This window comes from Hydra vulgaris, chromosome 10 (assembly GCF_038396675.1).
Source record: "Hydra vulgaris chromosome 10, alternate assembly HydraT2T_AEP".
Taxonomy (NCBI): Eukaryota; Metazoa; Cnidaria; class Hydrozoa; order Anthoathecata; family Hydridae; genus Hydra; species Hydra vulgaris.
Genome location: NC_088929.1, coordinates 25103792 through 25212624, shown reverse-complemented (window position 1 = coordinate 25212624; position 108833 = coordinate 25103792). Strand labels below are relative to the sequence as shown.

The 108833-nt window shown below is 28.3% G+C and overlaps 2 protein-coding genes across 3 annotated transcripts; both read left to right on the top strand.

Moving 5' to 3' along the window:
* The first annotated feature begins 25643 nt into the window (after window positions 1–25643).
* LOC100201109 (actin-related protein 2/3 complex subunit 3) lies at window positions 25644–50536 on the top strand. Of its 2 annotated transcripts, none has more exons than XM_065807594.1 (7): window positions 25644–25803; window positions 26304–26394; window positions 32277–32359; window positions 42271–42339; window positions 49209–49335; window positions 49965–50059; window positions 50179–50536. In XM_065807594.1, exons 1-7 carry the CDS (start codon window positions 25798–25800, stop codon window positions 50239–50241), a joined length of 534 nt encoding a protein of 177 aa, XP_065663666.1. In that variant the 5' UTR covers window positions 25644–25797; the 3' UTR covers window positions 50242–50536. The 2 variants fall into 2 exon arrangements, with proteins under 2 accessions (XP_065663666.1, XP_065663667.1); XM_065807595.1 differs by having other exon boundaries at window positions 25651–25803; window positions 32280–32359.
* A 3732-nt stretch (window positions 50537–54268) lies between these two features.
* Window positions 54269–107521, top strand: LOC101239216 (acyl-CoA dehydrogenase family member 11). Its single transcript, XM_065807593.1, has 15 exons — window positions 54269–54585; window positions 67326–67558; window positions 82002–82101; window positions 82176–82290; window positions 88212–88348; window positions 94807–94875; window positions 94941–95015; window positions 95096–95187; window positions 97171–97270; window positions 97745–97885; window positions 98080–98172; window positions 98290–98367; window positions 100022–100226; window positions 103109–103187; window positions 107210–107521. The coding sequence occupies exons 1-15, from the start codon at window positions 54397–54399 to the stop codon at window positions 107265–107267; spliced, it is 1764 nt and encodes a 587-aa protein (XP_065663665.1). The 5' UTR covers window positions 54269–54396; the 3' UTR covers window positions 107268–107521.
* The last annotated feature ends 1312 nt before the right edge of the window (window positions 107522–108833 follow it).

The window sequence follows — 108833 nt, the reverse complement described above, 5'->3', positions numbered from 1 at the left end:
TATACCTCGTCTCTTCTTCAAATTAAAACATCGATTTTATCTATGATGACATAAATGTTAACATTCTAAGTTTGTCTCGCGAGGACATATCAACTTGCTGCGCATCTCTATCGTTTGGTTTTTCTTCCTGATGCGCTTTCTTTTTTGGCTTTTCTTATTGTCAACCTCGGGTAGGATGTCCTTTAAATGTTTCTCAAACCTGTCAAATTTGAGTCTAAAGGTATATAGAGGTCTGCAGATGTTGAAAGATTGACATCCTCTTTTTAAAGGTCCTAGCTTGTTCAATAAAAATCCTATTAGATTTCATCTCATATAATGATTATGAACACAAATTCCAACCCTCGCATTTTGTTAATAGTGTTTTCCGCTTCGTGTCTTGTGTCATCTTTTTGATTTTTGTCATTAGAACAATACTCCTAAGCAGTAGAAATTTAATGAAAAGATATTAAAAACAGTATTAGTTGCGACACCATGTGCTTCCCATCTAGTATCTGAATAGTGGTTTCAGACCTTTTCACTACCAAGATAAAGTTTAAGAATTTTCCATCGGCCTGTTGATGAAGTTGATGCAGAGAAAAATTTTTAGAGCTACTGCATTATGTAGAAAAAGTTAATTGCCACATCACAACAGTTAATTGCCACATTACAACAGTTAATTGCCACACCACAACAGTCAACTGCACTACGAACAACCAAATTCGAAGAGTAAGCTGCTCAAGGGACATAGAATAAGGTTTGTCATTTCCCGTAAAAATTCAATTCCCGGGATTCCGGGACAAAAATGTTTCATTTCCCGGGATAAAAGGAAATCCAGGGATTAGGTAACAAGCAAGAGTTTATCCAATTAGATGGGAATTAAAATGTGTAAATTCAAATAAATACACAAAAAATGCGTTTTTAATACTATTATTTTTAATAAGAAAAAGATAATGAAATTAAACACAAATTAGTTCATAGAAACTAAGACTCTCAAAATAAATATAAACTTCATTAACATTAAATTTTATAAATATTAATTTTTAAAATAATTTTTAAAAAACACCGAGCTTTTGTAATAAAAAGACCTGCACAGAAAAGCTTTTTCCGACTCGATTGCTGTGGGTGGGATAGTTATTATAGCATTATATGATTTGTCTTAATTATTTGAACGCTTTTTTGTAGCATCAAAAATATCCATTTCTTTTGTAAAATTGTTAACGTCACGTAATACATCTTCTGTATTCTCAATTCGAGTAACATTCGTATAAAATATAAAATTTAATTTTTATATGTTGTAAGTTGCAACATATAAAATTTAATTAAATAAATCAAATCAATAAATCTGTATGGGACACAAACCAAAACTGCAAATTATTGGTGATTTGAATGCAATCTATACTCTATTTTTCTTATTTTTACGGAAATTCGCTATAAGAGGAAAAAGGACGGAAATATTACTCAAATTTCAAGTGATAATATTTTTAATATCTTTAAAAATTATAAACAATTTTTCAACGTAAAAATAAAGTATTTCAGTAAGTGAAGTAAAAATTAGGTATTTTTCTTATCAGCTTAATAAACGTAAATTCTATATAAAGCGGACTTGGGCTGTTGTAAACAAATTAACAGGAAGAGAAAAAAAGGCGCACTTGCATAAATCGTCCATAAATTACGCAACGCAAAATATTTTTAAAAAATAGAAGATAATAATAATAAAAATAATAAAATAAATAATAATAAGCTTTTTTACGCAGCGATTTTTTTAAAACTTATTTCATTTATTTTAATTTTTTTTTTAAATTAAGACTCTGCGAGGGAAAACTTTTGATCTGTTTTGTTTTGTTTATTGCGAAAGTTTACCTTACGTAATTTATGGACGAACCTTTACCAAAAAAACTAATATTCGATAAAAAAAAAAAATATATAACAAGTGAAACAAATATATGCAAGGCCGAATCTTAATTCGGCCTTGTATGTATTCGGTCTTGAGGGCCAGGTGAAAAAATTATTTGGGGCCCCGTTCCTCAAAAAAGATAAAACTACTTTTCTATTCACAGAGAAAATTTTCTTGCTTTTACATTGGTAATATCAATTACGAAGTTTTCAAAATTTTTATTTAGCAATGGAGTTATTTGAACTGTCTTTGAAAAAACAGCATTTAAACGTCCTTTTAACATTGAGGAACGGAGATCATTCTTAACTTGTCATTTTTAAAAATGCTCTCTTTGCAATACTAACGGTAATAGAAAGGGTTAGAAAAATCCGATACGCAAAGTCAAAATTCTTTGGAAAAACTGATTCTAACTTATTCCTACGAATTCCTTGCAAACATTGCAAACATTGATATATTTCATTTATTTACCACGAACTTGTAAAACTGGAAAATTTTATCGTGAAATTACGTATCTAAGTCTAAAAGATAAATACTACACAAAGATTTGGGAACAACAACAATGACATGGACTTCATGGTTGGAAAACTAGTTTAAAAACCAAACTTTTTCTATCATCATGAAAAAGTGTTTAAAAAATTATGCATCTAACTTCTTGTATTTTAATACTTGTACTGCTTTGGAATAATATTAAGAATAGCTTAATAATGCTTCAGTTATGCTCTATACTTATTAAATTTAAGTTATGCTCATAACATAAATTAAACTTTCAAGTAAAAATATACGTATGACAAAAAAAAAGAACTGAAAATTGTAAAGCCAACCATAAAACCACCAAAATCAGTTTTGTATTTTTTAGTTGTTTTGATTTACATGCTTGTAATTCCGCTCAACCATCTTATTTTATATATTGAAAAGCAAGACATTATATAAACTAATATGACCTTGTAGTAGTGGTACTGAGGTTCCAACAAACCCACAACTGCAGTGACATATATGTTTAAAAAATCGGGGCCTCTTCTAGGACCCATTTTTTGGGAGCTAGGCGCAGCTGCACTTATGCACCTGGGTTAATTTGGCATCTAATATATGTCAAGAATTTAACAAATTTATTGTCAATGTAGGCCCCTCTCTTGCTTCTACCATTATGCAACCAAATAAAACATTTGATAGTTTTTTGGAAGAAAAACACACCACCACACTATGCATCGCTCTGATGCAAAATAAGGAAGTAGGCTTATAAGTAAGGAGACATTCAACACATTGAACTAATTTTTTCACAAGGCATCGAATTTTTGTTTATATTTCCATATTTAAAAGAAAAATATCCGGTTTTTATAAAAAAATAGTTTACTGTACTTTTTTTGGTTTATCCGGACTAATTTCTGACTTATCCGGAAAATTATAAACAAATCTGCAATCTGATTGTTTGTTCTTTAGTTTCTTACAAAGTTGCTCAACGTTCTAATAGATGTTTATAATAACTTGTGACTATGAAAATAGCCGTTTTTAAAAAAATTCAATGCAGAACAGCTTATCAGCATAACATTTTAGTTCATGATAAAGATCTTTCTAGATGAGTTTATTACTAGTTAAAATTATTTCTCAAATATTTTATTAAAACAAAAAACAACAAAACATTGAATTTTTATAATAAACTATATTGAGATTTTTTTACTAAATAAAAAAAAAAAGTTGACAAAAATAGTCTAAACTATTAACAAAAGCATAATATTCAAAAAAAAATACTCAAAGAGGTACATATACATTGTGCGGCCGTGGAGCAGTGGTTTGAGCGCTTACTTAACAAGCAGGAGATCCAGATTTGAAACGAGCTCTGGACATATTTTCGCATCACGGTAAGGATGGAGGCGTGAACCTCCTGGTTAAATGCACTTCCACGGTGCTCTGTGACAAGACCGTTAGGACTTCTTGGGGCACCTAAAACAAACAAAAAAAAACGTATCAAATATCACATACAAATAATTAACTGTATCCCTTTGTTTTGTGCCAAGACTCTTAGACGTGCATGACTAACTTGTGCAGTTTTGCTTTCTTTGTTTCTGGCTTCAATAGTACTCTCAGACAAAGAACCTATTGGAGGATACTTAAATTACCTAATAGAAGAAGCACCATGAATTATATGTACAGACTGTGACATGCCAGCGGGCATTTGTTTTTAAAAGTTACGTTCTAAATGTGTTTTAAATGTCTTTTAAACGTCTTCTAAACATCCTCACGTAAAGAACGTTTGAAAGACGTTTAAAAAACGTTTAGAAGATATTTAGAACGTAACTTTTAAGAACAAATGCCCGTAGGGATAGGTATGGTTTTTTTAAATGTTATTAGTAATGATTGTAAATAGATATTCAGATTTCTGATTGAAAAGCTATATCCAGTCTTGTAGTCGTGCTGTTTATATCAATAAGTAAGTCTCGAAACAACTTATTTATTCTGATTTAGGTGCTCGTAGTGGTACACTATAAACAATAAAAAAATAAATTAAAGCATATACAACACCAAAAAAATCCCAATGTTAGAAGTGTTTTTGTGAAACATAGTAAAAACAATTTGTGTGTGTTTGTGTGTATCATCAGTATACAAAAATTATTTTTGGCAGTATGGGGTTATTTATACTACTATTTAGTATTTTAAATTATCTATCATATATATATATATATACATATATATATATATATATATATATATATATATATATATATATATATATATATATATATATATATATATATATATATATATATATATATATATATATATATATATATATATACATATATATATATATATATATATATATATATATATATATACATATATATATATATATATATATATATATATATATATACTATATATATATACATATACATATATATATACATATATATATATATATATATATATATATATATATATATATATACATATACATATATATATATATATGTATATATTATATATATATATATATATATATATATATATATATATATATATATATATATATATATATATATATATATATATATTACAGTGATGGGCACAAACTTTTTTATTATAGTTTAACTAAACTACTAACTAAAACTAAAAAAAAGTAGTTAAACTTTTAGTTACAAACTTTTTATAAAAAGTAGTTAACTTAAACTAATTAGAAATAGTTAACTAAAATTCAACTTTTTAACTTTTTTTTTTTCAACTCAAGAAAATTTGTTGATGAATTTATGTTTCCGCTAACCGTTTTATTGATACAGACCAAGCGGAAATGATGTTGAAAAGTCCAGTTCATGCACTAAATAAATAAATACATAAAAATAGTAATAACAGAGTCCTTGGAGTCCTTGGTCAGGTGAGTGGTGCATAGAAATAGAACGATTTATTTGGCGATATATAAAAAATTTAGTTAATAAAAATTTAGTTAAACTTTTTCAACTAAACTAGGAAAAAAGTTAGTTAAACTAAAAGTTTAACTTAAATAAAAAAATTTAGTTTAACTATTGCATTTAACTAAAAAAAAGTAGTTTAACTAAAAGTTAACTAAAAAATTAGTTAACTATGCCCATCACTGTACATATATATATATATATATATATATATATATATATATATATATATATATATATATATATATATATATATATATATATATATATATATATATATATATATATATATATATATATATATATATATATATATATATATATATATATATATATATATATATATATATGTACAGTGATGGGCATAGTTAACTAATTTTTTAGTTAACTTTTAGTTATTTAAAAGTGTTTTTTCGCTAAATACAGTGAAAATTCACCTCGAAAAAAATATCGATTAATTACTAAATGCAGTTAAAATTCACTGTACCTAAGATAAGCGTTTTTGGTAAATACCGTAAATTTTCACGGTATTAACAAAAATTGTTGTAAAGTATAGTGAAAATTTTACGGTATTTTAAGTGTATTTTTGCTAAATACAGTGAAAATTCACGGTACGCAATGAAACAGTTTCGCAAAACGACATCAACATTCACTATATTGCCCTGAAAGCCAAAACACAGTGAATTAGAAAATCTTTCTTTTAAACTTAATTAAAAAAGATATTGAGTATTATTTGTGTTTGAAATCGAAATATCTCAAAAAATAATACACATTTAAATCCCAGATTAAATAATTTTAAAAAAGACTAACAAAAATAACTTCAAAAATTAAAATAAATCTAAACTTATTATTCTCTACTTGTTATACTTGTTACATTCTCTTAATTAGATACTGGCAGTGCTTTAGCACTGGGGCACGGATATTAAAAAAAACCAAGAAGTTTTCTTTTTATGATATACTTTAATCAGTTTAGTTCTGCTTTAATGGTGTAACATTAAAGTGGACTTGTACAAACCAAAAGGCTCAGGAAAAGAAAAAAGACAATGAGTAAAAAAAAAATCTTCCTGCTGGAGATGGTAGTGACAGTGGTGAGGATAATTACACTGTCATAAAGTGTCATTTTCCTCATCACTGTGTCTAAAGTGTGGTATTTATGGAGGTCAAGGAGAAGAATGGGTGTGCTGTGAATTTCGAGATGTTTGGTACCATATTAAATGTACAGAAATTCCAGGTGGAGCTGATGTTAAAGCCATGGACTGGATCAGTGAGAATTGCCTACAAGTAATGTAAAAACATATGTTTTACATACTGACTTGATGCCCCCATTTTTTCAAATTTGAGTCAACGTAAGTTGTAACTTTTTAGCTTTTTTTTTCACTGACAAATTCTTTCTGAATAAAGTTTTTGTACATAAAGAAATGCTTTGTCTATCACTTAAAATATTTCTAGTTTGAATTTAACATTTATTTACTTATTTCAAAAAGAGAAAAAAAAATTCTTTAAAATATGGGGCTTAATGCCTTCTGTTACCCTAATAGTAATAAAGTAAACAAGGAGATCTAGGAAAAATTTATACAAACCATAACTGGGTAACAAGAAAATAAACAAACTGGTTTTCACTTATGATATTAAACATGAAGGATATATTTGATTACTATATTTAAAGAGCGTTATTGTAATAACAAATAAAAATAAAAATAAAAGTTTGAGTGTTTCAATGCCATTCGAAAGCAAAAGATAAAGATATTAATAAATATAGTTGACTAAAGTATATACACCGGAGCTTCAAAGTGTATATTAGAATAGGTGGAACCTTAAAGACCAAAGATGATGGAAGCTAAAAGGACCAGTTACGCCACTTCTTAGCACCTACACCCATTTTATGTATCGTTGTGGGTGAATTGATGTGTTCCCTTCTCAATAACCGTAAAAATGAAAATGTGAATAAGCGTTACTTAAAACCTTTACTTGCGTAAAAAAGTGGAAACTTGTATTTTTGCGACATGACACCTTTATCTAATGTCTTTAATTATTTGTTTGATAGCAACCCGTATTTACTGTTCAGACACCAGGTCGAGTTCACATTCATGAGGCTATTTTAATTATTAAATTGAAAAAGTGCAGAAAAAAACAAAACTACATTAACATAATAATTAATGATAAATTTTATTTCAACCTATTATTCTTACCTTATTTGAGTTGAATAAAATTCCATTCATGAAAATTTACTAAATTAAAATCATATTTCAACAGTACGCACACTAAAATGTTGAGATATTAAGTTAGTAAATTGTTTAACAGAGAATATTACAAAACTTACAAAATTAGAGAAAAGTGGCTTTCTTTTTATTGTTCGTTTCCAAAATTTATTTACTACTCATAACCGGTAAATATCTTTTAAACCTTTTTATGTTTAATTAGGTATACTAAATTTAAATTTTTTTTATGTAATTTTACTAAATTTAAAATTTAAAATTAAATTTTCTATTAAAATCAAAATTTAGGATTTAAACCTTAGCTTATCAAAATATATAACAATTTAAATTCTCATTATTTTTTCAAAATTCAACAAACAATTTTTTTAGTCTAAAAAAAATTTTCATTACTGAACACCCCCTGAAGCTTTAAACATCTCTGCCAATATACCAGAAGGACCAGCAGTCTTGTCTACTTAAGCATTCTGAATAGCTGATTTCACTTCACTACATTTTCACTATATTCCATCTGAACTCTTCATTTAGCAATTTTTCATAATGAACCATCCACCTTGTTTTTACCTCAACTTTATTTGTAAGTGTTTTTCCATTAGCCCTTTAATACAGCTTTCTCCAAAAACATCTTTATTTTTCTTAACCACTTGCTTTACAACTCTATGCCCTCTTTTATCCTCTCCATCTAGCATCTCACCCAATAACTTCTGCTCATCTGATTGAGCTTTGTATACACCTTGTTTGGCTTAGTACTTAGCCACACATACAATACTGTCTTCAACATTCCCAGAATTTTTCCACATGTTATAAAGTTTTCTCTTTTCTTCTACAAATTTAGCCAATTCTTTCTTTCACCACCATGATTCTTTGTGTTGCTGAGGACCATTTGTTCTTCCACATACTTCATAAGATACTTCAAGAAAGCATTTCTTTGTATTTTTCCGCATACTTTCTGATCTGATTTTCTTATTTCAAGTTTCCTTTCAAAATATTTAAACACTTCAACTTTTTTAAATTTACAAATTCTGGACATACTCACAAAGATCTTTTTTCTTTCAGATTTTCCTTTATGACACTGTCAGGTCAAATTATCCTGCTACTGGTAACATGTAACCAAGTACAATCTGCTTCATGTCCAGCTGCCTTGAAGGATACGCCTTATTAGGCAAAGGAGATGCCAAAGGAGATGTCAACTCCAACTTAGAACACCCCCTGCCTTGGGGCTCTTGGTTGAGTAAAGGCTAGAGATGGTGTCTTGATAAAAATACTCATCTTGGGCAGACGTTAAATGCATCCAGCTACTGTCTTGTAGACGTTAAATGCATCCGGCTACTGTCTTAAGAGGTAAACAGATAGAATCTGTTTACCCCTTAAGTCTTGGCCTTCTAGGCAAAGACTTAAGGGGTAAACAGATTCTATCTGTTGACCAGCCCCTTCTTCATCTATTAGGCTGACGCAGATGTATTTTTAAAACATTGTTTCCAATTTAGGATGCTGAATGCTGCATCTACTTGACTCAATGCATGGGCTTTGCATATGTCTCTGTTTTTATGACTAGGCAACCCATTCTATTATCTCCTAATGAGTACAGATCAAAAACTCAGTTTTATGGTTCTGAGGCCGGCTGGTAGTCAGGTTTCCCAAATTCTGTGATAACTCTCAGGAGGCTGATTCTAGCTCTGAGGAGGCTGATTCCATCAATAGCTAAAAAATATCAAAATATTAACATTACCATGTTGCACATGGATGGTGTCCCTGTTTAAACTTTTGGTGCATTGCCGAGGCCACATTTGAAGCCCTTTGTTACAACTTAGGGTTTATTAACAGTAATGAGACAATTGCTTGGGCTATTAAACAGTGTTCTGAGTACTATCTATGCTTTGAGTCAAGTTCTTCAACAAATTTAAAAATGAATAAAATACCAAAAACTATAAAACACAAAAAATCAGCATCATCACCAAGTTCTCTAACTTATCTTTCACTAATATTCGTGGTCTTCTAAGTAACTTTTCTTCTGTTGAGTCTTATCTCTTAAAAAGTTTACTAGACCTATTTGCTCTTTGTGAGACTAATTTAAGTTCAGCTGTCTCATCTTGCGATCTTAGTGTTGATGGTTAACTTCTTTTAATTCGTAAAGACTCCAATAGCCACATACTATTGGAGTCTTTACGAATTAAAAGAAGTTAATCATCAAACTAATCAACTAATATTGTTGTTGTTGGTGACTTTAATGCTCACCACTCTGAATAGCTTGGCTCTAGTTTCAGTGATTCTGCGAGCATTAAAACCCACAACTTTTGCCTTTCTGAATCCCTAACTCAAATAGTCAACTTTCCAACTCGTTTTCCAGACAACCTGAATCATTTATCTTCTCTACTCGACTTATGCCTTGTTTCTGATCATAGTCAATGCTCAGTTTCTCCTCATTCACCCTTAGGTGCTTCTGATCACAGTTTGATCTCTCTAAAACTAATATCTCATTTTTCTTCATCCCCTGAATCCCCCTATTATTGTACCTCTAACAACTACCTTAAAGCTGACTGGGGCTCTTTCTGTGATTTTCTTCGTGATGGCTCTTGGGTAAAAATCTTTCGTATTCCTGTTGAAAAATATGCTTCTTACATAACTTCGTGGATTCAGGCTGGCATGGAATCTTTTGTTCCCTCTCAACAATTCCAGGTCATGCGTCACTCTTCTCGATGGTTTTCCGCACATTGTGCTGTTGCAATTGCTAATCGAAACCGTTACTTCCATGTCAATCAGCAAAACAACTATCCAGTAAACAGACGTCTGTTTATTACTGCTAGAAACCATTGTAAAAAGATTTTGTCTAATGCCAAAGCCCGCTATTCTCAGGTCATGAAATCTCGTATTTAATCACAAAAGTCAGGCTCTCGTGATTTCTGAAGAATCTTTAATAGTATTAATAGTAAGGGCAAACCTATAATTCCACCTCTCTTGTATGGTTCAGACTTTGTCACCTAACCTAAAGACAAAGCTGAATTGTTTGCTAAAAACTTTTCATCAATATCATCTCTTGATTCCACTAGTTGCGTTCTACCTGATTTAGTTGTCATACAAGTTGAACCATTGCTTGACATTCGTATCACTCCAGCTTCTGTATCTAAAGTGATTTCCTGCTTAGACTCTTCTACAGCTTGTGGTCCGTACAACATACCTGTTATAGACTTGCAGAAGTAATCTCCGGAGCTGCCGCCTATACTTTCAAAACTGTTCAACAAATGTTTATCAGAGTCTTGCTTTCCAGTCCGCTGGAAAACGGAATCTGTTATCCCTATTTTCAAAAATTCTGAAGAGCGATCTGATTCGTCTAACTACCGCCCCATAAGTGTTCTTCCTATCATAAGCAAAGTTTTTGAATCTTTAATTAACAAACACTTAATCTCTCATTTTGAATCTAATAACTTACTTTTTGATAATTTGTTAACAGTAATAATCGATAGGTTTTATCATGCATTAGATGAAAGTGGAGAGATTAAGGTCATTGCTCGTGACATTTCTAAAGCTTTTGATGAAGTTTGGCATGGTGGTCTTCTCCATAAGCTTTCTTCTTATAGTGTATCTGATAACATCTTTAAGATTATTGAGTCCTTCCTTTCCAATCGTAATATAAAAGTTGTCCTCGATAGACAGCACTCTTCTTCTTATTCTGTAACTTTAGGGGTTCCTCAAGCTTTTATCCTTCGCCTTATACTCTTTTTAATTTACATTAACGATCTTCCAGATATTCTCACATCTAAGGTTGCATTGTTCGCTGACGATACTACTATTTATTTTTGTCATTATAAGAAGCCAACACTGTCTGATTGTTTGGAGGGGGCATTTGAGCTTGAAAAGGATCTCACTTCTGCTACAGCACGGTGCTCACAGTGGCTGTTGAACTTTAATTCAGATAAAACTCAATTTTTTTCAGCCAATCGTTATCGCAATAATTTAGATCTTCCTATATTTATTAACGGTGATGTACTCGATTAGTCATCCGCTCTTCATCTTCTAAGATTAACTCTTACTTCCAATCTTTCTTGGAAACTATATATCAAATCTGTTGCAAAGTTAGCATCTGCTAAGGTTGCATCTCTTTATCGAGCTCGACACTTTCTTTTTTAGAATTCTATTCTCTTTCTCTATAAATCTCAAATCCAGCCTTATATAGAATACTGTTGCCATATCTGGGACGAATCTTCTAATAATGCCCTTTCTCTTTTAGACAAAGTTCAAAAACACATTGTAAACATAGTTGGACCTGCTTTTGCAGCCAACCTCCAACCATTATCACATCGTCGTAATGTTGCTTCTCTTTCTCTTTTTTACAAATACTATAATGGGCACTGCTCTAAAGAGTTAGCGTCTTTTGTGCCATCTACTAAAATTCATTCTCGTGTGACCCGTCATTCAATTTAGTCTCATCCTTTTTCTATGACTGTTCCTTAGTGCTCCAAAAACTCTCATTCTTCAAGTTTTTTTCCTCGAACATCAGTTTTTTTGAACTCGCTTCCTTTATCTTGCTTTCCTGATTCATATAATTTGTAATCCTTTAAGCCGTCTGTCAATCGTTATCTTGCTCTACAATCTTCATCTTTCTCTTCCAGTAACTTCCAACTCTAATTTGCGGTTGCTTGCAGCCTAGTTGGAAGCCAAAATGTTTTAAAAAAAAATAATTCTGCTTTGCGACGCATAGTGCACCAGTATAAATAATGAAAAGGTAACTTAACTTGAATTTAATAAACGAATTACTGAACTTAAACGTACTTAAACGTGAAAACTATATAGAATTTTAGGGAGTACTGTTTGATGAAAACACATCCTGGAGAAACCATATTTGCTTACTCGAAACAAAAATATCCCTGATATAGGCATTTTCTATAAATCGAGACCTTTTCTCGATAATAACTTACGTAGTATGTTATACTTTAGTCTTGTACATAATTAGCTTTTGTACGTAATAATTGTATGGACCACCACCAGTAAAACGAAATTGCTAAAATTGCAAAGCCTGCGAAACTACGCACGCAAAACAATTAATTATTTAAATAGGTTAGTAAACTCGGCCCGAGTTTACTAACCTATTTAAATGCTTATCAGTGATGATAAGCATGATGGTTCTAGATATTGAGAAGCTTAACACATTATAGATATTAATATTTATGTGTTAGTATAAGAACAATTTACTACCATGTCTTTTTTGAGATATTTTCTTTATATCATTTTCGAAAAATATAATCTGTATTCAAGCGCCAGGTACAACTTCCACTTAGGGAAAATTAAATCTCAGCAGTGAAATTTTCTATTTACAAACCGTGGTCCACCAATATAGAATCATTTCCGAAATAAAAGTATTAAAGAACTAAAAAGCATTTCATCATTAAAAACTAAAAACTAAATTGCATTACCTTAATTCCTGAAATACAATTTATAGTTTACAGTATTTTACAAATGATGCATAATAGTTGTTTTCAATTTTTTCTAATTGTTATTTGTTTTTTTCTTTATAAGCGGCATTTAGTAAATTTTTTTGTTTGTTTGTTTGCTTTTGATTATAGAAAAAATTAAATTGTTTTTTAATGGGTGGCTACAGGGGCTCTATCAAAAGGTTGTGACAATATACACATCGTCCTTACCTTTTTGAGTCCTTGACGATTATAACAGTATTAATTGTTAATGTTAAGGTGTTTATAAAATTATTTACTTTTAACATGTCCATTGATTACGTCAACAAAATAGGGAAGGGGGTCTGATTTTGACAACTGCTGACGAGGGGGAGAAATACTTTGAAAACCTTCTATGCTCGCTTAAGACTAAAATTCGCTACGCTATTGATCATGGGACACTTTCAGTTATAAGATGATCTATTATTGCTATCCTTACTTATTTTATCAGTTGTAAAACAATAATATAGTTTGAATGACAATTATAAGCAATTCTTTTTTGTGCAACTTTTTAGTAACCTCGTGTTATGTTCATAATTTTTTTTTAAACATTTTTGTTTTATTGGTTATATTGAATGGTTATATTGAAATATGCTCATTAGTTAAAGTTTGACTAAAATTATTTGTTTCTAAATATTTTACTTTAAATCATTTTTTGTTTTAGCTGTAAACTAGTCTAATTAAAATATTGTATTGTTTTTTTTTCCATTTAAGTTTGATTTTTAGGAGGGAGGGGGAAGAGTTGCCTTATGTTGACGGAATTTGATAGGAGGATCTTTGAAAGTTTGAGAAGTTGTTAACAAGGGGGAGGGGTAAGTAAAGATGGACAGTCTCTTATTGTATAAAATTTTTTATTTGTTAGCAAAATAAAAAGTCATATAAAAAATTGTCTTTTCAGTTCTAAGAATGCTAGAAACCGTTCTATTGATTAACTATCTTTAATCAGGAGCGGATCCAGGCTGTAGCAAGTGTAGCAATTGCTGCAGTTAGCTCAGTTTTTTTCTTTTTGTATTGACAGTCTCTTATTGTATAAAATTTTTTATTTGTTAGCAAAATAAAAAGTCATATAAAAAATTGTCTTTTCAGTTCTAAGAATGCTAGAAACCGTTCTATTGGTTAACTATCTTTAATCAGGAGCGGATCCAGGCTGTAGCAAGTGTAGCAATTGCTGCAGTTAGCTCAGTTTTTTTCTTTTTTTGTTTTTTACATACATTTTTTTAAAATTTTTTTCATGCAAAAGAGAAAAATAATTTAAATAAGATCTGGAGGTTACAAGTAATCAAAATACGGCGCTTCAAAGGTTCATTCAAAATCTTATCTGAGCCAAGTTGACTATATTACGGAAATATTTTATTCGGAAAAATGAAATGTTTTACTGAAAAACCCATGTTTTTAACGGGTTCTGTCTCACATGCCTTAAATTTTTGAAAGAATGTTAATCATTTCGCAGCGTATTAACTTAAATTGATCTGGGAGTTAAATATAATGGCAAATCGACTGTAGCAACTGCAATGATTTGTTATAGATATAATGTATCGTTGATGTATATAATATATAATATATCATTGAGCAACTTTAGCTAAAGTCAGTTTGTCATACTTTAAAACAACTCTATACTTACCCTCGATAGTTTATTAAATATTGACCCTATTTAGGTGCAATTTTTTTATTAATAAGGAGGTCTTACGTCTTGACTAAAAGTCATCAAGCGAGAACCTGTAGCAAAAAAAAAAAGTAGCTAAGACAGAAACTTTCTTAAAAACCACTCTCCGTTTAGAAAACTTTTTTTAATTAAGTGGGTTGCAAACATTAAATGAAAAGGTTTTATAATTATAAAAACAATTAAATAGCACTGTCTGTTGGTTTCTTTATTTAGTCTATTATGAAAATGGTTAAATTTGTTTATGTTTATGAAAAATGGTGAAATGTGTTTATTGCTGTTCTACGAATTATTATATTAAAAAAATTATAGATTTTCCTGAGACAAAAAGAAGAAAACACGTTAGATAAAATGTTTATCTATTGCGAGTTTTAAAACGTCTAACAACACTTTATTATATGATCTGATTGACACCAAAAACTTCAAACAGGTTAAACTAAAATAACATTTTGCACAATTTTCCTCTCAGATAGATTTTTAGTTTATTCTAAAATTGCAAGGAACTTTCTACTACTTTTTTTTAATTTTAAAATTTCTACTAGGAACTATTATTCTCTGTGACAAGGTGTATGTTATAAAAATGTTATTGTATCAGGAAGTTGCTGTTGTTGGAAAACCAGTGATATAAATTCTTTTTCGAAAATGATTATAACATAGATATAAATCAACGTAATAAACATCTTTCCATGTTATTTACCCATTTTGGATCAAGATGGAAAGACAAGTATTTAAAAAATCTGCGGGAATATCATAAATCTTCCGAGGTTAAAGGCTCAGCTCTAATTAAAAATGGTTATATAGTTTTATTAGATGATTCCCCTAGGAATTGTCTAGTCAATCTATATCAAAGGAACTTTCTGCTACTTTTTTTATTAACTTCTACTAGGAACTATTGTTCTCTGTGACAAGGTGTATGTTACAAAAATGTTATTGTATCAGGAGGTTGCTGTTTTGGGAAAACCATTGATATAAATTCTCTTTCAAAAAGTGTTATGGATGCTATGATAACTTGTAATACAAGTTATATGTTTGATGGTCCTAAATTTCCTTTAAAAATCTTATGAAAACCTGTTAACAAATAAATTCCTAATTTTTATGTGATCAAATTCATTTAACTTTAGAATCAGTAAGAAAGTCAAATAGCAAAGGCAATTATATGTGATAAAAATCTAACTCTGATATTTAATGAAAAACCTTAGTTGATTACATATGGAACTCGGTTGTTGTTTGACTTTTGTCCACGTTATCAAAAACATACAAAATAATGGACTCAAAAAGCGAAACTTTTTTTTAATGATAATACTTACAATTTTCTTCTTAATCACCCTGAAACTTCTACTTTCTCAAGCATTAACAAGACTGGTGATTTTATTAAACTTGCTGTCACATAATGGAAAACTTGTGTCTAAAAAGTGTGGGCATATATTTTAGGTTCAATAATGATCAAAAAGCTTCCTCAGAGATCTAAATGATAAACAAAAGTTTGTTTTGGATTTTTGTGATACAGCATTATGCATGAAAAAAATCAGAAAATAGGCATATAATATCAACACATGTCACAAGGCATTTCACAAATTGTTCACATGAAGATATAATCTAGCTGATTAAAACACTATCATAAGAAACACTTTTGTTACAAATATGTTATGTTAGGCAAATTTGTTACAGAATTACTTTAAACAATTTAGAAATTTAAGAAAAGTATCTTTAGACATATTTAAGTGCTCTTCGAAACCAAAGAAGTCTCTTGTTTACATTAACATATTTTAAAATTAAGATTTGCTTAACGAATATGAAATTTTGACAGTATATTTTAATTTTTTAAACTTTGGTCAATATCCAAAATCATTTGAAATTAAAAAAATTTTAAACGTGGATTAAAAAGTTCTTTTGACAATACTGTTCAATGGCTTTGCTTCAATTTGAATAAAGATAAAGTTTAACTTCCATATTTAATACTTTTATGCTTTAATGCATTATTTAATTGAAATTGAGTGCTATCATCACAATATACTTTCCTATATTATTTTATAGCCACTGAAAACTTTCTACACCAAAATCAAACAAAGAACTATGTTGTTTTAAACAATGATTAACCATATTCAGTTTATCTTGTTAGGCTGTGATTTATTTATTGACACTTTTGTTTTTATTATTTGCTGATATTTGTTGATTGTATTGTTGTTAATTGTAATATGCCTGAATTTTGCTGTTTTGGGATTTTAAAATCATTCCTTATTTATTTAAAGCAATATATTTTTGTTGAAAAGTTTAGTTACTTTAGTTTTATTTTTTAAACAAAAAGTTTATTGTAATAAAGTAATGAAGTTTATTAATAAAAATATGAAAATATTTATTAATTGTTTTTATAAATTTATATAAATTGTTATAGTGTCTATTTTAATTTTCAGGTATTTTATAAAGTAAGCCATTAAATAAAGCATAATGTGTTTTAAAACGAATTTTAATTAATTAAAAAAATTTAACTTTAAACAAATTTAGATTAAATTCGTCGTTTTCATTTTCAAATATCAACCTCCAATTATTTTGCAGACCAAAACATTTTAACTACCACAAATATTTTCTTGACTTAAATATTTAGATAAATTTATATGAGAATGTTTTGTGTATTATTTAATATAAATACATTGACTGGCAATAGGAATACCAAGAACTAAATGTAAATACATCGACTGAAGATAAGGGTTCGGTCAGGGTTTTAGTCATGATTAAAAGTCATAAAAGACAAGTAAAATATCATTTTGTTAAAAAGTATTCAGTTTAACAAGATGGTTTTAACGTCGCGTAAATCAAGTGACGTTCTTCCGCTCTAAATGGACGAAAGAAGAAAGCAGTGGTAAGGGACCTCATGTATCACTATAAGCAACTGCACACCAAAGGCTAACGCGAATGGTGTATGATACCCACCCCCTATCAATGAATTTTATAATTTTTATACAGCTAGAACAAAAAGTTAAATAGAAAATCAGAAAAGTGAAAACTCTCTTTTCTGATAAAACCACTTTCTGATAAAGCTCGATAAGTTCCTTGCAAATTGCCTTTGAAATTTAATTTCCATTTTTATAGTACAATTTTTATACAGCTAGAACAAAAAGTTAAATAGAAAATCAGAAAAGTAAAAACTCTCTTTTCTGATAAAACCGCACACTCGATTACTTAATTTAACCGCACACTCGATTACTTAATTTAACCGCACACTCGATTACTTAATTTAACCGCACACTCGATTACTTTATTTAACCGCACACTCAATTACTTAATTTAACCGCACACTCGATTACTTAATTTAACCGCCCATTCGATTACTTAATTTAGCTTTTTGCAAGTGACTCTCTTTATCTAATTAACATAGTACTAATTGCGGTTCTATTAAAAATGAATTATAATGTTATTTATCAATACAATCATCACTTACTCATTGTTAAAAATTAATTATTATGTTATTTCTCAACGTATTTATTACTTACTAAATTCTACTCAACTCACTCACTTAAAAAAGTCAACTAAAAGGCAAAAACGTACAAGGAAGATGATATACTAGCCACATTAACCGATATGAAAGAAAACGATACTTCACTGAGAAAATCTGAATTCAAATATGACGTTCCAGTCCCAAGACTCAATGATCGTAAATGACAACAACTTAGGTTTCCATGGCTCAGGTACAATAACATTCCAAAATTTGTTGACTGGTTTAACCTGAAATGAACTCCTCGAATATGTAACTGGCTACTTTAAATGCACAGATCAATCGCACTTACTCAAAAATTGCAAGCCAGGCAAAGAATGTTTTTATGGCTTTGTGAAAAAATGGTCTGAAGAAATTTCAACAAGAAAAGCGAACAATTCAACATCTAACAGAGCCGCTTCTTGTAAGCCAGAAATAACTGATGGTTATTTTGAATACGTCACCACCCTGTGAGCGCCGCACAGTGGGCCGGATATTAGACATATGGTGAACAAAATTATTTTGATCTTTTTTTTTTTTACTAAAACCCTTTATATGTCCAAAGATTCACTTTTTATTAAGATATACTTACTTTTATTATAAATTTTAGTTAAATTGTTGCCAATACTAAAAATTATTTAACAAACTATATAACTCTTCTGGTGGAACCAGGGCCGTATCAAGCCAATTTTGCGCTTCGGGCAAGAAAAGAAAATTGCGCCCCCCCCCCCCTTAAAAAAAAAAAGAAGAAAATTAAATAAAAAAAATGATTTATTGATCACCAAACTTATCACATCAACTTATAAGTAAATATTGTCATTAAGGTTGCACAAACTTGGTTCAATGTCACTTTTCTGGCTTTTCTTGAAAAAAATCAATGTTGTTTGCCACTTAATTTTCAATTGAAATTATAGCCAAATTAGACAAACGTTCTTGGGCCATTGATGACCTCATATAGTTTTTTATGAGCTTAAGTTTACTGAAACTTCTCTCACACGTAGCAACTGTGACTGGTATGGTGAGGAAGTTGCGAATAGCAATTGCCGTGTTGGGATAAGCATCGGTCAAAGAATATTTATGAATGAGCTGCATAATGTCGATCGGGCTAGATTTTTCAAAGTTATCCATGATTGCGGCAGCTTGATATTTAAAGCTTGCCATTTCTGACTGGAAATCGGAAGAATCTAAATCTGCCTTGTAAATTTGAGATAAGTTTGCAAATTTATCTCAAATTTACAAAACAAAGCCTCAAACCGCCACTCAATTTCTGTAATAATGCTTTCAAACACAAAGTTGCACTGAGATCCGAATTCTGTTTCTGCTGTAAGAAGGTTAGAGTCATCTTCAGCTTCATAAAGTGCCAACCGCTTCAATTTGCGCTTCCTCTTGATTGGAAAGCCACCATCAATTCCGCTCTGGTTAGCTTTTTATGTGGCATCTTTGATAATGTTGTCCACCCCAACATCTCAAAGATTCTGAATGGAAGCCTTTAATTCTTTCATTTTTTTTGCGGCAATGTCAATTGAAATGTTTTTGACTGAAGCAGTTTGTTTTCCCGGTCAATTAGAGAAAGAATTTGACACCAGAAATCCAACAAACAAAAAAAACTGAAATCAATTTGAAGGAGAATTTCTTTTACACTGCTAACTGTGACAGCATTTGTCATGGGATTGTGGATAATTGATTCCAAAACTTGAAGAACGTCTTTGATTTGTCTGTGCAATGGTGTGATTGCTTCTTTTTTGGCAGACCATCTTATGTCACTGTTTCCCTTTAATGAGGTGGTCAACGTTTAAACAAGATTTAAAGTGTGAGCTGCGCATGGAACAAATCTTGCTGACTCATTAGGAGAATGGATGTGAGCTTTGACACCATTGTATTTTCCAGACATTTTGGCTCCATTGTCATAGCCTTGGCCCCGGCAATTGGAAATGTTTTGACCATCCTACTCCAATTCTTCAGTTATCTCTGTTGCAAGACCTTTTCCAGTTTTTTTGTAAAATTCAATGAAATCCACAAAGCTTTTCCTTATTGTGCTGGTTTCATCACTGATGTGGACATGTCTGATGATCTGAGTCATCTGCTCTTTGTGGGAGGTATCTGGAGTCCAGTCAAACAGAACAGAGTAGTATTTAGCTTTTTTGATGTTTGACAAAATTTCGTTCCTGACTTTCTGCCCAAGTAACTCAATCAGCTCATTTTGAATTTGAGGAGAAAGGTAGGATGTTGTGGTTAACGTACGCAATGTGTTCAGCCACTAAAGGATAATAATGGCTGATCAACTCAATTTAGCTCAGAAAAATACCACTGTTTTGTTGACCGATGTCTTCCATTGTTACCTGAAGAGCGAGATTCTTGGCACAGAACAAAATTGCATCAACAACCACTTTTTCATCTCTCCACTGATAACTATCTGCAGATCAGAATCCAGGGTCTTTCCTTCCTTGAGGTTTTTTTCAAGAGTTTTCCAATCAGAATAGCTTCTTTGGTGTTCATTGCTGTTTTCATGCTCAGGAATTCTTGGGTTTAGTTTTTTCCAGTCACAAAACCCTTTGGAAATTTCTGAGAAATTGTTGGTTTTTGTTGTTTAAAATAACAAACAGCAAAAACAAAATAAAGAATCTTTTTTGTTGCCGTGCTGCAGCCAAGTGCGAACAAATTTTTCACTATTGGGATGAATTTTTTTATACCATTTTGAGCTAAAGTGTCGCATTCTGTTGTCAAAATTACAAAGCGTGTTTGGGAAAAATTCTCTTCTGTCTTGCTCTGGCCCGTGCTCAATCAAAAAGCATCTTGTTTTGCCCGTTATTATAGGCCGTGTCGCTGGATCCCTGTGTTGAAAATTTTCTTCCGAGGCCAATGGAATTTCTGAGATTGATGAATGAAGTTCATCCTCCTCCATTTCAGCTGATAGTGTTAGAAAAACTCCTATATGTTAATGAGCTTTAAAATATAGGAGTTTGTGTCAAGAGGGGGAATTTTACCTAATTTTCTTATCAACAGCAGCCATGCCGTAAAAATTTGTTTCATAAACTGATTATTGTTTTTAATTTATTAAAATTTGCGCCCTCCCAATTTTGGCGCCTCAGGCCGCGGCCCGGCCGGCCCCGCCCTTGGTACGGCTCTGGGTGGAACAAACTTAAAATAAAAATTGATGCAACAAACTTTAAAAATAAAAATGCGCGCTTACTTCGGAAAAAATGAAAATTTATCACTATATTTGAAACTCTATTATCGATACTATTATATAATCGATTTGAAATATATAAATAAATATACAGGAATAATTAAAAAATATAAATAAGTGAATAGATTTCAAACTCTATTATTGATATTACTACATGTTCACGACGTTTTGAATAAGTCTGTAGATTACTTATCATCTCTATATGTAATAATGTATTACTTTTATTTTTAATATATTGGCCGCAGATTCTGGGTGGATGATATTACAACGTTTTTATTATTATAAAGTCTACTTAGTTCTAAAGGTACTATACAAATAATCAACAGGCACTCTTCATACGTCACTATTTTCATTTTAACTTACCAGTTAGTAAACGCTATATCCTGTAGCACCATCAAAACCAGCCTTGCATCTAAACGTCAATTTAGTTAATTCTTTAGCACTGTGATTAGCACAGGAGTTTGTATATCACATAGTTTTTTAAGAGTGTGTTTAAGATGATCTTTTAGCGATATCTGTATTGACTAGCCATCTATTTGAATGTTCTTGGGATAGCATTTAGCTTTTGAAGATCTTATACCATTATATAAAGGATACATGGCAGCCTTTTTTTTCAACACCGTTTCTTAGAAGCTGGTGTGTTGATTTTGATATATCACCATTAATAGTTAATGGTAAAGTTTCATCAGGTGAATATATTTAAGCAGGTTTAATGGGGTTTTTATTTCAAATTTCAGAAATTTTTGTGCCAGTTTTGTACTTAAACTCACTTCTTGGTTTTAATTTTATTGCATGAAGTAATTTATGGCTAAATAAAATACTACTAACATTCTTAGGTTTATTCTTTTTGTTCTGTTACAAGCTTTTCAAAAGCCACATGGTTTCCCAACTTCATTAGCTGATGATGTGGCATTTAATGTACCGTAGGTGCATTGAAAATCTTGAGCTAGCTAATTTTCATTACTTCTCTCAAAATGTTCTTTTCATTGTTTGCAGCTATTAACTTTTTGCAATATAATTTTATAAAGTTTTTCACTCAGAATCCTCTAGTTTAATATCTGCAGAAACTAGAAACTAGTTAATTTCATTGAAAAGAATGGTATATCATTAGGAACTAGTTTATTTTGTTGTAAAAGTCCGTAAATGTCACCAATTTTTATTTTATTACTAAACAAAAAAGCAAAAATATTGTTAAGTAAACAGTGCAATTTGTATTTAATTAAATAACAAACAAAATAACATGTATTTTTGTTTACAAGAAATAAAAGTTGACTTCAAGCAAATGATATAAGTTACAAGTCATTGTTTTAAAATGTTTAAGAAACCCAAAATGGGAAGTTAGGGGCAATGTATTTAGTTTTAATTGGTTGTATACATATTACATTTACTAGTTCAAGTATCTAATATGGATTCTCGTAGATTCCCTAAATTATATGACACTTTTTGTACAAAATAAAAGTAATAAATGGTAAAAATTCACCTCGTTATTTTAAAGCCAGATTATAAGTGTATTATAAAGACTGATCTTTACTTAAGATTTTTTTTCGAAAAGCTTTACTGTTAAATATTTTAAATATATAAACTAATTCCGTAAGCTTAAAAAATTTTAAAAGTTACTGTTTATTATAGCTGTTATTATACTGTTTATCATAAATTTTTTTTCCTTCATATGTATAAAGAAAAAAAAATTTCACGCTTTTTAAAAAAAAGTTTTTCATTATACATGAAACCGCAACTAATTTTTGTGGCTTTAAAAGATACTATTATGCTCAAAACAATTTTCAAAACTTAAAATTACAGTATTACAAATATGTTTTAATATATGGTTTTGAATATAATAAATATTTATTTTTTAGGTTTTGTCCACCACTGTGCGCCGGGCGTAAAAAAGACGTCTTTTGAACGTTCTTAAGGAGCCGTTTATAAGGTCTTGTGCCCACTTGGCAAGCAATATGAAAAACAGTTTTTTCGGGTGATGAAGGTAAAACAATCGCAGTGTGTCGAAAAGGGACAAGAGGTGTGTTTAAACGTACTGGGTAACAATAAAAAAATTCGTTATAGTGTGAACAATTGCTCCAACGCTAATAGGCATTTTGCACTACTATTAGTGATATACAAAGCTTAAAGAAACTTTGGCCCTGCAAGAGGTGGTCCAGTTAGCACCAAATATAATCATGATTTGTCATAAGAGCATTCTTCATATATTGTATAACAATTGGAGAGAGGCGTCTATTGCCATTTCAAACAAGTGTGGAAAGAAAGTCTTATTAAGTATTATAAAGACTCAAAATGTAAAAATTTAGATAAACAAAACTTCCACCGTAGTACCTAAACCATCTTGCTCAGTCACAGCGTCGTCATTTTCAACAGCCGCCGCAGCTCCTAATCCAACTACATATTGATTACCATCTTTATAAACTACGCCAGCTTTGAGTTTTGATAGGTATCAAACATGTTTTGAGCGTTGCAAGAACAGCATCGAGGTGGAGTTGACGCAATTTATTCAAGCCAGAAATTAATTGCATGTTAACAAATCGAAGGAATGCATTTAGTTGGTACTAAATTCTTTTGTTGCAAAAAATGTAAAAATCTAATATCGTTTCTTAAATATAAGTTGTGTTGAAAATAATAATAATAAAAGTTAAGTTTAAAAAAATTCGCTCACTGGAGAAAAATATTTTCTCAAGTGTGCGGTTTCAACAGAATGTCCCCTAAAACCGCACAAAAATTTTTCTTTACACCTGATATTTTCGATAATTTGATTATTTAAAAAAATATATATATTTATATAATCTTATGTAGTTTTTTATTAACTATCTGATAAAAAATAAGTTAACTTTTATTAATTAGTGTGCGCTTCAACCCGGTTTTATTCAAGGGATTTTAAGTTTATTACTTGACAAAATCGACTTTTAGTCGATTAGTAGGAAATCCATAGTCGATTAAATCGGTTGTTCGATTTTTCAAAGTCGACTAATTTCGACTTTCGACTAGTCGACTTTGATAACAGTACTAAATTATTGGTTTATTGCCAATAATTATTATAGGCGGTCGCATTGGTACAAATTATTATTTGTACCAATGTGGCCAATTTGTACTAATGGGGTACAAATTATTATTTGTACCAATGTGATCGCCTATTTGTGTGTTATAATTCCCCAAAAAGTTTCTCTTGGGACAGAAAGTTCAAAACAATTTTTGTTTTGCGACACTGTGAGCTTATGAGAGAGATAGCAGTATGGTAGCAGTCCAATTTAACATTTAGTACCCAGGTATAGCTACATAGATAAACTTTATTATTTGGTATATTCTGAATTATTGCTTTTACATAATGACTGTGAAATTCATATAGTTATAAACAGTTTTCTTAAAATATAGTTTAGCAGTTTAACAACTTGCTTGATGAGAATAGCGTCAACATTTGGTGTATAAAATATTTAATGAAAAAAAAACTGTTTCAAATAGGCAGCTGCAGAGAAAATTCTGAATAATGAGGAAGATGAATTTAATGGTATGATCCATGATCAATATAATGTAATTGATCCATGGGGTATTTCATATTACCCCTAAGTTAACGTTATCTTGAATGAAAAAAAAAAAGAGTTACAGAAAATATGTAAATAGAGTTGTTAAACTAAATTTAATTTAACATGTATAAATGATTTTATAGTGTAAAAATATGAAATGTATGAAAAAAGTTAAGACGTTTTTTTTTTAATGAATTTGCCAGTTTTCAAACTTTTTGACTACGTTATTTATTGCAGTTAAAAATTAGAACAATTTTTTCAAAAACGAATTTTACACCGCAGACTTCTTAAGATGTAACCTCGTGAAATTTTATTCTTCTCATAGGAAAATTAAACATACAGACTGTGATCATCTCGTATAAAAATCCATGCGTTGATTTCTATGGCTACGGTCACTCAAAATTCGTTCCTTTTTTTTATTTTTTTTACAATTTTCGTACTTTTAGACTACTATTTTCCAACAAGGGACGATTTCAACAATGGTCAGTCTCAACAACAGAAAAAAAAAATGAAAATTGATTTATCAATTTTCATTTTTCTGGTAAGACCTAGCTATCATAAACAAGATTGCAAAACATATTGAAGTTAATAATTATGTAGTTATTGCTTCTGATAGTATGACCAAAAGCAAAATAAGGAAAATTGACCAATTTTATTCCGATTTTTGATAAACTACCATGTCCAAACGACACAATTGTAAGAGAAAATAAATTGACTTTGTTATTGTTTCTATTATACAAATAAATATGAAAAAACGAGTAAGAAGTTCATCAAGTATTTTTTCCTCGTTTTTTTACTGACAGCGGCTGTTGAGGAATGAAGTTCATAAAAATTATAAATAATTTGAAACTCGAAGCCAACTTGGTTTCACGAACATTTGTAAACAGTGTACTGAACGGGACTTCACCAAGTTGGAAGGGCGATATACTTAAATTGTCCTAAAGTTACCAATTTAGATAAAACAAGTACTGTTGCCAGTATTTGGACTAATAATTTAATTGTTTAATAAAAGCTATATAAAAAATGCCGGTAAGTTTTGACAGGCTTCTATTATTACTTTGATGATGAATTTTAATCTGGTAAAAGTATGATAAAAAATGTAAATTCATAACAAAACATAATTTTAATTTATAAAAGTCGTATTAATAAGGTTTTATTGTTATGATAAGTAATAAAAATAATATTCATATTTAATGAAATATATAATAATTCAATTTTGTAATGCCAGAATTGTTATAAGTTTGTTTTTTTATATAACTTTACAGACTTTACTTCTAAACTTCAAAACTAGCTATAGCCTCAAAATTTTATTATAGCTTAAAATTTAGCTTAAATAAAATTATGTGCATATACATGTATATACACATGCACACACATACACACACACATACATACTCGCGCGCGCGCGTTTATATATTTTAACATAAGAACTTCATTTTTAATATTTAATAAAATTATGGCAATAATTTTTTATAATAATTTTATTAAGTACAAATTTGTAGTTTAATTATTCTGAATTTTTATTTTAGGCTTATCATTCAAGTTTGGAATCTTCTGTAACACTATGCAAGATGGCAATTCTACCTTTAAATACAAAATTTAAAGGCCCTGCTCCTCCTGGTAAGGTTAAATCAATTTGGTTTAAATTTTAGTTTTCAAAACAAAAATATTAAAAAAAAAACCCAGGCAAAATATCAAAGAGTTATTGTGTTTGGTGCAGGGATTTTTTTTTTTTTGTTGAGTTTTAGCTTAAGTTAATTTTTTATTTATTTTCTCTTTCATTAAAATTTCTTCTTTTTAAAATAAAGTTTTTTTTTTTAGATAAGTCTAGGTAAGATTTTTTAGCGCATTTTCAAATTTTGAAAACATCTTAAAAGCTGTGGTCAAATAGTCAAAACAAAATATTATTTGCATAGTCATATAATGGTGTGCGATCACATGCCTTTCTGTGAAACACTGATATTCTATATTTTTTGCAGTTTGTATATATATATATATATATATATATATATATATATATATATATATATATATATATATATATATATATATTAATAATGAAAAAACAGCTTTTTCTATGGTACTTTAAGTTCCATGCCTATATATCAATCATCAGCCATTAAATACAAAATCAAAAACAAAATCAAAAACTGCTAAAAATTACAAAATACTGTGTAGTGGGATCTTTATGTTGCTAAGACATACTTAATGGCAACCTAAGAAGAAAAAAAAAATAGCTTATCATCGGTGTCAAAAAAGATACGAGAAATTTATTCTTGTGCCTGCATTTTGAAATCTACTCATTTCGTTTATTTAACAAGTTATCACCTTTATATGTTAAAATAAGGATTTTTTCATATAAGCAAAGATTGCAACTTTTTTGACAAATTGAATTTTTGATGAAGCGTTATAAGTATTGCAACGTTTTACAATTTTCCACTCAATTAACGGTGTAAACATTTTGTCTTTTATGTCCCAAATTTCTTTAGACAACTTGATATTATTTTTATATTTATTAATGTTAAAAGATTTTAGGTGATTAGCATACCAAAATTTGAATGGAGTTTCATATAAGCCAAAATATACTTTTTCTTTGTAGTCAGGTTTATTTGACAACACAGTGGCTTGATAAACAATGTTCTTTGACAAGCACTGATTGTTCATGGGACAGATGGATTTGTTGACACAGTTGCATGCTTTTCCCTCATCTATACCTTGGCTATATAATATCCTGTGATTGTCCAATTTAATGATGGACTTGATGTTTGCCATACATGAGTAGCTTATTTTAATGGTATTTTGATTAAATATCTTATGAAATCTGTGACCAAACGGGAAGTGTAGGTCTACCATGTTCAAAAAACAACTGCCTGATTTTGTTGCAACATTGGTACTGAAAGGTGGGTTGTACCATATTATGTTTCGCTTGTGGTTTTTGAATGGGATTGGTTTTTTATTTGAATGGTAAGCGAATTTACAGATAAAACCTGATTTAAATAATATATCTTGATAAGGAGGAATGGATTGTTTAAAAATATTTGTGTTTGTGAAAAATTGGTTGAAAATCTTAGTTCGATAGTTTGAGGAAGGCTTTTAAGTAAACTAGGAGGGTGATTAGAGTTAGCATTTATATAGCTGATGGAATAACCAGGCTTGCAGTAAGGTTGGAAAGAATTGTAATTAAGATTTAACGTCAAGTCCAGATAATTAACAATTTTAAAATTAGTCTTAAATGTCAATATATATATATATATATATATATATATATATATATATATATATATATATGTATATGTATGTATGTATATATATATATATATATATATATATATATATATATATATATATCAGGCCTTGTTAAGAAGCGTTACGCAGCTCGCATTTTGCTTGCGAAAAGGCGATTTGCCTACGCGTTCAGCAGTTTTGCGCTACGCAAAAACTTATATCTTTTAGAATATTTAAATTATCTTTTGATTATCGTTAACGTGACGTTTATTCAGAAGAAATAAAGTCGTAAGTAAAAGCATTTAACCGCAATTGTAAACTAATAGATTTTTTTGTTAAAGAAACAGTTTGTTTCATTTTTTTTTTTAATTATTAAAAATTAGTTAAAAAAAATAAAGTGTTTAAGTTTTATCTTAAGGAATTAAATATATAAATTCCTTTTAAATATAAAAATTATTTTTAGTCATAATAGTTTAAAAAATACACGATTTATTTTGATGTAAAAATTTTATTAATAACATATTTTGTTTATTGTTAATTCAATAACGTAAAGTTTTAATGATGTTCATTTAATTTATGAAAATAAATTATGATCACGAATATGTTATCAGTAACTGATAAATAACAAAAAAAAAACTCTATTGTTTAAAAACATTATTAAAAAGAGTTCACAAATTAAATTAGAAAAAATTTATTAACAATTGATAAAATAACCAAAAACCAAATGTAAAATCATAAGAAAATAAACAAATATTTTTCGTTTCATGAAAGAAATATTTTTTTCAAAATAAAATTTAGTTTATATTAGAAAAAAATAATAAAAATGATTTTTTTAACAAGAACTTTGATTTTATTTGTAACTTTTGTTATAGTGAGAAAAAAAAAAACTTTTTGTATGATTTTTAACGCGTTAATAAAATAACTTTAATTACAATGCCGTACTTGTAAAGACGCTAGTGACGCAATATAACTTCTAACGATGCAAAATATATTTGCTGAGTTGAGTTACTTAAAAATGCGTTACGCGTTTTCGCTACGCAGCGAAATCTCGTAACAAGGCCTGATATATATATATATATATATATATATATATATATATATATATATATATATATATATATATATATAGATATATATATATATATATATATATATATATATAGATATATATATATATATATATATATATATATATATATATCTATATATATATATATATATATATATATATATATATATATATATATATATATATATATATATATATATATATATATATATATATATATATATATATATATATATATACATAGTACATATTCACAATATGTTTTAGACCATTTACATTTTTTCAAAAAATCCCGGAGAATTCTTCTCTAATATTTAAGTTTGTAGTTCTATATTATAAAATTATTAAAACACATGTATTTGACACAAAATATGGAACAATTACAAACTTTTTAATGTCAAACTTCATAAAAAACACTTATTGTCTACTATGTCCTCCTTTTGCTTTAATCACAGCCAATATTTACCGAGGAATAGATTCATTCAAATTAGTTATAAAATCCTGGGGTATGTTGTACCATTCTCTTTTAAGTACTTCAAAACATTCTTCAGCATTTCCGGGAGCTCAATTATATTTAAATCTGGACTCTAGGGAGGCCTGGTCATCAATTCCAGTACTCCTTCCTCTGCCATTTCATTTAAATAATTTTTTGACACTCAGTAACAATGTTTTGGGTCATTGTCCTGCTGCAGAATAAAATTATGATCTATTAGTCTCATTCCGGATGATACAGCATGGTGCCCAATCTTTGTGTTGTTTCGCATTTGTTTTTCTTTATTGCCACACCGTAATAATGGTTTTCGAATTGCAACACACCCTCTTAATCCTGATTTGAGTAGGTGTCATCAAATGCAAGAAGAGCTGACAATTTTCCCAGTTGCTGTGTTAATGTCCTTTGCCAACTTGGTTGATGCTTTTTTCTATTTCTTAAAGAAATGGTTTTTAAGTATTTATTGTCATCTTTTGTTAGCTTAGGAGGTCTACCACTTTTCTTTCTATCTTCAATGGAGCCAGTTTCTCTAAACTTTTTAATGATTTCTGTAATAGCAGCCTTTGAATATCCTGTTTTGGGTGTAGTTATTATGACACATCATTTTTATAAATAAACAAACAAATCCCTCATGTTCCCTCATCAATTTTGCTTATTTATTTAAAATAAAATCTTTTAACTTTTCTTATATATTATTAAACTTAAGTACGCTTTAAAAAAATTACATAGAAAAAAAACTGTAAATACATCTAATTATACAAGTGGTCTAAAACACATTTATACAACTGTATATGTATATATACTGATTTGTAATTATGGCATTATTTGGTCTATTGTTCATAAAAATTTAGTTTTTGTAGATGTTAATTTGTCACGCTTGTTAAAAAAAAAAAATTATTAACAAAAAATTTTTTTTTGTAATGGACATAATTTGTATTTGATGTGATTATTGTAAGTTAACATTAAGTAACATTGTTATTATATATTATTACTTAAACTTGTAGTTACATTTTCTTTTATTGGGTTTATTACAATTTATATTATTATAAATTTATATCGTTTATTGTATTATTATCTATAATTGTATTATAAAAATTATAATGAGTGTATTGTGCAACCCCCGTTCCACAGCTACACAACCTGCAATAAAATGCAATACAGCAAATCTAGACATCTGGCTGAACAGTTTAATGAAAAAATTCAACTTTATTCAAATTTGTAATAAATGTGTCTACGCTAGAGACAGAGCTAACCACCGCAAAAAATGAAGTTGTCTAACTAAAAAATGTCCCTAACCAATGATTGGTTTTTGATAATCAAAACACAGTTAACAAAGCATTTTTACTTTTAAAAATAGCAAAAGCAAGAAAAAAAAAAAAAATTGTGTGTTGAAATGTAATAATAAACGGTATTCCAGAAAATGATCAAGGTAGTGATACACATGATGCAGCTGAAGTGAATAAATTTCTCAAGAGAATTCTTGTTGACAACTGCGAACTGAAAGGAATCTGCGCAACCTCCAAATGTCATACCTGGCATAGACCGGAAGCCAACTAACAAGAAATTCAGTGTTAACAATGGGAAGAAATTCTATTGAGGTATATGTTGGAATGAACTTAAGAAAATTAAAATTATATAATCTCAGACCTTTACCTTCTTACCAATATAATTTAAACAAAATAACATGTTATTACTGCAATCCCACTTCTTCAAACAATAAAATGAATGAACAAAAGATACTTATTGCAACATTTAATTATCAATTACTAAGTCATGGTTTAACATCAGATCAGTCAACTCTATTGAGAATTTCTTTTTGTACAACAAAAACAGAGATAAAGTTTGTGGTGTATACATTAAAAATGGCTTAAATTCATTAGAAATTATTGGCGATGAGTTATCTGAAAAAAAAAATGAACAAATCTGGGCTCAAATTATAATAAGCAATCATGAAACACTAATTGTAAGATGTATCTACAGATACATCTTATACCTAACTCAACAAATGACGTTTCAATTGAAATAAATAAATCAATACAAAGAGCTTGTAATGTAGTCAACAAAAATAAGAAAATGTGAGTTGGTAATTATGAGCGATTTTAACTATCCTGACATTTCTTGGGATTATAAAGGCAGCAGACTTCAAGGGGTGGAAAGAACCCTGCATTATTACGTTCAAATATCTAATTGACTCTAACTATTTAACACAAAACATAATTGAACCAACGTTTTCAAAACATTTCTTAGATCTTGTTTTTACAAGTTGTCCTGAATCTAACTACAATGCAATAATTGGACTAACACTTGACTCTACAAGTTGTAATCATTTACATTCTTCAGTAAGTTTTGGCTTAATAACTGAAACAAAATCTGATATTACAGTATGTCGAAATGAATTAAAACTTATGAAAAAAGGTGGTTTTACAAGTATCTCTAAATATTTAGAAAGCCTAAAATTTGAAATAAAAAGCATCTATGGTTTTAGAGAAATCTCAATTTAAAGCTGACCAAATTTATCTGTATCCCTCCGATAGCTATTACTAATGCTATTTTAATTGTATCTTATATTTTAGAGGGTCAATTCTGTATTTTAGGTGTGTTTATTTTATACTTTAGAAAATTAGTTCTGTATTTTAAGGTTGTTTAGTTTATATTTTATAGATGTTTGTTTTATATAAAAATTAATTTATATTAATTACTTTATTTGTTTTAAATTAGCAGCCAATGGGAGTGCTGATATTATTGAAGAAACTCTTCAATTTTTCAAAGCAAATGTTTTCTTCAAAAATTATGAAATTAAGGTATGAATTAGATTTCATTATTTAATAAGTTCAAATATTTAATATACTATATTTATACTATATATTCAAATCTTTATTATGCTCTATTTATAATACAAATATTTATATTATATATAGTTATAACTTTTATGTTATTATTTTTGTATCATTATTAAATTTAACAATACACAGTAAATAAGAGCTTTAATCATTCATTAAAATTCAAAAGAACAAATTAATTAAAGTTTTGTGCGCATGCGTTTTAGCGCTTTTTTTTTTCACAAACAAGTTTTAATTAGAGATTTAAAAAATACTAAATTCTAATATTTAATTTACATATAGTGTATACTATATACTATATAGTATTTAATAAAACAAGTAGATGTTGGAAATATCCTATTGGAGTGGATATCTTGAAAGAAAATAAATTCACTGATTGACTTTTTATTGTACCATAGTTTAAGTTTGGCTGATGCGAAAAGAGACTCTGTGCAATGTAAAACATTAAGACAAAACAAGGAATACATGTTGGTAATAAGTTAGTAACAATACAAATGTGTATGTATATTGATGGTAAAGAAATGGAATCATATGATCCAACAAAAGCCATTGAAAACTGGCTATTAAAAACGTTGTGGCATCTTCTAACTTTAGGAATGCCAAATAAATTAAGCATTCTTAAAGTTAGAAGATGCCGTTTCAGTTATAAAGCCAAAATAAATCAAAATTTTTTTGAAAAGCGATGATAGGGTAGATAATAGTATTAGAACTATAATGGTAATGATAATAACCATTTTTGAATTTCGTTTTTTGTTTTATTGCCCTAATATTATAAGTATTCCCGTAAACTTCTCTTTCATTTTTATAAAGAAAAAAAAATGTGTTAAAAATAATTATTTGTAATAAAAGTGCTTACAGCAAGTGAGAAAACTAAAGTCATTCATGCTGACGTGTTCTTTTTCTAAACTTAAAAGAGTGAATTTTATCAATAGTTTTCAATAATTATTTTGGTTAGAGAAAAAAAATTTCTAGTTAACCCATAGCACTTAACGCAAAATAAATTTGACACATAGGGGTTACCATAAAACATAGAAATGAGGTCAGCAATTTTTTCCTGACCTCAAACATTTTTAGGTTGGCCTGTAAGAAGCTTAATTTATTTCCAATAAAATAAGCTTCTTACAGGTGGTGTTTACCACTTTTAACCATTTTTTAACCAATAATTTATCTAATATTTCTTGTTAAATTAATTATCTTTGATAGCAGCAGTAGTTTAAGTGCAACTACTGCCTACTTACTACTACTAATAAAGTTTAATATTACCTTAATTTAATTATACAGTTAAGGTGTTTATAGCATTTAGTTTTATTAAATGTGATGGGTCTAATAAATTACATGCAGTGGTCTGATTATAGAAAAGTTGCTTTTTAATTTTCGAAGACCTGAGTGATAAGATAACATCTGGCCACTTCAATCAATGAAAGCATTATCTCAGTTTATTTTGTCTCAGATTTGTCTCAATTTTTCATTGTCTCAATTTATTTTTTATTGTATACTTAAATAAACTTAAATATACTTGTAGGTTGTTTATTAGTTCTATATTAATGTATAGTATTTATTTATTTTTATAGCAAGTATTTACTATAAAATGTTTCTGAGCACAAACTCTAGGCCTTATTTTTTGCTAAATTTTACTTTATAATATCTGTTGAGCATTATAATCACATTTTGAAAAAATCTTTACAGAGGACATACAAATCACAAATTAAAAAAAAAACTTTTTTCCACAAGAAATTTTTTTTAATACAAAAACATGTTGAATATGCAAAATAACATTCTTGGCTATATTTATAACTGGCCTTGCAATTGTCCAATTAAACTGAATGACTGGAGGTGAACTAAAAACATTATTTCACCAAAAACATTAAATATTTCATATCATTTACTGTTCATTTACTAAAAACAAAGTTATTCATTCAAATTGCAACTTCATTACTTTTTGTGCAGGTTCTTTCTTAAAACCTCCCAAATTTAGTTCTTTTAAGTATTCATTTATTGTTCATTAAATGAATATTTCACCATGATATAATTTAGACTTCAATTTAAGATAAAATTGCTATCAAGATGATGCAATCAAAATGATGCAATTGTTTTGATTGCATCATTTTGATTGTTACTAATTAACATTAAAATTGTTTTCGAAAAAACTAAAATTAAATAGCAAAACTAATGTGAAATGAACTAAATATGAGATAGTAAAACCAATTTTTAAAAAGAATATCAATAAGGATTTTGGTGTTAATAAATTTTTGACAGTTCTAATTTTATAGAGCAGATCATTATAATATAACATTTTCTTTGCAAGTTGTAATGTCACATAAGGTAACTTAAGCAAACAAATTTGATTTCTAGTTCTAACTGAATGTTGGTAAAGCAATTAATAAAATTTAAAAACATTTTTTATCTATTCTATACTGCTAAGCATTCTTTATTATAAGTTTATCAATTGATGGTAAAATATGTATACAATGCACATATCCTTGGGAGTATGTGACAATATTGGCTTTTAGCAATATTTGGCAATAAGGGGCTTTTTGGAAAAAAAATTTGTTTACTATATTCATTAAATGATCAACAAATAATTTTTTATTCACTTTATTTTTGTTCTCACAAATTGAATTATTTAATTATTTGATTTAAAGTGCACTCAAACATCAGCCTCTAAAATAATCAAACATTGGCCTCCAAAATAATCAAACATCGGCCTCCAAAATAATTGAAAAAATTTTCATTTTTATGTCACATAAATTGCTTTCAACGATTTTAATAAATTAAAGAAACTGCGTCAATGGTTGAATTAAGCAGTTATCCGATTTTTTTTTATCTAGACAGATGAAAAAAAAATCGGATAACTGATTTTTTTATTGAAAAACTTTAATTTTTTGATTGAAAATATTTTAATTTAATTTAAAATGATTTTTAAATATTAAAAAAAAAACTGCTAATAAAATTAAATAATTTTTTTAAATTAAAACATTTTATCATTAATCTATTTAGTTTTAAATTTAATTATTGTTTGTTTCGCCGACCACCAGATTATTTAACTGTTATATAACCACAGAATTGAAACGACACCTTAAGTTTAAATCTCAAGTTTGTTATCTGACTTTTTTATGCAATCAAAATATTTTCAAATGATAAAAAAGGATTAAAAAATCTACTTGAAAATTAAATCTTTGAAAAAAGAAAAAAATTTTAACCTTCAATTATTAAAAAGAAGTTATGCTATTTGAATAAATAAAGATATATAGTTCCCCTAATAAAAGAAATTTCCATTAGACTAATTTAAGTTTTTTTTTTTTTTTTTTCATTGAAATTCCAAGTTATCTTGTAAAAAGTTATTTAAAAAGATAATTTCAAAGCATGAAAATTATTTTAAACAGAGTTCTTTTAACTCTTGTATGAACGCAAATACCGTTTAAATTTTCTATTATAACCTTTCTTGTTTTATTTAAAATAGTTTTATAATTAAAATTTTTTAGATGAAACATTAAAAAAAAAATTTTTTTGTAAATAATTAAAAAATTATTTACAAAAAAATTACAAGTTGTTAGGCAAATTTTTATTTCATGTAAAACTTGGCATAAATTAATTTTCATACAATAAAGTCTTTATAATACCTGGATTGTTTATTGTTCAGTTAAAGTTTTAGATAAAAATTATCCATTGATTTTTCTATATTCTTTTAAACATTTGACCTTTATTTTAAATCTATCATTGCATTTTAAGCAATAGTGTCAATGCTGTCAAAAACTCCTTCTATAACGCAATGAAACTCTAATTAGATTACTCTAAGTTACATGCCATTATAATATTAATTTAGTGTTTATATATTTATGAACCTGAAAATCAAGCATATATGGTAAAATCTTGCAATAAATAGGCTTATTTTGAAAAATCCAGCGTCAGCACGCGACTGTATAAATGCTATGTTTCTGTAAAAGTAAGACAAGGCCATTACATGTTACCAGTGGCAATATAATCAAATTATTGACATTTGCACTTTCTTCGTGTGTCAAGTCTCATATTTGAAAGTATTCTTTATGTGGTAGTGGTGTAGTGGTAGAGCGCTTGCCTCATAAGTGAGAAGTTCCAAGTTCAATTCCACCATGTCCCTGGTAGTACCGTGCTCATTCTGTTTTTCCTTTATTGAGGTTTATTTTAAGTTTATGGTATTCAAAGTTCTGAATAATAATAATACTTGAAACTTTCAAAGGCACTCTGCAAAGTCATTGAAAAATATAACAAAAAGTAAGGGATCATTAATCGAACTTTAAGATACACCTGATTTTCATTTAAAACATTTGGTTTTTTGATTATTCACAGCTCTTTTTTGATTTGGTTTTTTAATCATTCACAGCTCTACTCACAGGTCTCTTTTGCAAAACTAGTCTTTGAACCAGTCTTGTTGAAACCAGTTTTGTGTTGTGTAACCCATTAAACAATAGTTGAGGTAATGATTAAGAAGCGCTGAGATTGGTTGGAAGTTTTCCAGTGTGCGTGTTAAGCTAGATTTGTAAACAGGTATGTTTTTTGCTTTCTTCTACTGCATTGGTACTTGAGTTGATTCAAAGGAAAAGTTGATAAGATGAGTAACTTGTATTCTGCACAAAATTTAAATTTAATATACAATACATTTCAAAATAAGTTATTATGGTTATTACATGTATGTGTGTATATATATATATATATATATATATATATATATATATATATATATATATATATATATATATATATATCAGAATGTTTTTAAAACGTTCTGAATGTTGTTAACAATATAAACAATGTTTTTATTTTTATTTTTTTTAATAAAATGATTTTATTATTTATTTTTTTTTACTGTAAATCATGCACGGAGTGTTGCTACATCGACTATCTTATAGCCTGACTCGCAACAAACTGCTGCTACATCGACTGACAAATAGCCTGACTTGCAACGGAGTGCTGCTATATCGACTGACAAATAGCCTGACTCGCAACGGAGTGCTGCTACATCTACTATCTTTTATCCTGACTCGCAAGGGAGTGCTGCTACATCGACTGAGGGTTTGGTTTGGGCAGGCAGGATATCAATTAATAAAAAAAAAATTCCGGTCTTGCATTTTAATTTTTACTTTTTGTCAACAAAATACGGAAATATATATATATATATATATATATATATATATATATATATATATATATATATATATATATATATATATATATATATATATATATATATATATATATATATATATATATATATATATATAGAACTCTTATATGTTGTCAGAAAGTTATATATATATATATATATATATATATATATATATATATATATATATATATAATAATGTATATATATATATATATATATTTATATTTATATATAAATATATATATATATATATATATATATATATATATATATATATATATATAAATATATATAAAAAACAAATACGCAAATTTAATTTACCAGAATGTTTTTAACAATATAAACAATGTTTTTATTTTTGTTTTTTTTAATAAAATGTTTTTATTTTTATTTTTTTTACTGTAAATCATGCGTGGAGTGTTGCTACATCGACTATTTTATAGCCTGACTCGCAACGGAATGCTGCTACATCGACTGACAAATAGCCTGACTCGCAAGGGAGTGCTGCTATATCGACTGACAAATAGCCTGACTCGCAACGGAGTGCTGCTACATCTACAATCTTTTAGCCTGACCCGGAAGGGAGTGCTGCTACATCGACTGAGGGTTTGGTTTGGGCAGGCAGGATATCAATTAATAAAAAAAAAATTCCGGTCTTGCATTTTAATTTTTACTTTTTGTCAACAAAATACGGAAATATATATATATATATATATATATATATATATATATATATATATATATATATATATATATATATATATATATATATATATATATATATATATATATATATATATATATATATATATATATATATATATATATATATATATATATATATATATATATATAGAACTCTTATATGTTGTCAGAAAGTTATATATATATATATATATATATATATATATATATATATATATATATATATATATATAATAATGTATATATATATATATATATATTTATATTTATATATAAATATATATATATATATATATATATATATATATATATATATATATATATATATATATATATATAAACCACAAATACGCAAATTTAATTTACCAGAATGTTTTTAACAATATAAACAATGTTTTTATTTTTGTTTTTTTTAATAAAATGTTTTTATTTTTATTTTTTTTACTGTAAATCATGCGTGGAGTGTTGCTACATCGACTATTTTATAGCCTGACTCGCAACGGAATGCTGCTACATCGACTGACAAATAGCCTGACTCGCAAGGGAGTGCTGCTATATCGACTGACAAATAGCCTGACTCGCAACGGAGTGCTGCTACATCTACAATCTTTTAGCCTGACCCGGAAGGGAGTGCTGCTACATCGACTGAGGGTTTGGTTGGGGCAGGCAGTCTATCAGTTAATAAAAAAAATTCTGATCTTGCATTTTAGTTTTTACTTTTTGTCAACAAAATATGGAAAAAACTTTTGGACAACATATGTCACTCTCTTCTTCAGCTAGTTGTTAAGTATATCCATCACAAGAAGGATGTTCTGAGCAGTCATAAAAGTCTGCATCAAATCTTAGTAGTAATAAAGTATGATGAATATGAATTTTCTTAACAGCTTGTTGAGCAGAAATAAAGTATGCACCACCAGCACCTTGCCTTAATTTACCATAGACTTACTCTAAAGGATCAGTTGAAAAATCACCAAGCATAATAAATTGATGATCTCTACTAGTTTTAAGTAAAAAGCTAAATAAGTCTAATTAATCTAATAATGTGTCAGATATTGCATCTGCTTTTGTCAAAGTTTTTATTCTATTTTTACCATTTTTTGCAACAATATTTTTGCACATTTCATTTTGATGTTGTAAACAATTATAATCTTACATCATCAGACATTTATAATCTTAAATGCATCAATAAACATTTGCCAAAAAACAACAGTACCTTTAATTTGCTTCTGATTTGTAACTGAGTTTGTTTTCAAAGCTGTCTTCTTTCTTTACAAAAATAATGCTTTACAAGTTAAATTTTACCTTTCTACAGGCTTTGGAGATATGGCTAACTCGTTTAGGCAAGATAATGTAATAAGTGAGTTTAATTTTAACAATCTTTGTTTCTCAAGAGCTTTCTAATCAGCAACTAACTCCATAGCTGCACCAAAATGACATTTAATCTCTTACGTTTTTTCTTCTATAAGTGGACATAATCGTATAACAAAAATATATTTGTTTAAGTTCTCTAAGGTTTATTAGGAAATTAAAAAGAGTAAAAAAATGTCTATTTATTTGATTGTTATCACAAATTACAAAAATAACTTTTCCACCAGATTGTTCAATAGATTCAATTACACTAGTAACAACACTGTACTGAAAATGAAAATCCAAACTAGACACCAGTACCATACTGACAATAAATGTAGGTCCTGCAAATAAGCATTTAACCATTACATAAAGTAGTATTCTGGCAAGCTCTGGGTTATCCTGAGCATACCCATAGATTTTTCCACCATGAAATGTGACAGTTGCTTTAATGTATACTTCATCAACCATTAGCAGGTGGTTACTAAATATCCGGACTAACTTTAACTGACTTTTAAATGCCATAAGCTAAACTTTTTTTTTTCATTCTTATATCCATTTTAAAGCTTATTTAATTTTCTGTGAGTTAATTTACTTGTTTTTAGATAATTAATAAAAACTAAGATAATAATGATGTCCAAGCAAGAAGAGATAGGATAACCGATTAAGAACTTCACTTTGAATAATAAATTGCAAGGTAAAAAGTTCACAGTAGATCACTTCAATGCTGAAGAAATTCCAAGAAGCAGTATCTACAAATAATCAAACGTGCTGAGAATAATTTTGGACACAAAAGAATGCAAGTACAAGTACAAAACAGGGTATATGTGGTCGACAAGAGAGCCAGATTGAGCGAATCAAGGTTGGCGTTATTTGTCTTTATCGCGATTTTCACGGAAAATTAGGCATCCTTGACGATGAGTCTTACTTTACGCTGTTGCACTCAACAATAAACGGAAACAACACCTACTACTACTCTAGCGACAGAGACAAGACTCCACTGAGCGTTAAGTTTTGCAAAAAACGCAAGTTTGAACCAAGCTGCTTGGCTGGCTGGCCGAGCAGCTTTGGTTCTGACATGGCTATTTTCAAGCCATTTTTCATCCCCAGCAGTAATGCAGTCAATAAAGCCATCTACGAAATGGATTGTATTAAGAGAAGATTAGTGCCGTTTATCAATGCTCATCATGCTGATGGTAATTATGTATTACCATTGGCATGATGAGCATTGATACCAGACCTGGTCTCATAGCATTATGTCAGAACTGTGACCAACTGCTATGAGGCTCATAACATCAATTTTGTCAAAAAAGTTGATAATCCCCGAGCTGCACCGTAGTGTCGCCCAATCGAAGACTTTTAGACTATTTTGAAAGGGAAAGTGTATGAGTATAACTGGCAAGCAAAAAACGTGAAGCAAAAAATACCTTAAAAACTATGGGAGTAAGAACCCTTGAAAGTATGTCCGGATTTTTAGTAACCGCCCGTCATAGTGCATGAGTGCTGTCTGCCTTCCAAACTATCAAATATTTTGGAAATTAAGGATTTTGTATCAAGTTTATTTGTTCTTGAGGTTGATTTTGTTAAAGATCGTACACTAGGTAGCTGAAAATCATTTCTTAAATGCTTGTATGATCTCAAAATACAGCCATATACTCAAAGGCTCAAATAATAATATCTGGTGAGTTTTTCATCCTCTTAAAAATTTCTTGCTGATAGACAATTTGTTTTCAAATTTCACGCTAGAAAATTAGCCTTCACTCTTTTTGTTAGATTGTGAGATTGCAAGGCCTGTTGTAAAGATAGACTTGCTATATTGGAGACAGGCAATGTGCTTTTTGTAAATACAAATGTAATTAAGCATTTTAACGTCCCTGAACTGAGTAGTTAGTTTCTTAAAGAAACTAAAAAGACTTTAGTGTGTTATAAACTACAAATAGAAAGATGTCCAGAAATAAATCAAAAATTAGTTAAGAGTGAAATAATGAAACATTTGTTACTTCACTCCTTCATCATCATTTGTTACTTCATTCCTTCATCATTTGATACTTACTCCATCATCGTTTGTTACTTCACTCCTTCATCATCATTTGTTACTTCACTCCTTCATCATCATTTGTTACTTCATTCCTTCATCATCATTTGATACTCACTCCATCATCGTTTGTTACTTCACTCCTTCATCATCATTTGTTACTTCATTCCTTCATCATCATTTGATACTCACTCCATCGTTTGTTACTTCACTCCTTCATCATCATTTGTTACTTCATTCCTTCATCATCATTTGATACTCACTCCATCATCGTTTGTTACTTCACTCCTTTTTACCTGTTAGTAAAGTGATTTACAACTGGTAAAAAAAATTTACTAAAGTAAAGTGTAATAGATAGTCAAAATGTAGCAATACAAAATAGAAGTCATCACTAATTAGGAATACACTGAGAATAAAGTATCTCTTTGTGTTATTTTTAGTTGACACTTTCCATGGTATCCCGTCGGTTTTATTTATAAAAAGTTTTGATATTCTTTGTCTATGTACCATTGAGTACATCTATATAATACCCAAAATAAATAGCAAAAGGACTGGTACTAGTGACTCCAACTTAATATTAAGTAGTAACTCTTAGCTAATTTTTGTAATTATAATTTTATTATGAAAAAATATTTTTTTTAGACTCCAGCTGATCGTGTATTAATTTATCTTACATTGTATGTTACAGAATGTCTCAAGAAGTTACAAAAGGTATTTGTGTTACAAATAAAAAAACAGTTAACAATTTATATTTATACTAGAGATGAGGACCTGTAAACTAATTCTACTTTTGTAGAACAAAAATTATGATTGCAAACTATGTTTATTCCACCAATTAAAAATATTCTGTATTTTTTATCATTCTGTATTTTTTCTTATTCAATGATAATTTCATGCTTTTCAGTATTTGCTTTTTTTATACTGAAAACTAAAGATTGTTATGGTCTATTTTTATTCCAATTCCTCCCGCAGCTGCGGTCCATCGCTGTGCTGTGCAGGAGAGTATAAAATATGTAAACTTTGTTAAAACTCATGTTGACTGAAAAATAACTCTATGCTGGAGATTTTTCAGCTCTATGCATATGGGGTTTCTTACATACTTCATTATAGTAATAATCTAAATATAAAAAAAACACACAAAACAAATTTTTTGTTTTTTTTGTTTTTTTGTTATTCACCTCCTTAAGGCCGATAAAGCCACTACAGATGAGGAGGCTACTTAATAATGGTTATAACCCTCTCTCAACTCTATAACTCCGAAACACGAACCTTGACGAACAAGGCCGCTGCGCGGAGAAACAAGTTGAGCGCGGTACTACCAGGAACGTGGTGGGGATCGAACTCGGAACCTCTCACTTATGAAGCGAGCGCTTTACCACTACACCACTACCGCATAATTGTAATAGTAATTACAATTAAAATAAAATAGTAAAAAATAATTGTAATAGTAAAAAATTAATAAAGAAAAGTTAAGTTTTTATGATTAACCTATCCAAAAAAAAATTTTTCTTAAGAAATCTTTTATACTGGCTTTTGTACATTTAAAAAAACATTTTGAAATGTTGAAGAAAGGTATTTTATCATTTTTAATAAAATTCATTCTCAAATAAATATTCTAAATTTTAAAATTTGTTCTACTTTCGGTTTGTTTTGACTTTGCTTTTAGTTAATAATCTAAATAGTAGTCTTGCATAACCTCAGCTATGAAGGGTCCCTATAAAATCAGTTATAACAGCTGGCATCATGAGAAGGTAAGCCAAGTACAGGTTGCCAATACCGAAATAATAATAGGACAGTTTAACTAAATCATGTATATGCTACCATGTGTGTTCTATACAATAGTACTGTTGTCAAAAATTAATAGAAATTTATTTTAGATAATGAATAGAAAGAATGATGAAAGATTTTTACTTTTTAATAACAACTTAATAAGTAAACTAATTAGGTATAACTTTTTATCGTGCATTAGATAAAGCAGAGGGGTTCTTATACCTGACATATGAAAGGCTTTTGATAAGGTCTGACAAACTGATCTTTTCCATAATTTTCCCTTTACAATCTGGATAGTTTTTAAAATTTTTTGAATCATTTCTTTCTAACTGCAGTATTAAAGTCATTTTTGATAAACAACACTACTTCATTTTCAGTAACTTCTAGGGTATCACAATGTAAGCTTAATCGATTCACACCACAGATTGGTAGGGTGCATCAAATGCCCCGTACTTTCAAAAATCGATCTGTCCCTATTCTTAAAACTTTCGATTGGTTCTCACAAAACACTCTGTTAAATTTTTTCAAAATTGAATGAGATTTAGAGAGGCCACCTCAAGTATGAAACTTGCAATGAGACCCTAAACAGAAGAAAAAAAAGTTTTTCAAATGTATGTCATGTTGGATCTCAAAAGAAGCGAAATTTTATATAAATTTCAAAAATAATAAAAATTTTTACAAGAATTATTATTTTAAATTTTATTACATAAAAATTATTATTTTTTAACAAAAAATTATAAAATAAAATTTTTTTGTCAAAAAATTTTTATAAGTCATTTTTAACAAAAAATGATATATATATTTTTGTAATTTTTATAAAATTTTGCTTCTTTTGAGACCCAACATGACATACATTTGAAAAACTTTTTTTTCTTCTGTTTAGGGTCTCATTGCAAGTTTCAGACTTGAGGTGGCCCCTCTAAATCTCATTCAATTTTAAAAAAATTTAACAGAGTGTTTTGTGAGAACCAATTGAAAGTTTTAAGAATAGGGACAGATCAATTTTTGAAAGTACGGGGCATTTGGTGCACCCTACTGATTGGTTATCAAAAGTTATGTTATATAGTTTCAAAAAGTTAGTTTTTTGATATAAAATTAATAAAAGCATTAAAAATGTAATAAATATGTCTATACATGTGATGAATATCATGTGTGGACATGTCATCAAAAACTTGACAAGTTTTCAGTTTTTTTTTATTTTTATCATTAAACAAAAGTTAATTGTAAATATTGTTACTTAAAGTTAAAAATATTGATGTATTTTAAAATGATAGGAATCATATTTGAAAATAATCATTTAACTATCATGTAATTGATGCACATCAAAATTAACAAACATAACAAAGTTCACAAGTTTTAGTGGCAAAAGTTTATTATTTGAGTTCAAAAATTTAAATTGTTAAAAAAAAAAAGCTATTTGGTTACTTTTAAACAAGTAAATAAATTAAATAACAGAAAATATGAAAAATGACTATTGTCTATAAACTATATGTATTTTATCTATACACATATTGAGTTGGTAAGCAATCAATTGAACTTTGATATGAACATTTTTTGGTATGTTTGGGTGAAAATAAAAAAAATCAAACAGAACCATTGAAGACAATCTAAAAGGCAGGAAAAAAAGTCACTCATTATTGCTTATTGAAGGTAATTTATGCATCACTTACAGATTTTATTTGGCATATTTATGTGCGAAAACATCAATATGAGTGATACAAAAATGACATTGAAAGCGCTTCTAAAAATTATTCATTTAATGCTCTTTGCCAGGTTGACTTTGTTGAGAATTACACTGTTTTGAACAGGATCAACTGCAGGCATCTCATTTCAGCCAATCTTAAGTCACAATTATGTTACATTACGACTTTGTTGATAATGCAGGCAAATTGGAAATAAAGTAATTTTAAAACATAAGTTAGTTTTTTAATGTAACTATTTATGTAATTTGAACTAATAAAATTTACTTGAACTTTTTTTTCAGGTAAAAACTCATCAAATACATGACATCAAATATATTACACAACTATATTTTAATACTTTTAAAAAACTGTATTAAATACATGCCGCAACTATATTTAAGTTCATTTTTTGCGATTTGAGTTACAGACACAGTTTAAAAGCCTAAAATACTTAAATTTATTTATTACTTAAATTTATAAAAATTTGATTTTGATTAGTTTTAATAAAAAATTGTGAATTAATGAATGAATTTAGATCTTAAATATGTAACATAAAAAGCAGCGTATTTTCAACGCCAAACACATGACACAAAAGATAATCTGATTATGGTAGGTTTATGCTTGCACACATATGAGTTTTTAATTTAATAATTTGTTAGTACATGTGCAAGCCTTCTCAGGAAAGGGGTGCGGTAGCATACCTTATATGACCTCGCATATAATATTTAATAGTAGCAAAATCTAATAGTAGCTTTTAAACCTTCATCCAATGCCGATATAACAGTTGCGCCTCATAAATGACACAGTTAATCAACTGAATTGCTTAATCAATGTAGCAATATAAGATATATTAGTAGGTTTAACCCCCTACTATGTCGTCACTAATTGACTTAGACTTATTACGTTGGGATACCAACTTAAAAGTGTAAGTTTTAAATAAATTGTTCTTTAAAAAGATAAACCAACAAAATTTTATTTTGTTTTACAAAAAGTAATACATTTCTTTGTTATTTACAGAAAAAATATATAAACAAATATTATGTATGTGTACATATGGTCAGGTTATCCTGCTACTGGTAACATGTAACCCAGTACAATCTGCTTCATGTCCTGCTGCCTTGTAGGATACGCCTTTTTAGGCAAAGGCTAGTAGATGCCAACTCTGATTTAAAACTCCCCCTATCTTGGGGCTCTTGGTTGAGTAAAGACTAGAGATGGTGTCTCGATAAAAATACTCATCTTGGGCAGATTTTAATTGCATCCGGCTACTGTGTTGCAGGCCTTGTTACGAGATTTTGCTGTGTAACAAAAACACACGACGCATTTCAAGTAACTCAACTCAGTAAATATATTTTGTATTGTTAGAAGTTATATTCCGTCACTAGTGCATTTTCAAGTACCGCATTGTAATTAAAGTTATTTTATTAACGTGTTAAAAATCATAATTTTTTTTTCTCACTATAACAAAAGTTACAAAATAAAATCTAAGTTCTTATTTAAAAAATCATTTTTATCATTGTTTCCAAATATGAACTAAATTTTATTTTGAAAAAAATATTTTTTAATAAAACATAACAAACATTTGTTTATTTTCTTATAATTTTACAGTTGGTTTTTGGTTATTTTATTAACTGGTAATAAATTTTTTCTTATTTATTTTGTGAACTCTTTTTAATAATATTTTTAAACAATAAAGAGTTTTTTTTATTATTTATCAGTTACCAATAACATATTCGTGATCATAATTTATTTTCATAAATTAAATGGATGTCATTAAAACTTTACGTGATTAAATTGACAATAAACAATATATCTTATTAATAAAATATTTACATCAAAATAAATCGTGCATTTTTTAAACTATTGTGACAAAAAATAGTCTATATATTTAAAAGGAATTTATATATTTAATTCCTTAAGATAAAACTTAAAACACTTTATTTTCTTTAACTAATTTTTAACAACAACAAAAAAATTATTAAACAAACTGTTTCTTTAACAAAAAATCTATTAGTTTACAATTGCGGTTAAATGCTTTTACTTACGACTTTATTTCTTCTGAATAAACGTCACATAAACGATATCAAAGGATGATTTAATAATTCTAAAAGATAAAAGTTTTTGTGTAACGCAAAACTGCTGAATGCGTAGGCAAATCGTCTTTTTGTAGGCAAAATGCAAGCTGCATTTTGCCTACAAAAAGGCGGTTTGCCTACTATTTGGCTGGCGCAGATGTATTTTCAATACATTGTTTCCAGTTTAGGATGTTGAATGCTGGATCTTCTTGACTCAATACATGGGTTTTGCTTGTGTATCTGTATTTATGACTAGGCAACTCATTCTATTATCTCCTAATGAGGGTACAGCTCTAAAACTCAGTTTTATGGTTCTGAGGCCGGCAGTCAGGTTTCCCAAACTTTGTGGTAGCTCTCAGAGAGGCTGATTCCATCAACAGCTAAAAAATATCAAAATATTAACATTGCCATGTTGCACATGAATGGTGTCCCTGTTTGTACTTTTGGTGTGCATTGCCAAGGCCACATTTGGAGCCCTTTGTTATGGCTTAGGGTTTATTAATAGTAATGAGGCAATTGCTTGGGCTATTAAACAGTGTACTGAGTACTATCTATGCTTTGAGTCAAGTTCTTTAACAAGTTTAAAAGGAATAAAGTACCAAAAATTATAAAACACAAAAAAACATCATCATCACCAAGTTCTCTAAACCTATCATTCACTAAAATTCGTGGTCTTCTAAGTAACTTTTCTACTGTTGAATCTTATCTCTTGCAAAGTTCACTAGACCTACTTGCTCTTTGTGAGACTAATTTGAGTTCAGCTGTCTCATCTTGTGATCTAAGTGTTGATGGTTATCTTCCCTTAATTCGTAAAGACTCCAATAGTCACATGCTTCGCCTGAGAGTTTACATTTGTAAGAATTCACCCATTTGTCGTGAAACTAGGTTTGAATCCACAGAATATGCTTTTATGTGCTTTCATTTAGCACCACTTCACTCTATCGCCTTTCTCTTTGTTCTTTATTGCTCTCCTTCATCTCAAGACTGCACTCTTTTTGATGTTATTTCTGATCATATTGACCGAGCCCTCTCTCTTTATCCATCAGCCATCCATCAATATTGTTGTTGTTGGTGACTTTAATGCTCATCACACTGAATTGCTTGGCTCCGAATCATTTACCTTCTCTACTTGACTTATGCTTTGTTTCTGATCCTAGTCAATGCTCAGTTTCTCCACATTCACCCTTAGGTGCTTCTGATCACAGTTTGATCTCTCTAAAACTAATATCTCATTTTCCTTCATCACCTGAATCCCCCTATTATTGTACCTCTTACAACTACCTTAAAGCTGACTGGCATTCTTTCCGTGATTTTCTTCGTGATGGCTCTTGGGTTAAAATCTTTTGTATTCCTGTTGAAAAATATGCTTCTTACATAACTTCGTGGATTCAGGCTGGCATGGAATCTTTTGTTCCCTCTCAACAATTCCAGGTCAAGCGTCACTCCTCTCGATGGTTTTCCGCACATTGTGCTGTTGCAATTGCTAATGGAAACCGTTACTTCCATGTCAATCAGCAAAACAACTCTCCAGAAAACAGACGTCTGTTTATTACTGCTAGAAACCATTGTAAAGAGGTTTTGTCTAATGCCAAAGCCCGCTATTCTCAGGTCATGAAATCTTGTATTTCATCACAAAAGTGAAATGAGTCACCTACCCTTCATCTTCTAGGATTAACTCTTAATTTCAATCTCTCTTGGAAACAATATATGAAATCATTTGCAAAGTTAGCATCTGCTAAGGTTCTTTATCTCTTTATCGAGCTCGACACTTTCTTACATTGGATTCTATTCTCTATCTCTATAAATTTCAAATTCGGCCTTGTATGGAATACTGTTAAAGTATTTCTTGTTGTTGAATTTTCTACAGAAAATAATCCTAAAAAGTTCTGGAATTATAATTTTGATTTTCTGTGCCAACACTTTTCTTGGTCTTACATTATTTTTGACATAAAATACCATAAATAAAATTCCTTTATTTTTTTTTCTTTATTTATTTCCTATGATGCAAAAAATTTTTTTTTTACAGTTATAAAAAGTTTAAAATTTTTTTTAGATTGCAACTAAAGAAGAAGCCAAAAAAGAAATGGCAACATTAGCAATTTTGAACTTTGATATTCCTGGTGATGCAAAGTTTCCATTAAATGCACTATATGGCAAGCCTCAAGATAAAAATGAAGCTGGTATTTTTCACTAAATATAAAAAATCTTTTGAATTTTGTTGACTTTTTCAATTTATAAAAAATGAAATTTATTAAGTAGTTTTACTTGTAAAGCTTGGTTCAGTTTTTTTTTTTTTTTTTTTTTAAACTCTCTTTTAGTGTTTATGACTTTGATAAAATGTTATCTTATCATAAATCTTTACGTTTTGTTTTATGATTAAATAGTTTTAACTTATTTGATTGTTTCGTGTTATGTTATATGCAACAAGCATTAATAACTAAAACGCAAATATTATTCCACTAGACGTTGTATTTTAAATAAGAAACACTTTTTGGCCTGAAGATTTTGAAGTTTAGGACATTTTGAATCTTTAATATTTATTAAGATTTTCTTATAAAAACACTTTTAAAAACCAATCAGAGAAGTGTTTTAAGCTTCATAATTTTTTTAATGTATTCTGTGTTCTTTGAGAGTACGTTAAATCTTTTTTAGCCGGGCCATGTCTCTTGTTAGTTTTTTTATTGATTTATATTTCCTCGTGTTTATTTTTAAAAAAAAGTTTCATGCAGTAATACATAAATTTAACAAGTAGAAAAAATCGGATTTTAGCTTTAAAACTTCTAAAACTAAAACTATAATTTATTTGTAGATCAAGTTCGTGCCTACTTTACACAACTGCGACAAGAACTTGGTCAAAGACTTATTGAGAAAGTTTATGATCCAGCAACAAATCGTCCTTCAAAGGTTTTTTTAAGTATTTTCTAAAAATAATTGTTTTTTGAATTTTATACAGAAAATATTATAATTTTAGATTACAAATTTATGTTAAGCTCTTATAATTTTTTAATTTTTTTTCATTTAAGTGGTGGATGTGTTTTGTTAAGCGAAGGTTCATGGATAAATCATTGTCAGGACCAGGAATGTAGTGAAACAAAAGCGTAAGAAACAATGAAATTGTTACTATAGGATGATGAAACACTGAAGGACTTCTTTTGTTTTAATTTCGTTTTATGCAGATGGCTCTAATTCCAGTTTGCTCTCGTGTTTTTACTTATATTTTTTTTCTGTTAATAGTATTTGTTTTATATAATAATTTTTTAGGGAGTCCGTAATTTTCGATATGCGAGATTAGTTTTCTCTCTTTTTTTATTTGATATATATTGAATATAAAAGTTTTTAAAATTTAAACTCTTACAAATATATTGTAAAACACTTCGTCAACTTTTATATTTTTTTCTAATAAACCAGTTATCGACTTATTTGAATGGTTCTCACAATATTTTTTAAATAAAGAGCAGAAGGTCTGCCTGAGACTCTTTTTTTAAAATAGCGAGCTTTAAATTTGTAATTTTTTTATTTCCTAGTCAAAAAGTTCTATATTATTTCGAAAAAAGATTCAGGTTTGACAACCGTTAAATTAAAAAAAATCTTGTATAATTGCTAACTCAGAATTTCCTAAAGTTCTGGAAAGTCCCTTAATGCTCAAGGGTTCTAGAAAGATTTTGGAATTTTAAAATGTGTTCTTAAATGATTAAAAAATTTTAAATATTTCAAAGTATATAAAATATGGTACCCACTTCGGAGTCTCGTATTTCTGATTTAAGGAGCATAAGTTCTCGTGAGGTCCATATATAATAAAAAAAAAATAGGTGCTAAATTTTCGATTGTTTGTAACTTACTTATATAGTTGTTGACATCCGTGAAAGTTAAATTTTATTTTGAATATTGTTTTGAGTATTTATCATTTAAAACCAGTGGACAGGCCAAGCCAGGTACTAAAATTATACAGATATAGTAAAGTATGAATGGTAGTGTGAACTCTCAGTTTTTAAACTTATCAGCAAAAACATTTTGACAAAATAAAAAGAATAATAACGATATACTAATCAATAAGTTAAGGGTTCTTTATTAATTATTGCCAATGCTGTATATTATAGTATTATTTTATCTATTAAATTGAATATTTTTACACCTAAAAAAGCTGTTTAAGAGCAATTTCAGTTTTTAAATTTGTTTAAGGCAGTGTAATTTTGCGAAATTCTTGGGATTAACGCACCACTTTATTATTATATGAGAAATTCTGTCCCGCTTTACCGAGACGAGATAATTTGGCGAGATCTCGGTATAATGGCAAATCGCGCAGAAACATTTTACAGCAATTACATGCGATATTTATTGCGTACGTATATTATCGCTTTACCAAGATAAATTTCTCAGCCGAGAGTCGTTTAACCAGGACATTATTATTACTTGTATGTACAATACTTTTCTTTTAGTAAATCAGAACTCCTCAAACTTGCTTATTAATTTGTCTCTTGGACAAAAATTTTTTAAAGCCTGGAAAATAAAATTATGCTATTTTAGCGTGCAAATACGTGCGAATTCAATGCCACAGAATTCGTTTTCTCGACTGTTGGTCGATCAACAACGTGCATCTTTGGGACCTAAAATATTAGTTGGGTAATCTTTCTGAATCATAATTGGAACATATGTAACCTAGACACTCAAAGTAAAATAAAGTTTTATCATAAATTAAAAAAACAAAAAAAACCCTCTAATTTAATGACATCACTATATGAAAAGATTTTATTGACTGTTTATGAAAGGGTTTCCTAATGTGTGGTCCGTGGATCCTTGAGGGGTTCACAGCATGCGTTCTAAGGGTTCATGTAGCAGGCATGGGCTTATTACAGAAAAAATTAAGAGGTTGAATTTTGATTTTTAGAACGAGGAAAATATATCAAACAAAGACAATATTTAATTTTTCATTAATTGAAGAGTATTTTTGTAAAAAATTATTAAATTCTTTGTTACAGTTTATTAAAAATTAAAAAAACATATGTATATATGTATAATGGTTCATATGTCACTTAAATATACACTTTTGTTACTGAAATCTCGTTCAGTAACAAAAGTGTATATTTTAGTGAAACACAAAAGCCACAGTGCTTTTTATGTGATGAAGTTTGTTAATGGTACTTTGAAGCCAGTTTTCTTGAACAATTACTAGATATATGTTGGAAGAACTGCTGTTACACATTGAAGTGCAGTCGACGAGAAGCTTAAATGAAGAACTACAAATAGAAGTCTCAGAACATCCCGAGACACTACAGACCTCTTTTGAAGGGTAGTTTTGCCCTCAAATCCTTAATCAAGAGACTTGGGTGCGTAGCCCATTTATGATTGAAATTAATGATACCATTGATGAAAATTTTATTAAAGATTATTTTATTGACATTAGACCCAAAGCAGTGCTATGAGTTGAATTTCATGCAAAGAATGTGTGTGATTTTTGTTTAGTTTAGGGTTTACTTTGTTAAAGGAGAAATGTTTGTATTACTTCAGTTTGCTACTAAGAACCTTTGTAAGCCAGGGTTCTCAGCATTAGTGTAAATCAAAACTAAAAATCGTAACCAGCTAGTCGCCAAAGACGACAATTCGTCAAATTAATTATTGAAAAGAAACAGTAGCAACCATCTCATCAAACAACTGTCATGCGCTAAATTTTACTTGATACTAATAAATTAAGGTGTGTGTATCTATGCGTTTAGGAGTCCTTTTTTTTCTTTCCCTACACATTTGCAATTATGTTGTTGTTGTGTTTTTTTATTTTTTTAAGAAAAGGAAGGGGGGAGAGGGGAGGGGGCTATGAATCTCTAGCCAAGGCACTGAATGTATAATGTTACATTTAATTAAGTTTTCTTATTTTTATGTTCACTTACACTAAGTACTATTTCTTTTAATTATATATGCTTATAATATTTATAAATTAAATTACATTAAAATTAGATGAGATAAAAAATTAAAAATTATTTATTTAAAAAAAACATAAATTATTTTAACAAGAACTGGATAAAAACTAGAACTAAAAACTTTTTCTCTAAACTAAATAAAAAGTAAAACTAGAATTATTTTCTGAACAAAAATATCACTGATCCTATTCCCCCGATAATTACCGATAATTACGAGTCCTCTATTTAGGTTTATTTTACAGAATAGGAATTTGTTTGAGGTACGGAACAAAAATGCACATAAACAAAATGTAATGCAATCTTCATCTAAAATTTAATAAAAAATTTTTTTTATAAACTCTAATAAAGCAAATACAAACAGAGTTTTTATTGAAAAATATAGTTAAAATATAGCGACAAATTGATACATGTTAAACATCCCCGTTTAGTTGCTACGATATATTCTCCAAATATATCCAAATATAATCCAAATAATGTCGTTCAATAACATGTCCTTTTAATAAAAGTTTTATTTCTTTCAATAGCATATATAGGGCCTAAACCTAATTGATTTCTAATAGGATCATCAATTAATTTGAAAATATAAAATTCACTGAAATACTGATACCACCAAATGTATTTCTGCAAATACTTACTAAATATAACTTATATATAGTAGGTATTTGCAAATACTTACTATATATAACTTATATATAGTAAGTATTTGCAGAAATAATTGCGGCATTACTTATATTATAAGTAATGCAGCAATGCAACTTTCAAGTAGAAGTAAAGCTGTAAAACTAGATATATGTTTAATAATATTGCAAAATTTGAAGTTTATATAAGTTAGATAATTGATCTAGGCATAAGATCATATTTTAATCATAAGTTAAAAAATATCACGTATTGAAGATAAATTTAAAAAGAAAAACAAATGCTTTTGTTTTTTTTGAAAATTTTTTAATTAAAACTAAACAAAAAAATTTAGACTGTAAAAAACTTCACATTCTTTGTCAATACTTGATAATTTAAAAACAATGTTTATCTGATATTAAAAATTAACAATGGCTAATATTTGTCTGATATTAAAAGTTAACAAATAAAATTATTTTTGATAAAATTATTTTTTTAAATTTGCTGTTTAAACAAATTATGTCTAAAAATTGTTGGTAGTTACCTAATTTAGGAGGTGCACAATTTACACATCTCCCAATTTTATAGCTAGATCAATATAACCAATGCAGACCACAGCACAATTGATATACTCTACTGAATGAATGCATTTAAGTCTAAACTCAAATTATAATAAATTTTTATTTGTTATTCAAAAGATATATTTAGTGCAAAATGCATTCTGTAAAAAGAAAATTGCTGAATGTATGCAATAAGTTACATTTGAAACGGACCTTAAAGTATCATGGGGATTTTACATCAAGTAAAACTGGTAGGTTTGTTCAAGAAAAACCTTTTTTAGGAAACCAATACCTAGATGACCCATTATTGCAAAATTACCTGGCAAAATATTTGCCTCCAGAGGTATGATTTAATTTACTTGTGTTTTGTGCATTAGTTTATATCATTTTTTTCTATTCTTGTTTTTTCTTTCTGTGTGTGCATAAAATGTAATTATGAAATTTTGGCGGGGATTTAAATGCATATATGGATATAAAATAATGAGGAAGTTCTTTACATATAAAACTTTTATAATATTGTAATTTATATGAAAAACTAAAATTCTAAATAAGATTAAAACAGTAAATAATTAAAAACACATTCTCATGTATGTAATTACATATTCAGTAAAGTCAAACAAAAGTCGAAAATTGCTAAATTTATTTTACTATAAACAGTTCTTCTTGCACTCTGGGAACTTGCATCTATGATCATACACTTTTTGAAGGGGATATTGTTTTTAATTTCTGTAATTAGAGATTTTTAATTGTAAGTAAAGAATTTTACAATCAATCAAAACAATTCTCTTTTCTGTGTTGTCATTAGCAATGAAATTTTCAGATGCTTGAAAAACAATATGGAGTACTTTGTAACAAAATCTGTATCATCTTTGGAGGGTCATCTTGGCTTGGTTGTTCATGTTTGTAAAGGCTCCGCCGTGGCTTGTTTGGACTTTGTGTTTACTGCTGAATCAAAAAGTGTCAAAGCTATGAGTTCTTCACTAATTTACCACAGATGACTAGTAAATTTATTTCTGGCTGCTTTGGAAATGGAAGGATTTTCTTACTTATAGCAAAATAGAGTTTTCAATAAATTTAAGTCATTATAGAGTGCAGATGCAGCAAGGGGAGCTATGCTTTGGTGTAAAACCATGCTTTAATGTAAAACCATGCTTTAATGTAAAACCATGCTTTAATGTAAACACGCATAGCCCCAGGAGGCATAACTTAACTGCAAAAGCAGAAATGCCTTCAAGGAAAAAAGTACCTGATTTTAGGAATTAATGATAATCATCTCAAATCTGATTCTTTGCAGTATTAAATTAATAATCATCATTTTAGTCGTACTGTGTAGCGACTTCTTGATTGCCAATTCTAGTTTTGTAGTTTGATTGATTTAAAAACTCCTAAAACTGTTTAAAATGTTTAAAAATGGCAATGTTTAGATCAAAGGTATCAACTGACATGCTTTCATTAAGCACACTAGCCAAGATTTGTTCAAATATGTGATGGTGGAATGTGAAATGAAGTAGGTCTTTTTGTATCAAAGCACATAGGATTTATGTCTTCTACTCTCTATTCCTACAGTAATTTGGTAATTGTATATGGTTGTGCTTCTCCAGTGCCTCCAAAATGTAGTTTGGCTACTCCAAAGAGTTGGCTAACTCTAACACCAGGTAATATAATGTGTAGGTGTTTAACTAAATTCTTACTAGTCAGATCAGAAAGTAGTTTACCATCCCGATGATTTGAATAGCTGATTTTTAACTCATCTAGACAGTGGGTTTGACTCTGAGCTGCAGTAGTTAATATATATATATATATATATATATATATATATATATATATATATATATATATATGTATATTTATATTTAAATATTTATATTTATATATATTTATATATATATACTTATATATAATAAATGTATATATACTTTTCTGTTGCATAATTTTGTCTAAAGATGTTTAAAGATGGTTTAAGTCTAGTGCTGCAGCCACACTTGGTGTCACAATATTTATTGTTGATCTTGATTGTTTCTTCAAAGTAGTTTTTCCTATTTTGCTACACAAATTTCAAATTTCATGCAAAAAACTCTTCTTTGTCACTACTTGATAGTTTAAAAACAACTGTCTTATTCATGGCTCCTAAATCTTCTTACTACTTTCTATCCCTATTTAATTTTAGTCTTTTACATGCCGCATTTCTTTTGAAGTAAGTATTATCAATTGACCCTATGGAACTATTAGGCCTTTCTTTCTTTGAGCATAAAGACAGTCTTTATCCTCTTGAATTTTGATTATGTTTAAGGCATCCAGATGTGCAATTTCAAACAAGTTATCAAGGTAATCAACACATTATTTTTGCTGATTTTCAATCTTTCTGTTAGTATTTTTTATTAACTTTATCCACTTTTCATAAAAGTTTTCCAATTTTGATATGACACAATGTTGCATAGTTGTATAAGAATGCAAGCTTTGTTCTAAAAAGACAACAGCTGTTGTACATTCATGAATAGTTTTTTTCAGTCTTCTGCTTGTGAAAAAAAGCAATATTTATATAAAGAAAGTTTTTTTCAGAACTAAATTAAAGTTTTAATTTTTATTGAACAAAACATATTTTTAAATTTTATTCTAAAATATAAAAATTTGTATGTTAATATAAACATAATTCTAAAATATAAAGGTTTGAAAGTTAAAATAAGCATAAAATTTTATGCTTTACAAAGTTGATTCAGATCAAACTGTAACTCTTCTACGAAAACTCTTTAAACAAGTCATTATGGTCATTCAGATTCCTGACTTTTAAAAACAAATAACAAATGTTATTTCAATCAATTTATTCAATGCTGCCATAAGCATCAACAGCTTCTATAATTAATGTCATTTGTCCTTCTCTGTTGCTCTCATTGTTTTACAAACTTTGAATTGATCTTTTTCAATGAAATTTTTTTATTATTAATCCCTTGGCTGTGTTAACTAAATAACAAAAATTGTAAATTACTAGCTTTTAATCCTGAAACTTTTTTATGTTTGATCTTTCTTCTTAATGTTCTTGAACAATTATAACAATCTTTTTCAATTAAACCTTAAAAAGTGTTTTGTTTATTTTTTCATTGGAAAGATTCAAACTTGCTTGAAACATCTATTTATGTACGTACCTGTTTTGACTCTATGGGGTTTCAATGATAAAATTTTAAATTCATCAAAGATCAAATAAAAAAAAAATTGTCTAGGGGACCCAGGAATCTGTTTTATTTGTGTTTTTAGTTTTATTTAAAGGAGTTTTCTTGCAGGAGTTTACTATAATTTTATATGGAGTTTGATTTAAGTGATCTTCAAATTTAAGGATTTTGAATTACATGAATTTAACTGTATTTACATACTTGTTTGTTATTATTTTTATTTATCTATTGTTTAGCTTAATTGTGTGTATATATTAGGGTGTCCCAAAAAACAATATTTAAAAAAGTATATATGCTGCCACCCCTTTAATGTGTTCCATATGATAAAAAACACTGATTCTATAAAATTTTTGAATAGAAAATATTTTCGGGGGGCCCTTAAGACCCTTTAACATATAACAAGTTCTTAATATTATCAACAAAAAAAAATCATTCAGTGTATCATGTTGGAAAGTTTCAAAAATTATAACTATAGTATATAAAAATAAATATGTTAGATTTAACAGCATAAAAAATGAAGTTTATTAACTAAAAAAAAAGAGTGCATTTTTACCAATTTTTAGACAATTTTTTTTTTAATAAGTTTTTTATAATATAATTATCATTTTTGAAAATTTCATATGATTTTGATTTTCATATTTATTTAAGACCCAACATTAATTTTTTTTTGATAATATTAGGAAATGGTTGTATGTTCAAAGATCTTAAGGGACCGTTGAAAATATTTTTTACTAAAATATTTTTTAAAACCAATATATATATATATATATATATATATATATATATATATATATATATATATATATAAATTATCTTAGTGTATTCTATAAATAGAATGCTCAATGTTCTTAAAGAATAGAGCAATAATAAATTAGTAAAAACACTAATCTAATTTTTCTTCAACAACTTGTTGCTGGCTGATGAACCTACTAATAACACTAAAAACACTAGGTTTAAAATTTTTTTGAACAAAAAATTATTTTAATTATTTTTTTACTTTACAAAATAAGCATGTTTAAAAAAACTATTTTTTTAAAACTTGAAAATAATGACTTTTTTTATTTTCAGCTTAAAAACAATAGTTTTTATGCATTTATTTAAGAAAAAAGTTATTTTTTTGTAAATTGATTATTATTTTTAAAGTTTTTATATAATTTCGCTTCTTTTGAGTACCAGGTTGACATATTTTAGAAGAACTTTTATTTTCAAAATTTTAGGGACCAGTCAAATTTTTAAGGGTCTTGAGCTACCCCTAAAATAATTTTTTGTTCAAAAAAATTTTAAACCTAGTGTTTTAGTATTATAGAACAAAGTAAAGGGGTAAGAACAGGTTTTTTTCAAAAGTGTTGTTTTAATCTCCGCCCTAATATATATATATATATATATATATATATATATATATATATATATATATATATATATATATATATATATATATATATGCGATGTGGTAGTGGTGTAGTGATAAAGCGCTCGCTTCATAGGCGAGAGGTTCGAGTTCGATCCCCACCACGTCCCTGGTAGTACCGCGCTCAACCTGTTTTTCCGCGCAGCGACCTTGTTCATCAAGGTTCGTGTTTCGGAGTTATAGAGTTGAGAGAGGGTTATAACCACTACTAAGTAGCCTCCTCATCTGTAGTGGCCTTCTTGGCTTTGAGGAGGTGAATAACAAAAAAATATGTATATATATATATATATATTGTATAAATATATTATATATACATATATATATATATATATATCTTATATATATATATATATATATATATATATATATATATATATATATATATATATATATATATATAAATATATATATATATTATGTATATAGTAAAAAAACTAAATAATTATAACACTCAATTTATTTAAAACATTACTCAGAGTTTCACGCAAATAGCGATCATCAGATGTTACAAATCTCAAAAAAAACAACGAAAAAAAAAATAAATTAAAAATACACTGGAGTGTCTTCTTTGATGACATTAAAGTTTTTCATCATATATTTGTTTTCATGGCGACACTTAGACGCAAGTTCGTTTTGCTTATTTAGTAAAGGCAATGGGGATGAAATTATATGATATTTTTCCATCAAGCATAAATTGCATGACTTACCACCAGGTTTAAACGGTTCAGCCTGGTCTAAAATTTTCCACGAAAGGACAGGATTTAAACCTTTCTTTTTAACACTCCACACAAATTTAGAAAGTTCAGTAGAGTTTGACCCACTTTCATAACGAAAGGAATTATTTTGCTTGTAAAGGCGATCTTTAAAAGTTTTTTCTGTAAGCCCAATATAATATCTGCCTTCATCTTTCGGATTTGTCTTAACATTACATAAATAGATGACATTTTTAGTTAAACATTTTCCATTAAGTGGACATAAATTAATCTGTCGGCAATTGCACATTGGAGCATTAAGGTTTGAAGAATTTGGTAAAATTTTATTGTTATGTGAAGTGATGATGTTGCAAATATTTGGAAGACAGCTATAGCTAACCTTCAGGTTGTTTCGATTAAGCAGCTTATGGAATTTATGAGATTTTGTGAAGTTTTTATCGATTAAATTTAGGAAAAGTTTGGCTACGTTTGTCTTGACATTAATTGAAAACGGAGGGTTAAACCAAATAATATTTCGTGCACGTGATTTTGCAACTTTTATAGAATCATTGGCAACGGCAGTAATGTTTTCTTTAAATCCACTAGACTTGAGGGCACTGTTGTAAAAGATTAAAAACTTCATTACTTGAAGATATACTTCTTATACAATTGGATATCATTGAGGTAATAGCTTTAAGAATGTTTGGAGGATGGTTCGAATTAACATTACAATATATCAATATATATAATGGGATGTCACCTGTTTTCCTATATGGCTGATAAGAATTGTCAGACAAATTGAGCGAAATATCAAGAAAGTCAAATATATTGTATATATATATTTTATATGTATATAATATATTTTAGAAATGTCAAATATATTGTATATATATATTTTATATATATATATTATATATATATATATATATATTTTATATATATATATATATATTAAGGTGATGCAAAATTTTTAGGTTCAAAACTTTAGTTATCCTCAAGCCTGCCCTTGTTCTATATGACAATAGTTATTATTTTCCAAAATTTGAATCAAATCGGATGATGTGTAGGGGTTGCCATGTTTTGTCACATTTTGGAATGAGGTTAAAAAAGTGAAAAAAATATTTTTTTTTTATTAATTATTTGTTATTAATTACTTATTATTATGTGGTGGATTGTGGATGTTTAATGTTAAACAAACAATAATATAGTACTGTACTACTATGTAATTACACTAGGCAATAATAGATCAATCATTTTCATCGTTCAACAGTCATCTTCATCAGGGTAGACTTTGATGCAACTGGAAATTCCTTCCAGTGAAGATCAACCAATTCGTAACGTTTTTGTTGAAGTATGTTATAAGTGCTATGCCTCGTTCCGCACAATCGTTGACAACCTTCATTTGACAAACCTTGTGCTTCGTTTCAAGATATGTTAGACCCACTCTGAAGATTCTTTCATTAAATATGATTCAGCTTTTTCTTTGCCATTCTTCAAAATTAGATCGAAAAGTTCTGCGGTGCGTTGTGTAATGAAGGAAGACAATGAACTGTGACAATTGAATGTGGCAGCATCAAGTCTTTTGAGAGATTTCTGTTTCAGCTGTTGTTTCAGGTTGTTTGCCATGTCTCTCTTGGTGTTGTTGTCGACACGGGAATCAAAGAAAGCCAATCCTATTAGATGTTCAGAAAAATACCACAGATGGCGATGAAAAGCTTCTGCTGCATTAGTTGCAATTGTACGATTTGGATATACTTGAATTCGTTGAAGAAGCCTAGCATCATTGAATGGTGCACGTTCAGTTCAATGGGCTTCATTCCAAAACTGTTTGTATATAAATGCCACAAAAAGACTTATGTCTGTTATTCCTTTTTTATCCTTTGTAGTAATAACAAATTGATCCTGAAACAAATATATCTTTATACAATGAATAGCTTTTGCCATCCAACGTGCATTGTGTGTTGCACCTGGTGCCTGAAACTTTACATTCAACTCCGATGTTGCAGTTGATCCTCCAAGAAAAATAAGGCACAAATTCAAAAGTTCTAAGTATTCATCCCTGGGTTATTGACCTTTAATTGCTTCACCATAATACACTACCATTTCTTCACGGATTTTGAGAAAAAAATCACAGTTATACAATTCTTCATTATAGTGAACACCTCCTTGTTGATTGCTGGCCATTGCTTCTGGAAATGGTTAAAAATTCCAACATCAGGTCCTCCACTGCTTCCAAATACAGTCATGAAAATGGTGGAAAGCATGACTTCAAAGACATGGTGTCTGCATGCTATCCATATAAGATTACGGTCAATTATTGCTCTATTATTGTGCAGGCACCAATGTTAAACCAGTGTTGGATGAAGTAGTGTCAAAAACCAGTCCCTGAACAAGTTCTTCCAATTTCCAATCTTTAAGAGCCTTCATGCAAGCATCAGCCTGTTGCTCACCTGTACCTCGATCAATCTTTGGAACGCCCAGCAATTTTTCCACCCCACCACCAGTCACAAGGATGGCAATTCTATCCACTTTTTTTTGACCACCAGTGATATCAGGTAAGAGCTTTCCATTCCAATGCAGAAGAAGTGGACCATCAGGAGAGAAATCAACCTTGTCAGCTGTAGTCAGTGCTTCATGAACAGATCACCTTTTTCTGCGGATTGTGCTGTACGACAATGATAAATCTTTTATAGAGTGACCAAGAGCCTGAGCAACTATTCCAACCACGAAGAGTGCACGGCGATCAGAAATATTAACACGATCAAGAGACAATACAACATTATTTGTTAGAACTTTCATCTACTTTTTCGTTGAACCATTTGTGCTCAGTGTGCTGGAAGCAGAAAGAGTCTGACATTCATCATCATCCGAGGAACTTGAGCTACTTTCACTCACAATGTCAACTGCTGATGAAGAAGAAATAAGTTCTGTTTTTTCCATCAGTTCCACTTTACTGCTTTGACGCCTCAATTCCATTTTAGTTTCTCGGACTCGTTTCCGTGCCTCCCTAGCTGTTAAATTCCGATCAATTCCTGCCATGCTACAACTTAATGGATCTTCTTGCTGCTGATGTAAAAATGCTTTACCTTCATCGTTTTTCATAACTTCTGATGCATTTTTGGTTGATATATCAAAAAGTTCTTCAAGGTCAGCATGGAAAAGTCATTCTTTCATTTGACAGCTGTCCAATTTTGATCGTCGGTGATTTTTCAGCAACAAATATTCGCCATAAAGTTTTTTTAACTTTCTTTCTGCATTGTCAATTCTTTGAGTTGGAATTCTTCCTCTCTCCTATATAACAAGAACTGCTTCAATTGTTGCCCGAATACTTTTTTTCACTTCTTGTTTCTCTTCTGTATGATGGAAGAGCAACCTCCGAAGAACATCCCCTCTTGAAGGAAGTCTGGCAGTCGACAGAGTTTGTATAGGTTTACCAACAAACCACACCACAGCAAAAGATCTAGTGGTTGCCATATTAATTTCTATTCAAAATATATTGTTATACATATATATATATATATATATATATATATATATATATATATTTATATATATATATATTCATATATATATATATATATATATATATATATATATATATATATATATATATATATATATATATATATAAAATAAAAAAACAAATTTGCAAAATTTGAGAGAATCACAAAGTTTTACCAATGGTTAAATCATCTTATAAAACATGGCAACCCCTAAAATTGCTTCTTTTAGTCTAATTTTTGGTACACATGATCCTAGGTGATAAATGAACACAGGCAACCTTGAGGAGAATGCTTTTTGTGAACTTTTTTTTTTCTATTACAATCTGAATCACCCTAATATATATATATATATATATATATATATATATATATATATATATATATATATATATATATATATATATATATATATATATATATATAAATTATCTTAGTGTATTCTATAAATAGAATGCTCAATGTTCTTAAAGAATAGAGCAATAATAAATTAGTAAAAACACTTATCTAATTTTTCTTCAACAACTTGTTGCTGGCTTCCTTATGAACCTACTAATGGTGAAACAAGTTGTTGAAGAAAAAATTAAATGAGTGTTTTTACTTACTAATAACCAGAGATGTAGGTCTTGAGACCAAAGTTTTGGTCTTGAGATGCCTTGAGACTCATATTTAATTGTCTTGGTCTTGAAGCCCAAAGTCTTGGTCTTAGTCTTGGTTTGGAAAGCCCAGAGTATTGGTCTTGATCTTGGTCTCAGACCTCGACTGTATTTTACTTTCTTGATTTTTACAAAAATATCAGTTCATTGAATGGATTAGTTATTAATAACAAACCGTTGATCGCCACAACTTCCCGCTCTTAATGAGAGTTCGTCATCTTGGTTTGACAAGGTTCTAACTGAAATTTTTTATGTTAGGAGAATTAAAAAAAAAATCATTTAATTTATTTTTAATGTTTAATTAAAATTATTTATATTATTATTTTTTTATTTGTTTATTCTTTTTTTTTGTTTGATGTATAAAAATGCATAAATAAATAAAAAATAAGTAAATAAATATTTTATTTAGACATTAAAAAAATGAAAAAAAGATTTATTTACTATTCTCCTAATAGTCTTGATCCCGGTCTTGTAAAAACTTTCAAAGACTTGGTCTTGGTCTTGGGTTGATTTTTTGATGTCTTGGTCTTATTCTTGGTTTTGAAGCTTTCAGTCTTGGTCTTGGTCTTGTTCTTAGTCTTGGTCTTGGCCTTTATTGCCTTGATAACATCTCTGCTAATTACTAATATATATATATATATATATATATATATATATATATATATATATATATATATATATATATATATTGTGTATATATATATTGTGTGCATATATATATATATTGTGTATATATATATATATATATTGTGTGCATATATATATATTATATGTATATATATATATATATATACATATTTATGTATTACATATGTAAATATATATAGAGAGAGATACAGGCCTTGTAATGAAGCGGGAGCGATTGCTCTGCACAAGTGAAACACACATGTAAATGACCTTACAGTGCGATAAAAAGCGCTAGCTAGTTTTGTTATGAAAGTAAAAAATCGCGCTCGTCTGAAGAATGGAGAAAGTTATTAGTTGATTTTATAGAAAATATTTTTAGTAAAATTTTTTTGCTAAAGTCAAAATATGTTTAAAAAGTAGAGTTTGCAAGTTGTTAAATAAAGAAGTTATATTCTTAATAAAGTACGTCATGCATAAGTTATGTGTGATGTACTTCAACTTTAATTTATATGGCATAAGTTTAAATTATAAATGATTTATTTCTTCTATTCGAAAGCTAGATTCAGCATGTTTTTATTTTATTTTATAATTCAACTTTATCATATTATCCACTTATTCGTACCCTGGTTAAGTGGAACCATTAGCTAATTTGTATAGTTTTTTAGGGTCCATTTGAGTAAAAGTTCTAGTTAAGCCAAAATACTTTGCTTAATTAGAACTTTTACTTTGAATTGCATAAAAGTCTGTGAAATAGTATATCAAAACTTTTAAATGAAAATTTCAAACTTAAATGTTAAATATCTAGCATAATATTTATAAATATCTAGCATAATATTTATAAATATCTATTTATAAATATCTTATAAATAAATGTCTTGCGTAAAAAATTTATTAGACTGAAACTTTAATTAAAGCTTCGATTTCGTACAGGTTCGATCAGATTCTTTTAATTAATGACTATTATATTTAAAATTCAAAAACATCAAAACTTTGGAATATCAAATATTTTTTGTCAAATATAAGTTAGTAAACTAAATATTTTCACTGGTATCTTCAAATCGATTAAGCTCATACTAAAGTCTATTTATTAAAAAAGTTAAAGGTAAACACAGCTTAAAATAAAAAAAATATAAAAAGATTCAATAAACAATATGTATAACAAATATATTTTTTATATAACTTTGAATTGAAACTTTTGGAACATGCGTTTATGAACACGCGTTCATAAACAACAAAAGAAAAAATGTATCGCCACTAGTTTCACAAACGCATTTCTCAAAATATATGTCAGTATATAAGTTAATTATATATTATATTTGTATAAGCAAAAATGGCGCAATGAGCGTGTGTGTGTGTGATTGATCGATGTTTTTTTTTGTTCATTTAGCCAACAAATTTGACCATATTCAATTTAGAAAGTTAGTCGATAAGGCAGTCGCCAAATTTTAAAAAATGGCAAATTTTAAAAAACTTGTAAAAAATTCAAATAAAAAATCTTTCACCCTTTTCCTTGTATGCACTGGTATGCGTTTGAGTGACCCCCTCCACATACTTCCGTACATAATTTATGGATGGCCCCATGGCAATCAATTTCCAACTCTGAATATCACTCTTGAAGACTTAATGTCAAGCGCGCATAATCACGCTCGTTGATAACGTATTTCAGTATTACAAACGCGAATTATTACACTTGGCGATTTTATTCATCACATGCACTGTGTGTATGTATATATATATACATATATATATATATATATACATATATATATATATATATATATATATATATATATATATATATATATATATATATATATATATATATAACCCTCGGAATTAGGAAAAATGAGGTCGGGAATAATTTGCCGACCATTTGCATACACGTGATGAGACAAGTAATCACAAGTGTTTTTAATTGGATTTAAGTTGGATGATAGCGCTGGATGATCAAACAACTGGATGTCCTGTTCCATTACAATTTCCATCACAGTCTTTGCCGTATGTATTGATGCGTTATTTTGTATAAGGACAAACGCATTTCTATAGTTGGTATGCTCACATATTGCATTAAGTAATCAGAGAGTGTAATAATATAGTCTTCTGCTGTTTGTTTCCCCTCTAAGAACTTTAATTCAGATAATCCAGCTTTAGAAAATGCACCCCAAATCATGACACCACCACCACCATTTTGTTGGGACAATAAAGTCTCGGGCTCTTTTCATAAGTCATGTCAATAATATCCGTCTGGACCTTTCAAGATTAAATTTCTTTTCATCAGACTAAATAGTTGAGCCCCAATCAGGTGGACAAGACAAATGTTTGTTCACATATGCCATACATTTCTCCATGTGATGTTTCTGCATCGCTAGCATTGACATATGCTTCGCATACTTCAAATGTTTGGCTTCATGTAACGTTCTTTATATCGTATGCAACGACACATCAATATCCAGCTGGGCATGTATCAATCAGGCACTACAGCCTGTGTTTGAAACCATTTGTAGAATGTGACGTTTGTCACGCTTTGTTTATTTTGAAACATTTTGGTCAAATTTTGTTTTCAAATATGATCAGGATCCTTCAAAATCTTCCCAATCACCTTCCGTCTTCACTGTATATGTTTCGATATCTCAGACATTGATACATTGGCAGTCTTGAATGCCTTGATCACAGCGACTTCTTCAGCATTTAACTTAGTTTTATGTCCCATAGTAGTCCTGTGTAACACATATGGTTAGTTCACATATGTTGGCCTTTTAGTCTACGCTAATATATATATCACTTACCTAGCGTTAACAATTCGCGGGAAAACATTTGGTGCCAAAAATGATATGTTTCATATTACTTCTCTGATTATGAGTATTTTTAGATATTTTAATGTTTAAAACAGTATAAAGTGAATAATATATATTATATTTATAGTGTGTGCTATTTGTTTGGCACGGACTGTATATATATATATATATGTATATATATATATTAATATATATATATATATATATATATATATATTTATATATAGATATATATCTTCAGGTGTTTAACTTGGTTGATAAAGATCTGAAGTTACTTGGAGCAGCTGTAGCTGGGTATATATTGCATCATCATGAGAATGTTTGTTCTTTTGAACCTCAGTTAATTCAATATGATGCTTGGGGAAAGCGTATAGACAAACTGGTTATGCATCCTTCTTGGAATGCACTTCATGATATCTGTGCAGAAGAGGGTTTAGTATCAATACCTTATGTTTCTAAATTGGATAAATGGGGGTGAGTATACTTCTTACTTTTTTTAGTATTCAACAAATATTATTGTACATACGTGTATATTATTAATATTATAGTAGTTCAAAAAGTTTCTCTTGTTTTTAAAAAATTTCCAGTAGAGACAGTGGTTTACACAAAGTTCTAGTAAAATAACTATTAGGGTGGCTTTTAAAGCAACATTTTTGAAAAAAACCTGTTCCTACCCCTTTACTTTGTTCTATATAATACTAAAACACTAGGTTTAAAATTTTTTTGAACAATAGTGTTTTAGTATTATATAGAACAAAGTAAAGGGGTAGGAACAGGTTTTTTTCAAAAATGTTGTTTTAAGAGCCACCCTAATAACTATATTTTAAACTCACTTCGTATTCAATGTTATTTATTTTTCTCGAAAATTATTTTGAACAATAAGTTTTTGAAATCTTTTTGGGACAAAAGTAACACGTTACTAATTGACAAAAGGAACACGTTACTAATTGATTAGTAACATGTTACTAATTGACAAAAATGACATAACAAAAATGTTTTTAATTTATTTTAAATTGTTTTATTTTATTAAAAATTTGTAAATAACGTTTTAAATAATAAAATGCAGCAAAATCTTTTAAAAAAAAAATTTTTTTTCAACAATAACAACTGCATAATGTAACCTTTCTAAGGGCAGAAGAAGTCAGGCTATTTAGGCTATTTTAACGAATATTTGCCGCTTCTTAGACCAAACTTATAAGATGGAATTGAATTTTCTATCAAACTAGATGTACTGGTTCTATATAAAATGTTAAATGCTATTTTTTATTTATTTTTTCTAATTATTTAATTCTTACAAATTAAATAAACACTACAACTATTTTTATATTTCAGGGTGTGGATATTAAAAAATACTTCTTTATGCCAGAAATAAAAATGTTTAAAAGTTAGGTTACCAAACTTGGCAATTTTTACAATATATAGAAATGAATAGATTCGAAATTCGAAATTTATATGTTCAAGTAACTTACTAACGTAACTTAACAAATAGTTTTTTACTTTTAGAAACTTACTAAAAGTAAAAAACTATTTGATTACAAATTGTTCCAGCTGTTATATATTGAAGTAATTAGAAATGTTAATTTTTTCCATGCTTAATATAAGGTTACTTTCTATATATATATATATTCTATATATAATGCCTCATTCACATTTTTCTGTTCTGGTAAGATTTAAAACTTTTCTGACATATGAGTGAAATACCATTTTTGCCATTATAACATTTTATTTAACTGTTAGGGTAGAATAGGGTTTTATGAGAACCTTAAGCCAAAATTGGAATTTTTTCTAAGTTAATTATGCTTAATCCAAAATTTTTTAAATAAACAATTTTTAGGGGTCACTATTTATGATCTACTTAGATATTTGGACACCCAAAATATTTTTCTTAAAAACACAGAGGTTTTAAAAAAGTAGCCTAAGTGCTCATTTTACCCAGACCACTTGGTAATATGAGCACATTAGATTAAGTTTAAAAAATAATATCTATTAAGTATAAAAAATAACAACATAACAATTTGAACTAATTTGTGGAATACAATGAATCGTTATTAACAAAATTTATTATATAAATCATTAAAAAATCAAATTCTTAGCCATTTTTTATTGAAGCAAAACTACTTTGTTTTATGTAACAACAATAACAAAAAAAACAATAAGATAGTCTGTTAATTTTTCAATTTTATTAACTCAAACCTTGAAAACGATAGAATTACAAATTTTTTGAATTTAACTTCAAAATATTTTGTAAAAACCACTGCAATTTTAGGACTTTAAACTAGTTAATTTTAATTGAACGTGCTCAAATTACACTGGGTAATTTGAGCACGTTCATATTACACAAAAATGTTTTTTTTTTTTTTAAATAAAGTCAAAACTAAATGTTTAATATAAAACTAAATGTTTAATAACAAATGATGATATTTTGCGTAATGCGTTATGATAATATTTAAAAAAAAAATTGAATAGTGTTTTAATTAGATGAGAGCTGCTATTTACTACATATAATTTTATGCAAATTATACTGATTCTTGTTATAACCATATTGTTGTCACAGTTCCATATAAAGTTGATTCAAAACTTATAAAGCAACTTTAGCTTTACTGCTTACATCTTAGAAGTTTTTGGGTATGCTCATAATAACCAAGGTGCTCATGTTACCCTAATCTACCCTATTTGTTTTATTTTTCTACCTGTATATGCTTACAAATTCTATTTTTTTAATGGATGCGTTTAACTTTTTTTTTTAAGGTGAAGTGTGCAAAATTAACTGGCGCAAGCTTAATTAAATGAAATAAGAATAGTCATACTGGAAGAGAAATGATAAAATATTGTGCTGACTCCGTACGTGAAAAATGTGTTGAAAACCTTAAACTGTGCAAATTTTTTTCTATTCTTAGTGACGGTAGTCAAGCAAGAAAAATGGGCAAAGAAAAAGAACTGGTTTTAGTTTGAACGGAAAGAAATAGTATACCGATCTATATGGTCACAGAGTTGCTGGACATGTCACTCTTTGGTGGCAGTGACTCAAACTCAGTAACTAATGGTATAAATAGCATATTTGAATCAGATGCATGATTATTTAAAATAAGATCTGAACATTATACTAACAAAGTAATATGTGCAACTGCAGATGGTGCAAGTATAAATTTTGGTGTACATAACGGTGTACTGACACAATTGCAGCAGAGTTGCAATTGTGTCAGTACACCATTATGTACACCAAAATAATTAATCATAGGGTTGAATCAGCAGTAAAAGAAGCATTTAAAGAAATCCCTGATTTTACAAAAATTGGCGACTTTTATATCGCTAACTACTATCTATTAAGGAACTCTGGTATATTAAAAGCGGAAGTTGAAGCAGCCTCAAAATGCCTTGATATAACACACTACAATTTACCAAAAATTACAGGAACAAGGTTTGTTGGACATAGGAGGAAAGGAGTTTGTAGTCTGTTAGAAACATGGCCAGCTTTTATTATGGCTTACCAAAATTATGCAAGCGAGCAGACAAATATTCAAACTGTTAAAGTAAAGGGGTTATTAAAATCATTTAAGTGCTAAGTAACTGTTAAAGTAAAGGGGTTGTTAAAATCATTTAAGTGCCATTCTTTCCTTTGCCAAGTTGGTTTGTACCTAGACAGCTTAGATGTTATAGTTCCAGTCGCAAAAATATTTGAAACTAATGAGTTATTGGTTTTTTGAAATTCCAACGGTTATAAATCGAACTCTATTGGAGATAGAAGACAAACTTCAAGTGATAGGAAAAGATGATGAATTTATTGAGAGTTTTATAAATCGTTACATGATCTCTGATAAAAATGATGTAGAAGGTTCATTTGCTAAGGCTGGCGATAAACGAAGGCACGTTAAAAATCGTATGTATGTCAACGTAGTATTAGAAATGAATAGTTTTGCTTATGATGAATCAATTATGGAAGTTTGTCAAATTAAAAAAACGATTTTTACAAAACTGTCTTTGTTATTGTCAAGTAGATTCCAAGACTACTCATAAGAATTTATACTTTTTAGAAGTATGAAATTTATTGATCCAATACATTGGATATATGAAGACCCAGAATTAGGAGTGGCGGAAATCAACCTTCTCAGCAATTATTTTAAAACGCCATTAAAAAGCGTTGATTTTCAAAGAGATGCCGCATTAAGAGAATGGAAAAAAGTAAAGTGGCTAATTAAAACTGAATTTGACTGTCACCCGGTTCGCAGTTTGTGGAAAATTATTTTTCAAAAATATTATATTCAATTTAAAAATGTATGTTGCCTTGATTCATTAATTATGAGTATATCTGGATCGAATTCACAAGTTGAAAGAGCATTTAGCACTGTCACAAATATTTTATCAGATAAAAGACTCTCTTTGAGTCACGAAGCACTTGCTGATTGTGTTGTAATTCTTGGAAATCATAGTCTTTGGTCGGTTGAATATATATATATATATATATATATATATATGGGTTTAAACATTTAAACTTGCTATTTATTTACATGCTGGCATACAATATCTTAATACAAACTTTAGCTGGGAAGAGTTGTCGACATTGTAACAACTAAGGAATAAATATTTTTTAAATGAAGATGGTTTAATTATGAAAACATTTATGATTTGATTAATACAAACAAACAACCCTACTATACATTGATGTATCCAGATTAATTTTGACACCGGTATACTTATACCGGCGCGTATAAGTTCTTTGCATTACAGAAAGTAAAGATATATATCTATATATATATATCTTATTTTAGAACATGTGGGAAAACCAGAAGAATTGTTAGACAGTTATTTAGCTCGCTTTCAACTTGATGCATCTGAACCAAATAAACGTTAACCCGCTAACCGTGATAAAATTGCAATTATTCAAGAAAATTTTACTTTTTTAAGTATGTCATCAAACAAGGAAGCCTCCAATGAAAAAAAGTGAGTTACTTCTATAATGTTGGAAACATTAAAAACCCGATTTAAAAGTTTTAATGATCCTATATTCGCAAACATGGTTTGGATGGACCCAAGAAGCTGGTTAATTAATGAAAGCCAATACGGCAATGACAAGATTGTTTACCTTTATTTATACTGGTTTTGATAAGTCAAATATTGTAAATAAGTGGAAACAATTTTGATTTTTTGTTAAATACCATTTTGCCAACAACATCACCGAGAACAAAGAAAACTCGGCTTCCAAAGTTTGGATGTATACTTTGAGATTCTTTTTTTGAGTTCTTTAATCTTTCTCTTATTGCTGAGGTAGTGTTTTTAATGTTCAGTTCAAATTCAGCAGTCGAGTGCATATTTAGTTTATTGAGTTTAATTTTATCTGATAAAAGATCAAAACTCAAACATGACACAATGACAATGTTCAGGTGTATTAGCTGTAATGATAAGTTATGAACAGAGATTGAGAGAGAGACAATCAAAAAACAACCACTAAATATATATCTAGAAACTCGTCGAAAATTAAAGATTAGTAAAATTTCAAGTTCAAGAGACCAATCACTTTCTCCTTTAACTGATGTTGATATTAGCGATTCAGAGTCTGAAGAAGACTCCAAATTGCTATTCATATTTGAATGCAGACTCGGATGATGAAATCTAAATAAAAAAAAAGATATTATTTTGCTTAACAAAACAAAGCTTCTTAAGATAGATTAATATTTTTTGCTGTTTAGTTGTGTTTTTATAAAAGAAAAAAAATTTTATTGTATCTTTTAAGAAAAGAGAAAAAAATAAAGCATATCTGAATTTGTTTGAGATGCTTGCCCATATAATAAACAATAAAAAAGGTTTGTAAATAAAATTGGTAAAATTATTTGCCCAGTGCAAAAGTTCGGAGTTACTCAATGAAAGCAATTTAAAATGAAAACTGATAAAACGCTTTTTTTTTTTTTTTTTGCTTACACTTGTAAAGAAAAAAGTACAAAAATCAAATAATTTTCAAAATCGCTAATAAAGACCATCTAGCCAGCGTTTTTTCATGTGCTGGCAATGAATTTCAAATGGAGAAGACTGATATATATATATAAATATATATATATATATATATATATATATATATTAGGGCTGTCCAAAAAAAATTTTTTTTTCAGATTTGATTGCATAGTTGTTTATTTTGTGCCATTTGACATAGTAATTAACTGTGCAAAAAATCTTTCCAATCAGATAATGTTTATGGGGTGCTCAATGACCATAAAGTTTTACGAAAAATGTGAAAAACATGGAAAAAGTAACAAAGTTCCACAAATTTCTAAAACCCGGTTAATTAGATTTTTCAGATTTGATCAGTTTTAATTATTTCTAAATATTAAATTCTGAATACAAATTACAATCCACATCCACTTTAGACTGGTTTATTAGCAGAGAAATTAATGAAATAAAATACTGCAATACGACTAAAGTTCTGCGGTTTTTGTTATATCAGAATTTTTCCAAAATAAAACACTAGGATTTTTGACTCTTTGTCATTGATTAAAATACGAATTATAAACAAAAAAACATATGAGCAATTAACATTTAATTATCGTAATGTTATAGTTCGTGCAATGTTAATGCTAGCGAGGACTATAACTCTTCAGAGTACACTTTCTGGCATCTGGCACTCGCTTTCTGTGATCCTCAACCACCTGAATTAACCTCTGCATTTCAGATTCATTCCTTGTAATCGATTCATTAAACATCGACATTAAAGCCACAGATCGTTCGGCAGCATCATTTACTACTTTCAATGAATATACTAAATTTTTTCCTTCTTGGTATTCTGGGGAATCATTCCAGGTAGCTGGATCGTTGTTGAACAGAAAATCAATATCAACCTTCATTGACCGCAACGCACTTGCTGAAACTGATGTCACCAGCATGTCCAGAGATTTCTTCTCAAGACTTTCAATGTTCTTTAATTTGATCAACCTTTCAGACCAGTTCTCACCGTGAAATTTCATGTTGGAAATCATTTTTCGCTTCTTTTCTGTTTGAAGTTTGTTTGAAAACAAAGCTAGTGGGACCAATTCTGGTGAAAGGTACCACAAATGGTTTTGAAAGTTCTTGACTGCTGCTTCGGAAATCGTTTTATTCACAACTGCAAACTGCTTAAGTTGCTGAAACAGAAACAAGTCATTAACTGGAGCATCGCTGGCATTTGTGCATGATATCCAAGATTTTACATAAACCAGACTAGCAAATAAGCAAAATTCACAGAGATTTTTTTCCTCTTTTGTGGTCAACTTGAACTCTTCACGAAATAAATAAATCTTAAAACAATAAATAACCTTGGCCATCCAGCGAGCCATGTGATAAGCACCAGGGATCTTGAAATGATAATTTTTCTCTTCTTGATCAGGCAGTTTTCCAAGTATTAACAGACAGAGATCCATGATTTCTTTGTAGTCATCCCTTGGCATTTAAACATGCAGGTTTTCTTTGAGGAATGCAATCACTTCATTTTGTAGTTCTTGCACCAGGGGTATTTTCATTCGAATGTCACCCAGAGGTTTAAAATTTCCTTGATTAACTTTGGGCCAATATTGCTGAAATCTCTGGAAAAGAGGTATGTTGGGACCAGATGATGGTCCAAATAGTGATCCAAACACTCCTGCTACTATGATCTCATGAACATGGTGTCTGCAAGCGAAATATAACAAATTTCTACCTATATGTTTCTCTAGAACTACACATGCACCATTTTTGGAGCCAGTGTTAGAGGCTGTAGTATCAAAACTCATTCCAATAACATCACCAATTATGTCCCAGAAATTAAGCAGATGAATAACTGCTTTTGCTTGGGCTTCTCCAGTTCCAGCTGATAGTTTTGCTATTCCAAGTATTTTGTCAACATTGTGACCTGTCACACCTACAGATAGCCGGTCAACATTTGCTTTAGGGGCTGCAGAATTTGTACGATCTATCATCAGTTTGCCATCCCAGTGGACGATTAATGGTGGTTTGTCCAAATCGCAGAATTCAGTTCGAACAGTGGCTTCAATATTTGATCGATGATAGGTTCGTTTTCTACGGACTGTAGAACGTGACAATGATCCATCATCGAGGTTCTGTCCACCAGCCCTTGCAATTGCTGCTGCTAGTATAGTAAATTTTGTGTCAGATAGATTAATTCTGTCTAATGTTGATGAAACATCAGGCGAGTCAAGAATTGTATCTAAGATACATTGTCGTTTTGGAGTACTTGCTAAACTTGATTTAGCTGACCCTGAAGAACTTGCTTTACTGACTTGTTGTCTGTAATAAACAGGGATTTCTATCTCAAAATCTCTATCAACCATTTTGTCGTTATCAACAGCATCGTTATCGTTGTCATCACTATAACTTTCGTCATGTAAAGGTTCAATAACAGGAACTATTGCACTCGCACCAGATTGTCTTTGCTCTTCTTTTAGCTTTCGTTCTCTCTCTGCTTGTTTCCTTGCTTCATTTCTTTCTTCTAATTTTGAAAGTTCTTTGTCCTCTCCAAACATCACCATTTTTCTCTGACATCTCTGATCCAATAAAAATTCTTTATCTTCTTCAATTCTGATCATGGTTTCAGCATCCTTGTGGGCAATGTCAAAAAGTAGGCCAATGGTGTCTGTAAATGATTTCTCTCTCGATTTCTGAGAATCTGACAATCTGGATTTATTTTTTTTTATTAATTTAAATTCCTGGACTAAAGTTTTCAACTTTAAGACTACATTCGGATGAAATGCTGTCGGAATACGGGCTTTATTCCAAATAATAATCAGTTCATCAACAGTTGTTTTAAGACTTTCAGGCACTGACTTTTTGGTTGAATTAAGATGATAAAAAAATGTTTTTAAAACATCAGATGTTAAGGGAAGAACTTTATCTGGAAGATTTGGCTCTGGTTGTCCAATTAAAAAGATTTTGGTTTGAAGTCGTGTAGAGATAGCAACACGAGATGATGCTGCCATTTCAATGATAACTGAAATATTATGAGAAAATCAAAACTCAATACCATATTATACAAACTTATCATTCAGTTGTTGGTTTATGCAGCTGCAGCAATATATTATAATAATTATTACTAAAGAAATTAAATAAATATTTTCAAATTAGAAATTATTATTATCTGCACTTAATAACAAACAATACACTACCAGACTACCATGCTAGTTTTCTGTAATAGGTTACTAAGGTTAGGTACTATCAAAATATTAATACATTTGTTGTCAAACTGAAATTCCAAATAAAAATAATATTTATACTTGTAAACCTTTTTATTCTGTTTGAACAAATTCTAAATTGAGTTAAATAATAGTATTAAAATTATGAATACAAATTTTAACAAAATGATATAAACACAGTTGTTTTAAACACTAGCAGACATTTTTTAGTCTGGTGCCCTGATGACAGTTAATCTGCTGCACTTTAATTAATCTATATAGCACGCAATCAGACAATATTTCAGTGGAAAAAATCTAACTAACCAGGTTCTAGAAATTTTTGGAACTTTGGAACTTTTTACACGTTTTTGACGTTTTTCGTAAAACTTTATGGTCATTGAGCACCCCCTAAACATTATCTGATTGGAAAGATTTTTTCCACAGTCAATTACTATGTCAAATGGCACAAAATAAACAACTATGCATTCAAATCCGAGAAAAATTTTTTTTTCCTGTGTTCACATGAACAGCCCTAATATATATATATATATATATATATATATATATATATATATATATATATATATATATATATATATATATATATATATATATATATATATATATCATAAAGGTATTAAACCGTTTGTGGTAAAAAACAGCTGTTAGCTTGTCTTAAACTGACATAATTAAGGTTAGATTACAACAAAATGCATTAATTTAATTGAGGAAACTAATTGAATTTAATGTTTTTAAAAAAAATACAAAAACATAAATTCAAAGACTATGTTTTTTATTTTTTTAGAAATAAAAACATTCTGAATGTTTAATTTTTATTTTTTTACTGTATAACATGTGCGGAGTGTTGCTACATCAACTATCTTATAGCCTGCTGCTACAAAGGAGTGCCGCTACATTGACTGAGGGTTTGGTTGGTGCAGTCTATCAAATAATTAAAAAAATTTTTTTTTTTTTTTAAATTCAAGTTTTTTGTTCTTTAAAACAATTTTTTTTTTTTAAAAAACCTAAAACTGACCAGTTTAATTTTACCATTGGTAAAGTTAAAACTTTACCAATATATATATACATATATATATATACATATATATATATACATATATATATATACATATATATATATATATATATATATATATATATATATATATATATATATATATGTATATATATATATATTGTAGCAACTTAAGCAAATATATATATACACACATATATATATATATATATATATATATATATATATATATATATATATATATATATATATATATATGTATATATATATATTGTAGCAACTTAAGCAAATATATATATACACACATATATATATATATATATATATATATATATATATATATATATAAATATACACATATATCAGGGTGGTCAGCGGTCCTTGAAATCCTGGAAAAGTCATGGAATTTTATAGGTCCTGGAAAAGTCCTGGAAAAACACCCCTTTTTACAAAAAATGCTGGAAATCCTGGAACTTTTTTTATAGAGTTATATTTTCCGTTTATTATGAAAACTAGAAAATGAAATATTATATATTCCGTTTTCTTGTTTTCATCTTTTACAAAATTTTTAGTTTGATTGTGTATTTTCTGGAATGATCAAAATATTTTAATTAATTTTACTATATGTATTAATAATTCTACTAATTATTTAGAAAGTAAAATATACAAATAATATATATATATATAAAAATTAATATAAAATATAACTAACATAATTCCCAAGTCAAAGAACTGTCGTTTCCACACAGAATGGGTATACAATAAAAAGTATTCTTCTTGGGTAAAATTTTGTTCTTCAAATTCAAAGAAAGCAAGATGTAATTGGTGTCAAACAGATATTAATATTTCTAATATGGGAGTATCTGCTTTGGATTCTCATGCAATTGGTAAGAAGCATAAAGAGCATGCAAGGACACATAGGACACAAGGACACAGCTGTATATTCTTTACAGGTAGTTTTTTAGTTATTTGATTTGATTTTTTACTTTTTATTTTTAAAAATGTTTTTGAATTTTTGAATGCTTGGAGCAAATTGATTAGCTGTGCACTTTACCGGATAATAATTTATTTTTTTTTTACACATTTTATTCCTAGATTTTACTACAGAAATATCTGGCTATAAAGCAGCTTTTGTTAACTTACAAGAACATTTTCTCAATTCAAACAAGGTTTTAAATGACAAAATGCCAAAACCTACTATAGAGGATCTTCAATCTCCAGCTCTGGTTACCAAGGCGGAAATAATATGGGCCTTAAATGTTGTAATGTCACATTTTTCTTTAGAATCATGCTTAAATTTAAATGAAATATTCAAATCTATGTTCTCTGATAGTACAATAGCATCAAAGTTTGCATTAAGCAAAACAAAATGTGGCTACCTCATAAATTTTGGTTTAGCACCATACTATCGAGAGCAACTTATATCTGAAGTCAAAGCATCTTTGTTTTGTCATATGATGAGAGTATGAATGTAATCTTTAAAAATGAACAAATGGAATGGGGAGTTAGATACTGGGATTCAAATTCTGGTGTTGTAAAAGCTAGATATGTTGATTCTAAATTCCTCAGACGTCCTAATTCACATTTATTTGACAAACTTATTGAAGCAACAGAGATGTTTGATCTTGGAAAACTAATTTAAGTATCAATGGATGGTCCTAATGTTAATTGGGAGGTTCTAAAAATGAAAAATGAACATAGACAGGAAAAACGATATTCTGATATAGTTAATATGGGCAGTTACAGTTTGCACATTGTTCATGGTACCCTACAAACAGCAATAAATTCCCAAAAGTGGGAGTTAGAAAAAATATTTCGTGCAATGTATAATCTTTTCAAAGAGTCACCAGCTAAAATAGATGAATATATTAGAGTTTGCGAAACTGATCTGTTTGCTTTGCCATAAGTATGCATATTTGAACAGAAAAAAATATTATAATAAATTATCTTATCTTTTATATTTATATATAAGTTAAGAGCATTTCACTATTTATATTTTTGGATTTTATTGTTTCTCAGTTTCTGTGCAACTCGTTGGGTAGAAGATGAAGGTGTGGCTTCTAGAGGCATTATTGTATGGCCAAACATGGTTAAAATTATAAAGTATTGGAAATCACTATGCAAAAGCAGACGTCCTAAAAATAAGAGCTATGAAGTTCTGGTAGATTATCATCTTCACAATTTTGTACCTTTGCGAATAAAGTTTTTCAAAGATCTTGCTAAAAAATTGAAAGGATTTCTAGTTCTATTTCAAACAGACAGGCCTATGGTTGCATTTTTATCTAACAGTTTAAAAAGCATGTTGCGAAGTTTGATGAAAATGATTCTCAAACCAAAAATTTTAAATGAAGCTGGAACTGCATATAGTTTAATTAAGATTGAAGTAGGTAAATCAAGCAACCACCTAGATGTAAACAAAATTGAATTCGGAACAGCACTAAAACAGATGCTAAGTTCTCTTTGTTGTAAACCAGAGCAGAAATTAGAGTTTATAATGGAATGTAAGCAGATTATCATAATGTTATTGCAAAAATTACAAGAAAAATGTCCTTTGAAATATTCTTTAGTGAGGAATGCTTCATCTTTGTCTCCAAATGAAATGGTTCAAAACGAGGAAATATCCGCTGTTAAATTCAAGGCTCTAGCTGAGAGATTAAGTGCATTAAAATGGCTTTCAACCGATGATGTAGATGATGCAAAACAATAATATGATGAATTTGTTAGTGCAGAAAGTGTTCAATTTAATGAAAAGTTTGAGTCTTTTAACAAGTTAACTGATTCTGTTGATAAATTTCTTGCTGTCTATTTACACAAAACTCTGAAGTATTCAGCATTGTGGAAAGTCTGTGCTATCATTTTTGTGTTATCTCATTACCAATCTGGGATAGAACGAGGATTCAGTGTCAACAAACATTTGTTGGTCGAAAATCTGCAAGAGAGATCTCTTATTTCTCAAAGAATAGTTTATAATCACATCAATTCTCATGATATTGCTATTCATCAGTATGAGCTCCCCAGCGATCTCATAAAAAGTTGTAAGCTAGCATACAATCGCTACAATGCAGTATTGAAAGAAAACAAGGATCAGTTAAAGTAAGATGAAGTAAGCAGGAAATGTCAATTGTTTGATGGAGATATTTTAGTTATTAAAAAACAGAAAGAAAGTGTAAGAAAGTGCATTGAACTTCTTAAATCTGATGCTGACAAGTTAAGCATTGACGCAGAAGTAAAGAGAGACTTCACTGTCCTTGCAAAAGCAAATTCTTTTAGAAACACAATTTTAGAAAAAGAACAAACAATTAAAGACCTTGATCTTTCATTAAAAAAACTGGAGCAATCCAAAAAAGAAATAAAATAAAAAAGTTGTTATATATATATAAATATATATATATATATATATATATAAATATTTATAAATATATATATGTATAAATAAATATATATATAAATATATATATAAATATTTATATATATATATATATATATATATATATATATATATATATATGTATATATATATATATATATATATATATATATATATATATATATATATATATATATATATAAACGTGTGTGTGTGTTTGAAAAATTTTTAGAGTAATATATGTGTAAATATATTATTTATATTTAACACACACACAATGATATCGTTTATAAGTGTTTGTGTGTTAAATATAAATCATATATTTATTTAACACACAAACAATTATATTTAATCGTTCTAAGACAATATATTTTGCATTTACTGGTCCAATTTATTGTTGAGAAAAAATCAATATATCCTTGAATAACCCAAAATTTCCTTGAAAAATCCTGGAAATATCCTGGAATTTAAAATTTACTTTTAGCTGGCCACCCTGTATATATATATATATATATATATATATATTATATATATATATATATATATATATATATATATATATATATATATATATACATATATATATTATATTATATATATATATATGTATATATATATATATATTGTATTATATATATATTATATTATATATATTATATATATTATATATATATATATAATATAATATATATATTATATTATATATATATATTGTATATAAATATTATATATATATATATAATATAATATATATATGTATATATATATATATATACGTATATATATATATTATATTATATTATATATATATATATATACGTATATATATATTATATTATATTATATATATATATATGTATATATATATATATATTGTATTATGTATATATTATATTATATATATATACATATAATATAATATATATATTATATTATATATATATTATATATATATATATATATATATATATATATATATATATATATATATATATATATATATATATATATATATATATATATATATATATATATATATATATATATATATATATATATTGCTGTCCCAGCCCAAACCCTCAATTCAAATAAACTTATAAGCTTACATAAATATTTGTCTCTTAAGACCAAGTACTTTTTTTTGAATCAGAAATTTAATAATTAGGAAAATTAAAAAGAATTAAAAATTAAAGAGTTTAGCCTTTTTTTCTAATATTTGTAGAAATTTAAAATTTTTTTAAACATTATAGCAATAGTAATTGAAAAAAATGTTTCATTATGGTAGTTAAGTATAAACTTTCAAATATTACATAAATTTTATATAAAATCTAATAAATAATTTTTCTTTTATTTAGTTGGAGACTTTTATTTAAATAAATATTTCTATAGGCGTTTATATCAAGCAGCAAAGTTGTACCTTTTCAGTCCATCTAGTGGATTGTACTCATGTCCAATAGCAATGACTGATGGAGCAGCAAGTATTCTCAAGGTATTAAAATTTCACTTTTTTTTAAACTTTTAAAATTTCATTTTCTGTTGTTGAAAAAGTCTTTTTTGTTTCAGGCAAGACCAGAGCAACCTTTTAAGGATGCCTATGAAAAATTAATATCAAACAATCCAAATTTGTTTTGGACATCTGGGCAATGGATGACTGAAAAAAAAGGAGGTTCAGATGTTGGTAATTTGAAAATATTTTAGGGTTTCTTTAACTCAGTAGTTGATTTGTTCTAGTCTAGCCTTTTTATGCCATTTAGCTAGTTTTAGCATGACCTTATTTCTCTAGCTGTCTTTTGGAATATAACCTTGGTTTTTTAAAGCACATTCTTGTGTTACCAAGGTAACAACCTACAAAGCATGAAGTTGTAAATATTAAAAAATAAGATAAATTAATCAAGCAACGTATTTTGTTAAATGAAGTGTGAAGCGTTTAACAAAAATGATAGACAATGCTGTTTAACAATTATCTAACCACGACATGTCAAATAACCCTTAAAAACATATAAAAAGGGGCAAAGAATGAAAAAAAGGCCTAGAGACATAGAGGTTATATAAGTGATAAAGATTGTAAAAGTAGTAGAAATGCACATACAGACAAGACAAGCAATTAAAGTAGACAGAAGTATAAAAGAAGAGTTAATATATATGAGGTATTGTATCTTAATTGTTAAATTATAATCAGTAACAATAGTACTGTATTTTATATCTTACGAAATCAACCCTAAAACATTTTGAAGGCACTGCCCAGATTCAAATAGATTCCATTTCTGCTTGGGCCAATCTATTCATCTGCATAAGCAAAGATTAACTTTTGTTTATTTTGTTATTTTACTCAGGCAGATTTTACTCGAGCAGAACCATAACTATTATTACTAACTGTATTGACTATTGACTCCATTTACTGAATCAATTCATTATTCTTATTCAGCCAATAATTCTCATACCTTTCTCAACAACTCTTTCTTTGATTCTGCCAATTCGTCAGAATTGTCAGATACCAATCCATTTAAAAAAGACAATAGCCAATCCCTAACAAACACTACAGCTAAAAATAATATGTTCCTAGAACAAATTTTAGAGCACATTTTAACAACAAAACCTGTTCAAGATTTGCAGATAGATACTTATACTTAGAAGGTTTAGTGTATTAGGAAACCTTTTCCACTCACATTAGAAATGATTTTCACCAGCTTCAAGAACAATTCTGGTAATTTTATGGCAATGCAAATATTGCATGGAACCGAAAAATGGAATTATTTAGCTTAACACAAGATACTGACTTTAGCTCCTATATTACCACTCTAGATAAACTGAGGCAACAGCTTGGTATAGATAGAGAAACTAAGCTAAATTTGTTTATCAAAGGTTTGAAGCCCAACCTATGCAATAGTCAAACTTGCTCCACTGCTACGAAAATAAATATAACTTTTCTTGGGGTTAGATGCATCTAAGCCAAAATAACCTTGGAATTTAAAAAGCTCTTGGGAACCTCCATCAAGTTTACCAAACCAAACTTCTGCACCCACCTCTAAAATTTTTTATCAAAAAATTAAAAATGAAATATTGTTCATTTAACACTTTATAAAATGTTATACTATAAACTATATAAACAAGAAAAACCTGTTTGTTGATTAAAATTAAAGCAATTATCAAGTTGCAGTAACGTTTGCTAAGTTAAAAGTTTTGTCAGATTCATCTCTTGATTAGAAGCTATGCTTGATACATTCCTAAATCCTCCTAAATAAGCAGTTGTGGCTACTATCTATGGTGAGCACCCTATCAGCATGTTGTTGAATTGAAAACTAAATTAAAAAGTCATGCATGTTGTTCAAAAAAAAATTCCTCTAAATAACCTTCCTACTAGTGACTAACAAGTAACTTCTCATCGATGCTTAAGAGTAGGACACAAAGATTCTCTGAAATAATTTTCCCATTATCAAGAAAAACCTATTATCAACATATACCACCACAACATATACCACCACAACCTAACCACTGGAACCATAATACCCAAAACCCAACTTCATCTAATAATACTTCTTCCCTGAATCAACAATTATAAAACAATAAACCAAAAAATAGCCTGCATTTAAATAACTGAGTCCCCCAGCGACACACCAACACACTGGATTCTGAAGAGCATCCTTGTTCTAAAATCTGGAGTAAAGTGTACAAATTTAGAATGCTTGTTCTTATGAACACTGGTGCTAGATGCAGTATTTTGGAGGAAACCATCTTGGAAAATATTAGGAATCAAGTTGCTAAACCACCTCCTTACTTTAGTACCCTGAAAACAGCTAATTGAGCACCACTCCATGTACTTGGAAAAACCCTATGCTCCATTAATATTGGATGTAATATATTTGAGCAGGGAATGCTAATTGCTAAAGACTTAACCCATCCAGTAATTTTAAGATATGAGCCAGTAAATTTAAGATATTAATCCATCCAGTAAATTTAAGATATTAGGCCAATTTAATGTCCTATTAGACTGGAAATCATCTGGTCACATTTGGAGAAAAATCCAAAGTACCAATGATCAGGCAACCTATTAACAATTAATTCAATCCCAATGAAATTATGGATGCTACTTTAGAACACAAAATAATGTATGTTTTTGAAACTCCAAGTCAGCAGAGAGGTGTAACCCTACAGTCCATCACCCTCCTCACACTAGTTAAGATATTTCGACCAGAAGGTTTCCGCAATAACAATGACTGCACAAAAGTACAGCCTTTTTGAATTTACTGACTATCTGCAATCACTTCACGCAATCATAACATGCATTCACTAAATGACTCTGAGAAGATGTCAACATTTACAGATCTTAGACAACCACAATAGCCCTATTTCATTATTGTGCTGAAAATGTCACCCTTATGTGTCTATCAAATTTTTTCAACCAAAAGTCTAAGGACCTAACATCCCAAACAAATACTTGTATTAGCAGGGGATGTCTTTTATCCACAAACGCTTTAATATTGCCCTATAATGCATTACAAGTAGATAGCCTTAATACATGGTGAGCTGTGGTATCGGACCATATTTCTACATGAAAACATATAATGGACAAACCACTGGATGAGTAGCTCTGGAACAATACTTCACTAAGAGCTTATACTACCACGCCCTACGTCACTGTGCTCCCAGTGAATGGCCAGAATCTATAATTGTATGGGGAGATAACAAGCATGACACAAGGTCATTAAGAAATTAAGTACTTACCCAATCGAACAGATTAGTGAATTCATTTTAATAAGGATTTTAAAGGTGGGTGGAGCTATGTGGCTCTTAGAACAAAAAGATCATGTGCTTACCTTAGACAAGTGTATGCTTCTGCAAGATCCCACATTCCCAGATGATATTTTTCAACAATACAAATCTACTGCTGCAAATTATTTACAAAAATTAGGGAATGACCTTGTTACATTTTCATTCTGGAAGCTCATATTATTATAGCCCTTATGACTTAGAAGATGGGCATGATAAGTGCTTGGGAACAAATGCGTTTCATACAAACTGAAATCTCTTCACCGATGGATGATTGCACCATTCCCAATCATATCAGCAGAATGAATACATCAATCTTTGCACCTTTGGGACCCTAAATTAGATAGTATGTACAAAATATTGGTGTACAAATTTGTTAAGGTTGTGGAGACCCAGGCAAACCATGTGCTACTCTTGCCAAACAACTCAATTCCCTGTATTTGAGGTCATAATAAAGACTTTCACTGTACACAGTCTTGCAATTGATTTCTGGATCACATGAAACACTACAGACACTAAAAACTATTAATGACATTAATGGAGGTGATATGTGCTCTACAAGCGATGGCAAGCAGAGGAAGTCAAATTATCAAATCAACTAAAGGACCAATAATGGACTTGCTGAATGGTGTATGACCTGGATGAAAAACTAGTATGATCAATTGGCGATATTTCCTCTAGTGTGTTAACAGCCGCTGGAGAAGCAGTTAAAGAGGTTGGAGAAGGTTTAATATAGTATTATATGAAGTTTAATATGAAGTTTGATATAATTATAATGTGCAGGTTTGTTTTTTCAGGAATTTATTGGAGGATTATCTGGATCAATTTTATGGATTTTATGGGTTGCCATGCTCTTGATAGTTGTGTATTTAGTTTCGAACAAACCAAATTTAAACTATACTTCTTAATATTCTTAAACCACTTCTTAAAAACAAAGAAAAAAGAGAACAACCTGAAATAATTCATCAGGACCAGTCGACAACAATATCTTCAAAAAGAAATAAACACCTCACTCGTAATTGCAAATGCCCACCCTGTAAAAACAAACATAAAGGTTAGAGATTAATGTTTATGGTAATGCCAGAAATTAGAACTTGTGTAATTCCTGGATGAAGATTCAAGGCCCCTTAAACCACCGTGAGTTTTCTATGTGAAATTGATAACGCAATTTTACTGTTTTGCTGATTATTTTACTGTTTTTGCTGTTTCACTGTTTATTCGAAACTGTGCTGATATTACTGACTTTGCTGTTATTTACTATTTTGTTGCTTTGCTGATTATTCAAGATTTTTTACTGATTTTGCTGTTTTGCTATTTTGCTGTTTGTTCAAAACTTTGCTGATTTTATTGATTTTTTTGCTTACTCGAGATTTTCATTTATATACATACATTTTCATTTTGTTGATTTTGCTGTTATTTGCAGTTTTGTTGTTTATTGGAATATCGCTGCTTATTTGAGACTTTGCTGGTTTTGCTGCCGTTCCCAACACTGCTGTTTATTTAGCATGGTGTTGTTTGTTCAAGTATTTTTTTCTTAGTTTTGATGATGCATCTGATTTCAAGGATGAATTCTTTTCTGTTCTCGTAATTAATATTATTAAGATAACAAAATACAAAGCATGATGTTGTAAATATCACAATAAGCTAAAGATAAATTAATCAAGCGATTAATTTGTTAAATGAAGCATGAAAAGTCTAGCAAAAACACTTGACAAAGCTGTTTAATAAACATTTAACTAAGCGTCAAACAATCCCTAAAAGTATATAAAAAGGGGCAGAAAATAAAAAAAGACACAGAGGTATAGAGGTGATAGAGGTGATAAAGGTATTAGAAATAGTAGAAGTATAACATACAAACAAGATGAGCAATCAAAGTAGACCATAGAATAGAAGAAGAGTTAATTTAGTAACTTTAATTTAATTTTAATTTAGTAACTTTAATTGTTAAATTATAATCAGTAAAAACCCAAGAGTTTGTATTTTATATTTTAAAAAATCAACCTTGAAACACTTGTAAAGTTTTATATAGAGGTTCTGTTACTGAAGGTAAATAAATTCTGAAGGAAATAGTGAAGTATTTCAAATTTTATTGTGTTGGCAACTAAGTAATTGTGGATTTCACTCATAGATGGCTTTAGTTGAATTTTTAGGTTTGCTGACGTAATCAAAATGTCAAACACATTTTGTTATTTGATAGTTGGTACTTCAACTGTCAATCAGTAATAAAGTTTTTTGATTGGTTGTGTAGTTTTGTTTAGGGTCTGTTGAAAAATGGAAAATGATTTTCTTTTTACCACCCAATCATTGAACAATTAACAAAATTGAACAATGCAGTTGAAGAAAAGCGGCCCAAATTGACAAATCGAAAAGGTGTTGTATTTCATCATGACAATGCAAGGCCACACACATCTTTGGTCACTTGGCAAAAATTATTGGAGCTTGGTTGGGATATTTTGAAAAGATGGCATTGCTCAAAATGGGCAATACATTACAGAATAAAGTTATTTCGTTCCACGAAAAACTTGTCTTTTATTTTCTAAAAAAAATCCGCAATTACTTAGTTGCCAACCCAATAGTTTTAATACCTTGACCTATTATTCTATACTGAACCAAAATTGAATTATTTTTAAATAATTTTTGCAGTTAATAAGTTAAAAGTATAAAAATCTTCTATTCAGGATATTCTTATATTATCTAATAGTTTAAAAAAAAAAAAAATTTAAACAATTTTTATAGTGTTTAATTTTTTCATAAATGTTTCATTATTTGAATATAAAATTTGTGTTGTTTAAAACTTGTGTTTTAAGTTTCTGAGCTTTATTTTTTTGTGAGTAAATTCAACTGAAACTATTGCTGTGCCCCAATCTGATGGAACATTTAAGTTACATGGCTTTAAATGGTTTACATCTGCAACTGATGCAAATATAAGTCTTACATTAGCTAAAATTGTTGAGGATGGCATATATCAGGTCAGTTTAGCTGTAAAGTTGTATAAAAATTAAATTATAAAGTATAAATAACACATAATACTAGTCTTTTCTTATAAAGCTCTCTGAAACTCCAGTGGTGAATCAATTGTTGTTCTGAAGAGCAGAAATAGATTTAAAGTTTCACCTACATTAATAAGAGTTTCACCTACAGATTTCCACCGCTTAATTTTAATTTGATCTTTTAGCACTGATATTTTATATTATCTTTTTTTGTTTCTTATATGTGTGTGTGTATATATATACATATATATATATATATATATATATATATATATATATATATATATATATATATATATATATTTATTTATATATATATATATTTTTATATACAGCCATCGGAATTAGGCTCGGCATTCGGCAAAGCCGACCTAACTGCCAACTTTAAAGTGTTTTAAAATGCTGACATTGTTTCTATGTCTTATGGTAAGACCTTTGTATCAAATTTTTTTTTGCCAACCTAATGCCAAAAATCAAAATATTGAGGTCGGCAAACTATTGCTGATCTCATTTTTCCTAATTCCGAGGGTTGTGTATATATATATATATATATATATATATATATATATATATATATATATATATATATATATATATATATATATATAGATGTATATATATATTTTTATATATAGATGTATATATATATTTTTATATATAGATGTATATATATATATACATATATATATACATATGCATATATATATATATATACACACACATATATATATACACACATATATATATATACACACACACATATATATATACATTGATAATTTTATACAAATATGTATATATATAGACACATTTTATTAGACCTCAAATAGATACAGTTATTAAAAGAAAGTATGGTTGTGCAGTTCTTAGATTTATAATTGAAGATAGAAGATACTCAAAGGCAATATCATACACCACACCTGACCACTTTATCTCAAAATCTGGGAGATCTTTATAATAGCTTATAACAAAGTTTAAAATGGCAGTTTATCTCCAAACCTAGCATCAGTTTTGAGATCAGTTGTAAATTCGGAAATAATAAATACTTGTCACAAAGCTATTTCCACTGAAGAAATTATGAGAAGCATGCTGTCCAAATTTGACTAGACTTGACTAGTCAAATTACAAGGACTACTAGGACTAGTGTCAGCTACAACTGACACTAGTCCTAGTATGTATTGAGAGCTTAAACTTTTTGAAATTAATTGGCTAGGTTGCTGGTCTCATATACTCCAACTTTGTGTGAAATCAGCTATTCACAACCGATTCTTGTGACATTAATTAGCAAAGCTCATAATATAGTTGAATTTTTTCACTCATCATTGGTTGGACAGGCAGCTCTCAATAAGATTTCTCAAGGAAAACCTGAGTCAAAGCCTCCAATGGATGTGAAAGTGCGCTTTAACAGTATTTCTTATTTAATGGGATGGATTTTAAAAAAATCCATCCCATTAAATAAGAAAAATGGTTCTATAAAATTTGTTATAATTGAGTGCAAACAAAAAAAAAACTGTATAAAAGTGCCATCAACCTGTCTAACTAAAATACAAATGCAGTTATTAACAATTGTCACTCCTATTTTAAATGCGGTATCTGAAGCCTACTATTCTATGTGCAGAAAAAAGTGTGAGCATTAGTTTAGTTAATCCATGCATTACAACTTAAAAAATTGCCTTCGCTCAATGGATAAAAGAGGAATAAGTAAATTTGTTGATGATTTTACTAAGCAGTTGAAAATTCAGGTTTGTATCTTCTTAGGCTCTCTCACTTAATGGTATCTGAAAAAAAGCACAGTTTCCTACTCCAGGGAACAAATTTCTCATCTGAAACAAATGGAATTTTAGATAAAGTATTTAAATATGTTTCTAACAATTGTACTCTACTAGAGAGAAAAACTTTACATCAGGACTTGAAATTTGAAATTATTGCTGACATTAAAGAGAAAACATTTTGGCATTCAGATTGACCTATTCTTTACTAGAAGAACAAACATAATATTTTTCCTTTATTATCTAAAGTTGCACTTGATCTTTTTTACTGTACAAGCAACAAATTGTTCATCAAAAAGAGTTAACTCTATGGGAGGAGGAGTAATTGAGAATAAACACAATAGCCTTTCTGAGTAAAAAGTGGAATGGTTAGTTTGGGCTAAAAATAACAAAAAGAACTTATTCAAATAACATTCTGATTGTTTAATTGTATATTGTAAAAATATAGAGATAAAAAAACTTAAATTTAAATTCGAATAATCAACAGTATGGACAGACAAAAAAATTTGTGCAAATGTAAATGCCTGTAAAAATTATGCCTATAAAATATAAATGCAATAGCCTTTCTGAGCAAAACACGGAACAGTTAATTTGGGCTAAAAGTAGCAAAAAAAGCTTATTCAAATAAGATTCTAATTGTGTAATTGTATATTGTAAGATTATAGAAATAAAAAAACTTAAATTCGGATTCAATTCTAAGCTAAAAATGCTGATTTGACGGGTCCTAATATATATATATATATATATATATATATATATATATATATATATATATATATGTATATATATATATATATGTATATATATATATATATATATATATATATATATATATATATATATATATATATATATATATATATATGTATATATATATATATATATATATATATATATATATATATGTATATATATATATATATATGTATATATATATATATATATATATATACATATATATATATATATATATATATGTATATATATATATATATGTATATATATATATATATTTATATATATATATATATATATTTATATATATATTTATATATATATTTATATATATATATATATATATATATATATATATATATACAGTTATGGCCATTGAAATCCGACCACTGCTGAATATAAAGAAAAACAGTCTATGCATGCGAATAATCAATTTATTTTCTTCCCTGACATCAATGATTAGTTAATTAGCTTTTAGCCAATCACATTAGCGTTTATTTTATTGCACTGTAAAATTTATTAAGCTATATATCTCATTGTAGGGTATGGATTATCATTTAACTGTCACAATTTAATTATGACTACGAAGGAAGGTCTTCGTGCTAATATTAAACTTTTATGGGAGGATGGTGCAAGTGAGCGTCAGATATCAGCAAAATTGCAAATGCCAAAATCTACTGTTCATGATATTATACAATTAATCAAAGACACGGGATCCACTGCGCCCAGAAAACGTTTTGGTAAAGCTAGAATTACTAGCAAACAAACAGACAATATGATACGCAGGGCTGCTGTGAGAGATCCAACAATATCCAGCACACAAATCAGGGCAGATCTACCTAATGGCGTTACAGTCAGCACTCAAACAATTAGAAGACGTTTATTGAAAGATGCAGGTCTACGTTCTCGTCGTCCAGCCCTCAAACCGCGACTGTCTTTAAAGAACATCCGTGATAGGATCGCATTTTGTAGAGCTCACAGACACTGGTCAATAACCAAATGGCGCCAGGTAATGTTTAGCGACGAGACACAAATAAAGCAATTTGCTCCACATAAGTCATTAGTTCGTCGCCCACCTAATCAGCGTTTTAATGCAAGGTATACCATACCAGCTGTCAAGCAATGTCCTTCAATTATGGTGTGGGGCGCAATAGCTTCATCTGGTCGATGTGGTATTTATTTAATGCAGAAGGGACAGACTGTTAACTCCCAACAATATCTAAAAATCCTTCAAGAAAAGGTTCCAAATTTGATGGAAATTCGTCGTTGCAAAATATTCCAGCATGATGGTGCACCATGTCACCAATCTCGTCTTGTAAAATCTTGGTTAGAGGATCACAACGTTCAGGTTCTGGGTCCTTGGCCGGGATCATCCCCAGACTTGAACCCAATCAAAAATTGCTGGGTCAAGTTAAAGTCAGCAGTATCCATAACTAATCCTACATCACTGGACGATCTAGCGCACAAAATTCGTCAAGCTTGGATTACTGAAATAATGCCAGAATATTGTCAGGCTCTCGTGGATTCAATGCCAGATCGCATTAATGCAGTCTTAAAAGCACATGGTGGTGCCACTAAATATTAAAAACATTGAATATGTACGATATGTTACATTATAATCATTAATTGTTACTGTTATTCTTTTATTGCTATAATACAATTGTTTATTACTACATTAAACTAGTTTTAAGTAAAATGATACTGGTGGTCGGATTTCAATGGCCATAACTGTGTATATATATATATATATATATATATATATATATATATATACACAGCTATGCTTAAATATATGGAGCACATATTTATTTAAATATATTTGTGTTTAAAAAGTTAAATATATATTTGGTAAATTTTTTTTTTAAATGGTGTTTTGTTTTATTTTAATGTTTATGTATTAGTAAATCATTGCATTTATGTTGCATTTATTTGTTTGAATTTGTCTACATACTCACTAAGTATAAATAAGAATTTGGATAATAATTTTATTGTTTTAAACGTAAACTTCTATTTTGAGACTTTATTTTGAGTAAAAAAGATAAACTGAAAAATGACCAGGGACATGCACAAAGATAATCCATGAGCAGGGACATACACAAGTGGAAATTTCAAAAATAATGAAATGTTCAATAAAGGCATTGCAAAATGCTACAAACAGAATTAAAGAAATTATAAAAATAGGTTCTTATGAAAATAGGCTACAACAAAAAGAAAACATTTACTTTCTCCTAGAAACCATCGTTTTTTCAACAGGATTTCTTTTTGAACTAAATCTTCCAAAGAACTGGTTAGCTCTGTGGGAGCACAAACAAATTAAAGTTTCTGCTCCAACTTTTAGAAGATACCTAAAAGGTAATTTACATTGGAGTAAATTTGGCCAAAATCATTGCTAGCCGAACAGCATTTTAAACTTTGTGTTTAATGGACTAAAGCATATCAAAGTTAGACATCTGACAATTGTGTCAAAATTATTTGGTTAGACAAATTAAATAAGGATGTATCATTGCAGCTTGTGTTTTAACTAAATAATAAAAAAAAAAAATCACCTTGAAATTATTCTTTTAATAACCTAAAAATTCACATGTAGAAAATTACAAAATCAAATTTGTATTTTTTTTTACTTTAATAACCTAGATTTTTAGGCAATCTGGAGGCATCTTTGTAGACAGAGACAGGGCAAAGATTTTGAGCTAGAAACAATCAAATTTGGCTATGGTAACATGATCTGAGCAAGCGGAGCACTTATAAAATACCAAAATTTCTTCATCATGAATTTTAAATACAGTAAAGTACAAGATTTAGCAATACAAAATAATCATGTTACCATAAATTTATGTTTTTCTGATAAACTGTCTTCTGAGGGGTGGTCTGATACTTTTGTATATATATATACAAAACATATATATATATATATATATATATATATATATATATATATATATATATATATATATATATATATATATATATATATATATATATATATATATATATATATATATATATATATGTATGTGTATATATATATATATCAGAATTAGGAAAAAAGAGTTAGCCAACAATTTGCCAACTTTAATATTTTAGAGATTGGCATCAGGTTTGTAAAATAAATTTGATACAAAGGTCTTACGATAAAACATATGAATGATGTCAGCAATTCCTTGCTGACCTCAAACATTTTAAGGTTTGGCTTTTTATTTTATTTTTATTCAATATTTATTTTTGATATAGAAATTTTAATGTTTTTCATTTTAAGTTTTTCATTTTCAGATCTTTGATCAGTGATTAAAAATTTTTTTAAATTTTTTTGTACAAATGAAACTCAAGACCACAAATTTATAGACATTTAGTATTCTACTTGATTTGATTTTTTTTTAAATACTTTAGTTACAAAAATTCATATAAATTTAGAAAAAGTTACCACTACTATCTTACTTCCACCTTTACTTCCACTTTCAATTTTCCAGTTTTAATTCCATTTTCATATCCACCTTTACTTCCATCTTCATTTCTTTAGTTTTACTTTCAATTTCACTTATACCTTAACTTACATCTTCATTTCACCTGTTTTACTACTTTTACCACTTCAGCACTTTCATCTTCACAAGTTCTCAATCTTTCTTTCACTACATTCACTTTAGCTATCACCACTACTGTTTACTAAACTAATGTTTATATTTTACTAATTAACTTCTAATTAATTTTTAACTAATTAACTCCTAATTAACTTCTAGATGTTCTAATTGTAAATTAGATTATAAATAAGCTGACTTTAAAAATTGAAATCATAAAAATCTAAACAGCATTTCAATTGCCAATTGAAAATGCTTAAAAATTTAGAAAATGTTTAAAAATTGAGAAAATTTTTTTAAAATTTAAAAAATGTTTAAAAATTTTAAAAATGTTTACTTTCTAAATACATAAATTTTTCAGCCCAACCTCACGCTGTTCTATTTGGAAACAAAAACTGCAGCTGGTGAACTAAATGGAATAAGTATTGAAGTAAGTTTTTAAAGTTAAAATATTTACGTAAAAATAGAAAAACTAATATAATATGTTCATTTTAGAAACTTAAGAAAAAACTAGGCACTAGACAAATGCCAACTGCAGAATTGATTCTCAGTGGATCAAAAGCATACAAGGTACAACATTATGTAAAGTGGTTTATTAACATATTCTTAAATTGAAAAGTTTCTGAGTAATTATTGTAAAAATGTTTCAGCTTTCAGATGGTCGTGGGATAGCAAGTATTGCACCAATGCTTACTATTACTCGCTTACATAATTCTGTTAGTTCTGTTTCTATAATGAGGCGGTCTGTATTTTTACCTTATTTAATTATGTTTATATTTTTATAATAAATATTTATATATACTTTTATATCAGACCAGTTATATAGTATATGATATTCATATACATTGTAGATATTTAATAATTAATCATCACGTAAATATATTAACATCCAGTTGCCCTGTTATTATAAGGCATGTCCATATTTTAAAAAAATTCATCTTTGCATGTAAATTTTATATGATTTTATATAATTTTTTTTTTTTTGCTGAATAATAAAAACCATTAAGTTACTTAGTTTAGTTAAGAATTATAAAGTCCTGAGCTGTCACAAAGAGGTTTAAGGGTTTTGACTCCAGTCTCCAAAATTGCAGACTAAAATTTTTCTAGGGTGTTGGACACCTCCTTATGCTCTAAAAGGAGGGTTAGATACCCTTCTATACCCTAAACAAGGCTCTAACAAAGCTGTTTAAATAGTAACCAAGGTTTATGAAGTAATAATGAATCAACCCTAATAACCAAAGTTTATAAAATAATTATGAATCAACCCTAGCAACCAAGATTTATGAAGTAATGATGAATCAACCCTAGCAACCACTTTTATTGGATATCTGACAAATTAAACTAATAATATTAATTAATTAATAATATTTAAATTATCGAAAACATTAAAACTAAAAAATTAACTAAAAGTTTATAAAATTCAGATTATTTATAAGACCTCAGATTACAAACAATTTGATTTTCTCTCCTATTTAACAGTTTTACTCAAAGAAGAAGTGGCAAAATTTTAAGAAAGTATTTTAAGCACTTTTGATACAACTATTTTTATAGCGCAACAGCTATAATCTTTTTCATAATTTTAATTTGTCAAATATAAAAACATATATACCTACTAAAGTTTACAATCCACAATTGAAAAAAACTTATTCAAAAGGATTATAGTATCTAGAAATTTTTTTATATTTTTGAAAGCCATAAATTGTTAGTGTAAACTGACTCAGGGGAACATGGGTGCAAGTATGAGCTAAAGGTTCACATTTTAGTTATGGCTTAAAAAAGTATTGCATTAGTTTGAGATAGGAAAGCAGGGATGTGAAGTTACAAAATGAATTCCAGTTTTTAAATATTGAACTAACCAATTCATTTTCAATGATTTTACCGCAACATTGTGAAAGGATTTTTTTGAAAATTTTTTTTTTAAGTTTTTTAAAACCTTTAGGCAAAAAATAAGCAAATAATGTACACATCACAAGGTAACCACAAAAAGAAGTTGTAGGAAACATTGTTTTTTGTTCTAAATTTTGTATGGTACTGGTTTAGTGTTTGCCTGAATGGACTCAAACTTGTTTTAAAGTTAAATTCCTAATAAATGTTGACATTTTTTGTTGCTTCTTGGTACTTTTAAATTTACATTAATTTAATTTTGTTGCTTCTTGGTACCTTTAAATTTACATTAATTTAAATTATCATTAATTTAAATATTATTTTTTTAAAATTAGATATTATCTTAATTAATTGTTATTAATTTTAAAAATTAAATATTCATTGTAGTCAGTTTTAAGTTTTCTGCTGTAATCTACTTTTAGTTTGTGTTTGAATAAATTAATTCTTAATAGTATCTAATAGCTTTTTGTGTTCAAATAGATTAAATTAAATCTGTGATATTTTATGTTATTATAATCTCTTATAAATAAATTTAAATAAGAATTAAATTTTTATGAAATTAAAATTTCTTGATCATTCAAATGCTTTTTAATAAAATATGCGAGCATCTAAATATACAAAGGAAACTGTATAAATAAATTTATCATAAAGTTGTATTGTAAATATAAATAAATTTATATTTAAATATACACAAATTGATATAAATATACACATATTGATATGGCTAAAAATTAACACAAATTGATATAAATATACACTTAATAGTGCATGAATTTAAGTTATTTATGTTATTAATTACATGAAAATAATTTCTTTTTTTAACAAATTATGTTAACAAAAGATTGTTGAATTTGGCAAATGACTATTCAAAAAAGCGTGAATCATTTGGGAAAAAACTTATTGAACATCCATTGCATGCTTTAACATTAGAGAAAATGGAGGTATCTGCTTTTAAGTTAATCAATTTTTGTAATTTATAGTTTTAGTGTAAACTGAAGTTAAGATTATTGTTTATCTTTATTTGTATTATAATTTGTATTATATTTTTGTCTATTTGCACTAAAAAGTAAAAGAACTTGTGTTACAAACTTTTGTACTGTTATGCTAGGTCCAATAATATATTTTAAATTGCAATACAATTTTTATTGCAAACTAGATGTTTCTATATCGAGCTAGATGTTTATACATCAAACTAGCCTAATCACAAATCTCATTAGGTATGATACAAAAAAGATGCACACACTTGTGTGACTTATTTGCACAAACTTGCTTTCATCAAAGCTGCATAGCGGTTCCAATTAGTTTTTAATGTTATGTTTGTTGCATTTTGCATAATAGTCAACAAAATATTACAAATTAAATCTTTCTTTAAAAATTAAATCCTTTAATCAATTATTAAAATTTCTATTCTCAAGGTGGAACAGCAAGCTGCTTTCTTTTTTCTTATGCGTGTTTTTACATTATTTGGACTCATTGAAAGTGGTGCAGCCAACAATGAAGAAAAACTTTTGTTAAGAATTTTAGTGCCTTTACTTAAACTATACACTGGCAAACAGGTTTTTATTTATTTTACATATATATTTATTTTACATTACAAAATTGTAAAATATTCTTATATTTTGAAAAATACAATTTTTTTTTTTTAGATATTGATATATATTATTTGATTATATATATCAATATACGATCTAAATATTTTAAAAAGTATTTATATTAACTTTTAATTTAATAAGTTTAAATAATTATTTAGGTTGTTTCAGTAATATCAGAAGCATTAGAATGTTTTGGTGGTCATGGTTATTTAGAAGACACTGGACTACCTGTTTATTTACGAGATGCACAAGTATTATCGTTAAATTTTTTATTTTAAGTTTTATATTTTTAGGTTTTGAGTATATTTATTTTTTAAATTCAATTTATTTTAATATTTAAATATTATTACTATTTAATTTTTATAAAGGTTTTAAGTATATGGGAAGGAACAACAAATGTACTTTCATTAGATGTACTTCGATCAATTCATAAAACTAAAGGAGAAGTATCATTTTTTACAATTTTTATAGCTTTTGTTAATTAATATTAAAAACATTATTATTACTAACGGTGTGTTACTTGTGAAACATGTTTAAAGAATTGGGACATGGATAAAAAATGAATGTTTTCATTTAAATGCATTATACTTGTACATTAGTGAAAAATACTTTTAAAGTTTTAAAATTCTTTGAAAAAAAAATGTGGATTAGTTTTTTAATAGCTTTTCTCTTGTCTTATTTTTTTTTTTAATTCTGATTCACTCCTAGCAAGGCTGCAGGCAACCACTATTAAGTTGGGAGTTACTAGGGAAAAAAAGAAAGAAAGAGTTAATGAGCTTAAGGAGTATACTAGTAGAGTTTTAGATTTTGATAATAAAAGAGTATTAGAGACTTTTTACTCAAAAAAGTCAAAATGTGGTAACGGTAAGTAGCTTTATTAATTAAAAATGTTATAAAAAGTAGTTATAACTTTTACAAAATAAAATAAAAAAAGTTGTAATGACTTAAAAGTGGCAAAGCTTGTTTTTATATACAGAACATTAAAAAATGATGTATAATAGCGATATGATATCTTATATGATGATGTATGATAATATGATATACCATCATGATATTATCATGTATCATATTTTGACATCTACATATATGTAATCATTTATGTAATAAGTATATGATTTATCTATGGGTATAAAATAAATACCTTAAGATATTATTTATATTTATACCTATGGATATATATATATATATATATATATATATATATATATATATATATTACCTTTCACATAGACCTATTATGGTCTTTTACCATTGAAATTACCAATAAGGCTAAGATAATTTTCCTTAAAACTTAAAAAAAAATCTGTTTATGTGCTAAAATATTTTCTGGATTACTTAAAAAGAAATAATTTCTGCTGTGGTTTATTGTCTGAAAATTCATCATAATTTTTTTCATCTTCAACCTTGAACATTACAGATTTGCTATTCTTTTACCAATTTTCTGCGAACAATGTTGCACACCTTAAAACCCACAAGGTAGTAAAAGCTTATTATTGCAGACCTACCTAATAGAACTACCCATAGCATATGTTTTTTTTTTTACCTATGGTAATACTTTGACTGTTAGACTATTTGAACTCAACTATAGGGCTTTGAATTCAACTATAGGGCTTTGAAAAAACATGCCAGGAAGTTCATTTATTGTTAAAATAATAAATCCTGTTAAAATTTTCAGGATTTAATGTTTTTCAACTTTCGAAAAATTTATTGGAATAAAGTTATTTTTGTAATACAACTAAAGTGAAAGCAAGTTAATTTTTTAGAGGTATGCTCAGCAGATACATATATATATTCAAATTATATGTTATCTGTATTATTGTGTATTTAGAAATAGATAGGGATATCAGTTAGGCACCAATTTTATGACAATGACAGATGGATAACTTTAAAATTGATAATTTTAAAATAATTGTATATATCCCTATCAACAAAAAATATAAACACACAATATTGACATGATATGGTTGGCGTATTATTGTTATGACATTAACATGGTTGACCATATTTTTCTTTAAATTAATTTCAATTCATTTTATTTCTTAATTTTTGTTTAATTATTTTAATTTAGTTGCCATTAAACTTTATTAAAATTTATTTAAGGTATTAAAAACATTTATTTATGATGTTCAACGCAATTTGACTCCTTCATCAAATAAATCAGATGTTCTGCAGAATGCAAAATCTATATTAGTTAATTCCTTTGACAATCTTAAAGGATATATCAATTCAGTACAGTTTAAACAAGAATTATTTTCTGAAGTTACAGCAAGAGATTTATCTTATTCATTGGCTAGAGTTTATATGGGTAAGTGTACATATTACTCTGAAAAATTGAGTTTACTTTGTGTGAGTTACTTACTAGCTGATCTTAAAACATCGTTGATAATATCATACTGAACTAGCCATCTTCAGAAGCTTCAGTATATACATTGTCAATTAAGGGTTTAGGTTTGGGCAAATATTGACATAAGTAAGACATTTTTTTTTGAATAAAAATTGTTCTTGTAAATGATGTTTCATTTGCAGCTAAGTATGCATTTCATTTGTTTTATACATTTATATATATATATATATATATATATATATATATATATATATATATATATATACATATATATATATACATATATATATATATATATATATATATATATATATATATATAAATATATATACATATATATATATACATATATATATATATATATATATATATATATATATATATATATATATATATATATATATATATATATATATATATATATATACAGTGGTGGCCAAAGAGATCCGACCAAGCATTGTTTATCTATGTATACAGTATGTACATTGTAGTGTAGGCACTTTCCTCGGAATTTCGCCATCACGCTTTGCATGCGTGATTGGCTAGTTATCAGCCAATTAAAATAGTTGTAGTATTGTTATATATACCATTGCATGCGTGGTTGTGAATTACTATTTGCATTTGACTATGGCAACAACATCACCTGGAAAACGTGCTAAAATACAACTTTTGATGGAAGACTAGAAGTCTGAACATGCAATTGCCGCACATTTACAAATGCCTAAGACAACTGTTCACAACGTCATTCAGCACATCAAGTCAACAGGCACCAGCGCTGCAAGAAGATCCGGTGGCAGACCTAGATGTACCACATCAAAAACTGACACTATGATTTGCTTTGCAGCCGCGAAGGATCCACTGGCATCGTCTTCACAAATTCTTAATGAACTGCCTCCTGATGTGAATGTGAGCTCTTGCACCATTTGGCGACGTCTTGTGGACGATTTCAGTCTTCAATCCTATTGTGCTGCATTAAAACTACGCCTATTTCAGAAACATATTTGTGACCGCCTCAAATTTTGTAAAGCACATATAAATTGGACCGTGGCGATGTGTCATGTTCTCAGATGAATTGCAGGTGAAACAATTTGCTTCGCATAAAGTAAATGTTCGATGGCCACCAAACACACACTACAATGCCTGTTATGTTGCTCCAGCGGAAAACATTGCCCTGCAATTATGATTTGGGGAGCAATTACTGCCAGAGGTCGAGCGAGAATCCATCTCATGCCGCCAGGTGAAACTATCAAAGCTGTTAATTATTTGCAAATAATAAAGAAAAATGTTCCTATTTGGCTCAGAACTCGCAACTGTGACATCTTTATGCATGACAGCGCGCCATATCATCAGGCAAAGATCGTCAAGACAATTCTCAAATTTCAAAGAATTCCTTCAAAGTTCTTGCTCCGTGGCCTGGCTCGTCACCGAATTTAAACCCAGAAAAAAAAATTAAAATTGAAAGCAGAAGTGGCAAAAGTAAACTCGGTGTTGGCGACAACTCTGAAGGTGGTTATACTGGAGGCGTGGTCCCAAAAAATAACACCTGATTACTGTGACTCTCTTGTTGCCTCTATGCCTTGAAGAATAGAAGCTGTCCTCAAAGCCGGAGGAAGACATTCGAGGTACTAGAAACTCTTTTCTGATGTGAACTACTTGTTGATTTCTTCGAAAGTGTGTCATTGACTTATGTGAATGTTGTTTGTTGCGTTTAATTCAATCATATTATCATTAAATTGAAGTGGTATTACGTTTCTGTCTAAAAACCTTAGTGGTCGGATCTTTTTGGCCAGCACTGTATGTATATATATATATATATATATATATATATATATATATATATATATATATATGTGTGTGTGTGTGTGTGTGTGTGTGTGTGTGTGTGTGTGTGTGTGTGTATATATATATATTTATATTTATATATATACATACATACATACATATATATGTGTGTGTGTATATATATATATATATATATATATATATATATATATATATATATATATATATATATATATATATATATATATATATTTTGTTAGTTCACCTCCCCAAGTTCGAGTAGGCCACTACAGTTAAAGGGACTACTTTAGTTGTGGTTACAACCCTCTCTCAACTCTATAACTCCAAAATATAAAATATGTTAGTGTATTCTACAAAAAGAGTGCTCAATGTTCTTTATGAATAGAGCAGTAATAAATTAGTAAAAAAACACTTATCTAACTTGAGCTTCTACTGTCAGTTTCTCCTTCAGCAGGATCATCAGGAAAAGATAAAACCCTGATAAAAACCCCCAATTTATTTGTTGTAGTTAGAAAATCTCTTAAAACTTGAGTAGTTATTTTCCAAGTAGTAGTATTAGTATAAGTTAATGTCAAGAAGATAATCATGTTGTGAAAAATTGCTTAAACTCTTTTTTTAAACAAAATTTATTCTTAATGTAAAATTGGTTTTTAAATATTTACTAGTATATACAATTTTATAGTATGAAATAAAATATGTTTCATTGTACAGTTTGATTTTTTTGTTTGTTAAAACTAGAAAATATTGTGTAAAGGCTTATGGTTTTTCAGTTTATGCTTACTTCACATTTGTGTGAATTTTAAATTTTTTTTTGTTTTTTAGTATATGTTTTCTTGTAGTGTAATTTGCTTACATACATGTTTATGTTGTAACTGTAGTATTGAAGAATAAAATTATGGTTGAATATTGTTAAGTATTTTTACTGCTCCTATTCTGAAGCAATTTTTTTTTGTTGATGTTGCTTTTATGATTTGTTACTTGTTCTTGTCTATGTTTTTGTTATTGTTTTTGTGTGACATGTTATGTTTGTAACTTTTTAGGCTCACTGCTGTACAATGAAGCTGCCACAATGCATGTAGACAGCAAATCCTCTGTTAATCTTATTAAAATAGCTTACAGGTATTTTGTAATAATATTTGTTTAGCTTACAGGTTAGTTTTTTTAGCTTACAGGTTAGTTTGTTTAGCTTACAGGTTAGTTTGTTTAGCTTACAGGTTAGTTTGTTTAGCTTTCAGGTTAGTTTGTTTAGATTACAGGTTAGTTTGTTTAGCTTACAGGTTAGTTTGTTTAGCTTTCAGGTTAGTTTGTTTAGATTACAGGTTAGTTTGTTTAGCTTACAGGTTAGCTTGTTTAGCTTTCAGGTTAGTTTGTTTAGATTACAGGTTAGTTTGTTTAGATTACAGGTTAGTTTGTTTAGATTGCAGGTTAGTTTGTTTAGATTGCAGGTTAGTTTGTTTAGATTACAGGTTAGATTGTTTAGATTGCAGGTTAGTTTGTTTTGATTGCAGGTTAGTTTGTTTAGATTACAGGTTAGTTTGTTTAGATTACAGTTTAGTTTGTTTAGATTACAGGTTAGTTTGTTTAGATTACAGGTTAGTTTGTTTAGATTACAGGTTAGTTTGTTTAGATTGCAGGTTAGTTTGTTTTGATTGCAGGTTAGTTTGTTTAGATTACAGGTTAGTTTGTTTAGCTTACAGGTTAGTTTTTTTAGATTACAGGTTAGTTTGTTTAGATTGCAGGTTAGTTTGTTTAGATTACAGGTTAGTTTGTTTAGATTACAGGTTAGTTTGTTTAGATTACAGGTATGTGAAGTTCAATAATTTTTTTTTTCTTAAACTTGTTTTCAAATAAAAAGCTCGGGAAAATTTTTAAAATGTTTAAATAACAAGGTTTATTATTTTAACACGTTTTCAGAAACAAAGTAGTTTAATATACATAAATAGAATATTTTTATTTTAAAAATATTAAAGGGCAGGTTCTAGCAAAAAAGTTCAGGTAAAAAAGAGTGATCAGGCCAACACTAATAATTTGACAAAATGAAATGTTTGAAATACCTACATGCAGCTATTATTAAATTTTTGGCTTTTTGAGCAATCATTTGCACTGTTCCTTATTTTATTAACAAAGGAAGAATAAATGTAAATTTGTTGATTTGTTGTTCTTTTTTATGTAGTTAGGAAGAGCAAAATTGCTTTATACAAAATAAAATATTTTTGAAGTTCTATAGATATTTTAACTTTTATAAAGTTTTACTTTTATTTAAAAATTGCGGCACAATCTCCTTAATTTTGGTTTATAGCATTTATTTGTCGTTTTATTCCGTTTTTGTTTATTAAATAGTGTCAAAAATTGGCAGATAAGTGGCCAAAGTGGTGAACTTGCTGCGCTTCCGAAGTACAACGTGAGGGTCATCATGTCGCTTGGGCATAAATTTTTTTTTAATCTTTTCCAATTTTCTAAAATACAAAATAAAACATTTTTAAAGTTCTTTTAATGTTATATACATAGCATATATAAAGATATTATATACTATAACAAAAAAAAGGGAGAGAGTTTATAAAATAACTTAAATTATTTCGATAAACATCAAAACAGCGATATTTTTTACGCTTTACGATATTTTTTACGCATTTTTTATGTCAAGACAGAGATACTTAATTTGTGTGCTTAGGTAATTAGTCTGCGCGTTTAACACAAATTAAAGAGACAACTTATACGAAAAAATATTTTACATTCAAACTTTTATTTTCATTAAAATTAATTAATGGAGCAAAGATCTTAATAAGTTGCGAATGGTCTGGAAAAAAATTTAATAAAAACTTGATAGAAACTTAAAGAAAAAAATTTATTTTTAAGACTTATTTTTTATTTAAAAATTCTGTACCCGTTTTATTTTATAAAAGTTTGCAGTTTTACAATTAGAAGTTATAAAGTATTGAACATTAACCCTTAACTCAAAACAAAGATTTGACAGGTTTTTATTTTATACCACTTAAAAATTATTAAAATAAAATAACTGTATAAAGAAGAAGGTATAGAAAAGTTCGGCGTGGAATAGACTTATTATGAACCGTATTATATGGGTCATGGTAAGTTCATTATTCCACATATTTTTAAGTATAATTCTAAATGTTTTCAAAACTTTTTAACCGATTGTAATTAATGAAGACATTTCAATCGGGTATTCTAATTATTATTAAGAATACCCACTTCGGGTGTTAATATCTGAACCGCTAATAAATAGGGATTCCCACAACGACTACCGAAATGTTTTAAATTTTTTAAAGTTAATTATGTTATAAATTATTTTTTTATTCATAACTTTAAAAGGTAGACAATATGTATAGTTTGTCTATCGCTTACTAAAAGAACAAGTCCCTTCAGTACCACTCTCCCCTACTAAAAGAAAGTTTTTCTATCGCTTACTAAAAGTACAAGTCCATTCAGTACCACTCTCCCCTACTAAAAGAAATTCAAGTGAATAAGTATAGAAAAGATTGGTGTAGAATGGTTTACGAAAGATTTTAAATATTATTAAAAGGAAATAATGTTTATTAATATTATTTTATGTTTATTTTATGCAATAACAATAAATACTGCTATTGGCTTATCCTGTAAAGATCAGGATTTAACAGTATTTATTCTTATTGCCTGATCTGGATCTTTACAGGTCTTAAAAATAGTTGTCGTTGGAAAGCTACTTATATTCCCTATACCAAACAAGAAAGATTTAATCTTAGAGGCTTCTAGGAGGATATCTCAAACTCTACTAAACTTGAAGGCTCAATCACATAGGAGAATTGGCTTCTTTTTATCTTACCAATATGACTAGTACTGTCAAGTGAGTACTATTAGACTAAAGGAGACTTCCAGGATCTAGCATCTTATAAAAACTTTTGTAACTTTTTATGTTGGTTAAACTTCACTATTGATTGTACAGAGAGAAAAATCTCATTTAAGAGTTTGTTGATAAACTTCACTATTGATTGTACAGAGAGAAAAATTTTATTTAAGAGTTTGTTGATAAACTTCACTATTGATTGTACAGAGAGAAAAATCTCATTTAAGAGTTTGTTGATAAACTTCACTATTGATTGTACAAAGAGAAAAATCTCATTTAAGAATTTGTTGATAAACTTCACTATTGATTGTACAGAGAGAAAAATCTCATTTAAGAGTTTGTTGATAAACTTCACTATTGATTGTACAGAGAGAAAAATCTCATTTAAGAGTTATTTGATAAACTTCACTATTGATTGTACAGAGAGAAAAATTTTATTTAAGAGTTTGTTGATAAACTTCACTATTGATTGTACAGAGAGAAAAATCTCATTTAAGAGTTTGTTGATAAACTTCACTATTGATTGTACAAAGAGAAAAATCTCATTTAAGAATTTGTTGATAAACTTCACTATTGATTGTACAGAGAGAAAAATCTCATTTAAGAGTTTGTTGATAAACTTCACTATTGATTGTACAGAGAGAAAAATCTCATTTAAGAGTTTGTTGATAAACTTCACTATTGATTGTACAAAGAGAAAAATCTCATTTAAGAGTTTGTTGATAAACTTCACTATTGATTGTACAGAGAGAAAAATCTCATTTAAGAGTTTGTTGATAAATGATTGTGTAAACTAAAAATAAACAAATTTTTTTATTTTTGAAAATTTGACAAAATTTATATTTCCATATTGTTAGAAAAAAAAACTATAAAAGTCTTGGTATTTCTTGATTTTATGTAGATTAAATTGTGATTAAATTCTTGACTAAACTGTGATTCTATATAGTTGGCCTTGACTGATTTAAGAGATTTTAAGACAAGATCAGTTTAGTCTTGTGCAACTCAATTTTATCTCGTCTTGTCTTGCTAAAAAGTGAGTAACAAGATTTGTTTCAAGACGTAGATTATATTTAGTACTAAGATGTACAATTCTGTGTACTATATTTAAGTATTAGTCGCGTTTTTATTTTATTAAAAGAAAAACCTTTATGTAGGTTTCCCCGTGGTACGGTACGACATATTACATTTAATAACTTATTTTTTTGTTTAAGATAAACAATGTTTTAAAAATGTAAAAAGTAGTATAAATATTTTTATTGCATATCGATAAGAGTTTTTTAATTTTTTAATTTGTATTTAGGTGGATAGCTGGCCAAGATCTAATACCAGTAGTTACCGCTGATAAATTGAATTATTAATACATAAATAACTTGATATAGCAACTTAAAAGTTTCAATCATGTTTTTTTTTTTTTGGTATCGTCTTGTTGTATCGTCTATTTGGTATCGATTGTTATGATCGAATTCTGATAATCGAAGCTGAATAAATGAATTTTCTGATAACTTTAATGCATCTTATATCAACAATTGTTGTTGTGAACAAAAAATTGCTAAAATCACTTTCTTTTTTTTTTTTTTTTTTTTTTTTTTTTTTTTTTTTTTTTTTAATAAATTTAAAAAATTTTTTTTCAATTATTTGTTCAGTAAGCAAAAAATAAAATAAAATTTTTCAACATTTTTACTCTTTTTTTAAACTTTATCTTTATATATCAGTTGTTTTACTTTAGCATTATAAATTTACTTTTTATATTTTAATACTATGATATCTTAAAATTTTAATTTTTTTTAGTTATATTTTTAAATTATTTGACTAATTAACTAATTAAACAATAAAGTAACAAGCGAAATAACATTAAAATACTATGAGCAAAATAAATAAAATGGATAACGATAAAATGGATAAGGAACGAACCATAAGCAGATAACTAACAATAATGTTTTTTTCTTTTTGTATTTTTGTGGATCGCAAATTAAATGCGCGGTATTAAAAATGTGGTAGTGGTAGTGGACTAGTGGTAGAACATTGGGTCACAATCAAGAGGTTCGAAATTTAAATCCACCTAACACATTCGTACCGCGCTCAATTTGCTTTTCCGCTCAGAATATAATACTAAATAAATGATGAATAAAAGTTATATTAAAAAAAGAACTAAACAAACTAACCCAATGGTTTAAATCAAACAAATTATCTTTAAATATTACTAAAACAAAATACACTTTATTCCATCATCTACATAAAAAAACAGATATTCCCTTAGAACTTCCGGACTTTTTCATTGATAATAAATTAATTAAGAGAGAGCAATCAATAAAGTTTTTAGGCGTGTTTCCAGACGAAAATGTAACCTGGAGGGAACATATAGGTGTAGTTGATAAAATATCGGAAATTTTAGGTATAATGTACAAAGCTAAGCAATTGTTAAATCAATCTTGTTTAAAAAATATTTACTTTTCTTTTATTCATTGTTACTTAAGTTATGCGAACATTGCTTGCTGCAGCATCAACGCGACGAAAATAAAAAAATTGCTTAGCAAACAAAAACAGGCTATAAGGATAGTTTCAAACGTAGATCGTTTCTCACACACACAAACACTATTTAATGAACTCAATATCCTAAATGTGTTTAAACTAAACCTCTATCATGTTCTTATTTCCATGTTCAAACTTGATAGAAATATAATTCCATTCTTATTCAATTTTTGAAAAAATAAATCACATATACCCTACTAGATTTTCAAAATACGACTACATTCAATCCAAAATTTATTATTCCGCTACTAAATTCTCTATTGAAAACCGAGGACCAAAGTTGTGGAACATAATATTAAATAATGAACTAAAAACAAATCATCAAACTATAAATTGCTCTTACAATAAAATGTGTTTTATTTAAAATTATATCTGCGTATTTTTTATAACAATTC

What these genes read in the sequence shown, in the direction of transcription:
- LOC101239216 (XM_065807593.1), top strand. Translation starts at nt 54,397, where the DNA reads ATGCATTCTGTAAAAAGAAAATTGCTGAATGTATGCAATAAGTTACAT. An exon ending in TCTAAATTGGATAAATGGGG is followed by an intron (nt 67,559 to 82,001) that starts GTGAGTATACTT and finishes ATATTTCTATAG; the next exon opens with GCGTTTATATCAAGCAGCAA. An exon ending in TTCATAAAACTAAAGGAGAA is followed by an intron (nt 98,368 to 100,021) that starts GTATCATTTTTT and finishes AATTTATTTAAG; the next exon opens with GTATTAAAAACATTTATTTA.
- LOC100201109 (XM_065807594.1), top strand. An exon ending in TAAAGGCCCTGCTCCTCCTG is followed by an intron (nt 26,395 to 32,276) that starts GTAAGGTTAAAT and finishes GTTTTAAATTAG; the next exon opens with CAGCCAATGGGAGTGCTGAT. An exon ending in TCAAAAATTATGAAATTAAG is followed by an intron (nt 32,360 to 42,270) that starts GTATGAATTAGA and finishes TATTTTTTTTAG; the next exon opens with ACTCCAGCTGATCGTGTATT.